The sequence below is a fragment of the Populus nigra genome, chromosome 16 (assembly GCF_951802175.1).
Source record: "Populus nigra chromosome 16, ddPopNigr1.1, whole genome shotgun sequence".
Taxonomy (NCBI): Eukaryota; Viridiplantae; Streptophyta; class Magnoliopsida; order Malpighiales; family Salicaceae; genus Populus; species Populus nigra.
Window position 1 is genome coordinate 1,774,434 of NC_084867.1, and position 143,067 is coordinate 1,917,500.

Genomic DNA, 143,067 nt, shown 5'->3' on the forward strand with positions numbered 1-143,067 from the left:
GTGTTGTCTGCATCATCTCCAGAAAATGTAGGTGTTGAGTCTGATAGTTTGGGGTGAAAATTAAATGATTATAAAGAAAGTAAATTAGTTAATAAAAAAATAACTAAACAGGCATGATTAATTCAAATAAATTAACAACAAAACCCTCTAAAGTGATCACACGCTCCGCTAAAAAAAGGAAATTTCATTGAAATTGTTAAAAATAGACTTAATCATATTTGATTTTTTAAAATCTGGATATCAGTCCCTTTTTAAAAAAGAAAATGTATAAAAAATGAGATTTTATCGAGGCTGTTAAAAGAATGGGCGTTGGATCATATGACTGATAAGAATTGGGTTTGGACTCAGGAGATTTCATTTCTTCTTGCTACAAACATGTAGTTGTGCATACTCTGTCTTGAAACTTGTAATGTTTTGAAAAGCTCCGGAAACATTTATACCCCTGAAAATAACAAGTGAGGTCTTCTTGACATAGATATGGCTATCACTTGTGCAGCCATTAACAATTATTTGGATCAATTTAAGATTGAAAATAACAATTATTTGGTAAAATCACTTGGAGTTTTTTATTTTTTTTATTTTTTGACTCGAAGAAAGCTCTAGTCCGAGACCGTTTGAGGCTGAGGGAAAGGTACGCGAAGATGCTTAGGATTGTATTGGGGTCCTTCACCTCATACAAATTTGCCAGCTTCTCCTTCAGCTCTGCCTTCATAACAGAACAAGTGCAAGGTAAACAACAAAACCAGGTGCATCAGTCACTCAAAAGTCAACTTTTATAATAAAAAATGGTCAATGCGAATAACCTTAAAAAACTCAAGGTGTAAGGTATGTCATTCCTAGATCAGAACCATATCACAGTTAATTGTCCAATACAGCCCCGTTATGAAAATAATGGCGAATCGTTCCAAATCCTCATATAATATGCAAATATTTTTTTCAAAAACCATGGATGAAACAGATAATGCTCAGAAAAATAAAGCACAAAAAATTTCGAGAAGTAACACAAGACTGAGGATATACCTTAGAAACCTTGGCTCAGCCAGGATGAAGAACATCAATGATCTGCGTTAATAAAAAAAAAAAGCAGAATTAAAACCAAAAACACTTGGAGACCTTACTTAAAAAAGACAACAAATACAATGGAATACACATTTTCACTGAACTATAACCTACTCCAAACACAGAAATTAGTAGGTAATGCTCTAGCAGGGTACATTTGACACCAAAGCATAATTGATAACCACTGATGCCAGGGTCAGCAAACACGTTACAACATCTCATTTTACCAGCCAATAAAAACTCCCAAGAAAATAATTTGAAACCAAAAGGATTCATGGGCTCAGAGATCTTGGTGGAAACTAACATCAAATGGATTCCTTGAAACCCATCAAGAGTAGCAAATATTTTGTCACATCACTGGCCCCTACTACTTGATAACCGAAAAAGTCTAACTCTGAATGCATACACAAACATTAATCACTAACGTAAAATAAACAGAACTGAACTTCCCTAATCTAAAACACGCTTTATTTCTATTGAAGAAAAACAAAACCAAGACTATTCACATTAACTAATAAAAACCCACAAACAATATTTTGTATGTCCTTCTAAGAGCCGCGATCCATTCAAGCACCAACAATTTATTCCAAAAACAACAAACAATAACACTAACACTTCCAGGAACAAACATTCATGAACAACCATCTCAAAAATTCTAAACTTTCTTCCTTGCAGTTCAAGATCTAAAGGACCCAGAAGAACAAAATCAAAAACAAAAAAAAAATTCTTTACTAAACCCTCGTTTGGGCACCTAGAAAATGAAGAAAAAAAGAGAGAATGCGAGGGTCAAAGCTTCCAAATTGAGTTTTCTGAGACTTGTGCATGATTAAGAACAATGATATTTGGCCTTGGCTAATATGGTTGTGGTTGAGCATTTGCATGAAAAGCCTGTTCATTGCATATCTGCTGTTGTGTTTGTCCTGATATACAAGATAATGAAAGCGATTACAGCTGGATTCTTTTTCCATGCAGCTAGAAAGGACCCACATGAGGGTTATCGGACTTTGGTTGAGAACCAGCCAGTTATATCCACCCCAGAAGTGCTCCTTTCCCGAGACAACCAGACTGGGTCATCTACCATGAGCTGGTAATGACTACAAAAGACCATAAGTTGACGCGGCAGAGAATGTCTATCAAATAAAGGAATGGGAAAACGTGTGGGCTATTGACATTGACGAAAATGTCGAAAGAAAGGGGCACTGATTCGGCTAGACCAAGACTTGAAGCTCTTAATAATTTCCATTCAGGAAGACTTTTTTATATCCATCCCAGCAGTGCTCCTTTCCAGAGAACCAGACTGGGTCATCTACCATGAGCTGTAATGACTACAAAAGAGTATATGCGCGAGGTCACGGTTATAGATCCCAAATGGCTTGCGGAACTAGCTCCCAGGTTCTTTAAAGTATCAGATCCTACAAAAATGAGCAAGCGAAAGCGTCACGAACGCATACCTCTCTACGATAGATACCACGAACCTAATTCATGGCGTTTGAGTAAAAGGCGAGCTTAATGTGTTTTGAGTTATTTATATCAACTGGTTCTCAATCTTAATTCATTTTTTCTTGCTACAAGCATGTAGTTGTACATACTCTGTGTCTTGAAACTTGATAGTGTTTTGAATAGATCCGGAAACATTTATATCACTGAAAATAACTAGTGAGGTCTTCTTGACATAGATATGGCTATCACTTGTGCAGCCATTAACAGTTATTTGGATTCTTTTTTTTAATTCCGTTTCGTCTCAAAGAAAGCTCCAGCCCGAGACCGTTTGAGGCTGAGGGTAAGGTACACATCCTATTGCTGAGTCAAGAATTTGGTGTCTGGTGAGCATTATACCAAAGGATAACCAATGAAAGATGTATCTGGCGAGTTGAAAACAGATTTAGATAAATGGATTCACTCTGCGCAGGTAGGAGAAGCCTGCCAAAAAAATCATGTTGGGAATAATTACAGTTTCCATCGATCTAAGGATTCTGCTATGTGTTCGAAACCTGATAACTAGTTTCTGTTAGAACCCCAACAATCCTGAGTCCGAACCCGTTCATATGAAGCAAAAAACTTGAACGTTCTCCTTGCTAGCTGTATATGTGCTGCTTAAACTATACGGCTAGACTAGCAATTGAAAGTGTTTCGCAGATGGAAACAATAAATGCAATTAAAAAGAAATTAACAAAGTGGGACAAGAAAAATCCAAGTAATAGATTCAGCTTCCATAGAAAATGAATTAAAAAAAGACAGAGATGGCTATAATGTCTCCATCAAGACCATAAGTTGACGCGGCAGAGAATGTCTATCAAATAAAGGAATGGGAAAACGTGTGGGCTATTGACGACATTGACCAAGACGACTTGAAGCTCTTAATAATTTCATTTCGGGAAGGCTTTTTTTTTAAACACACTGATGACTTGGAAGTAAATGTCGAAAGAAATAATTATACATGCAGTTTTTCAATGTATCTTTGCATAGAAAAAGTTTCTAAGTGTAAATTGAAAAGTTGATAAATACATGTAATTAAATAAATTAAAAATTATATATGTTAATAAATAATAATAAAATATTATTAATATTTAAAAATAAAATTAGAAAAATTAAGGGCTAGATACATATCAAAACATTTAATTTTGCAAGAGAATATATTTATGCAGTTATGTTTATTTAATTTATTTATTAAAAATATTTTTTTATTAAATCAAATGATATTCAAAACAAGCACATATATTAAATTGATTAAATAAAATAAAAATGAAAAATACTATGCAAGGCTACACGTTTTAAAACTATATATTAACTGAAAATAAAAATTTTTAACTTTGAAAAATAAAGTTCTTTAGTACAAAAAATGAAAAAAATTTATAGATTAATCAGAATAATCTTTTTAAAAATTAAATACGCACAACACCTTTAAAAAATAATCTTTTAAAAAAATTTAAATAAGAAAAAAATCACATGTGAGGGATATTAATTAAAAAAATATTAAAAATAAATATTAAAAATAAATATCAGTAAAAAAAAGCAATATTTAAAAAATAATAACCTCAATGTTGTTCTTAACTCGTCAAAACTATCAGTCGACCATAAGCTCAACCAAGTTTAATAAGTTTTTCCCTTTAAATTTATATCCAACTCTTTTAAAAAAAAAAAAAAACAAGGAGGGCCAAGAGCCCAGGCTTGTAATAAAGAGTTCAAAAGTGCTGACGAGCCTAGGCTTATTTTAATTTTTTAAAAGTCCTTCTCAATTTTTTGAAAAAAAACAACGAGCAACATGTCAAACAATGTGTCGTCTACAAACCTGGATTTCCATCACCATTACGGTAGTTGAAAAAATAGGGCAAAGATATTTTTTTTCCACAAAACCCATTTTTCAGCCATTTACACTAAAAAACACATAACCAACACCTTTATAACATCAAAAAACTATTCTATCAACTCTAAATATCCAAAAAATAGCCAAAAACCCGAAATCAAATTGGGTTAGCTATGGCTTTGCTGGCTTAGATTTGGTTTTTCATGCAACATTAAAACTCCAAACAACCACCATGAAGTCCCTCTTATCTTAAGAAACTCGTGTGTCGTGACGTGCACGATGTCAAATGATGAATCTACTACTTGAAATTGAAGAGGTATAGGATTTAATCATAAAGTTATTATTTGAAGGAGTCGTCACTTAGTATTATGGTCACTAGAAAATATATGGTATGTGAGAGCCTGATTAAGGGGACTAGTTGTGCAAAAAAAAGACATGTCACCCACAGTACATCATACCTAAGATAAGCTGTATTGTTTGTTTATTGTTTTTGTAGGTTATGTTTCTATCAGTTGGTCTCATGTAAGATTTAAAGCAATTCTCCTTTCGCGAGGAAGTCTCTACCTTATTGGTTAAATCCTAGTCATTCTAAAACTCAAATTTAACATTACATTTATTTTCTATTTTGTATCTTTAACACTTGAAGGTATACTTCAAAAATATAGTTTTATACCCTAAATATTAAAGTCTACAACTAAATCCTAACACTCTGGATACGAATTAAACAAATTAATTGTTGTGAGATTTTTGGTATTTTAGTCTAATCCTAATAGATAATCATAAACTAGTTACAATATACATTTTGTATTTTTAAAACATAATAAAATGTTATTTTATCTTTTAGAAAATATGCATAAAAAAAAAGCCTTTAGGATTTGGTCATTTGCTTGAAAACAAAATTTTTTTTTGTTTTTTTGGATTTTTTTTTATTTTTTTAAATTTTCAATAAAACTGAGTGTTTTTAATATGAAGTTTGTAATTGCTTAACGTTTTCCTCCTTACTATATGTGCTGAATTTATATTTATGCTTAAACAACATACATAACAAATACAATTAAAAAGAAATAAAGTAGTTCAACTAGTTAGACCTTAGGTTTGCTTTTTAGAGGTCATCGGTTCGAATCTCACAAACCTTAGAACCACTGGAGGCTTACATAGTCGTTAACTTCAAGATCCATGAGATTAGTCGAGATATGCACAACCTAACCTGAATACTCACGTTAATAAAAAAAATAGACAAGAAAAACCCGAGTAATAGATTTAGCTTCCAAATTATAAAAAAATCGAGATGACTATAATATCCCCCTCCATAATATAAGTTGATGGAGAATAGAATATCTATCATAAAAGTAACTAGGTAGTACTTTTTGTTTAAAAATTTATTAATTTTTTTTTAATATTAACATATCAAAATTATTTAAAAACATATAATTAATTTTAAAAAAATTATTTTTTTAAATATTTTTAAATCACAACGGTGCAAAGAAAGGAAAGACAGAACGTGTGGGCTATTGATGACCTTGACCAAGACTTGATGCTCTTAATAATTTCCATTGACCAAGACTTGCACTTCACGTGGAAGCTTAGGCATCTTTCTTTTTAAACACTCTATCAGTAAACGTCCAAAGAGATTTAATATTACATATAGAGCAGTTGTGAAGTGAATGGATATTCAAAGTTAAATTACCCGCCAAATTCTCATTGCTCTCAATTATTACTCCCATACCCACTTCGATATTATTATTATTACTTTTTTTTGTGATCATGCTGCTGATAAAGCACGACAAGTTGTTTCATCTTCTTTATGTGCTTATTGTGCTTCTGTTGCTCATGAAACTTGCACCTGGGTTCATTTCTGGAGTGAAAGGGGCAACTTTCGGGTGCATAGAGAGGGAGAGACAGGCCCTTCTCAAGTTTAAAGAAGACCTTATTGATGACTTTGGTCTTCTTTCAACCTGGGGAAGTGAAGAAGAGAAGAGGGATTGCTGCAAATGGAGAGGAGTTCGATGCAACAATCTAACTGGTCATGTTACTCATCTTGATCTGAGTGGCTTTAACCTTAGTCAGACGATTGACTGGCTGCAAGTGCCTAACAAGCTCCCTCGCTTACATGAATTGTTGTTAAGACATTGTAGCCTTTCAATTATCGGTTCTCCATCTCTTTCTCTTGCAAACCCCTCTGAATCTCTTGCTATCGTTGATTTCTCTGATAACCAGCTTACGTCTTCAATATTCTATTGGTTGGCCAACTTCGGTAACAGCCTTGTTGATCTTGACCTCTCACATAACCATTTACAAGGTTCAATTCCAGATGCTTTCAAGAACATGACTTCTCTTAGGACCCTTAATCTATCCTCTAACCAATTACAAGGCGATTTGAGTTCATTTGGGCAGATGTGCAGTTTAAATAAACTGTATATAAGCGAAAACAATCTCACTGGAAAGCTGTCTCAGTTGTTTGGATGCGTGGAGAACTCGCTAGAAATTCTACAACTAGACAGAAATCAGCTTCATGGTTCATTGCCTGACATCACAAGATTCACTTTCATGAGAGAGCTGAATCTCTCTTGGAATCAACTGAATGGATCTTTACCAGAACGATTTAGTCAACGTTCTGAACTTGTTTTGTTGTACTTGAATGACAACCAACTCATTGGATCACTTACGGATGTTGCGATGCTTTCATCATTGAGAGAGTTGGGGATCAGTAACAATCGATTAGATGGGAATGTTTCTGAAAGTATTGGAAGCCTATTTCAGCTCGAGAAATTGCATGTTGGAGGGAATTCCCTAAAAGGTGTGATGTCTGAAGCTCACTTTTCAAATCTCTCCAAATTAACGGTATTGGATTTATCTGATAACTCCCTAGCTTTGAAATTTGAGTCTAATTGGGCTCCCACTTTTCAATTAGATGACATATTTCTTTCGTCTTGTAATTTGGGTCCTCCTTTCCCTCAATGGCTTCGAAATCAAAATAATTTCGTGAATCTGGATATCTCGAACACTGGAATTTCAGATACAATCCCTGATTGGTTTTGGAACTTGTCCAATTCCAACTTGCAATTGTTAGACCTTTCTCACAACAAGATGAGTGGATTTTTGCCAGATTTCTCATCAAAATATTCCAATCTCCAACACATAGATTTGAGTTTCAATCAGTTTGAGGGCCCATTACCACTTTTTTCATCAGATACCACATCAGCCCTGTTTCTCTCTAACAATAAGTTTTCTGGTCCAGCTTCTTTTCCATGTAATACTGGAAGTGGTATCTTGGGTGGCCTTGACCTCTCAAATAACCTGTTGACGGGATGGATTCCTGATTGTTTAATGAATTTCACAAGTCTAGGTATTCTGAATTTGGCCAGCAACAACTTTTCAGGTAAAATTCCCAGCTCCATTGGATCAATGCTCAAACTTCAAACTTTGAGTTTGCATAATAATAGCTTTGTTGGAGAATTACCTTTGTCTTTGAGGAATTGTAGTTCTCTAGTATTTTTAGACCTGAGCTCAAATAAGTTGCGAGGAGAAATACCAGGTTGGATAGGAGAAAGCATGCCATCTCTGAAAATCCTTTCCCTACAATCTAATGGATTTAGTGGAAGCATACCGCCAAATCTTTGTCACCTATCAAATATTCTGATCTTGGACCTATCTCTAAACAATATCTCAGGAATCATTCCAAAGTGCCTTAATAACCTCACTTCCATGGTTCAAAAAAGAGAGCCAGAATATTCCCTTGCAAATAATGCTGTTCTTAGTAGGTCTTACGGGAGGCCCACTTACGGAAGCCCTTACATGTCTAAAATCTTCAGGAGCCCTTGCAGGTGTAACACTGACGGGAGCCGTTACATGTCTAACACTGACGGGAGCATGTCTAAAATCTTCAGGAGCCCTGACAGGTCTACCATCTTCGGGAGCCCTGACAGGTCTACCACTTACGGGAGCTCTTACATGTCTAACACTGACGGAAGCATGTCTCAAATCTTCGGGAGCCTTGACAGGTATACCACTTGCGGGAGCCTTGACAGGTCTAACACTTACGGGAGCCCTTCCAGATATGTTGAATATCAGAATGAGATCAGGGTTGGATGGAAAGGAAGAGCGGATGATTATCGAAGCACACTAGGACTTTTGAGGATCATTAATTTTGCAAGAAATAAATTAGTAGGTGAAATTCCAGAAGAAATAACAGGACTCTTAATGTTGCTTGCACTGAATTTATCCGGAAATAATTTGAGTGGAGAAATCCCTCAAAAGATTGGGCAGTTGAAACAGTTGGAATCACTTGATTTGTCAGGAAACCAATTATCAGGAGTGATTCCTATCACAATGGCTGATCTAAATTTTCTGGCTTTCTTGAACCTCTCCAACAATCACTTGTCGGGGAGGATTCCGTTAAGCACTCAGCTGCAAGGCTTTAATGCTTCACAATTTACAGGTAACCTTGCATTGTGCGGGCAGCCGCTCTTACGGAAATGCCCTGGAGATGAGACGAATCAAAGTCCACCTGCTAATGATGACAACCGAGGCAAAGAAGTCGTCGCTGATGAATTCATGAAATGGTTTTGTACTGCTATGGGAATTGGTTTTAGTGTATTGTTTTGGGGAGTTTCAGGTGCTTTACTGCTAAAACGTTCCTGGAGACATGCCTATTTCCTGTTCTTGGATGAATCATGGGACTGGCTCTGTGTGAAGGTAGCACTGCGCAAGGCACGAATTCAACGAGAATTTCAGAGGCTGCGAGAGCACGTTCTTGCTTAGAAGGATTGCAAGGTAATATGGTTATTCACATATCTTTTCCTTTCTTTTTATATTGAAGACTAATGGTTCATTTTATACCAGGAGCTGCAGCTGGGTGCATGACAGGTCCTCTTTGTCCAAGGAGTTCGTTTTGTTAGTGCACGTGTTTGCTGGAGCTACATCGTCCTTTACCTTGGCAACTTCATCGTCGTCTACTACTACAAGTTTGAAATAAGGTTCCATTGGAGAACTCTTTGTACAGCTGCTGGGGTTTATGGGAAACTATGAAAGTGATTATGGAATCTCAAAGTTGGTTTTTATGTGAATTTTTTTTTGGAATGTTTTTGCAAATATTTAGTTCTTACTTAACAGTGTGAAGCTGGAACATATCCATTCTCCAAATCAAAAAATTATGCCTGTGCTTGCTTATTTTGCTACAGAATTTAATTAAAAACACATGTAATTTACTTTTTTTATTTATCTGCTTTTGTTTAATTGTTGGCATTAAATCAAGCAAGCAGGTATTGAAATTGATGTTAACTCAAGCCTATACATATAATTACCGGAGGAAATAAAATTTCAGAGAAATTTCTTCTAAGATTAGTTCAAAGGGTATAATTATATGTGTCAATGGTGATTTTTGAAAAGTATGCCCAATCATACAAGAAAGGAAGGAGAAAAAATGGGGTTGCGATGCAGCCATTGACGAGTTCGATTGCAATCTTACTTAATGAGTCAACGCTACAAAGCTATTAAGAACAATGGTGCGTTCACATATTGCTTTCTTCTTTGTTTTAGTCATTTAAATATTTTTTCGGTCACTTAAATTGTTTTTCATTTTGATCTTTTCATATCGAGTTTTTTTGGGATTTGATTTAATAATTTATTTTGCTTAACTTAATTTGTATGAGTTTATGATAATGTCAAAAAAAAAATTCTAAAATTAAGTTGATGGATACCAAAATTGACTCTAAAACAAAAATCCAGTCTCTCTCTCTCTTTTTCATTGTAGGTAAGGTGTGTTTTGAAGTATTTTGGCCCTCAAGTTCTAATTTTTGCAACTTTTATCCATTTGACCCCAGGCTTTTACATTTTACTTCAAAAAATTATTTTTTATTCACATTTCAGTTTTCAGAGAAAGTTGTTGAAAACTAAAAAAAAAATTGTTAGTTGGCCACTTTGGATGATCAAAAACATTGTTTTTGGTGTGAAATTTTATGATTTTGTCTCATGAAAAAAGTTAAATTGAAATGTTTTTTACTCATCTTGCAGTAAAAAATAGATAGGGCCTAAGGATTTTTTTTTAACATTAAATTTTTTTTATTTGTTAACTTATTAAACATTTTAGAAATGATTTTATTGAGATTTATAAGGAGATTCATAAGTGCCCCCACTTATGCTGACCTTTGTTATCAAGTCCTTGTGCCTGGCTTGATTTTTAATGGGCCAGTTGGGCCAGCCCCCTATTTATTACAAATTCTAACACTGCTTATTAAACAATTGATATAGTTTAATGATTGTTATACTTTGTAAAAAACAAAATATGCAATATATATATATATATATATATATATTAATTTGATTTAAAGCTAATTTATATTAATAACAAATATATTGATACAATTCATATATTTATTTCTCCTAAGATATATGTGTGTGTGTGTGTGTGATTACACGTGTCTTTGCACACACTTATCCATGGTAACCATAAAAACTTCCCTCGTGACTTGGTCTTGTTTTCAATATAGATAATTATATCAATTTGATTATAAAACTTGATAGAATGATACATTGAACAATTGGATATTATGCAAGATATAATATACACAATTAGAAACGAAGAGGCACAGTGGAGACTCGACTAATTATTTAAGAATTGATTAAATTATTTATTTATTTTATTATTTTAAGAGTAACTACCAGTAATTATTGTTGCATCTCGGTGGATGTCAGCTGAGAAAAAAATATATTGTGAAAAATTAGAGTTGATATTTAATAATTAAAAGAAACTAAGAATACTAAAATATATGTTGATTTCAGAAATTCAAATTAGAGTACTTAGTTATTTAAGAATTGATTAAATTATTTATTTATTTTATTATTTTAAGAGTACTCAAATGCTGCAACGATTCATGTGGTAAGCCAGATTTAGTTAAATGGATTCTGCTATGTGTTCGAAACCTGATAACTAGTTTCTGTTAGAACCCCAACAATCCTGAGTCCGAAACCGTTCTCCTTACCGTATATGTGCTGCTTAAACTAGACGGCTTGACTAGCAATTTAAGCTATACAGCTAGACTAGCAATTTAGGGTTCTAGTTAATGTGTGAATGTTTCCTGGAGACATGCCCATTTCACTGCCTCTATGTGAAGGTAGCAGTGCGCGAGGCACGAATTCAACGAGAATTTCAGAGGCTGCAAGAGCACGTTCTTGCTTAGAAGGATTGCAAGGTAATATGGTTATTCACATATCTTTTCCTTTCTTTTTATATGGAAGACTATTGGCATTAAATCAAGCAAGCCGGTATTGAAATTGATGTTAATTCAAGCCTATACATATAATCACTAGAGGAAATAAAATTTCAGAGACTACTGTACGTGGAAAATCATGCCATTTGATACGGTATTGAAGGTAGCCTCCTTTTCTTTTTCTTTTTTTCATTGTAGCTTAGGCGTGTTTTGAAGAATTTTGGTCCCTCAAGTTTTATTTTTTGCAACTTTTATCCTTTTTTATGGTTTTTACATTTTAGTTTAAAAATTAATATTTTGTTCACATTTCAGTTTCTAAGTAATGGTTTATGTATAAGTTTTGGATTTTACTCTATTCTTTTCTTCTTTGTATCACCTTTGTACCCCTTCACTTTAGTTTTCAATAGCTAGTTTTCAATGGTAATCTAGCTATATCAATAAAATATTAAAATCTATCAATTATTATCAAAAAAGCTGTCAGGACTTGATGTAGGTGGAGGCTATTCACAATAAACACACATATAACATATAATTTAATGAGTAAAAGATGTTGTGAATATGAATTTTAAATTCATAATCTTATTCTCTCACTACAAGATTTCACAGTTTTACCGATGGACATATTTCGTCGGTGTGTGATTCATAGTTCATTGGTAATAAAATTACCGACGAAAACAGTCTGTCGGCTTTCCTTTCATCGGTAATACCTAATTCCGTCGCTAACACAGTCGGTAAAAAAAAATTGCCAATGGTTTTACAGACAGAAATTGCGCGCCAAAAAAAAGAAAGGTCTCGATATTATGTCTCTTTTATTGATGATCATACTCGTTATTGTTGGATTTATTTAATGAAACATCGTTTTGAATTCTTTGAGATATTTGCAGCTTTTCGAGCTCTTATCAAAACTCAACATTGTGTTGTGATCAAATGCTTTAGGTGTGATTTGGGTGAGGAATACACCTCTAATAAATTTTGCCGATTGCTTGCCTTAGATGGAACCATCCACCAAACTTCATGTATAGATACTCCTAAGCAAAATGGTGTTGTCAAAACTACTTGTTCTCTTTTGTTGTCTGCTTTTGTTCCTAATAAGTTTTGGGGAGAAGATGTTCTTACTACTGTAAGTTTGATTAATACAATTTCATCTTCTCATAGTTCGGGTTTATCTCCTTTTGAAAAGTTATATGGGTATGTCCTTGATTATTCCTCATTTAGAGTCTTTGGTTGTACTTGTTTCGTTCTTCATCCTCATGTAGAACGCAATAAGCTATCCTCTCAATCCACTATTTGTGTCTTTCTGGGTTATAGTGAAGGTAAAAGGGGGTATCGTTGTTTTGATCCAATAACTCAGAAAATATATGTGTCTTGTCATGTTGTCTTCCTTGAGCATATACCTTTCTTTTCTATTCCATCCACTACTTGTAGCCTGACTAAATCTGATCTTATTCGTATAGATCCCTTTTCTAAGGATTCTGATAATGATACCTTTCCACATGTTCCATCAATTTGTACTCATAACTCTGTATGCACTCGTACTTTACTCTCTGGCACACCTGAAGCTCCATTCTCATCTACTGCCCCTCAAGCTTCATCTGAGATTGTGGATCCACCTCCACTTTAGTCCATCCGTATTCATAAGTCCACAAAACTACCAAATTTTGCTTATTCTTGTTATTCTTCATCATTTACTTCTTTTTTAGCTTCTATTCATTGTCACTTTGGGCCCTCTTCCTATAAAGAGGCAATTCTTAATCCGTTTTGGCAGCAAGCTATGGATGAGGAACTTTCTGCTTTACATAAGACAAATACTTGGGATCTGGTTTCTCTACCTCTTGGTAAGAGTGTTGTTAGTTGTCATTATGTGTATAAGATCAAGACTAATTCTGATGGGTATATTGAGTGATACAAAGCTAGGTTAGTTGTAAAAAGATACTCTCAACTGTATGGTATGGACCATAAGGAGAAATTTGCCCCGGTTGCAAAAATGACCACTATTCGTACTCTTATTGTCATAGCTTTGATTAGTCAGTGGCATATTTCTTAGCTTCATGTTAAAAATGCCTTCTTGAATGGAGATCTTCAAGAAGAAGTTTATATGACACCTCTTCTTTGTATTTCACATGACTCTGGATATGTTTGTAAGCTTAAGAAAGCATTATATGGTCTCAAACAAGCACCCCATGCTTGGTTTGAGAAATTCCTTATTGTGATCTCGTCTCTTGGCTTTGTTTCTAGCAGTTATGATTCTGCTCTTTTTATTAAGTGCACGGATACAAGTCGTATCATTATGTCTTTATATGTTGATGACATGATTATTACTGGTGATGACATTGATGGTATTTCAGTTTTAAAGACAAAGTTGGCTAGACAATTTAAAATGAAGGATTTGGGTTATCTTTAATATTTCCTGGGTATTAAGGTAGCATACTCACCTAGATATCATATCATCCACCGAAGCAGAATATCGTGTCATGGCATCTACTACCAAAGAGATTGTTTGGTTACGTTGGTTATTTGCTGATATGGGAGTTTCCTTTTCTTATCCTACTCATATGTATTGTAACAACCATAATTCTATTCAGATTGCTTATAACTCAGTTTTTTATAAGTGAACTAAACACATTGAGATCGATTGTCATCTTACTTGTCATCATCTTAAGCATGGCACCATTTCTTTTCCTTTTGGTCCTTCTTCCTTGCAGATTACAGATTTCTTTACCAAGGCGCATTCCATCTCTCGTTTTCATTTTCTGGTTGGCAAACTCTCGATGCTTGTAGCTGCCACATCGTGAGTTTGAGGGGAGATGTTAAATAATATTTATGTAGTCTTAGTTATTAGGGTAGAATAGTACTTTCAGTTTAACCTATGTATACTTTATTTGCATTTAGGTTAAGACTAAGCACTTCTAATAAACAGATTATTGAGAATTCTAGCCTTCTTTTTGTGTTTTTTCTTAGTTATTTTAACAAAGTTTTTATTATTTATTTTTTTAGAAGAGAAGCTTATTTTATTTTCTTCTTAAAGAAACTCTAATGGAGAAAAATGACATGTGTCGCACCCGACATCACGACGGCCTTAAAAATAAAACTTGATTATGGAAAAAGAACAGATTTCTGGTATCGTGTTCTTTTAGGGGAAAATATCTTGTTTAAGGAGTCGTCACCTAGTATTATAGTCACTAGGAACTCTAACTGGTCAACAGAGATTCTGTGGTATGGGACTGGTTACGTAAAAGGAAAGATATTATCATCCCTTAAACGTTCTACCTGAGGCAGACTACATTGCTGGTTTTGTCTTCAATTGCTAAACATTTATTTGCTTATGCTATGATGATTTGTTTATAATATTCCTGACTCTGGCGCTAGTGAATATTCGAGCTCGAATAATTTCAACTCCAGTGTTGGTAAAAATTCGTAGCTACGAAAAAAATTAGTATATTTTCTTCTTCTTTTTTATTCCTGATCCTAATATCAGTGAATAAATTGACAAAAATACATTTTTCATAAGACATGCAAAATTTATTTCTACACTTTCTATTTTTTTTATTTTTTTTTTCTAGACCCAGTAAGTATGGCCCGGTCCCGGCTGGGCACTGAACATGCTCGCAACAGTAATAAGGTAAGTATACTACCTTTGCAAAGTAATAAGTGAAATGAATTTGAAAAGTGGGGAAGATGAAGAACTTACATGGTCTGCTGGAGGCGAAGGCGCGCGGGTGCTGATTGACCAGCCTATTTCTTGCTTTCCCTTCCTCTAGTCTTTTCATTCTTGTTCTCTTGCTCTTCTCCTTGTTTGTTCGCCTGGCTTGCTCTCTGATTTAGGAGACGAAGGCGTGATGGATGACCAGCCAAAGCTCTGCTTCGGTTCCTTTGTATGCTCCTGTGTTGTCCTCTTGTTCTTCCTCTATTTTGGGTTTTTTCTTGCTGGTTCTCGACTCCCCTGTACGTGTTTCCAGTGTCTTCGTTCTCCTGGTTCTTGGTTTCTCCCCTTTTGCTCCTCGGTGCTGCTCCTTTTTTTTCTCCTCTCCTGGTTTGTTCCCTTTTCTTGTTCTCTGTCCAGTCTTCTCCGTTCAAGACGAAGACAATGGTGGTAAAAGCACGAGGTGCTGCTGGTTGATGGACCAAAATTTTCCCCTTGTTCTGTTTGCGTTTTTCTTCTTTGATTTTTCATCCCCTTTTCAGTCCAATCCCCCCCTGATCTCTCTATTTTTCCTTTCGCCTTTTCCTCTCTCGGTCCCCCCTGTTCGTGGCTCTTTTTTGTCTCTTCCCCTCCCCCTCTGCGTTCTTTGTTTTCTCTGGCTTTATAGCCATATAATTCCACCGTTACCAGGTAATAAATTGATTGTTATTGCAGAAGTAATGGTGGTGGTGGGCAGTTGAGGCACTGAATAAGATGAACAGTGTTGAGAAACGGCACCGTTTTTTGTGTTTTGTGTTTTGATCCTTGACATTTTGAATTTTTACAGTCCAGTCCTTGGGTAAATTGTAATTGAACCCCTGCATCTCAGCGCCATTTACACATTGGTTCTTGGGTTTTAATTTCTTGCAAATGTGACCAGAATCAGCCCTATACTTTGATACTTTTTCAATTAAGTCCCTGAATAAATTAATTCCAAGCTCAATTAAGTCTAAAACTTATCAACTCTCCAATTAAACCCTTGATTTGATTAATTAAATTAATTCCAAGCTTAATTAAGTCTCAAAACTTATCAATTCTCCAATTAAACCCTTGATTGGATTAATTAAATTAATTTCAAGCTCAATTAAGTCTTAAAACTTATCAATTCTCCAATTAAACTCTTGATTTGATTAATTAAACTAGTCAAGAGTTTAATTAAATCTTTAAGCTTCCAATCATGTTTCTCTTAACCCAAATTTTAATTCATTCTTCATTTATTTTATTTTTACTTGTTTTTTATCATTTTTTCAGTAAATAAAAACTCCCTAGCTTTGAAATTTGAGTCTAATTGGGCTCCCACTTTTCAATTAGATGACATATTTCTTTCGTCTTGTAATTTGGGTCCGCCTTTCCCTGAGTGGCTTCGAAATCAAAATAATTTCGTGAATGTAGATATCTCGAACACTGGAATTTCAGATACAATCCCTAATTGGTTTTGGAACTTGTCCAATTCCAACCTGGAACTCTTAAACCTTTCTCACAACAAGATGAGTGGAATTTTGCCAGATTTCTCATTAAAATATCCCAATCTCCGAAACATAGATTTGAGTTTCAACCAGTTTGAGGGTCCATTACCACTTTTTTCATCAGATACCACATCAGCCTTGTTTCTCTCTAACAATAAGTTTTCAGGTCCAGCTTCTTTTCGATGTGATTATGGAATTGGTATCTTGAGGGTCCTTGACCTCTCAAATAACCTGTTGACTGGATGGATTCCTGATTGTGTAGGAGATCTAGGTGTTCTGAATTTGGCCAGCAACAACTTTTCAGGTAAAATTCCCAGCTCCATTGGATCAATGCTCAATCTTCAAACATTGAGTTTGCATAATAATAGCTTTGTTGGAGAATTACCTTTGTCTTTGAGGAATTGTAGTTCTCTAGTATTTTTAGACCTGAGCTCAAATAAGTTGCGAGGAGAAATACCAGGTTGGATAGGAGAAAGCATGCCATCTCTGAAAGTCCTTTCCCTACAATCTAATGGATTCAGTGGAATCATACCGCCAAATCTTTGTCACCTATCAAATATTCTGATCTTGGACCTATCTCTAAACAATATCTCAGGAATCATTCCAAAGTGCCTTAATAACCTCACTTCCATGGTTCAAAAAACAGAATCAGAATATTCCCTTGCGAATAATGCTGTTCTTAGTACTCCTGACCCTTACAAGAGGTATTCCAAGGCTAACACTTACGGGAGCCCTTGCAGGTCTGACACCAACAAGCGCCTTTACAGGCCTTACATTTACAAGACCCTTCGCAGGTCTGAAACTTACGAGAGCCTTTACGAACGAGTTTATTTTGAATTTCAGAATGAGATCAGGGTTGGATGGAAAGGAAGAGAGGATGAATATGGAAACACACTAGGACTTTTGAGGATCATTAATTTTGCAAGAAATGAATTAACAGGTGAAATTCCAGAAGAAATAACAGGACTCTTACAGTTGCTTGCACTGAATTTATCCGGAAATAATTTCACTGGAGAAATCCCTCAAAAGATTGGGCAGTTGAAACAGTTAGAATCACTTGATTTGTCAGGAAACCAATTATCAGGAGTAATTCCTATCACGATGGCTGATCTAAATTTTCTGGCTTTCTTGAACCTCTCCAACAATCACCTGTCGGGGAGGATTCCATTAAGCACTCAACTGCAAAGCTTTAATGCTTCAGCATTTACTGGTAACCTTGCATTGTGCGGGAAGCCACTCTTACAGAGATGCCCTGGAGATGAGACGAATCAAAGTCCACCTAATAATGATGACAACCGAGGCAAAGAAGTCGTTGCTGATGAATTCATGAAATGGTTTTGTATTTCTATGGGAATTGGTTTTAGTGTATTCTTTTGGGGAGTTTCAGGTGCTTTACTGCTAAAACGTTCCTGGAGACTTGCCTATTTCCGGTTCTTGGATGAATCATGGGACTGGCTCCATGTGAAGGTAGCAGTGCGCAAGGCACGACTTCAACGAGAATTTCAGAGGCTCCACGAGCACGTTCTTGCTTAGAAGGATTGCAAGGTAATATGGTTATTCACATATCTTTTCCTTTCTTTTTATATTGAAGACTAATGGTTCGTTTTCGCGCTTTCTGGTTTCCCCCCTCCATTTTATACCAGGAGCTGCAGCTGGGTGCATAACAGGTCCTCTTTGTCCACTGAGTTCGTATTGTTTGTGCACGTGTTTGCTGGAGCTACATCGTCCTTTACCTTGGCAACTTCATCATCGTCTACTACTACTAGTTTGAAATTGTTGAAGTTGTTGAAGTGGTGGCACCAAAGCTGGAGTTTATTCTGCAACGTTTCTTTTCAAATTATTTATCTTAATCTTGTTTGAATCTGTAGAATTTAATATTATCTTGGATAAGTCTAGTTAGTTATATATATCTCTTTAGATAAAGGAGATGATGGTTGTTATTTGATTCTTGTCTTCTGTAGTGTTTGATTTCTTCTATAAATAAAACTAGAGGGATGGCAGTAACCTCACCCCCGTGTGTTTCTGCTCCTTGTTCTTTATTTTTTTTCACCTCTGTTCTTTTGTTCCCTGTTCTCTATTCTTTGTTCTCTAATTAAAAGCTCTACATATACCATTAACTAACAGAAATAAGGTTCCATTGGAGAACTCTTTGTACAGCTGCTGGTTTTATGTTAAAGTATGAGAGTGATCATGTAATATATTATGGAATCTCAAAGTTGGTTTTCATGTGAATTTCATTTGGAATGTTTTTGCAAATATTTAGTTCTTGCTTAACAGTGTGAAGACGGAACATATCCGTTCTCCGAATCAAAAAATTATGCCAGTGCTTGCTTATTTTGCTACAGAATTTGATTAAAAACACATGTAATTTACATTTTCATTTATCTGCTTTTGTTGAATTATTGGCATTAAATTTACATATAATCACCGGAGGAAATAAAAATTCAGAGAAATTTCTTCGAAGATTAGTTCGAAAGGTATAAATGTGTCAGTGGTGAATATGTCAGTGGTGATTGTTGAAAATTTTGCCCAGTCATATAAGTAAGTGATAAAACAATGGAATAATAAAACAGTAGAGAAGGAATGTTGTAGCCAAAAACCCTCTAGGTCTGCGTGTATTGTATTAGGGTTTTATAATCCCTAAATGTCCACAATTAATGCCATAATAAATGCCTAAATACATGCCTAAGACTGTTCACATTCCATAATAGGATAATATTACAATCAGCTCATCCCATATTTAGATATTCCATAATACCCCCCCTCAAGTTGGAGTATGAAGGTCTCGGATGCCCAACTTGCGCAATAAAAATTCATATTGTTGCTTTCCCAAGGCTTTTGTGAATATATCGGCAAGTTGTAATGACGACGTAACGAATTTAGTCGTAATACTCCCAGCCACAATGGCATCACGTATAAAGTGACAGTCAACCTCAATATGCTTAGTGCGCTCGTGAAACACAGGATTCTGTGACATATGAAGGGCCGATTGACTATCATAATGAAGGGACATAGGAGTCGGATGAGACACGCCAAGACTTTCCAGTAAAGCTTTAAGCCAAGTCAACTCACACGTCGTCATGGCCATAGATCGGTATTCTGCTTCGGCAGAGGAGCGGGAGACAATGTGTTGTTTCTTGGTTTTCCAAGATACCGGTGAATTACCAAGAAAAACTATCCAGCCAGTAAGTGATCGTCGAGTAAGGAGGCAACCGGCCCAATCAGCATCACACCACCCGTGTAGCCGCAGATCACTTTCACTACTAAGAAATACACCTTGACCCGGATTACCCTTAAGATACCGGACCACCCGCAAAGCAGCTTCCCAGTGTTCCTCCCGTGGGCATTGCATGAATTGGGATAGAATATGCACACTATAAGATAGTTCGGGTCGAGTGAAGCAAAGATAAATCAATCGTCCTACCAAGCGACGATATTTTTCCGGATCGGCTAATGTTGTACTAGTGGACAAAGCAAGTCGATGATTTTGTTCTAAAGGAACAGCTGCTGGTCGAGCCCCTAGTAACCCGGCCTCCGAAATAATGTCAAGTGCATATTTGCGTTGACAAAGAACAAAACCAGCAGGATTGCGCGCCACTTCAATTCCCAAAAAATATTTTAGGCAGCCAAGATCTTTCATGTGAAAGCAAGCACTGAGATAATCTTTGAATGTCTGTATATCACCCGGACGATTGTCAGCGATGATAAGATCATCAACATACACAAGGACACTAAGTTGTACTTCCCCCTGCAGATATGTGAATAATGAGTAGTCGGAATAAGATTGCTGGAAACCATAGCTCGTCAAGGCGGTTGAGAGTTTAGCAAACCAGCACCGAGGAGCCTGTTTCAACCCATAAAGCGACTTTCGAAGTTTGCAAACGGCCCCAGTTGTCCCGACACGAAAACCAGGCGGAAATTTCATGTAAACTTCCTCCTGAAGATCACCATGCAAAAATGCATTATGAACATCCATCTGATGTACTGCCCAATTCTTCGCGGCGGCCACAACAAGAAATACCCGTACGGTAACCATTTTTGCGACAGGCGCAAAGGTTTCCGTGTAATCAAGGCCTTCAGTCTGATGATTGCCCAAAATGACTAGGCGAGCCTTCAATCGCTCAATAGTACCATCAGAATTATATTTGATCTTGTACACCCACTTGCATCCCAAAGCTTTCTTCCCAGCCGGTAGACTCTGAACAACCCAGGTCTCATTATTTTCGAGTGCGGAAATTTCACGCTGCATGGCATCTCTCCAACCTTTGTTTCTGACTGCCTCCGAATATGACACGGGTTCCCGCTCAACTGTGATGACTGCAAGAAAATGTCTATGTCGCATAGAAAATTTGTCACAATTCACATAATGTGCTAAAGGATAGGGTGTACCTGAAGGATGCAGTGGGTCGAGTGGTGAGCGAGATGGACTCAGTTGAATGGTGTTGGTGACATAATCATGGAGTCGGACGGAGGGATACCGCTAGCGATGTCCTCTCCCCAATAGATTAACCTCTTCTTCTTCTAGATGAGGAGAAGTCGATGGGGCAATATTTGGAAGTGGCTCAGAAGATGAATGATCTAACTCCAGCATATCCTTGGGTATAAGATCGTGGGCCTCGTCAGAAGTGGTGAGAGCCATATCGGTAGTGGAAGGCCCATCAGTAGTTTGAGCAAAAGGAAAAACATCTTCTGAGAACACAACATCCCGAGAGACAAAAAAATCTTGTCTTTCCAAATCATACAGGCGCCATCCCTTCTTCCCATAGGGATAACCAACAAAAATACACCGACGACTTCGACTTGCCATTTTATCCCCCGTCTTCTCATGTGCATAACACAAAGACCCCAAAACACGTAAGTGATTATAAGACGGTTCCACCCCATGTAAGACGCGATATGGTGTTTTTCCATCCAAGATCAAGGAAGGGGTCCTATTGATTAAGTACCCAGCAGTCAATACACACTCGCCCCAAAATTTAATTGGAAGAGAACCTTGAAATCGCAGAGCGCGAGCTACATTCAAAATATGTTGATGTATTCTCTCCACACGCCCATTTTGTTGTGGAGTGCCTGTACAAGAAGTCTGAAAAATAATTCCTTGATCAAAGAAATATGATTTCAGACATGTAAATTCTGTCCCGTTATCACTACCAGAAAATTGATAAATACAAACGGAAATACCGAGGGAATATTTCCATCGGTAAATTTCCGAGGGATTTTACCGACGGAAATATTCCCTCGGTATATATCGAGGGAATTACCGTGGAAAAAAAATTAAAACAAAGCAAAAAAAATGATGACGTGTCATTTTTACCAATGAAATTACCGACGGAATAAATTCCGCTGGTAATTCCGTCAGTAAATTTGTTGGTAAATTGTGAACATTGTTCATCATGTTAATTACAAAGGGAATCACCGACAGAAAATTCCGTCGGTATTTTCCAGAGAGTAAATCACCGACGGATTGAAAAGTTGTCGGTGTTATTTGGCAGTTTTCTGAAAAAATTCAATTAATTTAAAATTTTCATTTAAATATTACAGGCGGAATCACCGACGGATTGAAAAATCATCGGTAATTTTTTGGCGGTTTCTGAAAAAATTTTACGAAATTGAAAATTTAAATTAAATATTACCGATGGAATTACCGACGGAATAATTAAAAAATATTAATATTTAATTATCCGTCGGTAAATCCGTCGGTAAAGCGTCCCAATAAAAAGCCTGAATGCCCTTATTTCACAAGAGACAGACTCGTTTCTTATTATTATTATTCTTCTTCTTGTTCTTCTACTTCTTCTTATTCTTCTTCACTATATGTAAAAAACATCATTTCTTATCTATTTCTTTCTCTTCTTTTCTCTCCTCATCTCCTTCTCTTTTCCTCCATGCTTGGGTATGTCTTCTTCTTCTTTCTTCTTTTATCCTCTTAGTTTTTTTTTTAATTAATATGCTTAATGAAATTTTTTTCTCTCCTTAGCTTCACTTGCAACTACATTAAAGTAAGATATTTCTTTTTTCTTCTTTTTTCATGATTTTTTTCACTATATTTGTTTTTTATTTTATTTTTAATTGTTTTTGTTCTTAATAATTGTATAAATGTTGTTGTAAGATTTTTTTTTTTCATATGAGATCAATTTTTAGTAGATTTATTTATAGGATTTTTAAATTTTTAGCAATTGCAACTTCATTTTTTTCATATGAATTTTTGTATAATTTATTTTTTTATTTTATTTATTTGTTCCAAATTTGTTTGAATTGATTTTCTTATTCTTTTTTCCAAGCATTTTGAGTATATATTATACAGTGTTAATTTAATTATTTTATAATTTTATAAAATGAATTTTTTTAAAAATGTTTTTCAATAATTACCGAGGGAATTACCGACGGAAGTCCGTCGGTAAATCCCTCGGTAATTCCGTTGGTAATAAAAAAATTATTACCGACGCGTCTGTTCCGTCAGTAAATCCGTCGGTAATTCTATTACCAACGGATTTACCGACGGACAAAACATTACCGACTAACGATTCATCGGCGGATTATTTCCGTCTTTGATTCCGTCGGTAATATAATTACCGATGGAATATGTATCTTACATCGACGGAAAAATTCCGTCGGTAAAACTATTAAATCTTGTAGTGTATCGCTTCGGAAAATTTTGACTTTCCGAGCAAATTGTCTCTCAACCATGGCAAAAAATCGTTTAAGCATACTAGATACCTCTTTCTTGTCAACAAGCAAATAAATCCATACAGCACGAGAGAAATCATCAACAATAGTTAAAAAATACGAAGCACCACATGAAGAAACTGTTCTATATGGTCCCTATAAATCACAATGAATCAGTTCAAAAATACCCAAGGTCTTATTTTCGCTAACAAAAAATTTATCTCTCCGTTGTTTTGCTCTTTGACAAACATCACAATTTTTATTCAAACTGTTTTCCTGGTTTTTAGAATGAACTTCGGGAACTAACTTTGTTATTCGTAGAGAAGGATGCCCCAGTCGCTGATGCCAGAGATCAAGAGACGCTTTATTACTGATCTTTATTGTATTAATCCGCGGTATCCCTTTGAAATAATAGAGTCCATCTCGTCTCTCACCCGCACCAATCAGCATCCTCGAAGTGTGGCCCTGTATAACACATAATTTTTTAGTGAATAGTACAAAACAATCATACTGATCAATTAATTGTGACACAGAAATTAAATTGCAAGTAAGTCCTGGCACATAAAGGACATTTTCAAGACACAAATCTCCATCAAGAACGGTTGTTCCCTCTTTGACCGCCAAAGCACTACTTCCATCTAGTAATCCAACGGGACACTGATCGATTATTTTTAAATCATTAAGTTCCTCAATTGACCCAGTCATGTGGTTAGAAGCCCCGGTGTCCAATATCCACACCGAACCAGTCACTGTCCCATACAAGTTTTTAGGCTTACCGGTCATTTTATTAGTTATCTCCTTCGGCTCTCCCAAGATGGCCTTTAATTTTGCCCACTGCTCGTCGCTCAAACCTGGGAACGACGAGCCTCCTCCTGCGGCTGCAATAGTGGCAGAACTGGACCCGATGGTGGTGAGAGCAGCGTTAGCACGGTGGGTTCCTCTGTGACCCCAGCCTCCTCCTCTACCACCGGAGTACCCTCTTCCACGGCCAACCTCTCTTCTCTCGTCTCCCCTGGGTCTGTCACCCCACCATTCGGGGTATCCCGTTAGGGCAAAACAATTGTCTTCTTCATGCCCTGATTTATGGCAGTGCGAGCAAATCCCCTTCTCTTGCCCGTCGGTTCGAGTCATAGAACCCTGCTGTCGTCCGTCGGTTCTGGTGCGAGCAACAAAAGCCACAAATTCTCCTTGTTCTTCTCTGCCTCGAGTCATCCCCTTCACCTGTTCTTCTTGAGTAGGATAGAGTATACCTTGTGCAACCCCGGTAATGGGTCTTGTGCCAAGATGTTAGATCGGGTTGTCCCGAACCGCTGCTCATCGAGACCCATAAGAAACAGGTGCACCTTCTCTTCCTCTCTTCTCTTTTCCAATTCTGAACCCAGATTGCATGTGCACTTTCCACACTTGCACGCCGGCAATTGCTCAAAATTGCCTAGCTCATCCCATAATTTTTTCAATTTCCCATTGTAATCCATGATAGTCATTCCTTTCTGTTTGCAATCGGCCAATTGGGACCTTAATTGTTGAATCTGAGGTCCATTGGTGATGCTGAATCGATCTTTGATGTCCAACCACAAATCTCGTGCAATCTCTACATGAGATATGGTTGATCGGAGTGTGGATTCGATAGTGTTTCGAATCCAGGACACCAACAATGAGTTGATGGTCTACCAGTCTTCCCAATCCTCTGATTCTTCACTGGGTTGTTCAATAGACCCGTTGATGAACCCGAATTTCTTTCGGGCTCTCAAGGCCGTTCAGAACGAACGTGCCCACTCTTTATAGTTGTCCCCCTTCAATTGGACCTGAGTAATCGTAAACCCAGGATTATCAAGAGATGTAATATCGTATGGCGAAATTGTTTTTCGATTCTCACTAGATACACTCTTGCTCCCGGACATGGACTCTGTTTTGTCAACAGAGACACTCTTGTTCCCGGACATGGATTCTGCCATGTATTCTGCTTGATTGTGTGTCTTATTTCGATTGTTTTATAGCTCTGATACCATGATAAAACAATGGAATAATAAAACAGTAGAGAAGGAATGTTGCAGCCAAAAACCCTCTAGGTCTGCGTGTATTGTATTAGGGTTTTATAATCCCTAAATGTCCACAATTAATGCCATAATAAATGCCTAAATACATGCCTAAGACTATTCACATTCCATAATAGGATAATATTACAATGAGCTTATCCCATATTTATGATATTTCATAATAGTAAGGAAGGAGAAAAAATGGGGTTGCGATGCAGCCATTGACGAGTTCCATTGCAATCTTACTTAATGAGTCAACGCTACAAAGCTATTAAAAGAATTTTTAAAGGGATAAGTGAACTCCTGTACATTGTGAGAAGAACAATGGTGCATTCACATATTGCTGTCTTCTTTGTTTGTCATTTAATTTTGATCTTTCCATATCAAGTTTTTTTGGATTTGATTTAATAATTTATTATGGTTAACTTAATATGTATGAGTTTCCGATAATGTCAAAAATTTATTCTAGCATTAAGTTGATGCTTAATTTGATAAAATTTAATTTAATTTTATTGATTAAAAAAGATTAAAACTTTGGGTGCCAAAATTGACACTAAAAAAAAGTCATTCTCTTCTTTTTTTTTCTTTTCATTGTAGTTTAGGCGTGTTTTGAAATATTTTGGTCCCTCAAGTTTTAATTTTTGCAACTTTTATACCTTTTTTTTCAAGGTTTTTACATTTTAGCTTAAAAATTATTTTTTATTCACGTTTCAATTTCTGTACTATTATATGTATAAGATTAACTCTACTTTTCTTAATGATTAACAGTTCATTTTTCATCTCAACCTTTTTATTTGTAGATTAATAATTTTTTTGTTCTCCGTTTTTTGATGTCAGGAACCGTGGCTGTCTGAAAACATGGGTCCTCTAGAAAGTTTGTATCGTTAGTTTGTTCGCTGTTTTACACCAATATTGTCTCCAACCTCATATTTGACAAAGTCGATTGAAATAAGGTTTATGTAATATGGCAAAGGCAAGAACTATGTATTTTGTGCTATGCATGGTAATGTGAAATCGGCTCCTTTTGATTCCTTAAAACCTGAATTCCATCTCAATGTATTAGCTAGTCGCTAATGGAAAGGCCGTTAATATATATAAGAACAGTTTTACTTTGGCTAATTATTTGATCGATGGGAAGTTTTTATTATTTATTTTTTTAGATGAGAAGCTTTTTTGTTTTTTTCTTGAAGAAACTCTAATGGAGGAAAATGACATGCCCTGGGTTACCTGCTTTTATTCAATTTTTTCAATAAATGCATGACTACAAATAGTGGCACCGCATTTGTTGATGACTTTGACCAAGACTTGAAGCTCTTAATAATTTCCATGCAGGAAGATATGCGCTTCACTTGGCAGTGCTGATCTTCATAGAAATCAATGGAAATGACTAAGAAGCTGAGGCATTATACAAATTGAATTTGGCCAACAACAACAACCTTTGAGGTGAAATTCCCAGCTTCATTGATCATATGTCCCGGCTTGAAACATTGAGTTTGCACAATAATAGCTTTGTTGGAGAGTTACCTTTGTCTTTAAGCCATTGCATTTTTCTGGTCTTTTTAGACCAGAGTACAGATAAGTTTCAAGGAGAAATACCAGATTGGATAGGAGAAAGCATGCCATCTCTGAAATTCTTTTTCCCTGCAGTCTAATGGGTTCAATGGAAGCGTACAGCCACATATTTGTCACCTAGCAACTATTCTGATCTTGGACGACGTATCTCTAAACAATATCTCTGGAATCATTCCAAAATGCCTCAATAACCTTACTTCCCTTGTTTGTGTTAAATAATATTTATATAGTCTTATTTATTAAGGGTAGAATAGTACTTTCAGTTTGACCTATATATACTTTATTTGTATTTAGGTTAAGACTAAACATTCATAATATACAAATTATTCAGAATTCTAGCCTCCTTTCTCTATTTGATCTCAATTAATTTAACATGGTATCAGAACTGGTTTTATGAAACGAGGCTTAATCTCAATTATTCACATTTTTTAGAGTGAGATTTTGTCTTCCGCTTCTGCAAAATTTGGTATTTCGTCAGTTTCTGCAATTATTTTGGTATTTCGTCTACCCTTCAGCTTTTGCAATTTGGTATTTGCGTTCAGTTTCTGTAAATTGGTTTTGTGTTTTGGAGTAATCATATAATTTTGTGAAGATATTTGTTTAGTTTCTGCAATCTCTGTTCAGTTTCTGCAATTTGGTATTTTGTTTTTCGCTGCTTTTGCATTCTGGTTCTCTGTGATTGTTAATTATGGCTACTGAAAGAGATGATTCGCTTCAGTCTGTGAGTGTGAGGTTGGATGGGAAGAACTATTCGTATTAGAGCTATGTAATGCGAAATTTTCTTAAGGGTAAGAAGATGTGGAGGTATGTTAGTGGAACTTATATAATACCTAAGAATATTGAGGAGGGGGATGCTGTTTTGATAGATACATGGGAAGCAAATAATGCAAAGATCATTACTTGGATCAACAATTCTGTTGAGCATTCGATAGGTACGCAGTTGGCGAAGTATGAGACAGCAAAAGAGGTTTGGGATCATCTGCAAAGGTTATTCACGCAATCAAATTTTGCAAAACAGTATCAATTAGAGAATGACATAAGAGCTCTTCATCAGAAGAATATGAGTATTCAAGAGTTTTATTCTGCTATGACAGATCTTTGGGATCAATTAGCTCTTACAGAATCAGCAGAATTAAAGGCATGTGATGCCTATATTGAGCGTAGAGAGCAGCAACGATTGGTACAGTTTTTAACAGCGCTTCGCAGTGACTTCGAAGGACTTAGAGGTTCAATTCTGCATCGTACTCCACTGCCTTCTATTGACTCTGTTGTCAGTGAGTTATTGGCTGAAGAAATACGTCTTCAGTCTTATTCTGAAAAGGGAATTCTTTTTGTTTCAAATCCTTTTGTACTAGCAGTACCTTCTAAGACATTCTCTAATCATCAGAACAAGCCTTACACAAGAGTTGGCTTTGATGAGTGCAGTTTCTGTAAGCAGAAAGGTCATTGAAAGGCTCAGTGTCCTAAGTTGAGACAGAAAAATCAAGCTTGGAAGTCTAGCAGTCAGTCACAATCTAATGTTCATCGACCACCTCAGGGTTATAAACCACCACACCATAATACTGCAGCAGTAGCTTCCCCAGGCTCTATTACCGATCCTAATACTTTAGCTGAGCAATTTCAGAAGTTTATCTCCTTGCAGCCACAAGCAATGTCTGCTTCTTCCATAGGTCAGTTGCCTCATAATTCCTCATGTATGTCACACTCTGAATGGGTCTTGGATTCTGGTGCTTCCCATCATATGTCTCCAGATTCCTCATCTTTTACCTCAGTGTCCTCTTTGTCCTCCATTCCTGTTATGACTGCTGATGGCACTCCCATGCCCTTAGCAGGTGTTGGTTCTGTTGTCACACCTCACTTTTCTCTCCCTAATGTTTATCTTATTCCAAAACTCAAATTGAATCTTGCGTCTGTTGGTCAAATATATGATTCTGGTGATTATTTAGTCATGTTTTCTGGTTCTTTTTGTTGTGTACAAGATCTGCAGTCTCAGAAGCTGATTGGGACAGGCCGTAGGGAGAATGGACTATATATTTTGGATGAGTTAAAAGTGCCAGTTGCCGCCGCTGCCGCTGCCGCTACTACTGCTGATTTGTCTTCTTTTCGTTTGAGTCTTTCATCTTCTAGTTTTTATTTATGGCATTCACGTCTAGGTCATGTTTCATCTTCTTATTTGAGATTTTTGGCATCCACAGGAGCTTTAGGAAATTTGAAAACTTGTGATATTTCTTATTATAGTGGATGTAAACTGACAAAATTTTCTGCTTTACCTTTTAATCGAAGTATTTCTGTTTTATCTTCACCATTTGATTTGATTCATTCTGATGTATGGGGACCTTCTCTTGTTTCCACAAAAGAAGGGTTTCGATATTATGTCTCTTTTATTGATGATCATACTCGTTATTGTTGGGTTTATTTAATGAAACATCGTTCTGAATTCTTTGAGATATATGCAGCTTTTCGAGCTCTTATCAAAACTCAACATTCTGCTGTGATCAAATTCTTTAGATGTGATTTGGGTGGGGAATACACTTCTAATAAATTTTGTCAAATGCTTGCCTTAGATGGAACCATCCACCAAACTTCGTGTACAGATACTCCTGAACAAAATGATGTAGCTGAAAGAAAACATAGGCACATTGTTGAAACTGTTCGTTCTCTCTTATTGTCTGCTTTTGTTCCTAGTGAGTTTTGGGAAGAAGTTGTTCTTACTGCTGTAAGTTTGATTAATACAATTCCATCTTCTCATAGTTTGGGTCTATCTCCTTTTAAAAAGTTATATGGGTATGTCCCTGATTATTCCTCATTTAGAGTCTTTGGTTGTACTTGTTTCGTTCTTCGTCCTCATGTAGAACGCAGTAAGCTATCCTCTCGATCTGCTATTTGTGTCTTTCTGGGTTATGGTGAAGGTAAAAAGGGGTATCGTTGTTTTGATCCAATAACTCAGAAACTTTATGTGTCTCGTCATGTTGTCTTCCTTGAGCATATACCTTTCTTGTCTATTCCATCCACTACTCATAGCCTGACAAAATCTGATCTTATTCATATAGATCCTTTTTCTGAGGATTCTGGTAATGATACCTCTCCCTATGTTCGATCAATTTGTACTCATAACTCTGCAGGTACTGGTACTTTACTCTCTGGCACACCTGAAGCTCCATTCTCATCTACAGCCCCTCAAGCTTCATCTGAGGTTGTAGATCCACCTCCACGTCAGTCCATCCGCATTCGTAAGTCCACAAAACTACCAGATTTTGCTTATTCTTGTTATTCTTCATCATTTACTTCCTTTTTAGCTTCTATTCATTGTCTCTTTGAGCCCTCTTCCTATAAAGAGGCAATTCTTGATCCGCTTTGGCAGCAAGCTATGGATGAGGAACTTTCTGCTTTGCATAAGACAGGTACTTGGGATCTTGTTCCTCTACCTCCTGGTAAGAGTGTTGTTAGTTGTTGTTGGGTGTATAAGATTAAGACTAATTCTGATGGGTCTATTGAGCGATACAAAGCTAGGCTGGTTGCAAAATGATACTCTCAACAGTATGGTATGGACTATGAGGAGACATTTGCCCCGGTTGCAAAAAAGACTACTATTCGCACTCTTATTGTCGTAGCTTCGGTTCGTCAATGACATATTTCTCAGCTTGATGTTAAAAATGCATTCTTGAATGGAGATCTTCAAGAAGAAGTTCATATGGCACCCCCTCCTGGTATTTCACATGACTCTGGATATGTTTGTAAGCTTAAGAAAACATTATATGGTCTCAAACAAGCACCTCGTGCTTGGTTTGAGAAATTCTCTATTGTGATCTCGTCTCTTAGCTTTGTTTCTAGCAGTCATGATTCTGCTCTTTTTATTAAGTGCACTGATGTAGGTCGTATCATTCTGTCTTTATATGTTGATGACATGATTATTACTGGTGATGATATTGATGGTATTTCAATTTTGAAGACAGAGTTGGCTAGACGATTTGAAATGAAGGATTTGGGTTATCTTCGATATTTCCTGGGTATTGAGGTAGCATACTCACCTAGAGGTTACCTTCTTTCTCAGTCGAAATATGTTGCAGATATTCTTGAGCGGGTTAGACTTACTGATAACAAAACTGTAGATACTCCTATTGAGGTTAACGCAAGGTACTCTTCTTCTGATGGTTTACCTTTGACAGATCCTACTTTATACCGCACTATTGTTGGGAGTTTGGTATATCTCACCATTACTCGTCCAAATATTGCATATGCTATTCATGTTGTTAGTCAGTTTGTTGCTTCTCCTACTACTGTTCACTGGGCAGCTGTTCTTCGTATTTTGCAATATCTTTGGGGTACAGTTTTTCAAAGTCATTTACTTTCATCCACCTCTTCCTTGGAGTTGCGTGCATACTCTGATGCTGATCATGGTAGTGATCCCACAGATCGCAAGTCTGTTACCGGGTTCTGTATCTTTTTAGGTGATTCTCTTATTTCTTGGAAGAGCAAGAAACAATCTATTGTTTCTCAATCATCCACCGAAGCAGAATATCGTGCCATGACATCTACTACCAAAGAGATTGTTTGGTTACGTTGGTTACTTGCTGATATGGGAATTTTCTTTTCTCATCCTACTCCTGTGTATTGTGACAACCAGAGTTCTATTCAGATTGCTCATAACTCGGTTTTTTATGAGCGCACTAAGCACATTGAGATCGATTGTCATCTTACTCGTCATCATCTCAAACATGACACCATTGCTTTGCCTTTTGTTCCTTCTTCCTTGCAGATTGCAGATTTCTTTACTAAGGCGCATTCCATCTCTCGTTTTCGTTTTCTAGTTGGCAAACTCTCGATACTTGTAGCTGCCGCATCGTGAGTTTGAGGGGAGATGTTAAATAATATTTATATAGTCTTATTTATTAAGGGTAGAATAGTACTTTCAGTTTGACCTATATATACTTTATTTGTATTTAGATTAAGACTAAGCATTCATAATATACAGATTATTCAGAATTCTAGCCTCCTTTCTCTATTTAATCTCAATTAATTTAACAGTTTGGAAAATAGTTGCTGGGAATTCCATAACTAGCCATGGATTTAATTTTGGTAGCAACGTTGCGCTCCAATATCTTTATCGAAACAAGGTTAGGGTTGGATGGAAAGGATGAGATCATGAATATGAAAGTACTCTTGGACTTTTGAGGATCGTTAATTTTGCAGGAAACAAATTAACAGGGGAGATTCCAGATGAAATAATTAACAGGACTCTTACAGTTGACTGCACTGAACTTATCAGGAAATAATTTGACTGGAGCAATCCCTCAAAAGATTGGGCAGTTGAAATAGTTACAATCACTTGATTTATCTGGAAACCAATTATCAGGAGTAATTCCAATGAAAATGGCTGATCTGTATTTTCTGAATTACCTGAACCTCTCTAACAATCACTTGTTTGTGTGGGGGGCATTCCATCAAGCACTCACCTGCAGAGCTTTGACGCTTCAGCATTTTCTGGTAATATTGCATTGTGCGGCCTGCCACTCAAACAAAAATTTCTTTTGGGGATGAGACGTTCTTTTGATTGAAACTCACGCTTAAATTTTCAAAAATAAAATTATATAAAAAAAATCATGTTATTTAAAAAATGGAGTTCATAAAACTGGCCACAAAAAAACTAATCAAATACAAAATTGATGATTGTTTAGAAAATTATATAGGATTTTTATTGGGATATATTGAGCTTATTAAACTTTTCTACTTTTGAATTTAATAAAATAAAACGCGAAAACACAAAATATTTTATTATCTACTTTTAAATAAACACTCATTAAATAATAAAGTATTTCACATGTTTAAATCGATCAAATTTTACTCTAATTAATTTCAGACCAATTTAAATCGATCAAATTAAGGAATTTAAAACTAAAATTCTTGATGTCCAGATGTACTCAACATGGATGTAGAACTACATTAGAGTAAAATGCTCTAAGGCAATAAACAACAGCACTCATCATTACACTGTAATCAACAACAGCACTCATCATTACACTGTAATCAACATTTATCACATAGCTATAACTACTCTTAGAAGAAGCATGGCAGCTGGCTCTGTCAGAAAAAGAAGAAGGAGGGGTCGCAGCAACACTCGTCAATAAGGCAGCAACAGCACAAAGCTGCAAGGCTGTGACAATAAATGTAAACGCTTCAAAAATCCAAGAAAATATAGACAATGCAAGAACCAAGAGCAAGACAAATAAAACGAAGATAATTTTTTTTTTTTTGTAATTCATATAAACCAGGCAGTATATTAAGATTTTCAAAGAAATTACCATCCCTCGAGGAAACCAGGCTCTCTCCGGGGCGGTGGAGCAGCGTAATATTGTGGAGGTGCCATCACCGGAGGTCCTTGATAATAACCTGCCAAAGGGGCAAAAAAAAGTAAGAAATTAAATTAAACCATAAAATGATTTCAAGATAATCTTCAAAATCAAAGAAGCCAAAATAGCATAAAGATAAGAAATAGAATTATATAACTCAAGGTACTTGTGACAAACGATAATCAGAAAAGAATAATAATAAAAAACTCTAAAGAGAATCACTTGTGCATAGACTGAAAACTAACAGTTCACACAAAAAGCAAAAAAATATCATAATTAATAAGAAAACTGAAGCAAAACCTATATATATGCTTCTCAAACTTGCATCTTTGAAAGGAAAATGAAAGGAAGGGGAAGAGAAAAAGAAAAAAAGAACAGGGTTTTGAAGATTTTTGAAGATGATTAGAATAAATAAATACCTTGGGCAGGGTAAGGATAACCATACTTGGGGTCACTCATCTCTCTACCAAAGATTCTTCAGAATTTTAGAGGTTAAGATTGAAGAAAACCAGTACTGTATTTTAGGGAGCGGAGCTAAGCTAGAAGAAGATGTTGTGTGTGAACTTGTGATAAGCTCAGAGTGATGACTATGTCACTCTCTATCATGTAAACCTTTCCCCCCTTTTTCTTTTTTCATCTTTTTCTCGTTTTCTAAAGCTATTAAGGTAGCTTTTTGGTTATTTTACTGAAATAAAAGATACGTAGACAGTAAAAATAAAGAAAATAGGATAGAAAATAACATTATTTAAATAAAATTATATTTGACAATGATGTATAAAATAAAATAATTATTTTATATTCTATTCAGTTATAGTAAATAAAATATAATAAAATATAATTTTTTTAAAATATATATTATCATCAATCTTATATATTTTAAAAAAATTAATATATATTGAGTATTAAAATTTATAATATTGTAATAATTCTAGTTGTAAAATTAATATTAATTTGATGGGTTGATAAAGGGTTTAGAAACCGTTTGGGAACGCGGTGTAAATCATGTTTCAAAAAAATTCAATTTTTTGCTAAAATTTAATATGGTTTGTATATTTTGGATCGTTTTGATGTGTTGATATTAAAAATAATTTTTAAAAATTATAAAAAAATTATTGGCATGCATTTCGACATGAAAAGTTATTTGAAAAGCAACCGTTACCACACTACCTAACATACTCAGAATATAATAAAAATTGACTCGATTTAGCCAAGTTATAAAACTCAGGTCAACTCAGAATAAAATATAAATAAAAATATTGTTGATTTAAAAAAAAAATTAAAAATTTTAGACAATTAAGTTCACTCTTTTAACTCATAAATTAAAATATAAAAATTTATTTCAAAATTATCTCAAATAGATTTGTTTTTATATTTTTTTTAATTTAAACACATTTTGTGTTTACTCTCACCTTTATATAACTAAATACTGTTATTTTAGATTTTATTTGAAATTATGATAGAGTTATTTTTTATAATATTTTTTAATAAAAGATTTATCAAAATAATATTTTTATTATTTATTTAAAAAAATATTTTTAATATCTACCTATTAAATAATAAAAAAATATTTTTTTAAAAAAAAAATCAAATTTTACCTAACCCATGCCAAACGCGTTCTAACTCGTCATTCTCTCAGAGTGGGCGGTTGTTCATTGGAATGACGTGTGTTAGAACGTGTGGATAACGTTGGCAATTGTTTGCAGACGTGACCGAAAGTTTCGCTGCCCAAAAAAGTCAAGAAAGGTACTTCAATTCTTTGATTGATGGGCCATAGGACAGCCTGGAAAGTCACATCGAGGTGGGGATATTATTAATTAATAAAGAAAAACAAATTCAGGGAAATTAATTTTTTTAATTTCTTATTATTCATCATTTCACAATTCATTTTAATTAATTTTTTAAAATAAATATGTCAGTTAACCAGGGCATAAATGAGAACTGAACATTGTAATGTCGTGTGCACTGCCACTCAAAGAAAGATCAGAAGGAGATCCATGCTGAACATTGTAGTAATGTTGCAGGGTAATAAAAACACAGCAAACTAGCACATGCCGGAGGGGTCGCAGCAACACTCTTGCACGAGGCAGCAAAAACACAAAATTGTAAGGCTGTGTCAATAAATATAACCAAACAAACACATTAAAATTCCAGAATTATATATGTTGCTGTAGCTTGTGGCTTATGGGAATATGCTGGGATAGGGCAACATGTGTCTCTTTGAGTTTTATTTTTTGTTTTGTTGCCGGAAATTATTAATAAGGGAATGTTCGGGAGCGGCTGTGTTCTTAAAAAAATTAATTTTTTATTTTACTAAAATTTAATATGATTTGTATGTTTTGAATCGTTTTGATGTGCTGATGTTAAAAATGATTTTTGAAAAATGAAAAAACATCATTAGCATGTATTTTGACACGAAAAATTATTTGAAAAGCACTCGTAACCACATTGTCAAACACGCTCTAAGTTGGATATAGGGGTGTTGCTTCTTACTGCGGTAAAAGGATATTAAAAAAATTATTAATATTTTTTTGAATGGTTAGAATTTTTTAAATTTCTAGAATTTATTGAGTAGTTTATGATTTACTATAAATATATATTATATAATTCTATTTTGATATCATAAAAATAAAACATTTCTCATTTTTATATAGATGTAAATATATTATTGAACCACGCTAAATTTTGACAAACACATGTATAATAATAAAAAAAATAGAGTATAATTTAATTGATCAGGTCCTGAATTTGTTCTCTAGAAATTATCGGTTCGAGTTCCACAAACCTAGATTCACTAAGGCTTACATGATTGCTAATTTTAGAACTCATGAGATTAGTTGAGCTACAGATAAATTAGCTCGAATACCCACATTAATAATAATAATAATAATAATAATAAAGCAGAGCAGAACAAATAAAAAAGGGTAATATTTTATTATTGTTCGGGATATTATAATCCATGCAATTCAGTTAGAATTTTAACAAGTTTAAAGAAATTACCATTCCTCAAGGAAACCACGCTCTTTCCGCCGTGGTGGAGCAGCATTATGTTGCAGAGGTGCTGTCGTGATAATGGAATAAGTTATGGAAAGACGAAAATTCAAAAGGAAAGAAAAAGAATTCTTCATGACACATATCAATTGTCGAGTGATCCTCTAAAGAAAATCCCACTGAAAATTAACAGTTAAAACAAAAGGAGATGAAAAAAGAGAGATTAATATCATAATTAAGTAGAAAAACGAAGCAAAACCCTTTCCTGTACAGCTCAAACTCATTTATTTGAAAGGGAAAAGGAAAGAGAAGGAAGAAGAAGATGCGTATGAGATTGTAAAGATGACAAAGATAAATGATTACCTTGAGCAGGGTAAGGAGAAGCATGCTTGGGGTCACTCATCTCTACCGAGACTCTCCAGAATTGTAGATGTTGAGATTGAAGGAAATACTGTATTTTAGGAGTGAAATAAGCTAGAAGTAGGCACATTTGGGTGCTCAAGCACAAATAAAACAAAGAAGAAGAAGAAGAAAACGAAAAGAAGTTACTTTCAATTCCTTAATTGATGGGCCGTGAGGCTGCATGGAGTTGGTGCTATAATACAAATCAAGATAACAAAAAAATCTATAAAAAAAAAATTAAAATCAATTAATTCTATAAAAAAAATATTATAAAAACTAATTTAAAATAAACTGGATGGTAAAAATTTCCAGTATCACATATTTTTTTAAAAAATAAAATAATAATATATTTAATCGACTTGAGCTCGACAGTAGCTTCACATCCTAACTTGCTAAGTCCATGATTTGAATTAAGAAATTGAATGAGTTTAATTATTATTTTTTATTATTTTACCTATTATAGAATAAAAAATAGGAAAACTTTTAAAAAACTAAAAACTGAAACTGACAAATTAAAGAAATAAAAAAAATCTACGAATGACTTTTTGAAAAAACAAATGTTAACACATTGACATACTAAAATGACATAGGTTAACCTGTTACACTCACATATCAAATTATAAAATCACGATAATCATGTAATGATTAAATTTAAATAAATTAGTCCAAAAAAAAAGGAAATACATCACGAAGATAAATTTAAAAGAAACCAAATGTTTTTAAAAAATCTCAATTTGCCTTTTTTTTCCTTAAAAAAATATTCAAATGATAAAATATTAGATCAACATGGATTTTGAGTTAAACTCATCAAACTTGCAACCTGAGTCATGAAATCAACTGAATTTAATAATTTTTTTATTACATTTATTTTTTACCTAAATATAAAATAACAAAATAAAAAAAAAGCTAAAAAAGAAATTAGGCATGTGGACCTTCTAAAAAGAAGAGCTTGCATGATTGGGCCTAATTTTATATTTTTTTTTATTTCTTGAAGGGATGAATGATATTTTTTATTTGTATTCTATTTTTTTTTTTCACTTTGATCATTTATCTTTCAATTCCATTATTTTTCAAGAAAAAAAAAAGAAGCAATTTGCTATTAATTTGGGCTTAAAATAGTGCAATTGAGGGAATATTCAACATAAACTGACTTCGAACAAATTAGTCTCACAAAAAAAATACATCACAAAGACAAATATAAAATAAACCAAGTGTTTTTTTTTAAAGAATCTCAAGCTAGCATTTTTTTCTTAGAAAAAAATTTAAATGATAAAATATTGGATCAACTTAAATTTTACTGATTAACTCGTCAAACTTACAAACCGAGTTATGGATTCAATTGAGTTCAATAATTCTTTTATTACATTTATTTTTTACCTAATTATAAAATAGCAAAAAAAGCAAAAACAAGAAGAAGATCAAGCACGTGAGCCTTTTAAAAAGAAGAGTTTGCATGCCCAAACTTGATTTTATATATTTTTTTATTTCTTAAAGGGACAAATGATATTTTTTATTCGTTTAAAATTCAAAATCACCATCTATTTTTTCTTCTTTTTTTTTTTGTTTTCACTTTGGCTCTCTATCTTTTAATTCCATCATTTCTTAAGAAAAAAAGAAGCAATTTGATATTAATTTGGGCTTAAAATAGTGCAATCTAGAAAAAATTCAAAATAAACCGATTTTGAACAAATTAGTCCCATGAAAAAAAAAACATCACAAAGATAAATTTAAAATAAACCAAATATTTTAAAAGAATCTCCATTTGGCATATTTCTTTTATAAAGAATATTCAAATGATAAAATATTAGATCGACTCGGATTTTGCGAATTAATTCATCAAACTTTTGACCCTAGTTATGAACTCAACTGAGTTTAACAATTCTTTTATTATATTTATTTTTTACCTAAATATAAAATAACAAAATAACAAAATAAAAAAGAAACCAATCACGTGGACCTTCTAAAAAGAAGAAGCCGCATGCCCGGACCTGATTTTATATTTTTTTTATTTTTAAATGGATAAATAATATTTTTTATTAATATAAAATTCAAAGTTGCTATCATCTTTTTCTCTCACTCTATTCCTCTATCTTTTAATTTCATCATTTCTTAAGGAAAAAAAAAGCAATTTAATATTAATTTAGGCTTAAAATAGTGCAATGAAGGAAAAAAAAATTGAGAACTAAAAACAAATGCTCTTTTACACTCCACAGTGATTTGTTAAAAAATACACAATGAAATTTCCTCACTACTTGGTTTTCTTGATAATAATTTTATATATAAAAAAAAGAGAGTAAAAAACAAAAACAATTCGTATATACCATGGTAAAAGCTTAAAAACAAACAGGGATGATATTAGACATATGTACATCTCAACATTTTTAATTAAACCTAGATCTAAAAGAAAATTTAAAGAAAGAATGAAAAAAAAAAGAGTAAAATTATAAAATTCTCTCTCCGATGGCCTAGAAATATAAAATGAAAAGATAAACCAAACTAGCGGCAAACATTTAACAGCAGAGCAGTGTCACCTGCACTGGCGGTCGAACAAGCAGATATCCGGCGACAAGTGGATCCGTAAGTAGATCTCTGATGACAGAGAAACCCGTCTACACTGCTCTTTCGTTGATTCCTCCCGTTAACGTTTTTCAGGTGATCATTGCTGGATGTGGATTGCTTGTTTTTATGCTGAACTGACTTGGGTTTTGAGGATTGCATCTTGGTTTCTTCATACTTGGCTGATTACTCTGTTTGGTTCTTAATGTTGCGACTTGTTTGTCAGGATGAGTCGCGCGTATCATACGCGCAATTTTGATGATGGCTTATTTCTTGCAATTGCACGAAAGCTGTTTGTTGTTTTGCCACACCCACCATTTCTCTGTAAGTTCACATGAACTCTCCCTCCATGTGTAGCTTTTCGAACAAAATTATACCTTAATTTCCCCAAAAAAACCATATTGATAGCCACGAGAGAAGTGGTGGGTTGCTGTTGAGATGGTGACATTCATGGGAGACTTGATTGTCTTTTAATTTTTAGCTTTGTTAATAAGAATTCAAGTTTGGTTTTTTTACAACAAGTCAACAATATCTGTACAATTTTGTTGGTAGTTTTTATGGTGGGATGTGACATAGACAACTTCTATATCACTAGACTTGTCGAGCCAACCATTATTATTATCTTGAAGAAAAAGAAAAAAGAGAAGACAAGTCAACTTGAAATTTATTTGAAAAGGTAATGATTTCTCAGAAATCAGAATTACAAGAACCCAACAAAAATGCTTTTTTTGCTTCATTTTCATAGCGATAATAATGCCCAAAAACTATGTTTTAATTATTGTGCTTGTATTGTTGCACATCCCTTTTCCTGGATTCATTACAGGGGCAACAGGGGAAAAAATTGGGTGCATAGAACGAGAGAGACAAGCACTTCTTAAGTTTAAAGAAGATATTACTGATGAATATGGTGTTCTTTCTTCTTGGGGGGGTGAAGAAGAGAAAAGAGATTGCTGCAAGTGGAGAGGAGTTGGCTGTGACAACATAACTGGTCATGTTACTTCACTTAATCTTCATTCCTCACCTTTGTATGAGCATCATTTTACCCCTCTAATAGGCAAGGTTAGTAATTCATTACTTGAGTTGCAGCATTTGAATTACTTGGACCTGAGTTTGAATAATCTTGATGAGAGTATCATGGATTTCATTGGCTCCCTAAGCAGCCTAAGATACCTGAACCTCTCCTACAACCTTTTCACTGTAACTATCCCATATCACCTCAAGAACCTCTCAAGATTGCAGTCTCTTGATCTCAGCTATAGTTTTGATGCCAGTGTTGAAAATCTTGGCTGGCTTTCTCATCTTTCTTCTTTGGAGCATCTTGATTTGAGTGGTTCCGACCTCAGCAAGGTAAATGACTGGCTGCAAGTGGTTACCAACCTCCCTCGCCTAAAAGACCTGCGATTAAATCAGTGTAGTCTTACGGATATAATTCCTTCACCTCTTTCTTTCATGAACTCTTCTAAATTTCTTGCTGGACTCCATCTCTCTAATAACAATCTTTCTTCTGCAATATACCCCTGGCTGTATAACTTTAGTAACAGCCTTGCTGACCTTGACCTTTCTGGTAACCAGTTACAAGGTTTGGTTCCAGATGGCTTCAGAAAGATGAGTGCTCTTACAAATCTTGTTCTATCCCGTAATCAGCTTGAAGGTGGCATTCCAAGATCTCTTGGGGAGATGTGCAGCTTGCATACGCTAGATTTGTGCCACAACAATCTCACCGGGGAGCTTTCTGATCTCACTCGGAACTTATATGGACGCACAGAGAGCTCGCTGGAGATTTTAAGATTATGCCAGAATCAACTCCGTGGTTCATTGACCGATATTGCTAGATTTTCTTCCTTGAGAGAATTAGATATCTCGAATAATCAACTGAATGGGTCTCTACCAGAAAGTATTGGATTCCTTTCCAAGCTTGACTATTTCGATGTTTCTTTTAATTCTTTGCAAGGTTTGGTGTCTGGCGGACATTTTTCTAATCTCTCCAAATTAAAGCACTTGGATTTGTCTTATAATTCCTTAGTTTTGAGATTCAAATCCGATTGGGACCCTGCTTTTCAATTGAACAACATTCATCTTAGTTCATGCCACTTGGGGCCTTGTTTCCCAAAATGGCTGCGAACTCAGATAAAAGTCCGTTTGCTAGATATCTCCAGTGCTAGTATTTCAGATACCGTCCCTAATTGGTTTTGCAACCTACTGCCTAAGTTGGCTTTCTTAAACATATCTCACAACTTGATGAGGGGAACACTGCCAGATTTTTCATCAGTAGATGCAGTTGATACATTCCCTGGGTTTGATTTGAGTTTTAATCGGTTTGAGGGTCTACTGCCAGCTTTTCCTTTTAACACAGCCTCATTGATTCTTTCTAACAATTTGTTTTCAGGGCCTCTTATATGCAATATTGTAGGCAAGGCTTTGAGCTTCCTTGATCTGTCAAACAATCTGTTAACCGGACAACTTCCAAATTGTTTCATGAATTGGAGCACACTCGTTGTTCTGAATTTGGCTAACAACAATTTGTCAGGTGAAATTCCAAGCTCTGTTGGATCATTGTTTTCCCTTCAAACATTGAGTTTAAACAAAAATAGCCTCTATGGAGAATTGCCTATGTCTTTAAAAAACTGTAGCATGTTGCAATTCTTGGACCTTAGTAGAAACCAATTATCCGGAGAAATACCAGCTTGGATAGGAGAAAGCCTCTCATCTTTGATGTTCCTTTCCCTTAAATCTAATGAATTCATTGGAAGCATCCCACTACATCTTTGTCAGCTAACAAATCTTAGGATCTTGGACCTCTCCCAAAACACCATCTCTGGAGCCATACCAAAGTGTCTCAACAATCTAACTACTATGGTTCGGAAAGGAGAAGCAGAGACTATCATTGACAATCTTTACTTGACTTCTATGAGATGTGGAGCAATTTTTTCTGGACGCTACTATATCAATAAGGCATGGGTTGGATGGAAAGGAAGAGATTATGAGTATGAGAGATACCTTGGACTGCTGCGTGTCATTGATTTTGCAGGCAACAATTTATCTGGAGAAATTCCAGAGGAAATAACTGGCCTGCTTGGGTTGGTTGCACTGAATTTGTCAAGAAATAATTTGACCGGAGTAATCCCCCAAACAATTGGGCTGTTGAAATCGTTAGAATCTCTTGATTTGTCAGGAAATCAGTTCTATGGTGCAATTCCAGTCACAATGGGTGATCTGAATTTTCTGAGTTACTTGAATGTCGCCTACAACAACTTGTCTGGGCAAATCCCATCAAGCACTCAGCTTCAGAGCTTTGATGCTTCAGCTTTTATTGGCAATCCTGCTTTGTGTGGTCTACCAGTCACCAATAAATGCCTTGGAGGTGATTTGCCTCAAAATCCAGTGATGAATGATGTGATCCAAGACAATCAAGAAACTGTTCATGAGTTCAGTGATTGGTTTTATACTGGCATGGGAAACGGATTTTGTGTATTCTTTTGTGGACTTTCAGGTGCTTTACTGCTCATACGTTCTTGGAGACATGCCTATTTCCAGTTTTTGGATGGATCATGGGGATTGCTCTCTCGATACTGGCAGCTCATAAGGCTAGATAAAAACCACTGCCAAACTCTTGCAGTTAGGTTTTGACAGTCTTTCAGATTAGGCTTACAAGGTAACATGGTTATTCCTTTTCTTTTTGGTTCTCCAGAATCTGCTTTGGCTCAAAATGCTTATAATTAAGTGAAAACAAATATTACAGACTTGTAATTTGTTTCTTACTACTGTTTCTGGTATCAGGATTCTTTGCCGCCCAAAAATCATGGCTCTTTTACCTGTGGAGAAGTTCTGTGTCATTGGTGTTTGTTGCTGTAATGGCACATCACCTTCTCCCTTTGAATCATCTAGTTCTACCCGAAGCATCCAAGATTTTCTTTCTGCTTCAATTCTGAAAATACTTTGATGTATTACGTACAGTTATGCCTGTATTTGGTGGACAATTCAATGCTATTGCTGGTTTTCGAATAAAAGTGGAAGAAAGAATGCACAAGTGATATGCTGGATGATCTTGAACATTTGGAGATGATTTTCGGTCATTTTAATTTCTTTTCTAAACATTGCTGCAGTGCATAATTTTTTCTGGTTTCCGGCTATATTCATTACCGTGTTAGTCTTTTATTGGGATGGACACTCTGAACTAGCACAGTCGGGGGGGGAAAAAGAACTGGAAAGTTCTATGTTGCTTGTATGAATAATTTCTTGAAGCTATATATTTATATTATGACCCTATTTAACTCTCTTTTTTATTTTATTTTTTGAATTTAAGAATCTCTCATAACAAATTTAGACAAATATATTAGCTAAAATATTTGTATTATATTATGGTATTTATTGGTCAAAGCACTACAATGGAATTTGATTTGATCAAATGTTATTTAAATATTTATAATTATAACACAATAACCAGATATGTTATTTAAATATTTATAATTATAACATAATAACTAGATATCAAAAACTGTTTGGATAGATTAATTGGATATGTTTTGGGTTTGCTTTTCAATGATTATTAACTTAAGTTTTATAATCCTTGGAGTTATTAAAAGTTTATATGGTTGTTAACTTTAAAGGCCGTGGAATTAATCGAGATGCAGATAAGTTAATCTGAATATCCATATTAATCTTTAAAAAAAAAAAATTGCTTTGGCATAATATAATATGGAATGACAATATTAAACATGCCTCAAATTTGATCTAACCTTGAGGGTTACTTGGACCACTCTTGCAATCACCTGACTGGGAAGTTTCACAGCTTTAATTCATCGGTTTTTGCTGGTAATCTTGCACTTTGTGAGCCTCCGTCACACAGAAATGTGCTGGAGATCATACAACTCTAATGCCCTATCTGTTTTGCATAAAAATTGAAATTTTTTTATTATTTTATTTTTAATTTTTTTTTTGTAATTTTAGATTGTTTCCATGTAAAAAATAAATTTAAATATAATTAAAAAAATTATTTTAATATATTTCTAAAAAAATATTTAAAAAAACAACCGCTATTACAATGTCAAATAAAATATAAAGTTATCTTTGTTTTTGCACTGGAAAAATGTTTTTGTAAGAACTTGAATTTTTTTTATATTTTAGATTATTTTAATGTGTTAATATTAAAAATATATTTTAAAAAATAAAAATATTATTTTAAATTATTTTATAATAAAAAATTATTTTATCGACCAGTGCATGCCCACACGGAGAGTGCAGAGAATCATTTTTTTTTTTGTTGGCTAACATGGCGTTATTCGAATAAAAATATTCTTAAAATAAAGATGCATGTGACTCTCAAAATATTTTATGCAATGCTCATGAAGACATCGTAAGAGGGCATGGGAAATTTATCAGTGATAAACTAGATATCTTATTCATGTTAATTTAGGACACAGGACTAATGAAAACACCTAGGAGAGATCTGAACAATCTTTCTCAAGCCAAGAATTCCTCTATAGTCTCATTTTCTCTGAGAACGAGGACGAGGTGGGATACTCTGTTCATTCCTGAAGAAGTTGTCAGGATCAACTCTGGTCTTCACCTTCACCAATCTGTTGAAGTTACCCTTGAAGTACTTAGCACCCCAAACCCTTGCTTCTTCAACACTTGTGTTGACCTTCTCGTTCATGCCCAAATCTAGGTCCCTGTGATTGAGGTATGCTTCCCTTGGATTCTTGGAAACATAAGGTGTCATGTACTCATAAACCTTCCTAGCCCAATCAATGTGCGTTGCACTCTCCGAAGGATCATTCCAGCTGGTCGCGTACTCAAGCATGAACAAGACACCCTTTCTATGAGGAAATGGAGTCTCAGAATTTGAAATTCTATCCATCACTCCTCCATAAGGAACTAATAAGGTAGCAAGCTTATCTTCTTGAATGAAAAAATCCCATAACCCTTCAAGTGCGGTTTCATTTATGAGTTTTCTGGCGAAGTCTGGCTTGCTTTTTGTGTAAACTGGGAACAAATTCTTCCGTTGAAGTAAAACTTCAGGAGTTGAATTTGCAGGGAAGAAAGCTTCATAGAGAACTGAACTGATCCAGTCCATTTCAATACAATCCTTCCTTGTTACATTCAACTCAGGGAAACTTTTTGCCATCACTTTGAGGAGTCTGTTGGTATCACCAAGAAATAAACCACTATAGACGGTTCTTACAGTTTTTTTACCTGTGGCACTAGCAATACCCGGTCGTATGCCGACGATTAAGTAAAGATCCTCATCAAATTTATGAGCAACTTGTTGCCATCTATAGAGGAGCTTAGTAAGACCTTGATCCAAGAACTTGAGAACCCTAAAAACTGTCACAGTTGATGGTACTGGAACCAGTTTTACTTTCCAGGCAGTAATTATTCCAAAGCTGGCTCCTCCACCTCCTCTGATTGCCCAAAAAAGATCTTCTCCCATGGATTTCCGGTCAAGGAGTCTTCCATGAATGTCAACTATATGAGCATCGATGACATTGTCCGCAGAAAGGCCATATTTTCGAAACAATGGGCCATATCCACCTCCTGAAAGGTGCCCACCAAGACCTACACTGGGACAAGCACCAGCTGGGAAGGCAAGATTTTTACTTTTCTCTGAAATTCTGAAGTGAAGCTCACCAACTGTAGCACCTGCTTGAGCCCACGCACTCTTATGCTTGATGTCAACGCTAATGGAACGAAGGTTGGCCAGGTCCACCACAATGAAAGGTGTGTCAATTACAGAGGTGTAAGAGATTCCTTCAAAGTCATGGCCTCCACTGCGGATCCTAATTTGAATTCCAAGCTGTTTTGAGCAAATAACGGCAGCTTGGACATGGGATTCTTGCAATGGTGTGAAAATAAACTTAGGTTTTGGTACTGAAGGCAATGCGAACCTGAGATTTTGAGCAGTAGACAGTAAGACATCAGTGAATGAAGAGTTTTTTGGAGTGTACAGGATACTGGAGAAAGGAAAGGAAGATTCAGAATTTATCGAGAGGCATCTTAGAAATCTACCCTGAATCGGAAGGGAAACTATAGACGAAGGAAATAAAAGGACGATTAGAAACACTGGAATAATGGATGTATACGGAACCATTTTCCTCTGTTTTCTTCTTTTGTTTGTCTTTCAGGAAATGATTTGTCCTGATCTTATAGAGAGAGAGCTACTATCCGTCGATGATCCTGTAATTGATCTCATCCTAAAGTCAACTTCGCGCAGATAAAAGCATCGGAGACTTTTGACGCAGCGTATGGTGAAAAATATTTAATCAGGTTCTTAAACATTCCAAAATTATAGAAAAAATTCTAAATTTAAATTCTGAAGAAATTCCTCAAGTCAAATAATAATATTAATCCTGATTTCTGCTCCCAAACAATGCAGAAAGTTGCTTGTATAAAACTTTAAACCTATCTATATAAAAAAACTTAGATCAGATAAGACTCTTACTTCTAACTAGAAAAATCAAATTAAAACTTGATTATAATTGATGGTCAATCATGATCGATTAATCAAGAAAAAAACTTTGAAACAACCATGCTTAATTTCTCTTGGATTTTGTCTTGTTAATGATCTATTCCATAACTGAATCCATAAGACATTTCACGTCAGCTTTTTAGTTCTTGTTCCATGAACAAGTGATATCTTGGAATAATTTGCATGTCAAACTGAGATCAAGTTTTGGGTTGGTATATTCAGTAAAATAAATTTATCTTCTTCAATCAAAAGAGGAAGTATACCTTCTTTACCATCAAATCAACCTTTTAGGATTGAAGTAGATGAAACTATATGCTTAATAAATAAAAGTTTCATGTTAATCCCTGTTCCTTATTGATGGATTGGCATTTTTTAGCTCTCTCTTGTGAACAAAAAAATAAAGTTTAGAGTGATAACCCATAGTTTTTCAGATTAGTCACGTAATGAGCCTAGATATATTCATTTTCAGACTCAACCAAGTACTAAACCTAGATTTATGTGGGTTTGGCGAGCCATTAGACCCACTATCCTTGAGCTCAACAAGCACTAAGTCCAAACATATGTAGGTCTGGCGTACCGCCATATTCACAGTCAGAGATATTTTACTCTAATAAATCAAATATATTTTATCCTAACAAAACATAGATATTTAGGTAATAAATGAACCTTTTACCCTTCCATGAGAGAAGGGACATCAGGAGCTATAAAAAGAACCGATGTATGCCTTCACAGGTCAGGTTTAATTTTTCTCTACTAGAAATGACATATTTCTATTTCTAGGGTTTTCTTTTAAAAAAAAACTGTATTTTCTCTCGTATAATATTGACTTAATTATTGGAGAGTCCTCAAACTTTAAAAATGGAATCTTTTATAGGTATTGAGAATAATCAGTCATTTTATTAATAAAAATTGAACTATATTACTAGAATTAGGAGATTACTAATTTTATCTCAGGCCTAACCTTTATTTTCAAGCTGATGAGATAAAATCAGACCTTATCAGTATAATTTAATTAGCAAATACTAAGAAAAAAATAAACCCTTTTGAATTCAATAACCGCAATTATATTTAAGATTCGCTAGAGCTTTTAATTTTATCCACAGGCCAGAAATCTTAAAAACTTAATTGAAGAATGAGCTGTTCTAGATTTATGCTGGCAAATTGTTTTTTGTGCTTCTCTTGTAGTGATATCTTTTGGATGCTTGCAGTGCTTTTGCCATGTTCTCCATGGTCTGTGAGCAAAGTCTTTTTCTTTTTCTTTTTTTTTGGAAAAAAAGGAGCATCTAGTCTTCATTATTAGGAAAAAAAGATTTTTTTTTATTGGGTGCTTATATATAGAGTATAAAAAGTTTTATCTTTTTGAAACCTATTTTTGATTCAATTTAAAATTAAGATAAAAATGGAACCCAACATAATAAAAATATTATTTCAAAATTATCTAATAATTCCTCCCAGATAAAGCCCACCTGAGTTAGCATCATCACATGATTGATGATGATCCCCTCAAGTTATCTGTCTCTCTCATGTTCCCTCCAGTTGAATTTCTCTCAAAACGCATTTCTTTTTTGCAATAGGCATTTCTTTTTATGAGAAAACACAATACTATATTCATCATAGATCAATGGATGATTAAATTATATATATATATATATATATATATATATATATATATATATATATATATATATATAGTTTGACGAACGTTAAGGTGGTCAAAAGTTGTGACAAGTTGTGGCTAATTTTAATTCTTTTATACTCAACTATGCCTGTCAAGTGTTAATAATAATAATTCTACAGAAGTGCAAGTGAAGCAACTAGTTGGCCACGGAGACTAATTTTTTCGAGGTGCGGGGTGTTTTGAATTGCGGTGGTAGATGTTTTTTAAAATAATTTTTTATTATAAAATATATTAAAATAATTTTTTTTTAACTTTTAATATTAGTAGACCAAAATAATATCAAAATAGTAAATTAGTTCGTATCACAACTAAATTTTTTTCTGAATGTTTGTATTATGGTGTAAAATACTTTTAAAAATAATTTTTTATTATAAAACATATGAAAATATATATTTTTTCAGATTATTTTGACATTATCACATCAAAATAATAAAAATAATAAAAATATCATTAATTTAATATTTTTTAAATAAAAAAAACTCTTAAAAAACAAAAAAATAATAATCCAACGCCCCTTGTCTATTGGCAATCAATGGATGGATGAGATCGGGAAAAAAAATAAAAATTCTCAGCAAACAGTGATAGCAGCTGCGTTACATGGCTGCACGATTAGAAAAAGCGATGTTTAGATTAATTAAGTTTATATTGCACATGGACAGCATGTGCTCCTTAATTGTTGAGATACTTTCTTCGTTTTCTTATGATTTTGTATTGAGTAATTAATAACTTAGTTTTTTTATAAAAAAAAAAACAATTAAATTGGCCACCGGCCAACTCTTTATTATTGAACACTTAATTAATATATTAATTAAGTTATAAATAAATATAAAAATGTCATTTTGCTAAAACACGAGATTTAAATAATAATTTACTCTCTTGCGTTTTGTCCTTAAAAAAATATAAAAAATATTTAGTTGAAAAAACAAAGATAAATATATATATATATATATAATATTTTTTTCTTAAAATGAATAATAATAAAACCAAAGATGCACTACGATTCCATGTTTGTGTTTATTAAAATTTTCATTAATCCAAATCAGAAAATTAAATTAAGTAATTTTGATTCATTAAATGCATTATCACTTATAATAAAATATATTAATAATAATGTCGTCGCCAATTATCACAGATTTAGCGACGGAAAGTCTCAACAGTCAAAGCTCATGGCGACTATAAATATATTCTTTGGCGACCCTCTTCGTGGCAGAAAAAATAGAGCCAACACCAAGCCTTTCAGCCAAGGTTGTCAATTCCGTTTCGATAGGTGTTTCGTTTTTTCAATTGGAACGGAATGTTTCAGTTTCGGAGTGTTTCGGCGTGCCGTTTCGGGGTTGTACTGTTCATATATATATATATATATATATATTCAACAAACATAATTCAAATTCAAAATAAATTAATTATAAATTATGCAATACAAACACAATGCCAAACAAATATAATTTCAAAATTTAAAATATTTCTAAATAGTCAAGATTAAATAGATCTTTAACTTAAAGTAATTCAACTTAAACAAAATATCAAAATATTATGAAAGTAAAATGTTTTAACACAAATATTTTAAATATAAAGTTAGGTCAATGTTATTAAGGCTAATGAAATCTAAAGCATCCCTTGTTTTGCTCAAATTCCTACAAAGTATAAACATGAATATAAACCATATATATTTGTGATAAATCTAATTTTAAAAAATTAATATCATTGTTAATGAAAATAGTAATAATAATTTTCAATGTTATTATTAATATCATTGTTATAGAAAATAGTAATAAAAAAGAGCTTTTTATAATTGGGTGGTTTAATTAATTAAATTGAATAAGGTTCAATTTGATTCAATGGCTTTTCAAGAGCGGAACGGAACATGTGGAATGGAACCGGAACGTTTCGGACGGAATTTAGCCGAAAAATCCGGAACGGACCGAGATTTAAAATGAGATGAAATTTGTTCCGTTTTGTTCCGTTTTTTGAATTGGTATGGAATGTTTCGGCCATTCCGGACGGAACGGAACGAAATTGACAACCTTGCTTTCAGCGTTCAGTTATGACGATTTTACAATCAGTAAGTTAATCATGTTTAGAGATGAAAAATTCTGTCGTTGAAAGAATTTATTTTAGTGACGAATTTTGGTAAGTCAATAAAACATATAATCGGCTGTTACACAAATTAAAAGTAGGGTGCATTAATCTTTTGAATTAAAACTTTGTTAAAATTTAATTTCAATATAAACTATTTAACATGAAATACTTATTTGATTTAAATAAGTTATGGGTAAATAAAAAATTAATTTTAGACAATTTTTAATTGAAATGTTTTAAAAAAACCCAAAACCTTATAAAAAACTTCTATCATATACAGCAAGGAAACAAGCTTTACTTGTTTTTTTTATTATTATTTAATAAGAATATAAAAAGTTAAAATTAAAGACACAAATATTTAAAGGAGATATGTCCTAAATAAAATAAGTTTTAGGTTTAAACCTATACATACAAGACATGATATAGCTTAGGCCTCGAGTTAGACTTGGATCTAAGTTTAAGTTTACTATAAAATAATTTTTTGGGTTATAAAATTAGATTATTTTTTCTTAACTTAAATTTTAGCTTAGGTTTGGTACATGAAGAATGATTTCTTCTTACTTATCTATTTGTCCATCCCATAAATATAAGAATTTGATAAGTTTTTTTCTAGAATAATTTCTTTAAAACCTTGATAGTTTTTCTAGCTCAAAAACATTTTATTAAAAAAAATCTAGGTTTAATTATATTTTTATAGAGGGTAATCAAAGCTATAAGTTTTGGTTCCTAAAACTCTATATATAAAAAAAAAACTGAAGAAAAGTGTTTTTGATTTTTTAATTTATTTTTCCACTGTTTTGGATAGAATTTCTGCATGATTTTTGGCACTTGTTCTACCCAATTTTCCAGCGTACTCCTTTCTATTTTAAGCTTTGTTTATGTTTTTTGTTTTCTTTCTAATTTAGAGTTTAGGTTCAATTCTTGTAAAGAAGTTATGAGTTATAATTCGTTTGAGTTTATTATATCTTGTTTAAAAATACAAATAAATAAGATAATATTATTGAAATCCTAAATCTTATTGATATTAGTTGTTTTGCACCAAATAAGGAGTAACAAGAACAAAGAAATCATCTTTAATAACAACAAAATTTTAGTTTCATTAAATTCTAAAAACTTCAACAAATAAGTTTTTTACATGCTTTTTACTTTAGATATAATTTCAGTATGTATTTTAGTATGCATAAATTAGACTCAATCTCTTAACCAGTTGCAAGGCATTCCAAGATCCTTTGCAGAGCTGTGCAACTTAAGTACACTAGATTTGTGTTACAACAATCTCACCGGCGATCTTTCTCAGTTCATCGAAACTTAAAAGGATGTGCAGAGTAATCATTGAAGATCTTGAAAGTATGTGGTAATGAACTTCATGGTTCATTATCCGATATTACAAGATTCTCTTCCATGAGAGTCTTGGACCTCTCTGACAACCAATTGAATGGCTCTTTAACAAGGTTTCAACAATATTGTAAAATTATTGTCCTAAGTTTGGGGGGGAACCAATTGATAGGATCTTTACCTGATTTTATAATGCACCCATCTCTGAGTGTGCTGTCGATTTATGAAAATCGATTGAATGGGACTATTCCTGAAACTATTGGAAACCCATCAGAGCTTAAGCATCTAGATGTTGGTTTCAATTCCTTGGAAGGAGTTGTGTCTGAAGCTCATTTCTTGAATCTCTCAAAATCACAGCATTTGGATTTATCTTATAACTCTTTGACTTCGCAATTCCCATCCTATTGGATGCCCCCATTTAACTTGGATAGCTTACATCTGGGTTTCTGTGATATGGGGCCTCGTTTCCCTAAATGGCTTGTCGGCCAAACTTTTCTGAACTTTATATCTCAGGTACCAGAATTTCAGAAACTATCCTGGTTGGTTTTGGAATCTATCCCCTAATTTGTCTTTCTTAAACCTTTCCAACAACCAGATGAGTGGAATGTTGCCAAATATATCATCCGAATATCCTCTATACATTGGTACTGATTTTAGTTCAAACCAATTTGAAAGTCCGTTGCCAGTACTTCCTTCGAACAACAACATCCTTAAATCTTTCGAACAATAAGCTTTTAGGGTCAATTTCTGTTATATGTAAGATCATGGGTGGGGCTTTGAGCTTTTTTGATCTCTCGATAACCTATTATCCGGGAGGCTTCCTGAATGTTTTATGGAGTGGCCGCAGCTAAATATTCTGAATTTAGATAATAACAACTTCTCAGGTGAAATTCCTAGCTCAATAGGATCACTGTCTTGGCTTGAAGCTTTGGCTTTACACAGCAATAGCCTCTATGGAAAATTGCCTCCATCTTGAAATAATTGCAGCATGCTGATATTTTTGGACCTAAGCACAAATGGATTGTGAAGAGAAATACCAGCTTGGACAGGAGAGAGCCTATCTTCTTTGATATTCCTTTCCTTGCATTCTAATGAGTTCTCTGGAAGCATCCCGCTGAACCTATGTCAACTTGCAAAAATTCAAATCTTTGACCTCTCTGTAGATAACATCTCTGGAACCGTACCAAGTGCCTAAACAATTTACTTCCATGGTTAAGGTGAATCGGAAAATATGATTGAGAATTCTTATGCAGTGTCAATGACATCTGGTACAGTTGGTTTCGGAGAATACTACATGAACAAGGCCCTGATTGAATGGAAAGGAAGTGAGTACGAGTATGGAAGGAATCTTGGGTTCTTGAGGATTATTAATTTTGCAAGCAACAAATTAACAGGAGAAATTCCTGAAGAAATAACACCATCGTTAGAGGTGATTGTGCTGAATTGGTCAGGAAACAATTTGGCTGGAGTAATGCCAGAAAAGACTGGTCAGTTGAAATAGTTGCCATCGCTTGATTTTTCAGAAAATCGTTTCAGGCAGAATTCCGACCTCCTTGGGTTATCTAAATTTTTTGAGCCATTTGAACATGTTCTATAATAACTTGTCCGGGAGAATTCCGTCAAGCACCCAACTTCAGAGCTTTGATGCTTCGGCTTTTAATGGTAACCCTGCACTTTGTGGGGGGCCCAATCACTCAAAAATGTCCTGGGGATGATACACCTCGAAGTCTACCAGCTAATGATGGCAGCGAAGAAAATGTTGATGAATTCCAGAAATGGTTTTAGGATTTGCTGTATGCTTTTGGGGGGTCTCCGGTTCTTTACTGCTAAAGCGTTCTTGGAGACATGCCTATTTCCAATTCCTGGACAAATCATGGAACTGGCTCAGCGTGTATAAAACCAGACTACAGTGAAAATTTCTTATATGCCATGTATACTTTTTCTCTCTCACAAAGCTGGCAAGGTAACAGTGTCTTTCTTCCCTTTACGAAGTTCCCCGGAAATTTGTTTCGACAAGCTTGCTTCTTTAGATAAAATAATTAAACTTACGCTGATGCTTCGATTTTGAAATCAGCAATAGTTGTTGCTGCAGAAAATACAGGTTTTCTTCTGTCTAGGAGGAAGCTTGCATCGTCCATTTGTTCAAAGTTAGTTGTTGCATTACCTCTGCTTCTACTTCTACAGCAGCTTGGGCAGTCAAAATCCTTCGTTTTGCCTCAAATTTGTCCAAATTAGTTTTCTGTATAAATGATAGTGTGCAGTAGGGATATTATCTGAAGCCTGGTGTCTATATAATAAGCCTTCAAGATTTGCATGAAAGGGAAAGAGCATGACAGTAATCTACTATGATGTTTCAATTTGCAAACTATCACAGAGAGAACAACTCTGCTTCTTGTTTGCCCCAGTTTCAACATTAGTGATCAAGCAGATTAAGTTTCAAAGATCCATATAAAGAAGAGAAATGAACGCAGGGCAAAGCACACGGTCTTGTTTTGAGTTCGGCAATTGATAGGCACTGCTGGTGCTTCCAAGAACTTATGACTCGTGACAGTTTGACACAATCCCATGTGTGCTGATCACAGATTTTAATTTATAGTTGGAAATCTAGGGGATTCTTATCAAAACAGAAGAGATATAGAAAGCACCTGCAACTCAGGAGATCAAGTAATGTATTGAATCTGGAGAGAAATAGGAGTTACATTATGATACAAATAATTCAAAACATCACAAGGAGAAAAAATGGAGTTGACATTATGATACAGAGAATTCAACACCAAACAACATAATCACTTTCCTTCATCATAACCTCCGCAATCATGAATCAAACCCATGACAAAACATTTGTCATGCCATAACCAGGAGTGAAATTCATGTTTCATCCAACCAACCAGACAAAACACATCAAAACAGAAATAAAGATGTTAGGTATTTACAATATAGATGTCACTCGAACAGAGTTGTCAGCAGACCCAGTCAAGAAGATGGGTAAAGTCGGGTGCCAATCCACTGTTGTTATAGCTGCACTGTGTGGAAGAGTTTTAAGACCATTCGTATATCCTCGAACCTGAGCCAAGTAAATAAAATGGAAAAATGATTATTATAAATCAAGTGATGCAAGGGCGTCAAACTCAAATGGTCAGATTGGTAACAAGTTAAAAAAAATTTGATTGTTGTAGGTTTGTTGAAGGTCAGCCTTGGGGTATTGAGTGAGCAAGCAAACTAAAATTGACATCACAAAGTGAAACAATTCTTTGAGTGCAAATAGTGCATGTTGGGAGTGCGGGCGGGGGTGGGGTAGAGAGCTTCACCTGATATATGGGTGCTCTTACTGAACCAGATGTTACCAATAGTTTCCTTCCATTTGCATCCAAAGCCATTTCATGTCTACAATGTTTTGAGGTCCCTGGGTCACAGAACCTACAAAATGAAATAAAATTGAAGCACTTTCTATCAAATCATAAAACCAATAAAAATATGTGGTTACAACCCCTACAGGTCTGGTAAAAAAAAAAGGAAAATAAAATGCAATAGCACGTGAAAAATCCTGTCAGGGAGGCACCAATATTGGATCATTTGGCTAAAAACACAGAATAATAAAGGGGAAGATCCAGGAATTAAATCTTTGAAAACAGGTACACACACTCACAGACACAGAATATTAGTTGGGGATTGTTTATCTAAATTATTAAACAGCAGGTAGAAAATAGATTTTACAACATCATGTGGATATCATATTATTTTTTTCATTACTTGCATTTAATTCCAAACTTACATAACTCATTTTTGTCCTAACGCTATGGTTAGAAAACAATGGCAAGGAAACTAAGCAGTAATCAGTCAAGTGATACAACAAAAACATCCCATGACTCCTCATATTTATGGAAAATACATATGCACTAGCTATCAAATAGTGGCATAAAAGGCACGAGGAAAGATACTTCAAGACAAATTTCAGTTTCAAACATTGATGAAACCAATTGTTCGAAACACAACCAGCATAGTTTATCTCAATGAAGAAGTACCTGGCATCATTCCTCGACCAAAGGATATGACCTTGGTTTTGCAAACTCCATTCAAATATCTGACACCACCAAAAGAATTCTGTCAGGTTCTCTCGTATTTTGTTGTTTATTTTATTATAATTTGAACAAACCTATAAGGTTATCACATTGGGCAATGGCCATGAGGCCAATAACATAGTCAAAACATGCAATTAACCATATCAACAAACACCTATAAGTAACATCTAGTACAAATAACAACCCAGATGGCATGTAATCAACAACCAAAGTTGATATATAGGATAAATAATGATTACCTTCCCATCTGAACCCAAGCTGAAAATACTTGTCTCATCAGGTCCAAAAAGAATTGAGCTTATAGCAGTATCATGTGCAGGCCACCCAGTAATTTGTAGACCAGCAGCCATGTCTTCGGGTAGTTAAGGTGAGTGCAAACATATCCACGTGCATGTGACAGCACATGCAACCTCAACTGCACATAAATTGGTCACCATTTCTTTTCAAGATATGACTGGGGTACCCCCAGAGTTATCAAGGCAAAGGAACAATATTGTTTTCCGGGGGAATATCACAGGGCATGTGAAAAGCTTCTCTTTTCTATAGGTTTGAACGTGCAACCTTAAAACCAGGGTTCTTTCATGCATATGTAAAGCAATAACCACTAAATTATAACCACTAAATTGAAATAAGGAAAATCAGAAAACTAGGACCTAATATTACAAAAGGATACCAAAAATGTGGATCATTCCATCAGTTGCAGCAGCTGCTAAAATCTTTCCGTTGTGATTGAAGCTTAAGGAAGTAATTGCCGGAGGATCTTCACCAAGAGGTAGAGCTGACTTCATTAAATTTAAATTCAGTAAGAAATAAATAAATAATGTTAAACTGCACTCAAGTACAAAGGTCTAGGACAAACAAGGACATACCATTGCTCTCCATGTCTTCATGTTCCATACAGTTAATGAAGCAAATCCCAAACTTTCAATATAGTTTGAGCCATGCCTGCAAAGACAATGAGGCCCTGGTAATCCCTAGCTTAAATATGATACAGAAAGTATGTAGAAGAAATTTATATAAACATGGCCTTCTAAACGAAATTATAATCATAAACTTCTCAAATACAACTCCATCGGGTAAAAATAGTTTTAGCTGATTGCACGAACTCAATTAAACATAACACTGGTAATTAGTCACGGGTACCAAACATGATAAAGAGACAATTTTAGGAGTCAAGTTGCAATTTTCACATCGCATCTGAGTTATATAAATATGGCTCTAGATAGAAGAGGAAAATGATTCACTCAACCAATCCAAATTTTGGAATAAGGCTCCCTTAACTGGAGTTGAGCACGTCTTATTTTCTGTTTTGCCTTTTTTTTCTCTCTTTCATCAGCAGGGATTGCTAGGTTTCTGTTTCTTTTGATATGACCCCCAAAAAAAAAGACATGGCGCCAAAATGTGAAATAAAAAATTAAATTGCTCATAAGTAAGCATGTATGCTTGCTCAAAAAGTGAAATAAAAAGGATGTGTAGCATTTCCAACAAACAGTTCTGCTTAAATTGGTTAAACTAATCAGCTAGCAAGTAAATTACAGGAGAATTTCCACTCAAGCACATGATTCAGTATTCAGCAACTTTTCATTCGACCAAAAATAAAAGCAAATACCTTCTAGAAGCTGCTGCAGAAACAAAAATTGGTTCTACAGGGCTGCACTTTAGATCCAGGACACTGCAGGATAACAAAAGATGTTAAGAGAAAGTTTGAAGGCAAAACATAAATGCAGATGTAGTTTTTCATGTAAGTGCCTGGGAAATGCTTCACTTGTGTTCAGATCACAGACAACTCTCTTTGCATCAACATTCCATGCTTTGATTCCTCCATCAGCAGTGCCTATGAGAAGCTTTTGTCAAAATGAACAATAGTGCTTAACAACGGAAATTTCTAAACTTCAATAATTAAACTATCATGTCTCTAATAAACCATATGTTTACTAGAAAATGGCGCTATACATACCAAGCGGTCAGATTTGCATTCCCAGTCAAGAGACATAATCTCTGCCCCGCAATAAATGGTTGCATTTCTTGATGCTGAAGTTGATGAGTCATATGTCCATATCCTTCATCAAAAAATGCATGGCAAGAGAAGGAAATTTCAATTGGAAGTCAACAAACAATCAAGATGTTAAACAACAAATGCAATTAATCAGGTTATGCCTGGGTCTTCCTGTCACCACTCCATTAGTAAGTACCTGACTGTGCCATCAACAGAAGCACTAGCTATATTGTTGCCAGAGGCAGAAAAGCGGCAACGACTGATTGCACTTGTGTGGCCTAAAAATGTCTCCTAAAACACGTCTAAAAGTCAGAAAACTATAATAAAAGGAATTAAAAAAAAAAAGTGGCAAACAACAAGGCATGAAAGGAATTATATAATAAAAAGCACAAAATTATCCATGAGCAATAAAGCCTTCATATGCATTTTCACCTGGAAGTCCACTTTCACTTCTGGGAATTCTTCTTCACCCTGCATCTGGCAACCATCATCTGTAATATCACAACCAATAATTACTCAACCAGAGAGAAGCTCAAAACAGCATCATTGGCCAATAAATTCCGGTAACAAACAAGCAATTTAAATCAGGGGAACAGAACATCTTAGCAGCCAGAAATATACAGCCCTCCGATCTAATTTTTTCAAGTATTAAAAGCATCTAATTTTTTCAAGTATTAAAAGCTAAGACATAGTGTGATACATATTTCTAGCACAAACATGGGGAAATATGTATACCCCACTCAGCGCCAAGCTTTTAATAACATCAACATGCAAGTAAAAAATATAACTAGTAGCATTAGTTCACTCAGTACATGACTACAATATCAGGTTGATAACATTGCATTCCATCATTTTTCCAGTAATACAGCTCAAAGTCCTCGCTCTCACTAGGCTTCATATTTAATCAAAACAAACAATGAATCGTATATATTCGTCTACCAGTCTGATCATTTTTGAAGAACATACTCTCCAGCATGTTTGGATATGATTGTAAGAGAGAATCTAAGCAATCATAATTCAAGAAAGAAAATTAATACAGAATTATTACCCACCTTTATAAGAGTTATCACAGTTCATATGACTGACATCACTTTTACCACTTTCATTGTCAATATCAGAAATAGAGCTTGATTCATTCCGGGGCCTGGACACATTTTTGGCAGGTTCCCCAACAGCCCGTTCCGGATTGAGCTCTCTTTCTCCTAGACCCGGGGTTGCAGGAACATCAATTTCCTTGTCACTTACAGATAAAATAAAATTTTCTTCATCCATGCCACTAGATGAAGTAATACTGATAGCTTGTCCCACACTTGTTCCCAATGTTGATGGAGCATTACCAGCACTACTGAGTCCAAAAATAGTATCAACTGTCACAACAAATCAAAACTAAACCATTGAAGGGGAGCAAACCATCCCTACCTCCTTAACCGGCATATCAAAGCCTCTTTCTCCTCCAATAAAGCCTGAAGTTGAGATAGTTTAAGATTAAGCTGCTTGATATCTTTTTTTAGATGGTTGACAGTGTTTTTATCTGAACTTATCTTCAACAGCGCAGGGATGCGTGGCTTAGTTAAGAAAAATTCTTCACAGTTCAAACAGTAACAACACTTTATTATGAACCAAAAACCAATGCAACATTTGATCATGTAATATTTCACACCAAAAAGGTCACGTAGCTTTCTTGTAGGCTTGCAGGAAGAGGGGATAGTTCTACATAAAAGAAGGTGTTGGTAATTTGAGGGAACTCATAACACCCCCCCTCCCCCGGCGGCAAGATGACACAGGCTTTGCAATTGAAACTTTAAATTCACAAATCAAATGCATTATGATCCAAAAATAATTCACATATAATGGCAACCGGCTGATGGAGAAACATTTTAGGCTGTGAAGCATGGACCAGCTAAATAACACCATATTTCAAAATGCATCATCTTAATATGAAATGCACGGTAAATTGGTAACAATAACAAGGAAAAAGAATATTTCAGAAAGCATATCATCATAGTAATTCTACTCAAAAGGATATGAGTACCATTGAAGATCTCATTGAAAAAATTCCTTACAGACAACCGCAACCCTTCATACCATTCCTTTGAGAAATAAATCCGAAACTGAGGATCCAAGCTAGGATTCTTCAAATAAGGAATAGCTACAATACATAACCCAAATAAAAAAAATAAACCAAACCCAAAATCCAAAACAGCAAAAGGACAAAAGGAACCAACAAACCTACCGAACCATGGAGTCCAGTCATGCCCTTTTTGCACCAGCTCATTCCCATAGATCCCAAAAAACTCCAGAACCATATCTTTCCTCCCCGATTGAATTGCGTAAACAATATAATACCGCAAAATATAACCCTCCAATTTTAACAAAGTATCAACAAGCACATTCTCCGATAAGTTGGAAAAGCAATGCTTAAAAAAATTAAGCAAACCCACTAATTTATCAACTTGAAATCTAGGAATGTAAATAGCAAATATCAAGTCTAACAACTTATCAACATGAAACCCTTTACCGATATCAGTGGATAATTCATTATCAAGAGCTTGTAGGGTATTAGTAAACCCTCTAAATACAAGAAATTCTCTTACTAGCTCCTCTGCATATTGCATGTTCTCCATGTTTCTGTTCAAACCCTACACAGAAAGAAAACCTAAGACAGTTAAGATTGTATTAAAAAGAAGATTTTAAGCGATTTTAATTCAAGAAGAAGAGAGATTAGTAAGAGATAAGTGGTGAATTTGTACCTTGGAGAACTCGCAGAGGAGATCCAAAGAGAGATTTGTTTGGTAAAATGGAGCTTCGGCGCTATTATTATTATTATTATTATTATTATCCTTTCTTTCTTGTAATAGTCTGTTGCTAAAGTTTCAGTGCTAATGTACACTGAACTGTAGTGGACTTGTAAGAAAACAAAAACAAGGTCATGGGCCTGATTTTCATACTCGACAGCTAGCATGTTGTCACCCAAGATGCCCCTGTTTCTTCTTCTTTTTTTTTTTAAAAGAAAATTAAAATAAATTTGTAGATTAGTTTATGTTATAAATTTTTAATAGTCGTAAAATTTATAAAACTCAAATTAATAATTTTTAAAGAATAAATTCGAAACTAATTAGTCAAACTATAACATTTAAAGTTAGCAAACTTAAATTCTCATTTTAAAAAAACACATCATGGTAAGAATAAGGTATGAGGTAAACAAACTTGTATCTGGGTTAATCTAAAACTATTAATATCATTTTAAAAATTAATAAATAACCTACAAATTTTAACTAAAATTTAATTGGATTTCTGGGTTTTTATATAGATAATACCAAGTTAATTTTTTAATTTTTGTTAAAATTCAACTTATCATAAGGTTTCTGGATCAAAATGTGAGGTCAAGTTTTAAAAAATAGTTTTAGTAATTATTAATTATTAATTCTTGATTAATATTAATAATTAACGATTAAAAAATTAAAATAAAATGGTATTTTAAAAGAGGGGGAAATGCTCAAATTAGAAGGAAAAATATAATGTGTTATTGTACTATTGGTTCATAAAATATTTATTGGTTTTCAACTTTTCATGCACACAAATGAAGCTGTATTGATCATAGTATGTACAACGGCTAGTTGAAAAAGGAGTTAAGCACTATTAGTTAATTGAGGAAAGTATTATCATAAAACCTGGACACAAATTCACTCGGGTTCCAGTCAATGCAGAATCTAGATTTGTCCAGGTATTTTTTTTTAATTTTTTTTTAAATTAGATAATTGACTTGACATGATCCATTAAAACCAGAATTGACTTTCAATACTAAATAAAATCTAACTAAAAACTTAATTTTTATTAAAATAATATTTTTTAAAATAAATATCTTTTTAATTAACCGTTGACCTTCATAACCAGGTTTTATAACTTCAGAAAAAAACCATGATGCAACTAGGAATAAAAGATTCATTCACATTACTATTTCTTTTTACATTGGTAAAATGCTTTTTATATGTTATATATAGAAGTTTACTAAGCTTTTTAACCATGCAGTAAAAGTTTATTAGTAGTTAAATTTATGTACACAGAATCTTTCTAATCAAAGTGGAAGAGGACCTGGGGAGAATCCCCCCCCCCCCCCCATCCTTTTAGATACTGCCATCCTATCTTTACAAAGTAAAAGTACAGGGGCTGACTTGGCCAATTTCCTAAACTTGAGGAACCATGTCGCCGCTCATGAAAAAACTAGAAAGGATACCTCTCTTGAAGACGACCTGCACTTTTATGTTCAATGATTCGATCAATTTTTCCTCAAATATCTTTGTCATCCACTGGTTTCAATTGCATAGGAGAAAACCAACAACAGTCGATTCCTAATGGCTTATATATATTCTGCAAAAATTGACAGCAAGCTTCGGCTCCTCAAGAGGGAAATGGTTAATGACACAAAAAATGGCAGCATGAACTTATTCAAAAAGATACAAGAAGAAGAAGAAGAAGAAGAAGAAGCATATGGAGCTCACATTTCAAAATTTAGAGCTATAGGCTGGAGGATCTTCCAAGTTTGAAATACAAAATTGCACAATTCATTTCGAAACAGCTGCGTTTCCTCGCCAAGAAACACTCATTTTGGTTAGATTAAAATGTTTTTGACTGTTCAAGGAGCTACATGTGTGATAACCTGAAACACTGCCTCTATCAGATTTGTCTGCCTGACTGAGGGATGAATTGCCATCTCAAACCACCACCGTTTATTTACTTCACAAACTTCGAGCAACCTTCTCATACAAATCACGAGGCCAATTCCGATTCATATTATTTGCAAGGAACTGTGTAATCTGCAAAAGGTACCAGAAAAATAATAATAACAATCACTAGGCAGCGACATTCTGTGCCTATTCTCAAAAGAACCACCACATTTTCAACGACAGTTACACTCTAAATTGACAAGATTAAAATCCAGCAATTCATTTGCACTACCAAATCATTATGCGCCTGATGGCTACTATATGGTTTGCAAATCAAAATGATTTATAACTAGAAAAGCCCAAAGAAAACAACGAAACACATATCAAATCATAGAAATGAAAATTGGGTGCATTGGTACGCATTTGGCAGCATATATGAGTTCATATTACATCGGTGTCATTTCATCATTATTTCTGGCCCTCCATATAATCTGTAGGAAAACTATCAAAACCCATTCAAGCATTTTTCTAGCTCATCATCATAATTTTTAAGGAATGGGCCTTTCTCAGTTTTCGAGTATAAAACATTTGAGGATCTGAACTTTTTCTCACAATAGGGTGTCTCAACTATAATTTTTATCTATCGAGATTTTCATCTGTTTATAATGACATAACCGATAAAGGCATGCTAGGAATTTGAGGATGTATCTATTAAATGATGTCATGGTCACCAAAACCTTACAAGAAAATGAGGACTTATGCCACCACTTAAGCCAAGAAATACTTTGGCAATCCAGATATCAAGTTTACATGTCTTTTAAACTGGGTAAAACAAAACCCATATTTCATGTTCAGACTGATTAGTAAGCAAAAAAGACTTAAATTGCTTAAAAAATTAAGATTATGTGATACTATGACCCTACAAATTCTACTGCAATCCCACCAAGACTGTACCCACTCACACTCTTCTTAGCAATTCAAAAGATTTTATATGTCTAGATTTTAGGATCATATGACTATGATCCAGGTTGCAGTTTCTGACAACCTTTACTCACTATCCTTCAAACTACAAATTTTTAGTAAGCAATTTCAAAGAGATCACAAGCAAAATAGCATTTTCAAAGGAGCACCAATATCTATCAAAGAAAAAATAACGAGATCAGAGCATAAATTTTCCAAAATACCTTTGCTCTCATGGCACGAAGTGACCCATCAGAATCTGTCACATTATCCAAACATGTTAAAGCAACCTTCAAAAGGTATGGCACACAAGCCTGAACATGAAGGGATAAATTCTGAAGTGCATCAACAGTGACATCTGACACTCGTGGATCAAATGGAAGAAAAGGAAGTTTGGCAAGCTCCCTTAAAGCATCAAGATAGTGACCCATTCTCACCAACTTGTGAACAGATAATGTTGCCTCAAGCTGTCTCAATACTGTTTCTTGCTCTATGACATGACCTCTTTCTTGAAAACTGGGTACCATAACCGAATGATTGAGTTCAGGAAAACTATAGAGAAGATATAAAAAGAATAAATAACACTGATATTGAAAACTATAAAGGCCCTAGAGAAGGGATGTTAAAAACTCAGAGGAACTTGTTTTGCAAACTTCAATAACCTTGTCAATATGTTAGAATCCCAACAGTTCAGGAATTCATTGATTTCAGAAAAAGTTCCAAACTTGAGTTGATGGCAATCTGCCATCAACTCAACAAATGAGAAGCCAGCACCATCAACAAAGTTCCACAATATGAAAACATCATGCAAGTAAATAATCTTCATGATGACGTGAAATGAGTGCAAAAATATGGGTGAAAGACTTGTTAGCACTTTGAAGAATTCAGAAAATTGATACACATTTCAATACTAACTTAGCGCATGAAATGTTAACAAATGAAGTACTCAACATAGATTAGGTTATTTCATGTGTCATCACCAACAACTTGAATTTCATGAACAGCAAATAGAGATTTCTCTTTTCAATTACAATTTAATCTCAAATTTAAAAATTTGACAGTGTAGGTTGTAGACAACATTCACAATATAAACTATGAAATTGAAGCTTCTGGTGCTTCCAAAAGTTGCTTTCAGTTCAACTATATAAATGTTAGAGAATAATATAAATTATATCTTGAAACCTCACCTAACAGCTTAAGCTATTGGGTTAAGATGACTCTTTAACATGATATCAGAGCCTTGATAGCCAAGTGGTCACGGGTTCGAATCTCATCACCCCCATTTATTTGATAAAAATCAAGCACAAGGTAATGTGGGTCTATGCAAGTTTCAGGCCCGAAGGGCTTTCACTTGAGGGGATGTGTTAGAGAAAATATAAATCATATCTTGGGACCTCACCTAACAATTTAAGCTATTGGGTTGAGATGGTTCTTTGACAATAAATGCTTCAAGCACTTGTAATCTAGTAAAAAATATCAAAAGCAAACTACCATCCCAAACTTAACAATGCAAAAAAAGAAGCCAATGCAAACACAGGATCATAATTACCTTTCATTAGGATAATACTTAAATGTCTCCAGAATCTCGTTGCCAGAATTAATGAGACCAGCAGTCCAGCTCTCACCATCCAATTTACCACGTGATAGTGCACAAATTGCTTCAGACAGGCACTTATTGATTGTATCTAAAGCCATAGAGAATGCCCCAACTCTCTTCTGAATTTCTATGGACTGGATTTTGGCAATCAGATCAGGGCAAATCAACAATGAGAAAATGTGAGGCGAAAGAGCAATATGGAGGTAAAAAAACCAGCTAGTCACTATATTGCTTTACCAAGAGGTAGATAAACATTTCTAGAGAAATAGAGATATGCATAACTAGAGAAAAAATGTGAAGACTCCCTGAAGAACTCCAAAAAGGAATGATTTCCAAACCAAGAGAGTCAAAAGGCAAGGAGAGGAAAATTAACCTTTTCATCTAGTCCAGCTTCTTGACACTTGCGAGCAGCTTCAAGTAGAAATTGCTGTCTTTCTTTAGAATCAGTCAAAAATCGTGCCAATTCACCTTCTTCTCCGGCACCTCTTGGACCCAGTAAAAGATGAATACCACCATCCCTTAGCAATAGCTCAGTGAGGAGTTGCTTCAACATCATGCTTCTCTGCCTCTGCTGATCAATATTACCTCTCCCAGTCCATGATGCTTCTCCACCACCTACTGTAGCTGCAGCTTGGGCATAATATTCTAGTGCCATTGAGAGATTTCCATGACGTAAATATGCAGATCCATACTGCCTAATTATGCTAGCGACCTCTGCATAAGCATCCATTACCCCAAGTTTTTGCCCAGCTCCAGCACCTTCAGTAAGAACCCCATGGTCTGCTAGTGCGATTGATACATGGACTGCGTTGATATTGTATCCATCATCTGCAGCTTCCTTAGACAAATACAAGATAGCTGGTAGCATCTGGACGCTTAATAGTAACACATAAGGGTATACGAGAGGGTCTTTCCCATTTTTAGTATAATATGATGGCTCAAATTTATTCAAGTATGCCTGCAAATCCTCCAAACTGTATGGTACCAAGCTTTCATTCAGGACCTGAGATGAGGTCCCACCATGGTACTCTTGTACAGCTGATAATTTGAACCACAGGAAATCCTCTATAGTATTGAAAAGGGTTGGCAGATCTCTCAGCAGGTGGTCAATTTGCCTGCGAGAACCAGATACTATAGCATAGAGCAACAACTTTTTCTTGTCATATGCAGCTCGACCCACCCGATCACCCATTCTTAACATTTTTTCACATTCTTCTGAAGCAGCAGCTGCAATATCCGCAGGCACCATACCTCCAGAGTTAATCCACTCCATGAGCTGTGAAAGGGAAAGCTAATGATGGAGGCTGCTTATAAAGTATATAATTTTTTATCTTAAGCAGAGAAAAATCAGTACCATAGGAGCAAATTGGTGTGAAGCACGGGAAGACAGGGCAACAGTTCTTGCTTCCTCATAATACCCAGTTCTCAAGCAAATATAGATCTGTTGAAAACAGAAAAATATGATTTAGTATAGAAACACAGATTTTTTAGATAAAAGATTATGAAAAACAATTGTTCGGTACTCTGCTAGAAACACAACTGGTTTGTCGTTACAGCAGAAAATAAATTTAGTATCCTGCTATTTTGGTTTGTCAAAATAGCTTCAAAAGGAATTTAACATTCTGCTGAATGACTTGACCCAAATTAATGAATATAACTAAATGATACAGACGCATGCATGCACTCTATATTAATTATTTTTCTTGTTTCTGAAATTATCCTAACTACCACTGTTTTCAGTTAGATAAATTATAGCAACAACCCCCATAAATTTTAGCCACGGGAGGTCTCTCTAAAACAAGATAGTATAGATATTAGTGGTGTGCAATTTCAAATAAAATGGGCGTGGTCACGTAATTAAGAGAGCAAAACACAAAGGTTACTATCTTACAGATGAATCGTGGTTCCTACTTTATTGACCCTTTAAACAATGCCCTCTGGCTTTCACGTAATAAGCATTTAGGAGACCAAAAACTATTAAAAGCATTCCCAAGCAAAATTCACGTGAAACAAGGCCCTAAAATAAGAATTTATCAATGACCTGCTGCCAAGTGGTATCAACTGGAGGCTGCCTATGAGTATCACCTGCATCAAAATCCAGAACTCCATAATCCCTTAACCGAATCTGCACGGAAAGATAAGAAGAACAAGAAAAATATGATTTCACATAAAAGAAAAATGTCAATGAACAAGTCTAGGCAAGCAAGAAGTTGAATAGCAATATTAACAAACCCGAAGAAATGCACGAACTCTTTGTAGATTCCCAACAGCTCCACCAAGAGCAGCCTGACATGAGAACAGAAAAATGATGAATAGTAATCAACACTACCAAGCAACAATTTGTTAGAAGCAAAGAACAAAGGTAGTAGCAGTGAACAAAAAGACTATTAGTACACATATATTAGCATTTGTCATTCTGAAAAATAATAGGTTATCCACAAAATAAGAAGATACTGAAAGAATTACTACCTGTGCTGGATGATTTTGTATTGTATCCATGATGTATTTTTCATGGCCCCATTCAAGATGGCGCCTTGCACCAATAACTAATGACATTTTTCTTGAAACAATCGGTTGCATGGTTGTATTTTCACCCACCAATGTCTGTCAAAGTATACATAAATGTATTTAGATGGAAAATAATACTTTTAAATGCTTACTGTATTTATCAATATAAAAAATTGTTCGTTAGACTGAACTTAAAAAACTCTATAATGGTCCCTCTAGAATCTATCAGGAAAATAAGGAAATAAATAAAAAGTATACCTGAACAAGGTGCCATATCTTTTGCATGTTAACAGATTTTCCACCAGATACTTCAACACCTAAGCTTTCATAAGCACCTTTGAAAGCTGTTGCAGGCTACAGGAATAGCAAACAGGAAATAAAATATACATATATCAATAGTATCAAGTTAAGAGAACCTAAACACAAGAGAAGATGACACAAAAGTATAATGTCCTTTGAAGATCTTACTTCCTAGCAATGTAGGTTACATATGACAGCTTGAAGAAACATATTATCAGGGCATATGGGCATGGCTAACATGCCATTAGATTTGGGGGTCATCCTACAATTTTCAAATTCTTCAGGAAATTAAGCGGCTCAATAAGCAATCATTCCAAGTCCTGATGAAAATTTCACCCTTGAAGAACTTGGAAGCCAGAAAGGTGGGTGCTTGTGCGCTTTGTTTAAACTAGGTATTTGTAAGCGACTACCTGTCCTTGGCTACCTGGCTATGAAATGCCTCATAACGATGTATACTAAAAGAAGCTAGTACATGGCTGTAACTCTTACTTAAAGAGAACTGAGGAGAAATGTCTAATCTTTTGTGATCTATGCATGTTGCAAAATGCCATACCCCTCGGATGTGAGACGCATCCCCTCTCAGGCATAATGCCTCAGAATCTTAGTGATTGAATCTCAAGTCTCAATCACTTCCTTGGAAAAATAGCCCTTACCCCTATCCTTTCAGATTATGTGATGCTTCCTAGCATGATTCTAGTATATTGTTATTTAGAACAAAAGCAAACTTAACAATTGTGTATTTGAGGTAATACCTGCCCAATCATACATCAAAAGTGTGCATTGCACAAACATAATTCAACAAAAAATGCATCTCTAGTTCTCGATGCTAGTCTATCTATTTATGGTATTTAAAAAAACAATTCTATAATATAGTTGTTCAATAAGCTCCCAATAAGCATCAAGGCAAGGCAATCTACCCCATTGAATCCCTAGATTTGGACTACCAAATATAATATATAATGATTGTCATCCATGGTTCAAGGATATAGTTTAGAGATTTTTGAAGAATATTTTGATGTGATGATTAAAAAAAGAGAGAAAACAAAAAGGACAGTTCTAGCTCAATATGTTGCACCTTGACTCTTAAATGCACAATGATGTTGTCGATGCCTTTTAACCAGTGATTATCAAAACACTGTTTATAAACCTTGATTATTTGCTGTTAGTCTCAGGTCTTCCTTTTGCCAAATCCATGAGATGCGAGCAGTGACTATTATTGAAAAGGAATACTCTATCTATTCTCTAATAGATATATTCTCCACTCTGATACTTGTGGTACATTTCAAAGATAAAGTTGCTATCAAATCTTTTGATTTTCTAGTTTTCCCTAGTCTGTAGCTACTCAAGAAATAGATTTCTTTCAACAAGATGTGGAAACAAGTTTTAATAGAGAAAATGTGTAACCAAAACCAGCCTTACCTTGAATTGTGAGCCATGCTCTCGCGCATGGTTCAAATTCTTCACAACCTCAGCACAGGCCGAAGCTTTTTTCTCCACAATGGGTTTGTTAGCTAAAGGTACAATTTCCATGCCAGATGGACCAGAAGAAGCATGAGGGCTGGAAGCCAGAGAAGCTGGTTGACCAGAACGAGTACCTTCAGTACTTGAATCAACTATGTTAGTCCTGGGCAATGATGAAATTCGGCTCAAGCTCTGAAGAAAGTCACGTCTTTCCTTTTGCCAATCCTCCTGCAATATATCAACTTTGACTCATCAACCAAAGTAAAAACACAGTGAGCATAGAAACCTCTAAGAAAACTTTAATGCCTCTTTTGGTTCTTAAATCAAAACTGCATGCCTTTAAATGACCAAACTAGCTCTGAAAATTCATTTATATACTAATTTCCCACCCTCCACCATCTGACCGTGCCAAGCCTTAGCCACAAGGCAGGCATAATAATCAGAACAAATTTCACAGAGAGACAAAATCAAGGGAACTGAATATCATTAAACGGCATAAATTTAGACGAAACATCTTCTTAATCAGTTGCAGATGTGTGAGTTTTTGAATAACATCATTTTCACAGAAGTCTAACTCAGAAGCACTCAAATAGGACATCACAACCACTAAAATTCCTGCCTTTGTCCTATATCAAAGGTAGATCATCATACCACAATTTACCCCTTCATGTTTTATATTACAGCGGCAGTTATTTTTAAGTTTTTATAATTCTAGAAGCAACCAAGTTAGTTATGACATTTTTTAACTACTTAAAACGTAATTGCTTGAAAGTGACATGCTAATTTTTATTTTTTTTTGCAACTGACAAGGTTTAGAGCAAAGTATATATTACTAAGTTTAATTTCCATAATGGTCCATGTCACTCCTTAAAGTTCAAAAAGTTGCACAGTTACCGCTTAAGTTGTCACTTTGCTTTACTGTGGTCCTATTCATTCAAACAGACAGTAAAAAGGATGGAAATTTAGAGGGTAATTATGCCAAGCAAGCATTAAATTTATTTTACGTTGAATTCCATATTCATTCTGGGTGGATTAGTCTACATTGCAGCAAGGCTATTGTATGTGTGTAATATTGCAGCTTTAAAAAACTTTATAAGTAAACCATTACGAAAAGAATAGGGACTAAAAGTCACTTAACATATAAAAATGGTTAGTAAGAAGCCATAAGCTGTGATTGATTTAGCAGCATATATACGCTGGCAATAAATAAATTATACCAACAGTTCAAATACATGTTGTATGGCACTAACCTCCAAAACTCTCATCATGTAATCATTAAAACTTCTTACGTTATCCTTCTGAGCTTCCTGGATTGCTGATACCATTGCCATTTCATGAAACTATGGACAAAACTTGCATGGTGTAACCATAAACCAGTAACAGCCACTTTTTAGGAAGCAAAAGCATCAATCTAAATAGCAGGAGGTAACTACTTGAGACAAAGCAGAGTTGCACAACCAAATGAGGATATATTGTGTAAGATATCAAAGCATTTATCAGCCAATTGCATGTACCACGATCATCCATATATGTAATTGAAAACGACAAAACTCATAAAACAAGAGAGAATTACCACCATTATTGAAAGTTCCAGTTCAGTAGTTCCAAACAAATAGATGGTAATAACAAAACTATGCTATTTTATATAGACACATTAGCACCAGCTTAAAGATTAGAACAGCTTCCTGGGATACTATTTTGCTTTTCCCTAACTTGAACATAAAAGGAAGAATGTTTTTAGGACAATTCATGAAGCTTTAAGAAAAATATTTTAGGACAATTGATGAAGTTTTTCTTCCTAAATCTTTTCCCTTCCTAACAGACATGAAGCTTAAACAACATGTTGTTTGTTCCATTAGATTGGTTTGAGATTTGCAAGAAATTTTGGCCATATCTGTTAGGCATTTAAAGAGCATGTTCCAAATGTAACTTTCTATTGACCTTCAGCCACTTCTACATAAGAATTTTGGGAAGTTTTCTTGCATGAAAAACCATAGTGAAAGAAAATGATATCATCATGCTTTGATGAAACAAAAAGGAAGATTGTCAATTTGATGGCTATTTTCGAAAGTCATCTTTTGAAGCAGTCTCAGAATGTAATCATTTCTGGGGAAAGAAAAACCATTCTTCTTTTCAGAAAAATGAACACAGTTAGAAAAACATTGTTTATAACAAAAACTAAAATTCAATTTCAAGGTCTTTGTAACTTCAATACTAGTACATGAGCACTTCCATCAACCAGCAAACAGTATGATTATGTGTTTATGTTTCAAGGTCTTTGTAATTTCAATACTAGTACATGAGCACTTCCATCAACCAGCAAACAGTATGATTTTGTGTTTATGTTTTAGTTATTTGGTACAACTAATAGCTAAATTTAACAGAGCATGTCAACTACACATTTGAGCAGTCAACAGAATAGCAGCGTGAAATATTCTCAAGCCAACAAAAACCTATCATAGAGTTAAGGAACTAAAGAAACAAGAAAATAATCACAGCTATTATCATAGATCTGTTGCTCAGATCATAAAAAAGCAGCAAAAATTACCTGTTGAAGATACTCTTCAACACTTGTAGCCTCGGCAGGAAACACATCCTCAAATGTTGTCTAGGAATAGAAAAGGCAGGTGTAACAAATAATGAAATTCCAATTGTGAACCATGAATATTACATTGAAGCAAAAGAAACAGGAACTTCAAAAGAACAAAACACGTCACTAATCAAAATGGTAGCCTAAAGCAAGTTCAGCATGGTCACAAAAACAAGGCAGTATTAACAAACTAATAATCAAATTTTAATTTCATTCAACACATCATAAAAATTGTTTTTCAACAAACCTTTGGAGTCTATAGTCATTCATCAACTGTTTGATAAAGTAAATTTGCACGACTGTGTCCACCAAGGCAAGCTTATACTCATTAATTAAAACATAAGGTAATTTCACCTTCAATTCAAAAGACTTTAGATCTCGTGCAAGATGCTCGGCATTTATTCCTTCACGTGCAAGAAGCCTGTGAATGCATAAAACAACACAAATAAACCCCGCCCATTCAAGATTCTTCGTACTCCCAAGATTCCAATCAATGCTACCCTTAATAGACATGACATCATAGAAAACAGTATTTAAACAGTAATAGAGAGAAATTCAGAAAGTGATTGAAAAAACCAACCTTGTAGCGGCAATAGATTGCGAAGGAGCCTCGGGTCTTATGGCTTTAGCCTTGAGTTTCTTCGATAATGCTTCTAATTGATCTAAGTTCCTCTAAAACATACAGAAAAACATTATAAACTCACTAAATTAGTACAAAACAACAAAATGCACTCATTCTAATGGTCAAAAAATTAATTGAGTAATAATAACAATAATAATAGATAAAAAAAAAAACAGTACGTAAATGAAATTGAAAGCAAAAGCAAGCAATTTCTTTTAACAATAAAGTATAATTTCTATAAAATCGGATACTAAAAAGAAAGAAAAAAAGTTCACAATGTTAAATAAATCAAGCTTTCAATTAATTTATTTTTGTTAACAAAGAGAAAAGAACCGATGGATTAACAACAAAATGCACTCATTCTAATGGTCAAAAAATTAATTGAGTAATAATAACAATAATAATAGATATAAAAAAAACAGTACGTAAATGAAATTGAAAGCAAAAGCAAGCAATTTCTTTTAACAATAAAGTATAATTTCTATAAAATCGGATACTAAAAAGAAAGAAAAAAAGTTCACAATGTTAAATAAATCAAGCTTTCAATTAATTTATTTTTGTTAACAAAGAGAAAAGAACCGATGGATTAACAATGACTAAAAGTATATATCCTCGGCTTTTGAAAATTGCCATCGCGTTTTCTCGAGAAACAAACAGAAAAGAAAAAAGGAGAGTGCGAGAGAGAAAAAAAAAAACAAAAAAAACCTGAAGAGGAGGGAATTGAGGGGAAGGAGCAGCTTGTTCGAGAAGTTTGGTGGAAGAGTGGAGTAGATCGGTCCAGTTACTCATGTCCTGTTCGCTTGCCATTTCTACTCGTTCTCTCTCCAATGGCGTTTCTCTTCTTCTTAGTTTTTCTTTTTTCCAGAGATATGAGAGGGAAAAGGGTTTTAGCTTAGCTTGTTTTAAATTTAAATAATTAAATTAAAAGCACTAATTTTTCAAAAACTACGGCTTTTCTCTCAAGCTAAAAAGCCTACAATAGTATCGAGTTAATCAAGAAGACTCGAGAGCGTAAAAAAGAAGGGAGTTGAATTCGGTTCGGGTAAGTGGTCTGGGCTAGGTATAACGTGAGCACGGCCCACTAACAAGATGAGGCCCAGTTAGGAGTGTAGGATCCCAAAATTTATGATTTTGTTTTTATCGCTACGTCTTGTAAAATTCTACGCCTGCATAGTACATACTCCGTAGAGATTGTTAGACATTGTGGTTGTGGGTGTTTTTTAAATAATTTTTTATATTAAAATATATGTTAATTATTTTTTTTATTTTTTAAAAATTATTTTTAACATCAGCATATTAAAACGATCCAAAACATATAAACCATATTAAATTTTAACCAAAAATAAATTTAAAATTTTTTGGGAACGCGGGTTGAACCGCGTTCTCAAACACTACCATAGAGTTAAGAATATGTTTTCTGCGGAATTAAGATACTTTCTTATGGAGTTTTTAAAAGTATTTTTTATTTAAAATAAAAAAAAACAAAAAATAATAATTTTAAAAAAAATTCTAGTTAAAAAACGTAGTCAAAGACCCTTTTTAAACACTAACTTAATTGCCCAAGGATAAAAAGTTTTAAGCATGATACTATTAAAATGACCGGAGCCATGTTATAGTAGAATACTTTTAAAAGATTTCATTTAATTTAATTATATTAAAATTAAAGTAGATATTTATAATAAAATAAATCACTTAAATTTTAAGGAAAAATACATTTTATTAGTCAAAATTATCTTCTCTCATTCATGTATTTTGTTTTTTACAATAACATATCCTTTTTATTTTTATTAATAGCACGATTTATTCAATAAATATTAATGATAATAAAAAAATGATAAAAACTCTAATAAAAATTTTAGGATTTTAATGGACAATTGGATAAAAAGTGTAGATATAACTAGTTACATGTCTCGCGCGATGCCGCGGGTCAATTATTTTTTGCATTTTAAAAATAGTTAAGATCTAAAAATGTTAGGTTTTTTTGCAAAGTTATACCAAAGAGTCTCAGGTTTGGTTGTAACGTCTGACCCAAGAGTAATATTTATAATATTAATAATAACATTAAACTTGGGTTAACCCTTAGCATAAAAGTGTCTGGACTGCAATACCAGACCCAATAGCATTGGATGTGGGTCTGGCTGCAAGGTTGTGTCATAAAAGTGTGATAATTTAATAGATTAGTTAAAAAAAAACCAACAGGAAGAAAAAAACTAATGAAAAAAAAATATGAATTAATTGGATCAACCCTTCAAACCAGGTTAACCCATCATACCTTAAATTTGCATCGTGAAAGTTTGATAATTAAAAAGAAAAAAATAAATTAATGGGTTAACCCATAATTAACTGGGCTAACTCATCAACCCAGGTAAACATGTCAAACCCGGAATCCATGTAATGAAAGTTTGATAACTAAATAGAAAAAAATTTAACATTAACAATTTAAATTAAACAAAAAAAATTAATTAAAAAGAAAAAAAAGACATCAGCCTTTTTACTGTGAACTGCACTATGCAGTTCACAGTCAAAGGCATAAAAAAAAAACTAAAGGCATCAGCCGAGAATTACTTAGAAAAAAATTTAATATTAATAAACTAAATTAATTAAATAAAATTAATTAAAAAGAAAAAATAAAAGAAAAAAAACCTCTAAGAAGAAAAAAAACTAAATAGAAAGAAATTTAACATTAACAAACTAAACTAAATGAAAAAAATAATTAAAAAGAAAAAAAAAGCAAAAAATAAAATAAATTTCAGGTTAACTCGTCAAACCAAGTTAACCCGTTAAACCCGGGATCCGTGTCATGAATGTTTGGTAACTAAATAAAAAAAAAGTGAATATTAACAAACTAAACTAAACAAAAAAAATTAATTAAAAAAAAAATTCAGGTTAACTCGTTAAATCATGTTAACCTGTTAAACCCAATATTTGTGTCATGAAAGTCTGATAACTAAATAAAAAAAATTTAACATTAACAAACTAAATTAAACAAAAATATTTATGAAAATAATAATAATAAAAATTGACGAGTCAACCTGGAATTAACTGGGTTCACCCGTGAAACCAGGTTAACCTGTGAAACTCGAAATATGTGTTATGAAAGTCTAATAACTAAATAGAAAGAAATTTAACATTAACAAACTAAACTAAATGAAAAAAAATTAATTAAAAAAAAGAAGAAAAAAGCAAAAAAAATCCCAAAAAGCATAAAAAAACAGCTAAAAAAACTTAAATAACTTGAAAAAAACAACTGTCTAAAAAAGGAATCAATGTTTTACTGTGAAGTGTTCCTTTTAGCTATATATAATATGCTAGTGAGAGATTGTAGGAGAGACTTTCTAGTTAATTAATTTTATTAAAAACTATTATTTATCATACTTGTTTTTAGTTTAATTTTATTCTGACTACTAGATAATGTTAATGAGAAAAAACTTTTTTTTATTATATTTCTTTATTAAAAAAAAACACCTTACATCACTGATTTTTTTCAATTGCAATTTTTTCATTCTTATCTTTTGGATTATATTGAGATATTCTATCAACTTTGAGGATAAAATTAAAATTTTCACAAGAGAGAATTAAAATAAAAGATACGAGATCTAATTGAAACAAATAAAAGATTTTAGATGAAACTAAAAAATAACATAAATATATTTGAGGGTAAATTAAAATTTAATTTAACATTAAAATTGAATATTTAAATCAATAAAAAAAATTGATCAAAAATCTTAGGCACCCAGTTGCCACATCAAAAAATTAAAGCTTAAATTTGAAAGGTATAATTTAACTTATTAGATTACAGATTTGTTTTCTAGATATTAATTATTGAATCAAGTTTTATAAATTTCGATTATTAAAAATTTACTTTATTATTAACTTAAAGACTTGTAGATTAGTTCAGGTGTATTTAAACGGGATCCGGTGTTAAGAAAAAATAAAAAAAATTAAAACTTAAATTAACGCAGTGACATTATCAAGTCAAACAAAATATTGTCCTTTGTCCTATCTGGGTGACATTGTTGAATAACTGCACGTAGCATGAGATGACGGGTGACCAGTAGCAGTGGTGAAGGAGCTATATTGATTGAATTCTCTCTTCATGGCCTTGTAAACTTGATCTAAGCCTTCTTCTATCAATTCCAAGACAGTTTGTGGCATTGGTGGTGTGTTTATCTCCATTGATCCTTCTAGCATTTTCACCACTTCTCCCATTGAAGGTCTCGAGTAGACCTCATCTTGAATGCACCAAAAAGCAACTTTCACTGCTCTCATTAGCTCTTCTTCTTTTACTGATCCTTCTAGTCTGCGATCTGCTGCTTTCAGTGGTGTATCATTCATCATCGCCTGCGAAAAAGCATCGATATCATGATCAGACTAAATGAGAATTATTGCCATGAAAACACCCTTTGTAGCTGATAAGGTTGAGCAAGAAAACTTCTGATACCTTGAAAGCCCACCCAGGGTAAAAGAAGTCCTCTGCATCAAAAGACATGTCAAGGTTTCTTCTGCCACCAACAATCTCCAAAAGAAGCATTCCATAACTATAAACATCAGCCTTCACAGTAATAGGCCTGTTGCTAACCCATTCTGGAGCCAAATAGCCTCTAGTTCCTCGAACCATGGTCACAACATGCGAATGCTCCCTTCCCATTAACTTAGCTAGTCCAAAATCTGATACTTTAGGACAGAAATTCTCATCTAACAAAATATTCTCCGGCTTGATATCGCAGTGAATTATCCGGTCTCTGCATTGCTCGTGAAAGTACGCAATCCCTTTTGCGGTAGCAATGGCTATATCGAAGCGAGTTGACCAATCCAGTAGTCTATCTCGGCAACTATATGAAGGAAAGATCCATTTGTCCAATGATCCATTTTTCAGGAACTCATAAACTAGTAGACTGCCAAAGGAAATGACAAATTTTCAAGGAAAAAAAAAACTATTTGTTAGAGTCGTAGTCTTTTGTATCTGAAAATGTAGGATGAATCAACGACTTTTGAGGTTTTCAACACTTTTAAGTTCTTTCTGGGAAGCATTTCTTACCGTTGCAATCCCTCCGAGCAGTACCCGCATAGACGAACCAGGTTCATGTGATGCATAGAGCCTATGGTATTTACTTCAGTTATAAATTCTTTCTCCCCATGAGGTAAAACCTTGTCTAGCTTCTTTACAGCAACCAAAGTTCCATCTCCAAGGCTTCCCTTGTATACACTTCCAAATCCTCCTGCAATACGACAATAGCATGCATAAATCATAACTAAAAATCGATAGACTCAAATTTTCCCTGTTTCAGTTCCTCTGTTTCTGTATTTATGTGATAATTATTTACCTGTTCCAAGTAGCTGTGAAAAATTGCAGGTACGAATCTGCAAGTCGCGGAAAGTAAAATGTGTAGGAGCACCAGGAAGAATAGGAGAGCTCTCCATAGCTCTTTCCAAGTATCTCTTTTTATGGACATTGAAATATAGTAATAAGCATAGTAGGCCAACAAGAATTGCCATACTGAGAACTATAGGTATAACCACAACCTTCTTTCTTGTATTATCATCATCTGTCCCCCTTTTATTGCCTCCTGGAGACATCGATTCGTTGCCTCTAACCTTCACAAACAAGGTGGATCCAGTGTCCTCATATCCACCAAAGTCTAAGCTCCTCAGTATCCAACAATAAGGCTTCTCATCATCAAGTCCATAAACAGAAGCTACACACTCACAATCCGATAGACAAGCGTCACCACACTTTGACACTGTAGGAATATCACTGTAATTTGCTACCACCGAAAAATCGGAGAAAAAATAACTTGTTTGCTGCACAGCTGCAATCCTGAACTCAGATGTTTGATTTGTATTTCGGGAATCACAACTTCCAATCGATGATGAGTTCTCCACGCAGAAGTTATCACCCCCTGCTTTGGAAGTACCAGGCAAGCATGTACAAGAAGCATTAGTCTTGCTTCTATCCAAATTACATACTCCATTACCACAAATTCCAGCAATGTCACAAGGATTTGACACTGCAGCCCACTCTGGAACCCACTCCCGTGAACCATTAACATTGTTATCCCATCGATACAGTCTCAAATTCCCATTAGTCTCAAGTATCAGTCTTCGAAGAACTGCTGACCGAGTACTTGATTGATTTGTAGCTGAACCTAATCCATTATAGTCACCATCATTCTTATAAACATAAACTGCCCCGTTTGATGATTCACCATACACAATTCCAAAGCTTCCTGCATCATCCAAAACCGCGACAACATCCCCAGTAACATTTGAAATATCCGGTCCAGGCCAGTAGGAAAAGTTGGCATAAGCTTCAGGTGAAGCATCATAGGTTTCAGGCAAGTTGTATGTTAAAGCAAGGCTTAATGAAGTAGGCTGTTGTAACATTTTGAGTGAGTAATAGCCACCCTGTGAAGGTGATTTTGGTGATGTTAGTTCAAGGGATACTGTTAAAGGCTGGTTCGGAAGTAAAGTATCGGAAGGATGTTCAAAACTTTGCCATGCTGAGTGGTTAGTGTCAGTGTGGAGGATAAAGTTGCCAGTTTCTTCCATGCTTGCTGATGTAATGCCTGCGCCGGAGGTGTTTGACATCCAGACTGTTCTTTCGCCGTCGATTAGAACTAGGTTGCCGGTGGTGTCCAGCTCCAGGAATGCGTTTTTGTTGACCAGGGAGTTTCTATATATCAGATCATCACTGAGAAAATTAAGAAAGTGTCACCTGCGAAAGCTTCTGTAAAGACTACAGAAGGATAAATGGCTTTGATTTTTTCTTTCTTTCCTTTTTCTTAAATGACATCATTTCATAAAATAAAATAAAAATGAAAAATATAATGATATGGACAGAACCCATTTGAGAATTTCTGATAAATGGAGGATCCAATTGAAGATAAACTAGTTTAGGGACTAAATTAAAAATGATATATAGATCAGGGACTCATAAGCAAGCGTACCTATTAGCTGACCAAACTATGGTTCGATCACCAGGAAGATCTGCGAACCAAATGGCCACTTGAAATTGGTCACGAGCATTAGCCGCTGGAGTTAAACCAAAAGCAAACGTACCATTATCTGAAACCCATGCTTCATTTTGATCACGAGCCATCAATCTTGAACCCAAACCAATGTGGCTAGCCCTAGCCCTAGCCCAAAGCCAAACTAAAACCAAGAGAAGAAAGACCAAACAATTAGCCATGATCACAAACTCAGCACCATGCAGGCTGCCAGTGGACTAGGAGTGTTAATGTCAAGAACTTGAAAGAACTAAAACTACAAAATAGAGCAACGGCCATGCATTATTTATGAGAGGGAAAGAACAGATTGAAAGATGCGTGTAAGAGTTTTGTGAAGAGAAGAAAAATAGGAAGATCATAACACGTATACAGTGGTTGGTGAACTACACTTTGAAATTTTATGTTTTTTTTGGATCAGATGGTCGGCTAGAGCTACAAGCCATGGGTTTTGTGGCACGTGTTGTGTATGTGTGGTTTCAAATGGGCAATGATCAGCCGAAAGGGCTATGCACATGTAACCCCGCATTTGATACGGAATTTCGGAAGTCAAGCCCGTAATAAATTTTTAAATTATTTTTTTATTTAAAATATATTAAAATAATATTTTTTATTTTATAAATAATATTTTTTACAAGGGTATAAAACTACATGAAAATATAAAAAAATAATTTAAATTTTAATAAAAAAAAACAAGCTAAATGGCGTAACCAAACATACAATTCAGCCATTTGCATGAGAATATTGAAATTATTCAGATTTTTCACATTACCATGGATGTGGAGATAGAGGCTTGCACATCCCTGGTGGAAGAGTGGGTGATCTAAGCTAAAAGGAAGAAACATTTGGCCGTCCAAATGTGAAAAGAAAATGTCTAGGAAAAAAGGACGGAGAAAAAAAAACAAGTTATTATGCAGATCATGACTTGGCTTGAAGTGTTAAAATTTCCAAGCTTGTTAATTTATCCAGAAAAAGGCTCCATATTTCTTCATATTTTAAGGATTATATATATACCATCTATTCTTATATGTTTAATTGTATTTAATTTACTATTATAAAGTTATTATGTTTCTTATATTTTTTTTGTCAATTGTTTCTGTTAAAACTAATAAAAATACGTCTCGTACTTTGTACATGACTAAGTTCATGTTTTATTATAATTGGCTTGTGATATGCCAAATTTTTTTCTAACATAAATTTTTTTATAGAATGTTTAGGTATTTTTAATGTGTTTTTTAGTAATAAAAAAAATCATAATCATTAATTTAAAATTTGATTAATAAAATAGATAAAGAAAAATACAAAAACAAAATCTTAATGCTAACCAAATACTAATCCATGAAGTTAAGAAATATACACAATTAAAGATATCTAATTATGTGTTTAATGAAGATCTTGAATTTCATTTTATTTTTTTAACTTAATTACATGGCATTACCATTTTTTATAAGAAAAGTAATAATTTAAATTCTATTGGAAAAATAATTTGCTAGTAAAAGCTTATTTTTATTATTAATATCTTTGATTCTTAAAAAATCCAACAGTTTTTTCTATGTTATTTATTTAATAAAAGCTGAAAGCATTCGGAAGAACCTAAAAAATAAAGACATTCAAAATAAATATAAAAAAAATAACTTCTTAACTAAAACCCCTTTTCTCATTAATGTACTCATATTTTGTTTTTCAAAATTTTCCACTATAATACTTATTTTTTAGACACCATTTTATTTTCATTTCAAAAGCAATTTCAAATAATCTTCTTTTTTGTTCTCTATCTTTTAATGAGGGTTTTAATGAGGGGTATTTTGAATATATAAAATGTAAATTTGATCTTGGGCAAATTACGTGATATATTTTTGTTAATTTAAATGAAAAAATTGACAAAATAATATATAGATTAGAGACAACACAACTTTTTAAAATTATATTAGATGTAATTAAATATATAAAGATAGACCGGATACAACTCTTAAAATATATATAAAGACACGTGGAGTTATTAATTTCTCCCATACTTATGAACATGGAACATAAAAATACAGATTGGTTTGCTATAACCTGGCCTAATTCAGGCTCCCTTGCACTTGTAATATTGTACTATCATATATTATTTGTCTTAATATATATATATATATATATATATATATATATATATATATATATATATATATATATATATATATATATATATATATATATATATATATATATATATATATATATATATATCAGAACAAATATTATGCTTCGTTCGGATAACATCGTAACAATGTTGAAATTATTATAATTTGAGGACGAGAAAGTGAAAGAGTGCTAATTAATTAAATTTAATTATTCTTTACCTAGCATTACATCGTTCAAAAGGTTTTTAAACTTACAATGTTGTTCGGTTACTGTTGGATTATTCAAGTATACAAGCTTTGGGGGATAATCTCTATACAATAAAAATAATACGAAACCAAGCAATATGATAGCACCACACACTTGCCTTGCCAGAGGAGTTATCAAACATACTATAAGACTGATATGGCCGGCATAGCAGATCATTGGAAGGCTTTTAGTGGATTCAACAACTGGGATGGTCTTTTGATCCATCCCATCAACACCGATTTCCGCCGCTATCTGATTCACTACGGTGAAAGGGTTGGGGCTATTGGTGATGGCTTCAACAATGTCAAGGCATCAAATTCATTTGCACTTTCTCGTTATCCACCAGAAGAACTCTTCTCCCATGTGGGTCTGCAAAATGGTAATCCATTCAAATATCAAGTGACGAAGTACTTTTACTTGAAACTGGATGATTTTGCTGATTATATAGAGTTTGATATCAAGGAGTCTGCTTGGATTGGATATGTGGCTGTGACTACAGATGAAGGGAATACGGTCTTAGGGAGAAGGGATATTTTGGTTTGCTGGAGAGGAACAATCTTGGGGTCCGAATGGGCGAAAAATCTTCAATTTGATCTGGTATCAGCTGCTGAAATTCTTGGAGGTGCCCACAATCCCAAGATGCACCATGGTTTTCACAACGTATACTTGGCCAAAAGCTCAAGCTCCAAGTACAATAAGACCAGTGCTAGAGAACAGGTAAATATTGATATACCTTGTCATTGCTTAACTGTAGAAGAAAAGTATTTATATCCCATAATGAACTATCTGATCTTGATTTTGCTGTCCAGGTTCTTGCCGAGGTCAGGAGACTTGTGGACAAGTATGCTCACAACGGTGAGGATGTGAGCATAACTGTGGCAGGCCATAGCTTAGGTGCAGCACTTGCAACATTGAATGCCATGGATATAGTTTCCAATGGTTACAACAAGCCTGCTGGATCATATACAGGATTTCGTGTCACAGTCTTCGCTTATGCGAGCCCCCGCCTTGGAGACAAAGGCTTCCAAGATGTATTCAATGGCCTTGCTAATCTTCATGTCCTGCGCATAAAAAACAAAAATGATATTATCCCTAGTCTTCCACCGGCTTTCTACAATACATACAAAGATATAGGTGAAGAGTTGGAAATTGACAGCAGCAAGTCGCCATTCTTGAAGGATCCAAATGCTGAACCGCATAATTTGGACATTTATCTACATACAATAGCAGGTTACCAAGGGAAACTTGGAGAATTCAGGTTGGTTATCGATCGCGACATTGCACTGGTAAACAAATCTGCAGATGTATTGCCGGAAAAGTATAAAGTCCCGCCTAATTGGCGTACGGTGATGAACAAGGGTATGATCCAAATGGACAACGGATTCTGGAAGTTGAATGACTATGTGCCGGATCCTCCAAGTGAAGATGATATTGAAGGGAATATTATTACTGCAATATTCCTGAAAGACAATATGCCACCAGCATTATAATAATGATATTAATAAAGATTCAATTTGCAACCAATAGGATCAGAATGGCAACCTCGACTCTGCCGTCTACGCTATGCGTGGAATGTGGTCAGCTCAATTAATTTGGATTTCCTTGTAGAATTCAATTTGGTTGTGTTTATGCTCTAACACACGATCTTATTAGTTATTAGACTTATTAGTTAAAAAAAAATTGGTAATTATCACAAGTAATTAACTTTTAATACAAACATCAACTTTCAACCAAAGATTGTTTTTTTTAATTAGTGTAGATGTTTGAGTCAGTTGATATATATTTTAATTAATTTTATAAATTTTAAAATTAATAATTATATAAAATTTATAAAATTTAAACGTTAATTTTTATCCAAAAACATTGTAGATTGGCAAGGACATGTCATATTGCACTTGTAACACCTGTTGCATTGCTCATAAACCATGCGGCCTTTTTTTATATAAATTCTGTACAAAAAATCACATGGTTATGGTATTAAATTTTTTTTAGTTGAATTGTTATTTCATTTTATCTTATTTGTGTTATTTTCAACTCAATTATATATATATATATATGTGTGTGTGTGTGTTTTACAGAAATAACTATATCAGCAAAAAACCACACAGGTGTAATAGGGTTGAATGACTATGTGGATCCTTCAAGGAAAACGATATTGAAGGGATTGGTGAGGTGCCTTATTCACTACCTATATTAAAACACAAAGTTTTGGACCGGATAATTAAACACCCGGTCACTTTAAACCGGCTAAAATCAATTAGAGTGACTACGTGCAAACCAGAATGGGCGAGTTTCCTTTACCACTTTCGGCCAAAACAAGTCTGCAGTCAGCTGCAAGATTCAAACCAAATTTTATAAAGGATGTAAGAGTGAGAAGTATCGGAGCCCAGTTACGTGAACACAGAATAATTAAAGAGGGATTTAAGGATTTGTCTTTGATGGTCGTATGGATGCAAATTTAAGAGGAAAAGGAACCCAAGAAAACTGAATATGACTTGCAGCAATGGGAATAAGACCCGTTCTTTCTTGGACCACACACGGGAACCATAAGGCCAAGTGGTTTTACCAACGCGAGAGTCGAAGAGGGCACGCCAGTAGGTGCGCGCAGTAGATGATCTCGTCGAGGGAGTAGGATTCTGTGTTGGTGACAGGGTCGGTGTTGAAAAGGACGTATTCGGCGGAGAAATTCTGGTTTTATGGTGGGAGTAGGTTTGTGTTGAAAGGCACTGACGGAGAGGAAACAAGGGGCCGGTTGTTTTGAGAGTGTTGGGTTTTGTAAAGGGTTTCAAGGAACCCTTTTTCTAGAATACTCCACTGCAGCGAACAAAAGCTCTCTCCATTTTTTTTTTGTTTGCTCGTTTATTCAGAAAAAAATATATCAACGGTCAATGGTGCAATACCAAGTGCATCCTTGACTTGAATTTAGGATCATATGTAGTTTAGTGCTTTAATTTTTTACATGCTTCCCAATGTCATTATTATAGTTGACTAATTCCCTTTAAATTTGGCAAACATTTAAATATGGAAATGATGCTAAACATTGTTTAATTTGATCAAGAGAAATAGAGTTAAATGAGTTTAGATAATTTAAAAATAATTTGAATAATGAAATATATATAATAATAAAATATTGATGGCTTTTTATTTCAGAGAGCTAGTTAAAATGAATTTCTAGCTATTTTAATTAAAATATAGTTAAAAAATAGCTAAATTGAGCAACCACTAAATTCAATAATAACTAGACTTGCAACAAGAATTACGAAATTTCGATGCTTTTATTGTTTATGTTTTTCCTGCTACTTATCTGCAGCTATACTTTTTTTTCTCTCCCTTTTTGCCTCTCGGTGTTTTTTAATGAATCCATGCTTATCAAAAATAAAAGGAAAAAACAATAATAACTTTTAAAGGAAATATATATATATATAGGTGCATAATTAGTTGATCTAATTAGTCTTCCGTAAATTTAACTGAATTTACTTTTGTGAAGTGTTTATGAGTGAGTTTTAACCTATTTTTTGTTAAAATTTAAAAAATATTTTGCTTCAAATTAATTTTTTTTAGTATTTTTGATTAATTTGATATGCTGATATTAAAAATAAATTTAAAAAATAAAAAAAAATTATTTTGATATTTTTCTAAACAAAAAATATTTTGAAAAACAATTGTTACTATATTCTTAAATATTTTTTTAATTAAATTAACATGATAAGTTATATATATCTGGATGTGAACGTTTGGAATTCATATTATTAAAGGAGAGATTACTTTTGTTAATTTGAATTGAAAAATAATAAAAAACCAATCTATTTCTGGTATCATATCTATAGTTACTACATTTATAATATTCATCCTATTTAGTATATCAAAGGCAACGCTCATTTTTTTCTTCTTCCATGATTTGGTTTGATTTTTGTTTACAGAGAGATTTATAAATCACATCGTTAATGACGGAGCACGCAGAAGAAGATTTTCGTCTCGAATCTCAACAAAGCCACAAGCTTACAATCCGCATTAAGATTTGTTGCATAGCGTGCACAAATCCGAGTAGCGCAGCTTTGTTTGGGAAATTTATAAGAATAATACCTTATGTTTATTTAAAAAAAAAACGTAAATCTAGCTTTTTTGTTTTTCCTTATTAACAAGAATATATGATTATTCGGCAGCGAAAAAAAAAAGGTTCGAGACTTTACTCTCTCTCTTTTTTTTAGCGCTTTACTAGGCTCAGTTAGATCCAATTTGTCTGGCCAGGTTTGGTTCGAGAAAAATAAACCGGCCTAAACCTAGCCCAACTCGGCCCCTAAACACCTCCAGTCGTAAGTGGGAGTATGTGGGCTGCAATCTTATACATGTCTCGAGTTGATTTTCACGTGAAAAAAATAGAGCATCGATATTGCCTTTCCGAGAGTTAAATAGTGGCTGCGCTTGTGTCGCATACTTTTTACGTGGGTTTGGTTGCCTGTTTGGTTTGAAAACGTTGTAAATTTAGATTATTTTTTTTTGGGATGGTGGTAAATTTTTTTAAAGTATTTTTTACTTTAAAATATATTAAAATAATATTTTTTTATTTTTAAAATTTATTTTTAATATCAGTATTTCAAAAAAAATTAAAAATTTAAAAAAAATTTAAAAAATTCAAAATTTGATAAAATAATGGTCCCAAACACATGTTTAGCATTTACGAGTGCCATTGTCCTTCACTGCGGGCATGTGACCACTTGCATGTGACCCCTTGCATGTGACCACTTGCATGTGATTCCACGATTCTTCGTACCTGGACATTTCAATTTCCATATGCATAGTTTTATTTATTTATTTATTTTATGAAATTGAGGTTTTAAGGTCTAACATGGCTGGTTGCAATCTCAGGATTGTTCTGCCTTGTTTTCAAACGATGAAATGCATTGTTTTCAAAGAAAACGTGAGATCATTAGGTTCTTATTGGACGGTGTGGTCTAAATTTGTTTTCATGCTGAGCATTTTCTTTTACTGAGTGTTAAGTTTTATTATCTTTTATTTTAAGGTACATAAATTAATCTTTATGATTTATTACGATCAATATAAAGTAAATGATTCTGATTAAAACTTAATAACCTTTTGATTATTATAAATTAATAGTTTAGGACTTTAATTTATTGATTTCATGATTTATACGATCAATATAATGTAAATGTCCAATTGATCATAAACTCAAGACCACAAGTCTTCCAACTTTTGGAAGGAAGGGAGATATTTATACCGATAACAATAATTTTATCAAATTATAACTGAATGAGTCCACCAAAAGTTTTAAATCACGTACAATAATATCAAAGGCATTTCCTATATAAAAAAAATACAGGTTTTGCATGCTATCACTTCAAAACGGCTTTTCGAACACCACTAGATGTAGGTGGCCCGCGTTTCGCCACATTCTGAGCTGAGCTAATTTTTATGCAGTGTTAAAAAGCAATGTTTAACGCTTTCAGCATATTTTTTTAAAAAAAATTCACAACTTGAAATAATAAAAACAAATTGGAAAAATTAAAGATAGTTAATTTCTAAATATATGAATATAGAAGGATAAAACCAAGAAAAAAATATAATAAAAAAACAATGCATCAGCAAACTTGGGAATTACCCATCAAAAATCACAGGCAGATCATATAAACAAGATAATATAATAAAAAGTAAAATAAAAAAATAAAAAGCTTAATTTTAAAGGGAATCGAATCTTAAAAGACAAGAAAAAAAAACAACAAAAAACTTAGATCACCCAGTTAAACCTCGTGCCTAGATTATAAGATGAGGATAATCTAATTGAAAAGAAACCAGAGAAAATAAAAGCATTCATTTTTCAAAACAAATAACTTTGAAGGATGTAATTGGGGGGAGGGGGTTGTCAACTCGTGTTAACTTTTCAAACCCATGACCTTAGTTAGTGACTAAACTAGAAGCACTCCATCTAAAAAACCACTATTTTAAAACTCGGCTCAACTTGACAGGTTGACTCGTGACCTGAGACTTAGACCGATATAGGTTTCAAAAGAAATTAGAAGAGAATTGATCCAATATCAAAAACTCGGGTTAACCCATGTCTTGATGAATCGAAGGAAAATCTAGTCAAAACTCGTTGACTATTTTTCTTTATTTTTTTTAAATGATGTTATTTTACTTTTCATATAAAATAAAAAGATTTGGTTATGGTTTATCGGTATCAATTTTTTTATTAAACAATTTTTTCAACAATTGACAAAGATATAAAAAAGATATTAATGTGACATTAAAAAATATTATTCCAGTAATTAAAAGAGATCGCTTGTGATGTCAAAATGGCAACCTGAAAAGCAAAAAGCAAAAACACCAAGCAATTCATGCTTATATTCAATCCATTGATTTAATCTAATTCAAAACTTTAAGGGTAGAAAAATAACAATAAAAAATTAAGGATAAAATTCAATAGAAAAAAAACTCAAAAGGATGAAATTTGAAAAAAATAATCTATAAACCATTTTAAATAAAATAAATAGTAAATAAAAGAACGAGGACCAAAATTATAGAAAAAAACTCATAGGAATAAAATTGAAAACAAATTCAAATTTTATATATTATTTTAAATAAAATAAATATTAATCAAAATATCAGGAACCAAATCTAGAGAAAAGATTAAATGAAGGGATGCATTGAATTTTTTAAAGAACCTAATTTAAAAGATAAAAAAAATTCATTGGGGATGAAATAGAAAATATATTCTAATTTTATAAATTATTTCAAATAAAAAATATTAATCAAAAGACCAGAGACCAAAACTTAAAAAAAAATTTAATGGAAGGGATATATTGAGTTTTTATAAGGTCAGTGTGCTTTTCGAGAATGAGAGAGAAGAAAAAAATAGTCATTAACGAAAAATCAAGTAAAAAAATACAAACTCGCTATCTGGTTCGAGAGGGACTATTGAGAGGATTTCATTGTCGATTTAGAAGCCATCATTTGACCATGTAAATTAGCCGCACACGCCGCCATAAATTTACGGGAGTCCTCACACAGAACCCTATTAATTATTTAAATAAAATTATGTATATGGTAAAAGAGGCATTATCTCCTCTCTTCATTCTTATTATCTAAAAAACAAAAAGAAAATACACAAATACACTTATACACCTAGTTTTTTTTGTCTTCCAAGAGTAAGTTCAATAATTCAATGTGCAATTATTATCCAAGTAATATGCGTGTGTCATTTTACTTTTTAAAATAAAAAAATTATTATATTATGCAAAAATAAATGTGGGTAAACCATTCTGACCCCAGTTAATTTAGCAATGCCTAATGAACTCCTGAAAAAAATAAAAATACCTATGAAAGCAACTATTATTAATTTTGTCAAGAAGAACAACATGTCAAAACATTGTTTCAAATTTCAATTGACATTATTTTGACAATGAAGGCATAATGGCTTTTTTGTTTTTTTGTTTTTAACCGGGGGACCAATCCATATGTTTTTTTGTGCCAAATTCGGTCGGAAGACGATGACCTCTTATTCCTCTTGTGATTAGGACATGCAAAAGGATCTTCCCAATATCCACGTCCCCAATCAAATCTAGATTCTAGACCACCATTACCATTTGATTTTCCACGTGTTTTCTAAATTTTCAGTGCTAACGCAAGGCAGCCAGTGAAATTTATTTTAGGTTGTTAAATATAATTTCGATATATTGTCAAGTAAATATAAATGTATAAAAATTTAATTTTATTAAAAGATATAATTAAGTACAATATCTATTTAAAATTCTCTTACGAATAAAATATCATCTTAATTTTTTTTTACACGTGTTTTAACTTTTTCCATGTGTTTCCATTTGAGCTTCAAATAATGGAGCAGACAGTAGTGATACTCTATATAAAGCATGCAAAACCATGAAATATATGCACATCTCATAATTAACTTGCAAAAAAGAGAAGGCATTCAAGTTTTAACATAGTGAGATTCATTGATATGGCAAGCATAGCAGATAACTGGAAGGATTTCAGTGGTGCAAAGAACTGGGAGGGTCTTTTGGACCACCCTATCAACACTGATTTCCGCCGTTATCTTATTCACTATGGTGAAAGGGTTGGAGCTATCGGCGATGCCTTCAATTACGTGAAGGCATCGGATTCATATGCGCTTTCCCGTCATCCACCAGAAGAATTATTCATGAATGTGAATCTACAGAATGGAAATCCATTCAAATACCAAGTAACTAAGTACTTCTATTTGAAATCAGAAGACATTGCAGAGGTGCTCGAATTGGATCTCGAAGGGTCTGCTTGGATCGGTTACGTGGCTGTAACAACCGATGAAGGCCAGAGAGTATTAGGGAGAAGGGATATTTTGGTTTGCTGGAGAGGAACAATCTTGCCCGCGGAATGGTTAAAGGATTTTCTATTCGTTTTAATACCAGCTTCTGATATTTTTGGAGCAACCAACAATCCCAAGGTGCACAGTGGTTTTCACAATGTGTACGTGGCCAAAAGTTCGAAGTCCAAATACAATAAGACCAGTGCTAGGGAGCAGGTAAAAATAAATAAATAAAATCAATTCTTAAATCCATGTTTTGTCATTGCCTCAAAATATATAATCATGTAATATTCTTATTTATTTTACTACGTTCGTACTGGCCAGGTTCTTGCTGAGGTCAGGAGACTTGTGGACATGTATGCTCTCAATGGAGAGGAAGTGAGCATAACCGTGGCAGGCCATAGCTTAGGTGCAGCACTTGCAACATTGAATGCCATGGACATAGTTGCCAACGGTTACAACAAGCCATCTGGGTCGGACATAGGATTTCCTGTCACAGTCTTTGCATATGCATGTCCCCGTGTAGGAGATCAAGGCTTCCAAGATGTATTCAATGGTCTTACCAACGATCTTCATGTGTTACGTATAAAAAACTCGAAAGATCCTGTTCCTCGTCATCCAGTACTTTTGTACCAAGATGTAGGTAAAGAACTGGAAATTGACAGTATCAAGTCCCCGTACCCCAAGGATCCCACCAAACCCCATGATTTAGAGCTTTATCTACATACAATAGCAGGTTACCAAGGGAAAGAAGAAGAATTCAAGTTAGTGGTCGATCGTGATATAGCACTGCTAAACAAAGGTCTCGACTTATTGCCGGACAAGTATAAAATACCACCTAATTGGTGGAATGTGAAGAACAATGGTATGATCCAAACAGACAACGGATTCTGGAAGTTGAATGATTATGTGCCGGATCCTCCTAGTGAAGATGATGTTGAGGGGATCATCCTCTAACTGGAAAACAGTATTCTGTCGCCAGCATGATACTGATCTTATTCAAAATTCTGGCAATTTCCCAATAGCAGTAAGTTGGCAATAAGCCAAGCATCAAATAATAAAACTTAATAAGGGTTCTGTGCCTCTCTAAGATAATAATAAATGAACAACTCCTTGTAGAAGTGGAGTAGTTCAGAAATTTGTATTTCGTATGTTGCTTTCTGGCAATTGTTGGCCTGCTTTGACCGTCTTAGATTATTGGCTTGCTATATCCCTTTTATGCTAGTTAAGTCCAGCAAACTGGAATCATCTCGTATTGTAATCTGATATTCAATAAAGATGTTGTTGCTTCAGCTAAATGATCAAAATTTCAAAGTTCTCTTTAAAGTTCTTATTTGCAGCTTTTCTTACTGGGAATGAAAAAATTTGGCAAAGATCTATCTTGGTGGGATTTGATCTAAATTTCTCTCTACTCTCTAACCATGAACTAAAATATAAAAAACATAAAGTTTTTAACTAAAATTAAATATTAAACATTCAAAAATATGTAAATTATATTATTTGTAAAGCTTAAGGAATATTAAAGTTTATTTTCTTAAAAAAATTTGGACACATCACCCATTTGACCACCTTTTTATTTAGAGCCACCTTCTTTTTATGTTTACTTTGCTTAAGAAATCAAAAGGAATTGACATGCAATTTAGGATTAAATTGTCAAAAATAAAAGTTTAAGGAATCAAGTAAGAAAATAAAAATATGTAGTAAGTTAATGAATATGTGAACAGTACAATATAATTTTCTTACTTATTTTAAAATGCTAGTATCGTATAAATATTTTATTTCACCAATACTAATTTCAGATTCTTGAAATCTAGAACCTTCTGTTTCTTGACTTGTGTAAACGAAGAAGTGAAGAGAGCAATATCTAGAAGAAGAAGAAGCAAGAAACAAAGAGAGTGTTTAAAGAGGCAACTTTTTGAGATTGAGATTGCTTTTTTTCTTTTACTTTTTGTTTATGCTGTTTTGAGGCAAAACTCCTCAAAACTTGAATGACCCATTTTCTAGTTTGAGTTCTTTTCTTGTAATTTGACTCCCAAAGCAGAGCTTGGCCTTTGGAAATCTCACTTCAGGCTTAAAGATAATAGGTGGGCTTTGCAAATTTTTCTTTCTTCGGACTATTTTGTTACTCGGTAGCTGGAGCCCGGCTTTGGTTTCTTCCATGCCGGTGATGTCGTCTTTATTCAAATTGACTTCTTGTGTTCAAGAAATAAAATCTTCATTTTGTATGAATCATGAAACTACACTTCGATTTGGGACTGCTTCATCGAGTTTGTAGTCCCATCCAATCTCAGTTTTAAAATTACTACTGTTACAAATCGTCTTTCTTTCTTATAAATCCTTTTAAAATTACCGCTCATACTTCTCCCTCACCTTTTCCTCTCCATCCAATTCTCGAGTTATTCATACTAAGTTTGTCAATTCTATTCCATTATGTCTGAAATAACCGGTATATCTCATGCCATGTAAAAAACAAAACAAACTAAAACAAGTTTTATCTCCTCGGTTGATTCTAAATTTCTCAGTTAAATTGTGTAAAAATATTCCAGTTTCATTTCATCTATTTTGTTCCTATCTATAATGTTTTTTTCCCATTTATTTTCTTTTTTTATATCTATATATATTTTTTAATTCCATTCTTCAACACTTGGTTTATTAGATATTAGATTTCATAATTTATTATGGTTTGTATTCTTTATGATTATCTTAATTTTATTACCTATGCATGAGTTTGACGGGTTAACCCGGTTGCCTTAGGTTTTTTTTGTTTATTTTTTAATTGATATTTGTTTTTTTAATTTCATAATTCAATATCTTAAATATTTGGTTGATTATGAATTATGCTAAACAAACATATTTGTTTTAGTTTGTTGAAAAATGGTTTGTTGAAAACTAATGAAATATCCAATTATTATGGTCCCATTACTTAGGTTATGAGTTTTGTGAGTTAACCCATGTAGACTTAAATTGTTTTATTGTGTTTATTTTTTAGATTGATTTTTTTTTCAATTTCATCATTTAATAATAAGTTTATTAGAAATCGAGTTTCATAATTTGTTTAATTTACTTTCTATGGGGTTACCATAGTCTCATAACCTGAGTCATAGGCTTGGCAGGTTAACCTGAGTTGATTGAGATCTTTTTTTGGTTTACTTTTTATGAGGTTATCTAAGTCTCATAAACTAGGTTATGGATTTGGTGGGTTAAAATAGACTTAATCTGGTCTTTTTTGTATCTTTTTTTTTTAATTAATTTTTTTTTCAATTTCATCTTTCAACATTGAGTTGATTGGAAATTAAGATTCATAATTTCTTTCGATATGCTTTATATAGGGTTATCATCATCTCATTACTTGCGTCGTGGATTTCGAAGGTTAACCCGTGTCGATCCAATATATTATCGTCTCAATATTTTTTTTTTTTAAAAAAAAGATGTGTCTTGAATTCCTTTTAGTTAAATTATGTTTTTACCAGTTTTCTAAATTGCATTTAAACTAATCAAGATTATCGGGTTATATCAAGTCAACTCCTACACGGTTTAAATTTTTTCTACTAGAAAAACATTAGCTATGCTTATATATTTCTTTTTACATTAAAAAAACTGATTTAACCTGCGACATATTACATACTAACAACCCAATAGTTATAAAATTGAAATATTTAAATTTTAAAATTATATTTATATACTTGAAATTATATTTGAATTGTATAATATATATGTGTGTACCCGAGAGAGAGAGAAATACAAACAATAACCATCACAATGGAGAGAATCAAATGAAAAAAATTTGGTCTCTCTCTATCCAACTCAAGTTTTCAACATAAAAAAAACACATTTAAGTATCAATGAATATTCTTAAATGTAACAAATCCTATAACTCTAATTAACAAATCCCAAAAACAAATCTCTAAAAATAAAAATAAAACGTGGGCTCGCTGTATTCTGCTTGGTAGAATCTTGAGTATTTCTATTATTAGCTCACATAGCACGGCACAGGAATAAAGGTATAGCTAATCAAAGTGTCCTTATGAAGTGGGGTTGTTGACAAAATGTCATTTAGATTTAACTAGAATGGAACCGTGCATGCCGATTCAATTTTTTTAATATAAAAAAATAGTTAGGTAACAATAGTGTTTTTAAAACAGTAAAAAAAATTTGTTACTCCAATCATTAACTTGATTATATCTAATAAAATTAGTTAATTTAATAATTTAATTTAAATTATAGATAATAATAACAAATGAAATGTAAAAAAAAAAAACTCGACAATAACTAACTAAAAAAATTAAGTTATTTATATCATAAATTGAAGGAGAAAAAAGAAAAAAAATATTGAAGATGCGCCCCACTCCACCATGGATATTATCCACAACCCAAAAAGTTTGCTGAAATGGTTTAAGCTTCACTGCAAAAGAATGCAAAATAACATTGAAATAAGTTGCATGGTTTGCTACAGCAATGTCTCGGAAAAGCTATTTGAACAAAACACGATGAAGTATGTCATACTTAAACATTGCGGCAACTTTAAAAAAAATTTTAATTATGAAAAAAGAACATATATTAGGGATTTTGTTTTTTTAGGGAAAAAGATGTTGTTCAAGGAGTCGTCATCTAGTATTATAGTCACTAGGAACCCTAACTAGTCAACAAAGATTCTATGGTTCGAGACTAGTTATGTAAAAGGGAAGATATTATCACTCCTTAAACGTCCTACCCGAGATAGACTGCATTGCTTGTTTTGTCTTAAATTGCTAAACGTTTATTAGTTTATGTTATGATAATTTGCTTATAATATTCCTGACTCTGGCGCCACTAAATATTCAACTACTTTCAACTCTAGTGTTAGTAAATATTACGTAGTTATAAAATAAATCTAAATTAATATTTTTATTCCTGACTCTAGTTTCAGTGAATAAATAAATAAAATAAATTTATTTTTCGCATGCATATATATATTATTTTATTATTATTTGAATTGGATCCAGCTCAGCTCATGTAGCTGGGTTAGACCGAGTCCGCCCGGTCGATCACTAGCCCAAGCCCGTGACCATGCTGCGCCAAGGACGCACACTCAGTCTCTTCTGCGTGTGCACAGTGCACAGTGTCTGTGTACTTAAAATTGCATGTGCACAGTGCCTGTGTAATTAAAGATGGAAAGAGAAGGAAAGATGCAAACTTACCTGGTGCAGCTGCGGGGTGAAGACGAAGACGATGGTGACGACCGGTTAGCTCTGGCCGGCAGACACTACTTCCTCTCCTCTGTTCCTTCTTCTACGTTCTTTTTTTTGCTTTCTTTCTGTGTTGGATCCCTCTGCTCTGTCTCTTCTACGCGTCTTCTCCCTGCTCGTTCGTGCTCTCTGTTTTTCTTTGTATTCGTCTGTTCGGAGGGGGAGAGGGGTGGCGCAACCGGAGACGAGGTTGGCGCTCCTGTGTTGGCTGGCCAATGCCCCTCACTGTTTTTGTCTCTCCATTCTTCTCTCTCTCGTCTCTCCTGGTTTGTTTTTTTCGTCTTCCCCCCCCCCTATTTTCTTCTTCCTGCAGTGTTTGTTCTTCTCGTCCCCCTCCAGTTCTCCTCTCCCTTTTTATGTGGCCTTCTCTGGCTTCTATAAAGCCAGAGAATGGCCTTTCTTCGTGCCTCACGATCGTGAGGCACGAACGCCCCTGTTTCTTTGAGAAGAAACAGGGGAAGAAAATTTGCTCTCCTCTGTCTTGTTCGTTTCCCTGTCCTTTTCCTGTTCTCCTCCCCGTTTTTTTTCTTTTTTCTCTCGTTTTCTTGTTCTATTTTTTCATCTGTGTGTCTCCTCGGTTTCTTTTGTTCACCTGTTCTGTTCGATATTTATAGGCAAGAGAACGCCCTTGCACCTCTCAGAGTGATCGCGCAGCCGCTGGGATAACATCCATTATTGGACTATTAATGGCACATCGTGAGCGAAAGACGTTACACGTTCTCTGCCGTTTCTACTGAATTGGGATGGAGGAGATGAACAACAAAATGTTAATGGTCATTTGCATTTTGGTCCTTGAAGTTTTTGAAAGTTTTGTAATCAAGCCCCTTGGTAAATTGTAATTGAAACCCTGTATTTTAGTGCCATTTACAAAATGATCCTTGAATTTTAATTTTTTGTAATTTTAACCTCATTCAGCCCCCAAACCTTGATATTTTTTCAATTAAACTCCTGATTTGATTTCAAATTCAAATAAATCCTTAAACTTCTAATTTATGTTGTCTTGGCTTAAATTTCAATTTATTCCTTATTTTTTTATTTTTTTAATAAAATAGGAGTAAAAGATTGGGTTATGACAAAGTGAGTATCCATATATATATATATATATTTAATTAATCAATTCTATTTAATTCAAGAAAAAATTTTATTTTGATAAAATATATTTAACAAAGAACAAAAAATAAAAGACCCTAAATAACCCAACTAAAAAAAAAACAAAGGAAGTAGAAAGCATATAAAAAAAAACAAGCTTAATCTCCAATAAAATAAATATCTAAGGATGAGATTGAAAAAATATTAACTTAAAAGAATGATTAAAAAAATACCCAAAGTAACCACTAGCGAACATCTTTAAGTTGGATTAATTTTTCAAATTGCAACCTGTGAGATTTCAAAATGAGCTTAACCAAGAAGCTTAAATATGAATCAATTTAATGTTGAATGATGAGATTGAGTATAAGAAAATATCAAACTAAAATTTTTGGCAAAGTAAAAAAAAACATAAATAAAAAGAATGAGGATAAATTCTAAATGAAAAAAAAATGTTCGAGGGTGAAATCACAAAAAATATTACATTATAAAAATTATCTCATATGACATAAATAGAAATTAAAAGAATGAGGATAAAATAAAATAAATTTTAAAAATCAAATAAGGATGAAATTGAAATAAATTTTGATTTTCATAATTTATTTCAAATAAAACAAACATCAACCAAAAGATCAAGGACTGAATTGAAAATAAAAGGACGTAAAAAATCAAATAAAGATGAAATTAAATAAATTTTGATTTTCATAAGTTACTTGAAATAAAACAAATATCATCTAAAAGATTAGGGACAAAATCAAAAACAAAGAGCAGTTAAGTAGTTGATTTGAAAAATAGCAAGGTAGGGTGCAAAAATCAGGGGGGAGAAAGAATAAAAAAAACAATATGGTTGCCAGAGTTATATAAGAGTTCTGTGTTCTACACGCGCCATTATTACATGGAAAAGATATCATGACAAATCTAAAAACTCATCGTAATAGCATTTTAGTTTGCCAGAATCAATTGCATGCATTATCCAAAGAAATCAATAATAGAGTAACAAAATCATCTAGGTGGTGCCCCAGTGGTAAGAGCTTGAGATCAAGAGTTTTGCTCCCTCTGTGGTCTCAGGTTCGAGCCCTGAGGTTACTCATATGATGGCCACTAGAGGCTTACATGGTCGTTAACTTCAGGGCTCGTGGGATTAATTGAGGTGCGCGCAAGCTGGCCCGGACACCTACGTTAAACTAAAAAGAAAATAATAGAGTAACAAAAATACCCTTAAATTCAACGCATAAAAAATTAAACTCCAAAAGCGATGAAATATTTTAATTGTGTAAATAAAAAGGATAAATTAGTTATTTTACCACGCACAAATCTATCCTTGAATGACACCCAACAGCATATTAATTTAAGGATGTTTATGATATTTTATTATGCAATTTAGAAGACAAAAGCTTCTATTACCCTTGAAGAATATAAAAATATTAAAATACCCTCATTTTAAGGCAACCATATCCTAAAGTTTTTTTTTTTTTTTATGGCAAGAAGATAAATTCATTGCTATCGTCCTGTTGATAGTAGCGTGTCAACATCACCCTTTTAGCTTTTGTTTTTTAATGAAATGACATCTCACTTGTATAGAATTATTTTAATTAGCTTCTGGAACCATTGCCTCACCCAAAGTACAATGATTGTGCTGTTTATAGGTTCCCATGTGCTTTGGACCGCTTAGAATTGGCTTCCCCATGAAATATTAAAAAAAAAAGAGAAAAAAAGTGAAGCTATTTGTGATGTGAACATTTGTTGATAGCAGTGTGACATATCTGCACATAGAGGAAACCAGAAACAATTTCCATCGTAGTGTTTGGTAATATTTCTATCAGCATCGTTTATTGAAATAATATAAGTATATTTTTAAAATTTCATACTGAATTTTAAGAGTATTGAAGCCCTTTAACATTGTTTATTTGTTATTTTTAAATTGATTGAGATAAATAAGTATTTTTTTTCATTTTAATTGCATATTAAAATGATCAAAATACCATTGGAAGCAAATAAAAACTTGACATCAAGGGATATTTTTGTATTTTTACAATGATTTTTTCATTATTAAGATGGGAGGAAGTTTGATATTTTACTAAATATAAAAAATAATAAACAATTAAAATGTACAGTAAAATAATAAAAATATTCTTAAAAAAACAAAAAAGAATGTGCACGTGTGGTACACCCGAGAATAAGTGGGATGTTCCTATGCGGTATCCAAAAGAGCCCTTCCACCAAGTTGTTAGAAGCGCCACCGTGTTCTTTTTCTATTGGTATAACATATGTCGTCAATGAATCTTTTTTTTTTTCTTCTTCTCTCTCTCCATCCCTGAAAATTACAGCTTCATCTTCTTAGTTGTTGGTATTTCAACTTCAATCTCTATTTTTTTAATTTTTGATTTTTGGTCTTCGTCATTTTGTAAAAGTTTTATTTATTTTTAATTTCATATTTGAATTTCAATTTACCAAATATTATATTTTTCAATTTAGCCCTCATTTTTTATATTTCTAGTTTTTTTCTTTGACCTTTTTGTAAAAGTTTTAATGATTTTCAATTTTATCTTTTAATCCAAATTGATGGTGCTATGTTTTCTAATTTAGTCATTATTGTTTTGATTTCTAATTTTTTTCTTTTTTTTTGTAAAAGTTATTATTTTTTACAATTTCACATTTTAATTACAACATATTTTTTTATTTTTATGTCAATTTCGAGCCTCATTTTTAAAATTTATTTTTATCCTTTTACTAAATTGATTTTTTTTCAATTTCACTCTTCAATTAAATATAACTTTTATTTTGTATTTTAATTTTGGTTCTCATTCTTTTAATTGCTAGTTTTTAAGTTCTTTTGAATAATTGAATTTTTTTTTAATTTTATCATTCAATATATATATGATTTGTTAGGAGTTGTACTTCATGTTTTTTTTGTTGCAAATTAGGTGTTTTAGATCTAATGACTCGGGTTACATGTTTGAAAAGTTAATATTAATTTTTTATAGAAAAAAACTTTATAATTCTTTTTATTTTTATTGTGTTATTCCAATCATATGATCTAAGTTGCAGGGTTGACATAATATTCTAAATTGACTTAACTTTAATTAATGTGGATATAAATTTGTTATGACTGATTTTTTATTTATTTTTATCCCATTTTATAATCTAAACATCTTTTTTACATAAAAAAAAAATAGTTGAGCTCTATAGTAAAGTGCGGGCACAATAGTGTGTTACTAAATTTCAACTAGTTGCTTTCACTTTCATGTTTTCCTGCTGCCTATTACAAAATCCCATTTGTGGATGTTTGGAGACAACATTTTCTGCCTAACAGTGGCCTCCAAAAAAAATTAGGCTGCTAAGCAATGTGGTATGGTAAATAATTTTTTGTAAATGCATCTTTACTTTTTTTGTAATATTTATTTTTTAAATAACTATTTAAACTTAAATATTTTAAAGTTTTATTTATCAAGTTAGTTGAATCATATTATTTTTATTCTATCTAATTAAATTAATTAAATTAAGCAAAACTAATGATAAATCTATGTAAATTTTAAGCTGTGGTTATTTGAGAGAATTTCCATAGAGAGTAGAGACCAGGACAATAACCTCGAACATAAAGTATTCTGTTTGAAATTTAACCGCTCGATCCTTTCCAAATGTTTGAATGCTTTATCTAGTAATTGTTTGCGCAATGCCTCGGAGAGGATGTCATAGGGGGGACCAATTGGTTTCAAGTCACTTTCTATTTTTGGCTTTTGTCCCACAGACCTTGGTCATTGTCCATTTCATTCTCCGACAGCCAAAGGGGACCCTTGTCTGTTATTCTTGTTTTTATAACGTTGTCTGTAAATAACAAGTAGTTACGGTTCTGAGTGAAAATGACACTACTTTCTTAAGCATTCATTTATTTTTTTTGAGAAAGATTCGAAGTCACCACCACTCGGACTTCTAGTGGATGAAAAGGCCTGAAGTCTCTACTCCCGAGAGAAACCTAGTGATAGTTTCTCTTCTCTAACCAATTCTCTCCTGTTTGATGTCTCAATTGCATCTTGTTTAACTGATCAAGGACAGAAATATTGTGAACCGAAGTTCTTGGTTCATAATGTCGTTTGACGTTAATCTCGCTCGAGTCGATAAGGTTAGAGACACTTGTCAATTTGGAGCCTAGTAGCATTGATTCTCGAGGGCCTACTCGCTTTGGCGATGCAGTTTGGAGCACAGAGCAGAGCTTGCACATCGTAATAGATTCTTTTAGTGACGTACTTTATTATTGTGAGCCTTGTGAGCATCAGAATTGTGAATCAGTTAAAGGAGATGACAACACTAAAGCAGGCCAAGCAATGTTGACTTTCTTTGCAAACAGTATAGAATATATGTTTGTGAGAAACATTCAAAGCATAGTAATGATTGTAGAGCCTTTATGCTGTAGCTCTAGCAGCAGCTTGGATAAACAATAGAGAGGGTGGCTTTACCCGTTTCTCAAAAAAGACTAATTGCCTACCACTTAATTGCCCCCTTTAGAGTATGGGCTAGCTAGAAACATGGTGTCAAGCAAAACATTCTCTTTTTCTGCATGCCTTTTTCGTTAGCTAGGGTTCTAGATGACTCTTCTCAGTTGGCTATAGGATGTGCATGAACCAGCTGACTCATCCGTGTAAATTATATTTTTGATATTTTATAGTAATTTTTTAATATAATATTAAAATCTTGATGATTAAGTAATTATAAATTTAAATTATATTTTTTTTATTTATTTAATAAAAATCAAGGTTAAAATAGTGTAGATCTATACAAGTTGACTTAAACTATTAGATTGAAATAATTATTTGATAAATTTATCAACAAAGGTTCAATTTGTTAGAAATAAAATATAAATCATTCCAAAGTTCTAGTTTAATAATAATTATATATGTTTAATATCGTAGGAATAAGTATTTTTCAGTTAAAAATACTCTTATTTTTTTTATTTTTTAATGTTAATATGTAAAATCATCCAAATAAGCATAAATTAACATTAATCTAATATATTTTTTTAAATGACAAGTAATTTAAAAACAAGTTGTGATGTACAAACAAAAACTCAATTTGTTGCCTCGTCTCTTGGATTTAATTTGAAGTGCATAATAAGGGGATTAATTTGTTAGAAAATATCGTATAAATCATTCTCGAATTGAATGAGTTCGACTTTTGAATTGAATGGCGTAATTGATGTCGATGTTACAACAGACCTTAACAGCTTTTAACTAGTCCTTTTAGGATCAAGTTTCGATATGACTAGCTCACCCCAATGGTCCACACCTGCATCATTGGCTTGTGACAACTTCTAACCAAATAATGAACTTGGGAACTTTGTAAAGAGAAAATATGAATAGAGAGGGTGTGTAAGAGATAGATGCAAACAGTACATGATGGGTGCCTGAGGGGGCACACGTTTCTCTTTTTCTTTCCCTTTTCCCAATTTCGAAAGAATATTTTTAGGAAAAATATATATTTTCTTTACTTAGTTTATTTTTTTTCTATTTTCTACTTTTTATTACCATATTTTTCTAGCTATTTATTTATTTGAAGGGAATAATTTTTCTAGTGTGCTAGTTTTCTATATATATATATATATAAAGAATTGTCATATTAAATATTTTGAGAGTCTATATTGATGTTTTTTAAGAGTTTTAACATGTAACAAATTATGATATCAAAACTTAACAATTCTTGATAGTTAATTATCATGTGTTATTATTGAAAATCATGGTCGTAAGACTCATAATAGGTGACAAGTACAAAGGTATTAGAGATATATAATAGGACAACCTGCATAAAAATATTAGAGATTCATGATAAAGTGACTATACCCGAAGATAATTGATTTTTATTTTTGGTTCAATAGGTTTTGCTTGAAGAATATTATATTAGATGTTTTCATGGTGGATGGTTTTTAATTGAAAAGGTCCTGTAAAATGAACAATTTAAACTTGAGGATGAATTTTTTTCGACCTAAGAAAACTAATGCAATATCCTTTTGAAAACATAAATTTTTATATTTTCTTTTTATTTTTTTTCAGTTTATAATTTTTTTTTACTTTTAGTATTATTTGCTTTTCTAGTTTTTCTATTTGAAAAAAACACTTATTTTTATTTTTCTATTAAGTACTAATACGATTTTGTAGTTATTTTATAATAGGTTTTGATAAATAAGACATATAATAAAATTAAACGAGATGACATGCCCGCGGGCTTATAAAACAAATGCACTTGATAGTGTTATAATTGTGAACCAGCACTAAATAAGTAATAGAAATTAAATGTATGATGAAGCAAATATTTCATAACGGAAAAAAAAGTTGTGTTGGTGATAAAAAACTTAGAGATTGAACAAAATGATTTGTAGCAATCTACAGTGTTTTGTGAGGAAAGATACAGTGTTTTCGCCATATGATTTAGCTTTTCAGTTAATAAAAAGCAAAAAAAAAAATTACAAAGCTAAATTCTCTACCAACTTAATATTAAAAAAAAACCAACAAAGATAACTTTGGAAGGAAAAAAAACCATGAGAAAAAACGTTGCAGCAATTGACAATGTTTTGTCAGGAAAACTATAGCGCTTTTCCCAATAAAATAAAATAAAAAATCATTTAGAGAAATATTATAGCAATCCACAATGTTTTGTGGGAAAAACTACAATGCTTTCCTCATATGATTTAGTTTAATGTAATTATAATTCTTAACCAACTCAATATTAAAAAAAAATCGACAAAGATAATTTTGAAAAAAATCATAAAAAAATCACATGGAAAAACACTGCAACAATTCACATTGTTTTAAAGAAAAAAAAGTTACAAAGCTAAATTCATAATCAGCTCAATAAAAAAAATCGACAGAGATAATTTTAGAAAAAAAAAATAACAAAACAAACATCAAAAAAAGGAAAAAAGTCATGTTGGAAACACTGTAGCAATTCATAGTGTTTTGTGATGAAAGCTATAGTGCTTCCCCACATGATTTAGCTTTATTTGTAATGACTTATAATTGTAATTCACAAACAACTCAATATTAAAAAAAATAAAATTGAAAAAGATAATTTGAAAAAAAATTATAACAAAAAAAATCATGCGGAGAGACACTGTAGCAATCCACAATGTTTTATGAGAGGAGCTACAACGCTTTCCTCACATGATTAAGCTTTATTACAAAGTTAAATTTTAACCAATTCAATATTAAAAAAAATAAAATCGACGAAAATAATTTTGAAAAAAAATATTACAAAAAAAGAAAACACAAAAGAAACTGGAAAAAAACCATGTGAGGAAAAACTGTATCAATCCATAGTGTTTTGTGAGGAAAAACTTGTATTTACTTGTAATTGTAATTTTTAACCAGTTTAATATTTAAAAAATAAAATTGACAAAGATAATTTTAGGGAAAAACATAACAAAAACATAAAAAAACTATGTGGGAAAAAACATTGTAGCAATCAACAGTAATTTTTAAGAAAAGTTATAGTGCTTTCCTCACATATTGTAACTGTAATTTTTAACCAGCTCAATATTAAAAAATCAAAGAACAAAAGATAATTTCGGAAAAAACCATAAAAAAAACCATGCGAAGAAATATTGTAGCAATCAACAATGTTTTAAAGAAAAAAATAACAAAACTAAATTCTGAATCAACTCCATATTAAAAAAATCAAAAAATATAATTTTGAAAAATAAAAAAATAAAATTGAAAAACTATATAGAAAAACATCACAGCAATCTACAGTATTTTAAAGAAAAAAATTACAAAGAAAAAATTTTAACCAGGTCAATATTTAAAAAGTAAAATCAATAAAAATAATTTTGAAAAAAATAAAAGAAAAAATAAATAAATAATAGGAAAAATAGGAAAGTTGAATTTTTTTTTTGAAAAAATAGGGGGAAAAGTTAGAAAAAAAGAGAGGAAAGCACTGTGAATTACTGTTGTAATCGATAGTGATTTAGGTGTGGGAAAACAGTGATTCTCTCGCACCATTTAGATATTGTTAATATCTTGAAAGTTTTTCTATAATTTTTATAATTATAATATTTTTTATTTTAAATATTTTAACTTATAATAAACTTCGTTCGTCACTGTGTGATTGGCAAGAGCCACATACCCAATATTTGTAGAGAGGATATATATATATATATATATATATATATATATATATATATGCCTTGATATATTCTATAGGTAGAGGACCTTTGCTAATATACCTACTGTACCTCTCTTCCCCTTAATATTTCTAGCAACCTTGTCTGCTCTCTTTTCCTAAATATCTTGTCAAGAGTGATCCCAATGGAAACTTCACAGCCTCTCTCTATTGAAAGCTTTTCATATAGTTGGTTAGTTAACCTGCAACCATCTCTGGAAAGCCTAGACAGTTCTTTCAGGGCCTCACTTGATGCATCAGATGAAGCTTCCTTCATTGAGATGGACCCAAGAATGCCACCATCTAAGAGATTCTTCAGAAATTCTCAGGAGTTCAAATTTGACTTCCCCGTTTCACAATCTCCTCATACTCTTGTTCATGCTGATGAGCTCTTCTCCAATGGCTATGTCATGCCTCTCTTTGTCGATCCGTTAACGATAGAGCCTTATGAAGTCTCAGATTCAACCGCAGCCCTTCCGACCTCTTCACATCCCCCAAAAACTGTGGTTTCAGCTTGTAAACCTCGTCGCTGCTCTTCACTGAGAAGGTGCAGGAGAGCGTCAAAGCAAATAATTCAGAAGTACTTGGATTTTCTTAGGCCATTTTATCGAAGATTTCGAGGCCACAGGTCAAGTTCTAGAGCTGAAAATGTTGATTCAAAAGTTCAGGTAATGAAGAGCTGGGAATATTCAGCAGAAACATCTCCAAGAATCAGTGTAGCTAATTCTGTCGACGATTGTTGGCGAAGATCTTGTGATTCTGAGAGCTCTATTTATGAGGCAGTTCTCCATTGCAAAAGATCAAATGGTAAGTCAATCTTCACCTAGTTATGATTATCTCCTTTTTCTAATCTCAATCCTGCCATGATTGTCACTTCATAATTATCAGGGTTTTTGAACATTCTTTGGTATTTGTTTTTTTCAGGGAAATAAATCGAGGTTGCTGTACAAAGGAGTCGAAAAGAAGAAAAGAAAGCAGCAATGTTGATATTCACATGGGAAAGAAAATGAGAGAGGAATAAAGAAAGATCAGCAACCACTTGTTTCTTGTTCTTTTCTTCTACTCTTCTGTGAGGATAATGTAAATTTGTTTTCTCATTAAGAAATATTTAGAAGTTGCGTGGATGGTCGGGCCATGAGGGAGAGAAAAGAAGAAGAAGAAGAAGAATTTAAGGATAAATTTTAAATTTTGTTTTTTTTTTGTCTTCTCCTTCATGGGAGAAAAGCTACCAGCGACAAAGACTCTCTCCCTTATTTCTGTATAGTTTTCTTTTAATGGAAACAGGATTATTCTATTCATTAAATATCTCCATTATTTTTCAATTCTATTATTGTTTCAAATTTCAAATTCCACAAGTTGTCTTCAGGGCACCCTTTTCTTTTAGATTTGTACCATACTATCATTGCCTTTAAGAATTATCGATAAACATTTTCAGATGTCTAAATGCCTGCACTGCACCATGTTGTTGAGCCTTCCAGGACAACGACGGTCGAGAAAGCCCTACTAGGATTAGCCTGATGGAAAGGGATGAATTAACCTTAGGGATATAAAGTTGAGGTGCCCTTCCTAGGTTCAATCTTTTTACCAGGTATAGCTTGGATTTATGGGTGTTTTACTCGGTGAATTTACTTACTGTTGTTGCTTAATTGTTTAGGCAAAAAGAAAATGGGAAAAAAGAAAGAAAGAAGAACTGCTGGTGTTGCTCGACCGTTGCGGTACTTAGATTACATAATCAAATAAATTTGATTTTTTTTCTTCAACACGCTTGCTTGTAGATAGTATCTTCTCAACGACTTTAACTTGTGCAATTAAATGTTGAAGAATTCAACGTTAGTTTAATATGAAGGATTTTCAATTGGCGTGGAATGCAACCACTGGAGAAGTTAATCTATAACAATTTGACCATATTTAACTCTCATTCTGTAAGGAAGTTCTTCCAAGATTTCTTGAAATTAGATATCTGGTAGGAAAATTGAATTTGCAGTTACAGGCGGATTCTAGTTCGGCTTTGTGTCTCTGTCAGAACTGGTATCAGACTATTTTTCTTTCTCTGTTTCTCACAAGCTAGATTTTCTTTCTTTCTTTATTTTTTTTGTCCTGTCCCAGCTGCCATTCTTTTCTTACACCTGCAAAATGCCTAATTTTAACTTTTAAATCTACGAGCTGAAGATTATCTGACATGACCTGGGACACAAATCAAAGAACATAAGTTAGGCATGCCAAATTTTTACTGATTGATTAAGCTTTGACTGCTGATTATTCGAATATCATCAGGCAAGTTCTTGATTCCCACTAAAAAAAAGACAAAGTTTGATCGATTTTTTGACAGTCGACAGGTTTTGGATCAGAAATTCTTCAACATTATTGATAGATATTTCTCCGGCAAGCAGGTCTCCTGATGGTGAAATAGAACGGAATATATGCTGCAGGAGACCAACGTTTACTTATTCTATGAGGAAAACTTCCATTCTTTTCTTGTGTGTAGCATGGTGCCAACAGATCAAGTAAAGACTAAAGCAAGGTGTAATGAAGGTGAAAATTCCAAGGAAAGTAAACACTTGCTTCATTCTTGAGCAAACTCCATTCCTTGGCAAACTCCATTCCTTGAGGCTGATTTTTCTAGCACAATCATTGGAATGGGCTCTTGTCGTGCCCATATCTTTGCAGCAGTTTTGTAGCATGCATTTCTCTGTTCTCTATAATTGTGCAGTGACAGCCTCTTTCTTGACCAAATTGAAAAAAGTTGATCCATAATGACCAAAGTTGGGAATTATCATAGATGGTGCTAACTCATTACTAAAAGAAAGCTAGAGTTGCAGCTACATCATTTGATAATGTTTAGCTCTCACAAGTTTTGTCTTGGATCCAAGCAACCACTATTCTTTTGTGCAGATCTATGGGATTCTGCACTTGATAAGTTTTGTGCAGAAACATTGTTACCAAGTCCACTCCTAGCCAGTAGAATATAACAAACAAGGAAAAACTAGGCTAAATCATGATCTTAAACCATGTCTAATTATATCTGAAATCCTAACCAAGCAGAGTTTTAAATAATGGCTGTTACATATAGCGCAGCGACCATTATTTGCTAAAATCGGGGCATCTCTTCACAAGACCAGTGGCTATAACGCTTTTTTTAAAGTATGCAAACACTAACAAGTGATTTGATGAGTGCATTTTTTATTTATTAGACCAATCTTCAGGGATCATTCTATCTGGTATAACGCTGAGAAATGAGAGTTCCTGGTCCCCTCAGAAATGGCTTCCAATCTGCTTTTCAAGGGTAATATTATATTTTTTATGGGACACATTTTTAATGAGGGTAAAAACAACTTTTAATCTTTGACTTGTGCTGTGAAATGTCTAAGATACTTTAAAAAATTGAATTTTCTTGGCCTTTTCTGCTTCTTGACACAATGTAGTTACTAAAATGTTGAAATTGATTGCACACGCCATTGTTTAGGATGCACTCAAACCCGTTGAGAGGTGTAAGTGGCGCCTCCAAGTGGTTGAAAACCACATTTCGAGGCGGTGTTCCACGCGTTTTGTCGCTCCCTTAACAATGGTGAATCGCGTGAAGCTTCAATGATGTATTAACCTTAAAAAAACATCAAAATAGTATGTTATTTGTTAATTTTATTATATTTGATTTTTTTTCTTTTAATTATATCAAATTTAATATTTTTTTTTTAATTTCATCCTTTAACATTTGATTTTTATATCAAATTTATCTTTTTATTTATGATATTTCAAGTTTGACCCTCAATATTTTTATTTTTAATTTTTATTCTTGGCTCTAGTATCCTATGTAATTTCTTTTCAAATTTATCCTTGGATCCATGATCTTATTTTTAATTTTTTTCATATTTGATCCTCATTCTTTTGATTTTTTTTTTGTTTTGGATTCTTTTGTGAATTTGATTTTTTTTTTCAATTTTTTTTTCAATTCAAAATCTGATGATATTTAAGGTTTGTCCCTTAATGTTTTGATTTCTAATTTTGATTTTTAGCCCTATTATCAATTTTTAATTTGTTTTCAATTTCATCCTTAGATCCATAATTTTGATTTTTTTAATTTGATTCATATTGTCTTGATTTTTATTTTTTTTTTATTATGGATTCATTTGTTAATTTGATCCCTTTTTTTTTTCAATTTTGCCCTTCAATTCAAAATTTCAAGTTGTCCTCTCATTTTTTTCTTCCAAATGAGGTTCTTTTTCTCTTAATTGCTATTTTTTTATTTTTTATTTTTTTTATTTCATTAGTCGACATTTGATTTATTGGGATTTGGTCTTCTTAGTTTTTCCTATTTTTTCCAGGCCTTACCTAAGAGTTAATCTAGGACAGATATCGGGTCACAGGTTGAGTTGGGTTGACTCGAGTGAACCCAAGTCAATCAATTTTTTTTTATATAAAAAAGTAAAGATGATACCATTTTGAAAAAAAAAAGAAGGAAAATGGTCAATGGGTTTTGACCCTATTTTAATTGAATTTGCCCCAGGTTAATAAGGACATGGGCAACCTGGGTTTTTGATTGTTTTAGACCGGATTAATTCTCCCTCAATTTCCTTTGAAACTCGGCCAAGTCTAAGCCCTATGTCACTTAGTTCACGGGTCAACCCATAAAATCAAGCTAAGTTTTATAATAGTGGCTTTCCAGATGTAGTACATCCAGTTTAGTCACTAGCTAAGGTCATGAGTTTGAAAAGTTAACATGGATTGCTATTATTTTCTTTTCCAATTATATTCTTTAAAGTTGTTCGTTTTGAAAAATAAACTTCTTTAGATGGCCAAGCGAAGACCAACTATCTAGTTAGATGTAAAATTCAATCCATTATAGAGTATCCTAACCGAGCATAGCTGGCCAAATATAGGCCATCAGGGTTGAAGCAGAATTTGGCTACGATTGAAGGGTTTATCACATGTCAGAAGGTAGGATAGGGAGACAATGGCAAAATGTGCTAGGAGAAGTTCAAAGCTTGATTACACTGATTTTTCTGTTCCTATCTACTTCCTTTTGTTTTTCTAGTTGGATTTTCTGCTTCTTCACAAAAGCAAGGGTAACTTCATAACTTTTGTTTCTCGTATAGCTGTGGGGACCGAGACATCATGCATGCTACTTGTCGCTGCTATCAATTCTTTGGTAATTGTATCTACCAGCAAGACACTCCATGTCATAATAACAGTACTGGTTTTCATCTAGACATTGCATATAGATTCAAAGATGAGGACATGTGGCTTCTTCAATTATGTCCTCGGATGTTTAGGACGCTGGATTCAATGTGAAAACTGAACCTTGTTATAGAAGGACAAATGACCAACAAACAAATTACACGGCTGGTTGCGTGGTCGATTTAGGACTGCGCAGATCAGCGGACAGAATTCACACTCAACAGCATTGCAGACCAGCAATCATGGAGATATTAAACATTGATTCTTAGCTAATACTGACCAAAATTTTCATGGCAAACATGTTTCCTTTCTAGCCTCGTAGAGGTATAGCCTTGTGGGCACTGGCTGCAACTAAAGTAACAGTACAATGATGAACATGGTATAAATGTTTGAACATGATAGAGAATTAAGATGTGTTAACAGTCATAATGATATCTGATTATGGTGGTCAAAATTCGCTACATGGTTATTCCTTTAAGAAGTATTATTCCACGTTCGAGCTCATAGCCCTGCGATAGGTTTTGTCTAGAAAACGTGCCTCTTGAAGAGAAAGAGGTGGTATGGGAAACAAAAAAGTTGTCTAAGCCCTGGACTCCTAGCCACCGTGGATGTTAGTATCATCATAGCCCTTCTAGTCGAGGGGCTTAAGGATCCAAGAACATGTAGTAGCCCATGTTCCCTAGATAGGATGATGTTGACCAAAATCCACTAGACCCCTCAAGAAGTATTGTTCCCATTAGAGCTCATAACCTTGCAGTGGGTTTTACTTTGAAAAGGCATATTGCCTACAGCTCCTTGCTGACGTGGGATATTGTATCATCAATACCCATTCCGGTTTCATGCAAATATAGAGAAATGAAGCATGTAATGACAAGAAACCAACAAAAATGAACTTAATTTTTTTTATTAACATTGATGTCTGGATCAGTTTGCACGTATCTTGACAAATATCATAAATCTTCAAATTAACGATCATGTAAACCTCCAGTGGCTCTAATGAGACTCGAACTCGTGACCGTTGAGGAGCAAACCCAAAACCTGAGTAATTGAGCTAACCTTCAGGGTTAAATGATAAATGACCAACTTAATTGATCATACCTAATTACAACTAAGTATTTTCGGTTCGATCCAGTTTTTTTATCAAAATAAACAACCAAACCAAAAAAAAAATTTAGTTTTTGAACCGAACTGAAAACCGAGTAATTTCAGTTCGGTTTATTTTTCCCCTTCCAAACCGGTTCGAACCAAAATTATTTTGGTTGGGTTTTTTCTGGGCTTTTTATTAACCATATTTTTCAGCACTTTTATTTTTGTATTTGCTTCCATTTTCCAGAAAATCAACTTCAATTTTTGTTTTGATAGATCCTTGCCTAGAAGTTAAACCCAATAAAAAAATACACAAAACAAAAGGAAAGAAGTATTTTGACTGCAAAAAAAACAAAGAGAAAATCAAAAGTTATTGAAATGTAAAATCATTATTATTTGAATCAAAGAAAACCAACCATCCATCTTTATCTTCTTTACATGGGAGAAGTCACTTCTCTTCTTGTTTTAACTAATTAAATTCCCTCTCAACATTTCTCTTTTTAAAAACTCTTATGCTAGCCTTCTAATCGGCTTAGATACCTTTTTTTTATTCAATTTCTTGCCTGGGTTTAGAGCATGGAGAAAAAAAAGACAGATTTGAGAGATGAAAAATAGAGAGCAAGGAGAGGGGGCGGCTGAGAATGTTGATTTAAGTTTAGGGTTAGAAGAAAATATGTTATTTATACATGTTATATCCACATAACTCTTTAACATATCTACCATTGTGACAGCAGTAAACTTATAATTAAAAGGATTAACATAGTTTAAATCAATTTATTTTTTAGCACTCTTCATATTTACTTTGCACTCATCATCTAATTATCAATAAGAATAATATTGATAATACAATCACTACCATTATTGTCATTGTCTAATGTAACATAATCATCATTAAAATAAATATAATAAATTAGTGATTTGGGACATGGCTATGATGGCAAGACCTTATCCTTAATTTTAAAACACGAGGCATTGGACCAAAAAAATTGGTGATCAATTATAAGTATAAGCATGTTCAAAAACAAATTGACTGAAATGGGCCCAAAAAATCATCTCGTACACTTGATGAGTCTATGTAAGATCATATTGATCCATCCTATATTTGCTCATATCATGAAAAAAATGGTATCCTAAAAAAAATAAAAGAATAAATCCACACATACATCAACTCAAACATAGAAATTAAAATTTAAATAACAAATGAATATTTAGAATTAATATTTATAATTCAAGATTAATTTTATGTTTTTCACAAATATTTACATTTATAAATAAAAAAAATATTGTCATTACAAATGACTTCACTTCTTAAAGGCGGTTAACTAGATAGTCAGATAAGTAGATTATAAGAGTATTGTTGGGGGCACTCGAATCCACGGGTCAAAATTCTTATACACAACAAAAAAAAACAATATATTTTAAGAATATTATCATATATCAACCATTCCCGTATTTCTTTTAATTTCTCAGGACAAGACCCATTTAAAGATAGTGTCAATCTTGAGTTGATTTTTAGATAAACAAGAATAATCAATACATGATATTAAAGAAATAAATCACATCCTAGGAATATAATAACCTTGTGATGAAAACTTTAGTCATATATGCTAATCGATTCCATTTCCCACTAAGAAAATACAAAGAACATATCTCGAGATTGAACCTTACCACCCTGAGTTCATTTGCAAATAATAGAAATAATTAAAATACAAAAACAAATTTAAAATCACACATAAAAAAATAGGCCATATATTAATCAGTTTTATTATCTATGAAATAACATTCAAAGGACAAGGCTCGATATCAAACCATATCTTCTTGGATTGATTGGTGAATAATAGAAACAATGAACACATAATTTTTTTTTAAAAAATCACATGTTATAAAGGGTCATGTATTAATTGGCCATATTACATTATAATGATAGAGCCTAATATTAGACCATACCATACTCAGTTACTCCACGAGTGATAGAAAAGACTTGCCAGTTGGCCCGTGCTTTGACATAGATTGATAAAAAAGAAAACTTAACAAAAAAAATGAATTTTCAATCATTCCCAATGTATTTTTTAGATATTAAAAAAATAATTGTAAATCAAAAGGTTGATGAATATATTTAATTCATTTAGGTAATTAATCTCAAATAAAATTAAATACCCTAGGCACCCCCCCACATGCACAGATATATATATATATATATATATTTCATTAATCTAAAATAATATTTAAATTTTTAATTCATCAGTATTTAAAATTTAGACGATATTTTATTTAAAAAATTATAATTATTATAATTCATACATTTTAATTAATCTCAAATAATTAATCACAACATAGTTTTCAAGTGTGGCAAGAACTTCTTTAATGTCTCAAAATTATTTTCTTACAAAAATTCCTTATTTATCGTAGTTATACAAGAAAATGAGGGCTTATGGTATTTAATGGTAGATTGTTTTGGGAGTTTCCATACTCCTTAAGAAAACTAAAGGGCAACAACTATTACAAAGATTCTCATGTTTATTTAGGAGAGTTAACGTCGGTTTTATGCTAATTTTTTCTAATGCATAATTTTACATTAATAAACATAGTTTTTGATCCGACTGTTGGATCGAGCTGAAATTTTACCATAAATTGCTAAAGATCTTGTTTTATATTGGTTTAAAGTTTCAAATCAATCAGACATAAAAAAGACCTCACAATAAGGTCCAAGAGCTATTATGTAGGAATTTTTATTATTTTCCTAGTTGATTTGAGATTATTTTTTTATTTTATATAGAACTCTTTTTTTTTTCCCATAATTTTTTAGGATGCCTTTTTTTTACCTAGTATAATAGTGATATTTAGCTTATACTTAAGGTTTTGCATTTGAGCCTTGGATTATTGAATAATCCAGGAAAACATTGAACAAGGAAATTTGGATTCTAGAGTAATTATGTCTACCGTCTAGGTTTATCCTATCGAGCATAACTCTCAATCCGACTGTTGGATCAGACTGAAATTTTACCAGAAGTCTCTAGACATATTGTCATACTTTGAGTTAAAACTCTAAGTCAATTAGAGTTTGGTAAGGTGTTGCGTTACATGTCAGTAGATGTAATATGTTTTTTGTTATTTGTTGCCTTTTGACTTGTGGATTTTATATTTAGGGAGGATTCTCTTTATAATAATGCAAGGATATCCAAAAAATAATTTTAGAAGTTTTACTAGTTTTACAAGAATCTTTAGTGGACAACAACATAGTTTTCAAGTGTAGCAAGAATTCTTACATTATTAGAAAAAAAATTTGAAAAAAAAGAAGCTAATAACCCTATGGTTGTAAAGCAAACCCAAGTACAAGTTAAATAACCCAATTTATACTAAATAAAAAAATATCTTAAAAAATTATGAAAATAATAATAAAAGAGTTCTAAATAAAATAAAAAAAGAATCATAAATCAACTACAAAATCAATACAAATTCTCATGTAGTAGCTTCTAAACCTTATCACAAGGTTTTTTCTATGTTCGATTGATCTAAACTTTTAACTTAGTATAAAACCATACCCTCAAAAACTTTTAATAAAATTACAACTTGATCCAATAGTTGAATAAAAAATTATACTTGTTGGTTTAAAACAATATAATAAAAAAAATCAATCCAAAATCAATTTTAACTCTCCTAAATAAATATAAAAATATTTGTAATAGTTGTTACCCCTTAATGTTTTATAGAAGATGGAAACTCCTAAAACATTCTACTATTAAATATCATAAACCCTTATTTTCTTGTGTATATAGAAGAAATAAGAAATCCTTGTAAGAAAATGATTTTGAAACATTGAAGCAATCATTGCCACAATTAAAAATTATATTGTTGTTCATTAAAGATCATTGTAAAATTATATAATGATGCTTTTTAAAACTTTAATTAATCTAAAATTTTAATTTAATTTTAAAAAATATATTTAAAAATTCTTCTATAAATCTCAGCGTAATCTAACCATCATTATACTTCCTAGTATAAAATTAACAATAAACACAATTATATTAAAATTTAAATTTCCTTATTCACCCTTTTATTTACCGTATCAACTTTAAAAATTATCCAGGGTTAATTTTTGAGGTTTAAAATCGACTTCTAGAGTGGCTGGGGGTGGGGCGTGACTATGCGATGGTGGGTTAGGGAAGCTGCTGGTGCTTGAACCTTTGCTCCGATGAGACTCGGGGCACTTGAGGGGTAGGAACAATTGCATCTTCTTCTTCTCTTTCTTCATATATCGGCAATGCAACTCATTGTTGCTCATGGTAAGAGATTGGATCACCTGAAGTTTCAATTTCCTTCCCTCCTATCGATCTTCTCTCTCTTCTTAGTATTGCTATTATTACTACTGTTATGTGGGGCTGTGAGATGATTTCTATGGTGGCTGGTAGTGGCGTGGAGGCTAGGTTTTGGGTTTGGTGATCGATCAAGTAGAGAGTGGCAAGGGGTTGTGTGGGTCAATTTCTGTGGTTAGAAAAATGGCAGAGATGGTGGTTGACAAAACTATGTCGGAGGAAAAGAGGATGACGAATGGAGATCAATCACTGCTAATGGTGGCCATGGTGGTCGACAAAACTATGTCGGAGATCAAATCACTGCTAATGGTGCCCATGATGGTCGACAAAACTATGTCTATCATTAGTCGCTGGGAATAGAGACGAGGAAGTTGTTGTGGCTCCAACTTCACCTAGTCTTATCAATTATGTTGTGGCACAACTAGAAATGGTAGTGCTTGTCTAAGACTCTACGTTTAGTCACATTTTCTGTACTGTATAGCACTTTAATTCTTAAAAGATGAAATCCAATGAATTAGTGTCCTCTCTACTGCAGATCAATTTATTATTTCTTAGTCCTCTACAATTGGGGTCTATGCAAGTGGTTGGAGCTTAAACCTGAACATTCAAAATCATTGAAGATCCAACCATGCTGTTCAACCTGCTATCTGCACAACCCAGATTGCTGCATTGATGAGGCACTTGGTCACCTCATCCAGCTGAAAAGGCAGGGGTTATTCTTTTCACAATTTTCTGTAAAAGTTAGGTTCTTTGATTTAGCTGGTTTTTGTTTTTTAATAAAAGCAGAAAAGTCTGTTTGCAAAAGCATAGGTATTACTGATACTCATCCTTTACAAGCATACATGTTATTATTTCTTCGGACAGCACTCTACTCTTACTGCATAAATCTTCATTTCCTCTCTGATTCATCATGCTCATTGAAACTGACATAACTGCTAGATTATGAGTTCCTTACATGACTAGGCTGAAGATTCAGAAAATGGCAAAGGACCTGCTAAGGAAGCGAAACATAAGCCTCACTGTGATGGGCATTACATAAACTTACCTAAACTCAGTGACTACTATCTGAGCTAGAAGTGGTGGGGTCTAGAGAAGATTCTATATCCTTACCATCTGAGTTTGTGAACTTAAAGTAACGTTCAATCTCTTTTTCAACCGAGCTTCGACGTCTTAGATGGAACCACTTCCTCTGGTGATGCTGTCTTGGTTTCTTGTTGCTGATAGCAATGGCAATGTCATTAGGGAAGAGGTCCTGGAGTACGAATGCGTGCACTATTGTCGATATAAGGAGAGCCGATACAGTGAGTGTGGAAACAGCAGAGAATATGACCGCAAGAACTTGGGTGACTACATTCGTGACTTCATTCGAGTACCTGATGGTCGCAATGGCAGCGCTGGTCATCGGGAAAGTGTATGCCCACCATGACAATGAAAACCTGTAGATTCAAGAGATTGTTAAATTTAGGAAAAAACCTCAGAAGCGAAATGGTAAGAGAGAGAAAAAATAACTTAAAGTGGCATTGACTTACTTGAATCCTCGGAAAAAATTAACACGGACTGCCTGCAAAATTGCCAAAAAAAGAGAGGATAGTATTGTTAAGGGATAAATCTTAAATAGCCAAATAAAGCAATATAGTCTGATCCTCTTCACACAGTCGATAGCTTATGAGAATGTACATGACAGAAATATAACGTATGATAGAAATAAGGGCATGCCCAGGGTAACTTAAGTGGCAGAGACTTGCCAGTGAGAAATAAAGGAATAGGGCAATGAAGTAAGGAATCCGTGATCCATGATCAAATGAACCTTGAATTTTTGCCCATGCCATAGAAGCCACACTTGGAGCTGCAACAAACAGAAAGAAAACTGGATGGAGCTCCTTGGGGAGTGTCTCATTTGTCGGAAGTCTCTGGTACAGAGTTACAAATAGGACTGTATAGTGAACCAACCCGACTGCAAAGAAGAATAAAGGCCCTTCTTTTAATCCCATTGATGCACCCAACAGTGCCCCCACAAAGTTCCCAACAATCGACAGATGGTTCGTAGGATTTGCCACCTTCGAAAGCCTTCTCTGTCCTCCTGACATCCACTGTCCATATATTTTAAGCTCCAAAATGAGGAATGGAGTCATGAGAACATACCAAAGCGCTGCATGCAAGTCTTTGGCAAGGGAAGGAGGCATTCCAATAGCTAAGAATAGTAGAGCTATCCATGGTGCAAAAAAGAAGTTCACTCGGATTGGGTGGTAGTACTCACAACGAACTGCTTCAAAGTAGAGAATCATTTTCAGAAGGTATATGGAACCAATAATGACTACAAGAGCAACAGCGATGCACCACAGGACAAGATTTACGTCGATGCTTATGTGGAGAAATTTTGTGGAGGCAGAGGTGGCCAGGGTTTTCCACATTATTGCTTGGCTGCCAACCCCAAGACAGATACCGTATGAAGAGATGGGAAAACGGAGAAGAAATGGCCATTTATTATCATCTGGTAGCACTATTTGTTCCAAAGGCTGTAAAGTAGCAGCATGCATGGTGTTGATCAGAAACGTTCAGCTTAACCAGCAGTAACATATGATATTTGGCAATACAAAATGCATCAATAACTACATGTGAGAAAAGAAGTTATGGAAGGAAAAGGGAAGGCTGTTATTCATCCGGATGTCTTCAATTTACAAGGACAATTCATTAAAAACCAAGGCAAAAGATAATGCGCGGAGATCATCCTAAATTGAATGAAAGATCTGACCAAACCAGATCTTTCCTATAATTAGATGATCATATCTAGATTCAAAATTCATCAGTATTTGGTGACTTCAGTGAACCTGGAAATCTAACGAGATAGAATCAGTTTATAATGCAGGCTAGGAGTGCAGCAACAGACAGATGTGCATCATAATATCATACCACAAAAAAAAGGCACAAAGTGGACATCTAGTTTCCTTTTACTGGATGATCTCAGATTACGAAGAAATTATTTTAAATGATTGGGGGAGGTAAACACTAAGAACATACCCTAAGAGTTTCCAACTCAGGCCCTTCCAACGCGTCAAAGTATCGGTCTACAGGTAAAGCATCTTTCTCTGCTTTTGGGCCAGCAGTCTTCTCTGTTGAATCATCTCGCGGCCTCACACGTACGTTTGTTATCTGCCTCTCAAGTTTCCCAGACCATGTTTTGAAAGAATCATATCTTTTATCCTTTAACTTTTTCAAGCTGGGATGGTTATTAGGATGGTTTGGAACGTCAAGTGCAACCTCAAATGCAGCAGTTCCCTTAGCCATTGGTTGAGAGTGGAATTTAACTTGCTTAGGCGGTGTATCGACAATTTTAGGTGCAGCAGAAGAATCTGGATTTCCATAAACAAAGGTTTTTTCACCGTCTTCTTTGAAAAGGACCATTTTTGCCTTCTTTGAGCTTTCTGCTGCGGGAGAAGTTGGCAAGCTGATGGAAACAGAATGCTTCCTTTGAAGGTGGATGGACTGAGATTCATCAGTTTGGTTCTCAAAGGCAGCAGTATCACTTCCCTGCTACAACCAACATAAGAAATATGTTATGCCTTTACCATCAAATCCCTGCAGAAGGAAATTAACACAAAACCACCCAAGAATTTCTGCAGAATCAGGCTAAAATGGTTCAGTAACATGTCATAATATGTGTATCATACCATAGCTGATGAACTAAAAGGTTGAGAATCACTTGGTTGAAGCTGATTGTTCAAGATTTTATTTAGTTGAATGCCATCAAAGCCATCCACTTCCTTTGATGGGATGTATTGGATGAGCGCAGGAAGTGCTTCTGGCAAAATCTGCTTCTCTAAATCTAGATTTCTGCTGTTTTCCATCATAAAAAGTTACCCTGATAGGATAGTAGAATTCAACAAAGATCAATTATTTAACAAACATATTTCATCTTTCAATCAAATTAAAAAATACCAAAACTTGTTTAAATATAAATCAGAATTAAAAAAAAAACTACAGTCAATCGATTAACCCTAAGCCAATCTTTGTATTGTAGACTCTTCAAGAACATAAATGGTTAGATGACACTGTAACTGGAACCAGCACCTAAAACACATAAATCATACCTTGCTAACTATATATTTATCCATGTTAGTCATCATTCCCATATTTGTTTATCAGGTTCATTGTCTTGAAATACTGGTGAAAAGGTCCAGGACAGTCCCATGTTTTTGGAGAATATCTCCAGACAAGCAATCCAATAGTCTTGACCAGTATGGAAAATTAAAAAAGGAAAAACTGCAGACTCTCAAAAAATAAGTAAGTTTTCCAGTTCCAACAAAAGAAGAAAAATGATCATCTTGTAAAATGTATCCCAAATACCAAGCAATTATTCTTTGATTTCACATTGAAAAGTAGAAAGGACAGGAGGAAAGCATATTGGATTTTCTTATATGGAGAAATTGATGACAAGGAAATAAAGCATCTTCATCTAGGCTAGTTCAAGATGATTTGTACATATCAGATCAAAACTGTCCATGTCAAACTCCTTACTAAAGTACATGAATCATTTCATCAAAGACCGCATATATATCACAGTATGACACCAGAAGATGACAGAGATGGAACAGTACGGTATTTTTTTTTACTAATTAGCACCACAAATCTTATCTTATCCCTGTTGAGTCGATTGCTCAGTTCAACAAATCAAAGTACAACAACCACAACTGATTTCCATTTTCAACCATAAGATGTTTCACATGCTAGAACCGAAAAAAGTACACTGACATGCTATACACACACACACACGCACACACACACGCGCACACACACGCACACACACCCCATGCACACAGATCCCAGAAATCGGTGACCACTTTAAAAAAAACATGACACGATACTTACCTCCTCAAGCAGCCACACTTGAGAAAATCGTAGTTAATCAGAAACACAGGCAGAGCTCAGATCTAAGCTAATAGAAAATCAGCAGCAAAAATCTGTGTTCTTTTTCTCCTTAAAGCAGATGGCTCCCCGAAAAAAAGCACAGGAAAACCAGACCTATGTGGATACGAGAAGGAAGAAATGAGAAAAGCTAACTCGTGTTTTTCAACAATACAGCAGTGTATATAGAGAGTCTTCAAGGCAAGCCATCCGCTAGAAAAAACAAAATGACATCAAAGCACTCTTGTTTTGATAACGAGTAGTGCTGCTTATTTGAGAATGACATGTTCATGCACATAGACAAAGCAGCTAAGTTATCAAATTCAAGCTAGCTAATTACTCCTAATCACCATATGTTAGGTAAGAACACGCTGGCCACCAACATTATTCTAGTAACAATATATATGGGAAAGAAGAGGGGGGGAAGAAAACACGGTTGAACATATTTCATTTTTATATTTATATTTATATTTATGTAACTCTAGATTTGGACTTAAATTACAAGCCTATTAGACCACTAGAATTGTAGAATTCAAGAAGCTATTCATATCGTTAATTAATCTATTGCACATTTAAGCTTAGAATAACTAAAAAGACTATTCGAAAAACTCACTTTTAAGTTCTCTAAACTTCAAGTTTAATTCCAATTAATAATAATGGTTTCAATGATTTATCGTCATTATCAACCATCCTAAAGAAAATTAATAGTATAATTTAATCACAAGGTAAGTTCGACATAGATTATAAAACATAAACAAAAATTGCTAGATTTTAAATCACATCTCTCTAGTTTACTATTATTATTTTTATAGTTGGAAAGTGATTTTAAAAAATTTTGAATTTTTTTTTTATTTTTTTACTTTAAATTAATATATTTTTAGATGGTTTTGATGTGCTGATCATATAAAAAAAATAAAAAATAAAAAATATATTATTTTAATATGTTTTAGAATGAAAAACATTTTGAAAAATAACTACTGTCACATTCTTAAATATCTTATAAAAATTCTCATTTAATTTTAATAGAAGTAATGTTATAAACAAAAATTAAAGTATCATTGATTTGATATAAAACACTGAAAAAAAATAAGATATAACATTTCGTCCTACTTCCTGATATTAAAGGGATAGTCTTATCTCGTCGTCCAGATCCATTTAGTTCAATTTCATTAGGGTATATAGCATTTATAATTAAAGATTTATTTAAAATTATGGTAAAAATTATATTTTAAAATATATTTTATTTAAAAATATATTAAAATTTATTTTTAATATCAATACATTAAAATAATTTCAAATAAAATATTTTTTGAACAACCACCGCTAAACTACCCGCACACTTATTACAACAGCCATGAGTATGTCAAAGCTTGAAAGCAGGACATCAAAGCATACCCTTCACGAAGTAGTTGCATGAGAAAGAAAAAATCCATTGAATGCTATAAATAAAGGAGTAAACACAAAAAATGGCTGCCCACAAGAAACAACAGGAAAACCTAAATAAAAATTAGCCGAGATTAACCTGGGAGATTAATTTAATAATCATTAAGTCAAATTTGGTTCCTAATCCTAGCATAGTCTTTCTAGTTAGTACAATCTTGATCTTGACATATATATATATCTTCCATATTAAGCACAAAGAGCAGGAGTGTTCTTGGATAAAATAAGCAATAAAAATAAGATAAAAATAATGTATTTAGTTAAAAATAGAGGTTAAAAATATAAAATAAATCTAATAAAATTTTAAAGTGAATTTTTATATTTTTAAAATACAAAAAGACATGTCCCTGTCGTTTTCATCTCTTTTGTATCTAAAGAACGAACCGAGAGAGAGCTCCTTTTGGAATTGGAAGGTTATGGAAAACAAGTACTCAAAACAACTAAGAAAGTGTAGCTTTGATTTTAAGTTTGTGATAAGAATTCAACAAATAATTAATGGTAAGACAGTTGATATATATTCAAATGGACCGCAAAAACAACGACATTGATAGAAGTCAAAACCAAACCGAAAACTACTTGAATGGGACGACAGATACATTCCTGTTCTAATGCGAAGCTGTTTGCAAAATTAATAATCAGAAAATTAAATCTAAGAATTTCAGTGTAAACTATATTTCTTCTATCCAATATTTAATTGTACTGAAGAAATATGAAAATATATGCAGCAATTCCATACAGGATTCAAGTGCAGAAATCCTGCATAGATCTTCTGTACACATTACTCTACTGAGAGATCCCCTGCTATAATTCTTCATTTCATTTATATCATGATCTCCATAATTTCTGCATCAAATCATGTATATCTAGGCTTTGGCTTTTGCTACACATGGAGCATCTTGCACCGTCAATCTTCGACAGTCTGGAAATTATAAAACAAGAAACCATCTTGAGTGATATAATATCTAGGCTTTGGCTTTTGCGTGTGTGTGTGTCTCTCTCTCTATATATATATATATATATATGTCAAGAACATTGATGTTTTTGGTCCCCACACACAGCCATAGATTGGATGTTGTCATTACTGACGACCAGCATGTGCAGAAGAGGGCTGTTATTATCAAGAAGACTATAATGGTGGGTTGTTTGTGTTACTGTTAATGTCAAAATAAACTGTATCAATTATTGACAAACGTGGCCACCATTTTTGATAAAGAAGCAAGAGAAGCTGTCGTTGAAACCTAGCCATCACTTGAAGAACAAAAATGAGAAAGAGTTAGTGCAGAGTCAAAAATATATAAAATATAAAAGAGAGTGAGGTATAAAAACAGCAAACAATGGCTGCTGTTACAACACTAAAAGAAAAAATGATGTTGAAAATTGCAAAAAATAAATGATTTTTTTATTATTATTATAATTTTTTTTCTATATAATTAAATGGCTTCTCCCTGAATATATATGATTTATAGAATCATATTAAATATTATATTAGTATGTTGAGTTTCTAATGGATAAGTATCAAAACATCACCCAAATTCCAAACATAGATGTCATAATTTGTTTGTTTCCAAAACCCACTATTTCGGGGAAGAAATGGGAAGTCCACAGAAGCTACATTTTCGTGACCTATAAATTGATATCTATTAGGATCATATTAAATTGCCGTTTTTATTTTAAATTATTTCTCTAATAAAAAAATCTAATAACTAGAGTTCATTATTAAGATTTTGAAAATAAAAATCTAATAAATAAAGTAACTAGTTCATTATTAAGAACATTGGTCACCAAAACTAGAAAACTAGGTGTGTAAGATTTTGGAATAGAAACCCTTTTCATCAACTCGAATAATTGATGTCTCAGGTTGCTGGTCCTCTACCTTAAAAGCTTGGTGTTTGAATTCCCCTTTCAAAGATACAAGAGTATAATTCATGCCATCCTTCTTAATCTTATATAAATTCTCTCTATCCATCCAAGTATGTTGTATCTATATCATACTACCAAAGCCTACCGAATATCAAACATTTACCTATTTATATTTACCGCATCACAATAAGTTTCATTTCTATATTTTCCAATGAAAAAATATATTTTACAGCACTGGGTTACCCTTATTTCTTTTATAACTTTAATCCATTTAAATTTATAATTAAAGTATATATTAGCAGTATATTTTCCAATGAAAAAATATATTTTACAGCACTGGGTTACCCTTATTTCTTTTATAACTTTAATCCATTTAAATTTATAATTAAAGTATATATTAGCAGTATATTTTCCAATAATATTTTTACAATTATCATTATCAATACTCAAATTAAAAATATTATTATTTATAGTGCATCAAGTATGAAATAACTTGTTTCGTTACGAAATTTCAACAACTTTTGGTGTTAACAACATGTTAATATTAGCTAGAACTTTTTGATTATGAGAGTACTGATCTATGTGAATATAATGGAAATGATAAAAAAAAAATATTTATATGACAACGACAACGATGTAACTATGAGAGTGTGATTCAACTAGTCAGGTTCTAACTTTGCTTACTAGAGGTCACTAATTCGAACCCCATAAACCTCAAAGTTACTAGATAATTATATGATTATTAACTTCAAGATCTGTGGAATTAGTCAAAATATACGTAAACTGGTTCAAACACTCATATTAATAAAAAAAATACATTGTATAATAATAATAAAAAAAAACTTATCCCTCGTCATTATCAACATCATTATCATTATAAATATTTTTTGTCATCTTCATTAGATTTGCGTATATCACCCTCGTCATCAAAAAGTTCTAGCTAAGATTAACGTCCTTCAATCATGTCGATTTATTAATTTCTAGCTCATCTTACTGAGGTGATATTATAAACGAGGGTAGTCTGTTCACCCATCATAATATTAAAAATTGAGTTGACTTGGGATATAAATTATAAATTTTAGAAGAATGGAAACAAATCTAAAGAACATCAAAACTAAGAAGAATCAAAGTAACTTTCCCTTAAAAGTTACCATGCAAGTAAGCTAAAACCTGAGAATTACATGACCATAAAATTCGACAACGAGCGATTATGGTGTGGTGTCTGGTATCAGCACATCCGTACATGGCATAGTGAATGGTTCGAGTTTTTTCTCTTCTTTTATTTTTAAGGGATCGTGCATGGTGTTCGTGAATGGCCTAACTTTCTTGGGATAACTACAAATCAGTACACAATCTTTGTATTCATTAACAAACCTCTCCTTGACAGCTCAAACCTTGCTAGTGAAGTTTTTCCTCTCTTCTACAAAGCTCGTTGATTGATTCAAGTGTATGCTCTCCTCCGGCACACAATCTTCTGGCTGATCCAGACATGTTGAATAGACATTATCATATTCATCATCAAAACTATATATACTCTCATTCTAGAAGAAAAAAAAATCAAATCTAAAATGTTTAGTTGATTGAAAATATCAAAAGAAAACACGGATAATATTCCATTAGGAGTCTTACTTGAAATAGTGGTTCATGAAACGGAGTAGTTTAGGTATTGTTTATTTTTACGTTTAAGATTGTATTTGGGTGCGTTTTAATCATTGATATTTTCTAACGTGGTGAAGTTAAAATAAAAAAAATTATTATAATGTATTATCAAACGAAAAAACTTTTCGCTATGTGCACAAACAGAATCTAGACACAGCAATTAGTGGTTTGTCGAGGAATTCAAAGTTGATGGAAATTTGACATGAGACCTAATAAGAGACACGAAACAAAAGGGAAGAATTTGGAACTAGTGGGCTGGAAGAGTGGATGTGCAGTAATTGGAAGGAGTCTCCTCGCTCCTTTTCCAACATGAACACTTGGTGATTGGGCGCTAGGGAAAAAAGGAGAGCCGAACCTAAAACATAAGAAGAACCCAGCTTTAGCAGCTTTAGTAGGCTTTTGACATGGAGGCATCATGGTGGCGTCTGCGATTTAACGAATGGCTGTTGAAGCTGATAGTGCCATGCCATCAAAGCACCGCTGTTGAAGCTGATAGTCTCCTCGCTCCTTTTCCAACATGCACAATTTGGATTTGTTTCGTTAAGAAGATAACCCCTTTCCTATCAAAAAAACAAAAAGTAAAGTTATAGTAATGTATTATCTGTTGTCTGTGAGGAATTTTTATCTGTTTTTTTTATTTGAAATTATTTTTGTTTAAATTAATTTTTTTAATGTTTTTAAATCGTTTTGATATATTGATATTAAAGATAATTTTTAAAAATAAAAAATATTATTTAAAAAAAATTACTTTTAAAAATAATTATTACCACTTTCTTAAACATTTTAAAAAAAAACCAAAACCAAGAAAAAAATCAAATTAACTCCTTTGGAAATCCGTAACCATTATCCAATTACTGAACTTCCTAAAACGCCTAGGTATTATACTGAAGCTTCATGACCAGTTTTCCTTTTTTTGTCCTCAATTTGTTTTGTTTTTTTTATTCTCAATTTTTTTTCTAATCGCAGACCAAACTATCTATCTATTTGTCAAAATATTTAAAGGATAGAAAATTTAAAAGATAAGGAGCCAAAATATAAAATAGAAGAAATAATATGGCCAATCTAAAAGTCTTGAAAAAAGTTCTTTTTAATCTTCATAATTTTAATTTAATTTTAAAATTTATTTTTGTTACATTTTGGTCTATAATTTGGAGAAATAAAAAAAAAAAGTTGCTTGAAAATGATAAAAATAGATAAATTTATCAGTTTAACCACTTTAAGTGAAGAAAATCGATGTTATTGATATCAACGGGTTCCATTCAACTAAAAGAGTTTAATGTGGTGATTCTTATCTCTAAACTTGCATGAGATTATATATCTGAATTTGGAAAGCTTTTTTCAATTCAGGTTGGACTTCAGTTTTTCAACTTATTTTTTAAGGTTATTAATTAGATGATTTATAAATGATTTAATAGTTTTTTAGTTGTTTTTAAGTACAAAATGATTGAAAATGGTTTTTCAGATTTAAAAAATATCTTTTCTAATTTTTCAACCAATATAGTAGTAGGATTCTGAGTAGATAAATAATTATATTATGTTGTTTCAGGTCGATTTAATATATCAATAATTTAATATTTTTTATAAAACAATATCATCTTTAAATGTTACATAATAAACCCATGCTAGTTGAATTTTATATTTCTTGAGTTTTTTATTATCTAATTTTTTTTATTTTAACCGCCGTGCAGATAATTATAGTAACATACTCCTTTGCTAAATAAATAAAAAAAAACTGTCATGTACTTGATTATCTTATATACAGACTATATTCATGAAATCTAGAATGTGTTCTATGCCGAAATTATCGAATCAAAACACGGGCATTCTTTTTTTTCTTCTTCTTTTTTTTTTGGAATACATATATCACTTCCAAATTTTATACTCTTTTGATCTTTTTTTTTTTTAGTTTAATGTGGATATTCGGGCTAGCTTACGCGTACCTCGACTAATCTCACAGGTCCTGAAGTTAACGATCATGTAAGTCTCCAGTGGCCATCATATGAGCAACCACAGGACTCGAACCTGAGACTACAGAGGGAGCAAATCTTTTGGTCCCAAGTTCTTATCACTGAGTCACTATCTAGATGGTTACTCTTTTCATCTTGAATTTACTACTTTTAAATGAAAATTTTATACGTGAGATTAGTCGAAGTGCGCGTACACTGATCCGGATACCATGTTAAACTAAAAAAAATAACAAAAAAAATCTTTTATTAAGATTTTCCGCCATGATTCAGAGCTCCCATTCTTCTTGATTTTTTTTTTCACGCTCTATATCATTTCTCGTTTTTTAAACAAAGATTTGGGTGTCGCTCTGTTCTTATGGGCTAAGGTTTTAGCTAGCCCAAAAATTTATTTATCCTGACTATATTAATGAATTTACCGGCAAAGATCTTAGGCACTTATTAAATATTAATTAAAATTCCTAATTAATCTCATTTTCTCATATGATAGAATTTATTGCAAACAATTATAAAAGTTTGCATATGAAATAAATATCATTTAAGACTATTATAAGAATAGTTAAAATAACTCTCACATTCAATTATAGCTCCATGTTTAACGCTGCATAAGTTTACGAACGGCTTGTTTTGAAGTGTGATAAAAATTATATTTTAAAATTTATTTTTGATATTAATATATTAAAATGATAAAAAAATATTTAAAAAATTAATTTTAAATAAAATAAATAAATTTTAAACGAAAAAAACAAATTTTAAACAAATTGCATTTTGCCTACACTATCAAACGATATATTGTGAGGGCCTTCTAGCATTGTTTATCCCCATCCATTACTTTGTTGAAATTTGGGTTAGTATGGTGGGTAAAGAGGTTTATTCTTTTTCTTGATTTTTTTAGTTTTAATCATGAAGCCATCATCTAGAAAAATTATTAAATTTTTTTTAATATACTTAAACTGATATAAAGATATTTCTATAAAATTGCTTAAAGAGAGACTTAATTTTGATTGGCCTATGAATTAATTTAAAAATACTTTTATCATTGAAAAAATAATTTTATTGAAAAATCTTTTCTTCAAATTAAATTATACATAATCCCATAATCTAAAGGATAATTGTTATGGTGGATTCTGATTTTATGACTTTATACTCCAAAACCACTCTAAGACCTCGAATTTAGGTTGTTTAAGGGTGTGTTTATGATTGTGGTAGTGGTGATGATTTAAAATATTTTTCGTTTAAAAATACATTAAAAAAAAGTTTTTTTATTTTTAAAAAATTATTTTTAATATCAGCATATTAAAACGATCTGAAAACATAAAAAACTCAATTTAAATAAATAAAAAATATAAAAAAAAATCAAAATTTGACAACACACCCTCAGATTGGATTATATCAACTCAATAAAAAGGGTCAAGAGTTCAGTCGGACTATATACAGTTCAGCCCATCTCCATGACAAAGTCCAAGCTCCTCCTCTAGTGGGCTGAATTTGGTTTCACTTCAGATTGGAAATAAAACTATAACATATCTAATAATTTCTCTTCTATTACTACAATTATAAGAGCAGCCCAGCCCAAGACCTCGGGTCACAGTTCAAGTTCGTGTGTTAACCTAAATTGATCTAAACTATAACTTTTAAAAAAATAACCTGGAACATCCTTTTTTTTATTAAAAAAACCCGGTTTTTTCATTAACGGTCAAATCCAGATTAGTAAGCTATCTGAATACCTTAACGGGCCAGTTCTCATAAGACCGGTATTGGGCTCCATAACTAAGAAACTTACAAACTAGGCCATAGTCCAGTTCAGATCGACTAATCCAGTAAAAGCCCGATGTCCCCTTAGAGCCCAAATTTGGAATTCATAGTAGCTCGATGGGCTAGACGTTGGTTCATACTCTTTAACACAGAATTCGGCCCAACCTAACATTTGGTTGGAACCGTAGACATGGGATTAGCTGGCCTCTTCTTCCGTTGTTTTCCACTTTACAATAATCCAGCTCATTAACTTAATTACAGTGATTTGGTAGCGTTTATTTTTTTCTTTTTAAAAAAATATATAAAAGAAAAATATGAATAGAGTCAACAATTTGACCAAATTCATTAAGTCTAGAATAATTCGTGTTTTTTTTATTAATTAGAACATTGATATTTAATGCCCATTTTAACCTTGATGAATTTTGTATGTTGGATTAAAGTTTCTTATTTGTCGTGAAACATTATTAATTTTTTTGACTTTTTTTATAACAATAATTTACTTAGATTAATAGATTTAAGAGCTAGTCAATATATATATTTCTATATAAGAAGAATTATCACTATTACTACAATGCATCAAGTTTAAGGCTCTGCCGTCTAAAAACAATGATTTTTCTTTTAAAAAAATAAGATAAGATAAGAAATGAGTAATGTCAGATGTATTATTATAGATATCCAATAATTTAACGAAGGTCTTACTTAGTCTAATTTAACTAGAGAATGATATTGAATTCTTTGAGGCAGCTACGTAAACAATTACACCATCGCGATTTTATTGACATCCCTAATTACCTTTTGTTTTTGTTTTTCATTTACAAAAACATATAAAAAGTCAAAAACCAATTAACTATTGAAAAACACAACGAAAAAGCTTACAAATTTTTATTTTTATTTTTGCATAATACTATCGTGAATGCAATTATTGCAAAATCATATAATTGTGAAAAGGTTTCAAAATATAAGTTTTAGAATCATACTAGTTAGATGTTTATTTTCATAAAAATTTGGGTCCCGACGATGGCAAGACTCAAGGCTATTTAAGTTAAGTTTATTTTGGACTCTGTACAGTCAATGACTTAAAACTATTTTGAATTCTGTAAAATATGAGGCCCAAGGATAGTTGGGTTTTGACGTGCCCAAGCAACGCGTGGACGTTGGGATGTACCTAGCACTGAGGCATAGCACAAGCACCATGTATGCGCAGGAGGTGTGCCCAGCCCCCAAGTAGGAGCTCAAGCGCCACGCGTCCTTACATGGTTTTTCTTTGATAGTAATAACAATTTTTTGAAATTTATTAATGATGATAATAATAATAGTAATAGTAATTTTTAATTGTATCTTTCAAATCAAATCTTTGGTTGTTTTCAATATTAAGAATAATTTTTTTTCTAATTTAGTAATTATTTTATTAATAATATTGATTATTATAAAAATAATAATATTTATAACACAAATAATACTATTTTTAATTCCAAAAATATTTAGAACATAAATAATAATATTTTTTATATTAAAACTTTGGATTATTGTAAAAATAATAATATTATAACAAAAATAATAATATCTTTGAGATGAATACTTTGCACTATAAGAAAAATAATGATATTGATAATGCAAATTATAATATTTTTTATATTAATACTTAGAATTGTTGAATATTTTTAATAATACTATGCTACGGGCTAACTTTTTATTTTTATAAAAATTACCATAAAAATTTAGAAGATAAATAATAAAATTGTATTTCAATTTTATCAATTATTTTATTAATAATATTAATTATAATAAAAATAAAAATATTTAAAATCCTAAAACCAATGAACATTAATTTTTAAAATATTTTGAATATTTTTAATAATACAATACCACATGTGCACAAGGATATGCTTAACGTCCCTTCAGCCTGACGCTTGGGTCCTGTAGGCTGCAGTCTCCCCACATGTTTCATCACTAATATAATTTATAATGAATTTATTTATAATAAATAGTATTTCACGTTAAAGTAAAATACTGATTAGTTTTAGTTATACATAATTAATGGTTTAAGATGACAATTATGTCTGTTTTTTTTTTCATGAAGATCTGCCTTCAATTATCCAAGTAGAGGTGAATATAAAGAGACTTTGACTTTCACGAAGGTAGAGACGGAGATAAGTAAAAAAATATCCAGATTATTCAGGTTTGAAAGAATGTAAAATCTTTTCTTATTAATGAAAGTCTATGCTCAAATTTATATATAAAATAGTGTTATAATTATAATTTTTATTATATATTTAAAATAATTCATGCATTTTTTTCTAAGATTACTTTGATTAAATTTGTTCGATAAATGCAAGTTATTTTATTCTTTCATCCTATATACTTTACTTAAAGGAAAGAACCATGGAGAACGGATTAAAATTATAGAGGTTACTCGTCTCCAAGGAGGCGGCGGCAGCAGCGGCGGCGGCGAAGGGTTTGCTACATGAACATCCATTTCCACCTCCACAATTCAATAAAACAAAAACGAAAAGTGGTCATTCGAACTTTACCTTTCATAATTGCATCATATCAAAATGCTTTTGAGTGGATTAATTATAACTTGTATAATAATATTCATTTTTAATCAACAATCGGCCAATTGAGAGTAGATTCAGCTGACATTTTGCTCGACAATAATTACAGGCCAATGATACATTGAATAATCTCAGATAAGCACAAATAAACAAAGACACTTGAACATATCTCGTGTATCATTAATGGATTCAATCAAACTCAAACCCTATTTAAGTCAAGAATCAATGTCATCATCGAAGCAAAACATTATTGAATGATTGCAGCCGAATTTATACACGTAAAAAATTAAATCAGAGAATAATATAAATTATATTTTAAAATTTTATCTAATAAGATATCAAAACCTTAACTAAAAGGTTACGAGTTTAAATATCATTATTTCATTTTAATTAGTAAAATATAACATAAAATAATATAAGTATTTAAAAGTTTCAAGTCTAAAGAGATATATTAAAGAATAACTTATATTATATTTTAAAATTTTATCGTTTTTTATTTCATTATGTTTTTTTAACATACCGAACTAACGACAAATACGTTGCTGATATGATTACAGTGACAAGGACTTCAACTTTGGAATTGAATGGATTAAGGCTGGCTTCGTGGTGGTTTGATGTTTATCCACAATTTACTCCTACTTTTTCAGTTTTGTTTTAAAGCATTAGCATGCCTTGCCGTCCTCCTCTAGAGTTCAAGAAAAAGGAGAGGCATTTCAAAATCTCGGAGCATAGAAAATCAAATTCAATGGAGTGATGAGGCCATTGTTTTCACAACTGTGTGCTTTACTTCTTCGAGCACAATACCAAGAAAAGGAACACTTGGGGTGATCGAGAAGGCTTCGACTCTCTTGTGGCTTTAGAGCCCTTCTTTTACAGGCCACTGTTTCTGTAAAAGTAAGGTGGTATTGTCACATTGCTGTCTCTTGTCTCCACTTTGACCTCCTCGTGCGGTGGTGCTGCCATTTTGTGTTGGATTTGCGAAACCTGGCACACTAGCAACAAAAACAGCCAGTCGGCAATCCCTTGATGGGCCAACCTGGCTAAGCTGGTTTGGCTTCTAGTGGAGTCAGGGGATTTTGATTTTACAGCTTGTGGGTCGGCCCAAATCTCATTGGTTGGCTCTAATTTGTCATTTCTTTAGTCTCAGGAAACATCCTAGCCTTGTTTGAATGAGAAATCTTGGACATGAGCGTGGCATTTGGCTCTTTAATTTAAACCAAAACTTTGAGAAAAAAAAAAATTTGAAGGAAAATTTTTTACTCTTATTGTCTTTTAAGGTAGCAGTTGTTTTTCATTATTAAACATATTAAAACAATATTTTTTAAAAAAAATTTTAAAATTATTTTTAATATCAACACATCAAAATAATCTAAAATTATAAAAAACATATTAATTTAAAGTTAAAAAAAAAAATTCTTTTAAAAATGCTTTCTTAACGCAATGGTAAACACTGCTTTTAATCTCATATCTATCAAAGTTGTGGGTGGTTTTTGACGACGTGTCATTTGTAAAGTTGTGGACACAGACATGGGCTTTCCACCAAAAGCGCCACAGCAAGTTGATTTGATTTGTCATCCATTTTGTCCCATCTCTCAACAAAATGGCACAATATAAAGTTTACCTAAGCCATAGTTACATCAAAAAGAGCAACTTCAACCCTCACAAAAAGAAAAAAAAAAAAAGAAAAAAAAAAGAGGGAAGACGTGAGGGTGTGGAGTATCCAATTTAATTTAAATACGGAAGTTATATACATGAATGAATATCATCTTTAATCCAAATTATTAGGTCATGAATGATAAGGATTGAAAACAATATTCTATTATAATGAGATAACTCTTGTAAAGTTGAGATGGATAATGTAGAGCCGGGTTCCTTAGAATGCCTGCAAAACAAGCTTTTCTAGTGGGATTAAAGATTTTTAATGGATAATAGCTTATTCGGAAACATGATTGAAATCGTATTGCTTTTAAATTTAAATTGTTTTTGTTTAAAATTAATTTTTTATATATTTTTTCATATCGTTTTGATATATTAATATAAAAAATAATTGTTTTTTTTTAATATTATTTTAATGTATTTCTAAACTAAAAACACTATAAACAATAACCACTAATATATTTCAAAACACAAAGTAAATCAATAATACGAGCTTGAAAAGATAGTGGTTGTAGGCCTACGAAGATCGTCGTCGGGAGAAAAATGATGAACAGAGAGTTTAGATTGTGAAACCCTAACCCTAAAACTCATGGCTATTTTTGTAGCCATGAGATCCGTCAGATTGTATAATTTGTTGATGGGTCGCTGTTAGATAGAGAAGATGATGTTATGGTCGTTGCCAATTAGAAAAAAGTGTGCATGTAATGAATGTATTATCTGCCATTATAGCAAGTGAGAGGCTGATCAAGCTCCACATACCTGTACAAATGGACATTTTCCTTTTGATAACGTGATTATCCATTCATCTGGATTTTACATGTATGAGGCTTGTTCGCTCAGATTTTACTTGTGTATCCAATCTTATTACAGTAAAACCTCATCTTCCATGTATTGACGAAAGGTATAGTGCTTTTACTATAGCACCACGCACTGTAACACCACATGCTAAGTATTGTGGATTGTGATGGGTGCTTTGTCTTTTTTTTCCGGTCCCAAACTTTTATTTTTATTTTGCTTTTCTAGGACCAAATTGATGACCAATTTAATTGAATTTTGTTGAAAAGTAGAAAGATTCAAAGAAAGAGGGCCAAAATGACAAAGAAAAGAAAAATGAATGGTTATTTTAAAAGTAGAGTGAAATATTCATTTTATTTCTCATACTTTTCAAATGAAAATTTTTTGATCCCTTTGTATTTAAAATATTTTATTTTAACTCAAAACTTTATTTTTCAGTCTTTAATTCGATAGAAAAGAAATGATCACCATATTTAATGATAAAAAAAGAAAGTCTAGAGAGAGAAAGATTCAAAGAAAGGGGGCCAAAGTGATAAAGAAAAGAAAATGAATGGTTATTTCAAAAGTAGCGTGGAATATTCATTTTGGTCCTCATACTTTCCAAATGATAAGTTTTTGATCTTTTTATTTTTAGAATATTCTATTTTAGCTCAAAACTTTATTTTTTAATTTCTAATTTGAGATAAGAAAGATCATCGCAATATTTTAGTGATAGAAAGAGAAAGTTTTGATTAATATTGATTTTAACCATAAAATTGGTTGGACTTGATATTAACAAATATCAGCTTTTATTCCATAAGAAAAATTCCACTGAAATGTTTGTTAAAAATCAAAGTTTTAGGTATAAAATAATCATGCCTTAATTTTTTTGCAACCCTCCATAACATCTTTTTTTTATATTTTTTTAACATCAAACCCTTTAATATAAAAAAATAAAAAATATAAAGCCCCATGACGACCATACCATGCCTCGTTTTAATGAGCCTGGCATAAAGTCCCATGAGAGCACCTAACTTTTTTTGTTTTGTATTTTTTATATATAATTTACTTTTTTGTTAGTTTCAAATAGATTAATTACAAAATAATTAAGAAAAGGAATTATATATTGAATACCTTTGAAATTCCAATTTTTTTTATGAAATCATAGCATTTTTTATATTAGTGAGCGTTTTTCTTTTTTACAACTCTTTACGGTTATTTGTGTGTTTTTTCTTTTTGTTATTTTACTAAATATTGTTCTATCTTTTGTTTTTTTATGAAGTTTTATAGCATTATTTTTTGAAATATTAGTGGGCAGCTTTTTTTACAGGCCTCTAAAATGGATTTTACTCATGAAAAAAAAAAAACTCACAATAATAATAATAATAAATTATTGTTACAAGAAATACATTGTTAACTACTACACTTTACTTTTTTCCTTACTAGAAAAAATTATTCAACCGGCGAAGAAACACGATTACTATTGACTAATGAGTCTTTAAAGTGCCCTGCGGGGCACTGTAAAATAAACATGTTCCCCAGAAACATGAATGAATCCATCTTTTTTATATATAAAAATTCTATTTTATTTTTTAAGATTACCAATGTGTTATAAATTTTAGAATTATTAAAGATATATATATTGTTATTAATTTTAAAATTTTAAAAAATTAATTGAGAAACATATAAATCAAGCTTGGTTATATATATACATAACTCAACCTTTTGCATTTCTAATCGATCAAACGTGTGATATCTCAAATGGTAAAGTGTTCATAGGCCTGCTGGCTACACCAACGTAGCTCCACGGTATCGATCTATCATAAAAAAATTTTATCTTTTAACTTTCCATCTGGGTCTGCGTCAATTATCATGCTTAACCCCCAGCAGCAAATTTGTGCTTTAAAGCTGTTCCCGTCATCTATGATACTTTAGAAAAGTTAAATCTTGCTAGACCTACCATAATCAACGGCTATAGTTTGATTCATTCACTATGGGCACACATTACTAATATCTCCGAAACCTTATTGGATGTTAGTGGAGAATCTTGGGTTATGTCCATATCTTGAAGATTCAAAACTTTCTGCAAATGGAAAAACTTAGAATATATTAATTAGTCAAAACTCTCGTAGGGAGCATGCCTGCTTTCAACAAAGTCGAAACCTTTTGCTTTCTTCTTTTCTTTTAGGTAGCGATGCTTACTTAGCTAATCAGCAAAGGTTGTCGTATCAAGACACTGTATCTACAACGCTAGCTTTTGCTAAGTGTATGACAGGAAAATTAATGTCCAGGATTTTGAGGTCAATGCTTGTGAGAGATTTATACAAGGACTAGGAAGCCAATAGTTTAAGAGAGGTAAGATATTCCATTATGAATAAGCAAAAGGGATTAATGTAAGATTACAAAAGCTAAGAGAAATAGAAAAGCTAAAGACTATAAAGCTGGCTTTATTGACGAGATGATCTAAAAGAAGCATCTCTTGATGCACATTTTAGCTTGCATCCCACTTGAAGGCTAGCAACTTACCGAAGAGGTCACATGATTTTTTTTTTTTTTCGTATTAGTTTTTAATAAGTTTGAATTAAAAAGTGATAACACTTATATATTACAAGTAGAAGGTTCCATTGAATTAGGTCTAAAAATGGTTTTCTTCCTCTCATGGTTGTCGAGATTGTGTATGGAATTTTTGTCTCATCAATCATGGTAGGGGATAAGCTCTCTATTGTTCTTCTTTCTTCCTAACAAAGAAGTGATTTCTATTCACATCAAACTACCTTTTGAAAAGCAAAACTGGAAAGATGAAAGGTCGAGTTGATTCAAGATTAGGCATGAACTACAAGAAAAGGGTTTTGTGGACAAAGTGAACGAGCAAGCACAGGATAATAAAGAAGTCTTCATTTGGTATAGTGTCAAGAAAGAAGAACACATCCTTTCATTGGATTCTTCCTCGCTATCTCCATTTCTTACTCTCCATTCTCTTCAAATAGATGGGTGAGTGGGGGTCTAAGCAATTCCTGCTTGTTGAAACTGGAGATTGCATGTGTTGGGTCCATTACGAAAGCTGTAGCTTTGAGGCTTTTTTGGCTTTCATTTGCAGTTTGCCAAAAGGAAATAAAGTTGAAAATGTGAGTAGTAAGTGCTCTTATCAACCGATCATCGAAGGGGCATAATAAGAGAGTCTTAAGTTTTTGAGAAAAATCATGGAGAAACTATGCAAGAAAAACAACTAGAATAATGAGATTCCTTTGCGCATTTCCACCTAAGCCTCGCCTGCTTTGGTTTTTGAAAATCTTTTTGCTGCATTTTGATTGTGGGATACACGCAATGCCACCCCATACTTTTGCTCAACTTCCATACAACTCCCCTTTTAACTCATCACCACATCAAAAGGTTCTCTTTCGAGAGAGAGAACACAAAATCACCTCCTTAAAGTGATCTTATTCAAGGAAGATGGATCTTTCATTAATCCATATTGCAACTTCTATATTCACATCAATGCTTGTTTTATTAAAGATTTTGAGGTATACTCTTGTATCATATATTCCTCCTCAATCACATTTTTTTTTGTTGCCCCCATCCTCTCAATTATGCAAGGACATTCTTGTAAAAAACAAATGCGTAAGGACATTTCATTCATTATTGTTTAAGCTACCAATCGCATAAAGACCCTATCATGAGTCCATTCACTACATTATTCATAGAAAAATAACTAGACACAACATAAGAGAGACAATATTAATTAATAATCACTTAATTTAGATGAAAATAAAAATAAATTTATATTTTTAGTGTTTAAGAATCATCTAAATCCAAAAGAATAAATTCTTAAGTGAGATGAACAATAATTTATTTCTAGCAAATCTTTCGAGTGAAAGTTTTTTTAACTTAAAATTTACTTAATTTTTACAACTAACTTGTATTGAAAGTACCTTTAATTTTAACCTTTAATTTACTTAGTTAATTAAAGATTAAACTTGATGGTTTGTTTTGGTTGCCTAGATATGGAGATCTTACAATGTCAAGAAAAAATTCTAGCACTCGGTTTGACAAGATAAATTAAATTATGTTAATATTAAGGTTTCAAGGACTAAATTTGAAACCAAAACAAATATCCAACTATATTTTTGCAGGATTAGGGACAAAATTGAACAAGCAGGGGGACATTGATTGACACTTGCGACACATGTGCCATTGTGTAAGGAGAAATGCCACACATTGAAGGCGGGTGCAACTTGCTCAGACCATTGTAGACAGTAATTCTTGATGGCATTGGAATAAGGCGGTGTGTGGTAGAGGAATGCCAGAGTGTGACTCCAATGACTTATTCATCTTTTCTTTTTTCTCATCTTTCTCCTCTCCTTGAATTTCACTCTTTCTCTATCAAAAATTGCATAGTGGATTTGATTGAAAAAAACTTGATATTAAAAAAAAAGTTGAAAAAAAAAATTTAATTAAAAAAAATGATAAAAAAAAACCCGAGTAAACTTGGCTAACCCGCAAAACTCGCGATCTAAGTCATGAAATTGTAATAACCCCATAGAAAGTTAAGATCAATCTCAATGTCTTTCGTGCGCGCATCCTGGATAGGATTAGAAGCCATATAGGTAGTACTGAGATTGTCGAAAAAAACTTGAATCGGACGTAGAATAGGAATACAAAGTTCACGAAGAAGGAAGAAACAAATAAAAAATAATTATGAATCTCAATTCTCGATCAACTTGATGTTGAAGGATAAAGTTGAGAAAAAAACAATTAAAGAAAGAATAAAAAAAATGACTTGAGTCAACAAGACTAACCTGCAGAGCTTGCAATCCGGGTTATGAGACTGAGATAACTTCATAAAAATCAAATCAAAACAAATAATGAAGTCCAATACCTAGTAAATCCAATGTTGAAGTATGAAATTGAGAAAAAAATAATAATTAAAAATAACAAAAAAATAACCTGAATCAACACGGTTAACCCATAAAACTCGTGACTTGAGTAATGAGATCTGAATAACTTCATATAAAGAAAATCAAAATAAATTATGATGTCCAATACCTAGTAAATTCAATGTTGAATGATGAAATTAAAAAAAAAACTTCAAAACTTTTAAAGATCAAAATATAAAAGGCATTGGCATTTCATTGTTCATTTCTACCTTGAAATGTAAAGGATTTTAATATAGATTAATAACTTATTTTATATTAAAAATGAAATGGATGAAAAAGACTGATTAATTAAACCTATGGTACTTTCATAATACCTATGGTACGTACTTCTTTCCATTGAAAGAAAAGGTTAACGAAAGATCATTAAATGTTTTAATTTAACAATATTAAAAAAAAAAACCTAAGAATAATGTTGGGGTAAAATAGAGTACTTCTCATGAATAATGAATAACATGTCTTTATGTTATGTGCATAACTATATATATGTAAAAATACATACTCTTTTGAAATTTCTTATTAATTATTACAATCTTAATATAATACTAAGACTATAGAATATTATCAACACTAATAAGTAAATTCAATCTCATTTCTAATCAAGAAAAAAATCAATAATGGAAAATTTTTTTAAAATAAAATTAGCAATTCCTAAGAAGATACCCAATTTCTTATAATACATCCTAAAATATAGATTAATCCCATTTTTATTATTTTTTATTTACACATCATATAAAACTATAAATAAAATAAAACAAGCTACTTAAATCACTCTTAAACTATATAATATGGTATTTTATCTAGATTGCTAAAACTCTAGAACTACTTAAAACCAAACCAATAAGAACATAAAATTAATTATCAACATCTGAAAATAAATAAATTGCATAAAAAATTATCAGGTTATTAAATTGAATCACTGGTTGATTTTTTAAAAGTTATTTTTTGTTGTTGTCCTATGTTATTTTTTTACTCGTTTGAACGATATTGATAATAATAATAAAAAATGTTATTTTTTTACTCGTTTGAACGATATTGATAATAATAATAAAAAATGCAACATTTATTATAAAATTTATCTTGAAGATTATTATTTGTCTTTATATTATTAATTTATATTTGGTTGCTTTCTTGTAGAGATTATCGTATAATTAAATAAAAAATATATTAAAGAAATTATGTTATTAAGCTTAATCGGGTCATGACTTGAGTCATGGGTTAGCCCGGGTCGATCAAAGAATTTTTTATCTTGATATTTGAAAAACTAATTTACTCTATATACACTAAATTTTGATTTCATAATCAAAATTTTACTTGCAAATAGAAAATACATTAGAAATATTTATGTATTTTTTTACATTTAAATTCTCTTTATCCGACTCATAGTGAAATGCAAACCAATTACCTAATAACCCTACTATACTAAAACAATTGAAAAACTTCATGTGCTTCACTATTCATATGAATTATGAAACTCTTTTTTTTATTATTTTTAAACTATTTTTTCTTTTTAATTACATCCTTGCTTCTTCTTTTTCTTCTTTTTTCTAATTTTCTAACTTTATTTTTATTTTAATTACATCCTTCCATAGATTAATTACATGAAATTAAGTTTGGGATTATAATAAAAGTACCAATTTAATCATTAGAGTACTCAAAAGTAAAATGCGGAGAAGATGTATTGCTAAACCAAAATTCACAATGATTTTTATTTTGGTACAAAAATTTATTTTGTTTATTAATAAATTTTTATTTTATTTAACTTGCATCTTAGCGCGGATAGCAACCAAGTTATACAGCTAAACAATGAAAAGGCAAGTGGCTTCTCATGGTGGATGGTGGAGAGCATGAAGCCACGGTGGATTTGTCTTTCGAGTGCCTAAGATTATATAAGAAAACCTCAGGCTTTTGGAGGAGCCGCCTCAGTTTAGTCTTGTAGTCCCTTTCAAGTGGGGGCGGCGCGTTCATGTATTGGCCTAGAAAGCAGTTTTTCAATATAGAAGGTAAAAACGTGCAAATGCTTACCATTTTCTTTTGAAACTGAGCATGTGCTGCTCTGTAAAGCAGAGGGACCATGGAGAAAAACACTACTCTATTTAGACCATGCCATGTACTTTAACAAAAGTGCCTTCAAACTTTCTTACAAGACTTGTCTTGAATGATCTCTCCTTTACCTCATTACTAAATCATTTGTTCTCGAAATTAAAGCCTGTTTCCGAATTCTCAATAATAATAATAATAATAATAAGTGTTTAATTTCGAGGAATAAGATGGACGGATCCTCCGAAATTTTGATTCCTTAACCCCACCATAAAAATTTTAACCGTAAAATCTAAAATTTCATTTTATTGGAAATTAAAAAAAAGAGAAATTTTATAATTTTTTATATCAAGTTAAATTATTTTTAATATAATTTTACATTGATGTCTTTAATTGTTACTGGCTGATAAATTTGCATCTTATATTATGATTTTTAATTCTAACCTCCTTGCACCCAACGAGAGAACTTTTTTCGAGGTGTAGGCGGAATACTTTACACTTGAGGGCCATTGTCTTCGAAATTGCTTGTGGTGTGGAGTGTGGACCATTAATGTTATTCCAAAACCAAAGACCACGCATACGCCAAAAAGGGTCACATAATTACTTGTGTGAAGTCGGTCATTCCCATCGGATAATTTTGACCACTAAAATTGATATCTTGTCGAATAATAATTTTGAGAAATCTTGTTCGTTCTTGGAGCATAAATATTGTTTTAAAAAATTAAAAAATTTTGTTTAAAATTAGTATTTTTAAATTATTTTGAAATGCTGATATTAAAAATAAATTTTATAAAATAAAAAATATATTATTTTAATACATTTTAAAAAACAACCGCTATCATAATACTATTAATTAATAAACGTATGTTTTTGAAAAATACTTGTAATGTTTTATTGAAACAACTAACTAGCTAAATCATTAAGGGTCTTTTTATTTTTATATTTTAAAAATATTTTTAAAAATAATATTTTTTTTTTTGCTTCAAAATAATTTTTTATGTATTTTCAAATCATTTTAATGTGTTATTGTTAAAAATAATTTTAAAAATAAAAAATATTATTTTAATATAATTCTAAAAAAAATACTATAAAAAATAATCATTACTCTATTTTTAAAAACCCTAAACCATCTGACACGTTGAATAAAAATCATACAATTAAGATTTGTACATAAGATATTATTTCTTTTTAGGGTTTTTTTTTAAAAAAATTTAGATTTGATTAGACATGTATATACACTATTCTCTAAAATAGGACACCGTGAGTCGGATTTAAAATTGATATCAAGAATACACGTGTAATTAAGTGTTCTTACTTATTATGAAAAATAATAAGCTAAGGTATACTGATGACTGATCACTCAAATAATGTGATCCAACCAGTGCACTTACTTATTATGAAAAATAATAAGCTAAGAAGTTGCTGATTGATCATTTAAATAATATGACCCATCCGGCAAAGAAAATATTTCAAGATTTTGTCCTGTTTATTTTTATGTTTTAAAAATATTTTTAAAAAATTTTAATTTTTTTAATTTTTTTATTTTAAATTAATAATTTTTTAATGTTTTCGTATTATTTTGATGCGATGGTATTAAAAATAATTTTTAAAAGATAAAAAAACATCATCAGAGTGAAAAACACTATGAAAAGCAACCACAATTACACATAAAAAAATATAAATGTATTTTTCTCTAGTATTAAAAACAAAAATAAAATTAAAAATTAAGTTGCTTTTTAATAATCCAGGTATTCTGAAGACAATTTTGCACGTCAAGATTTAATGCCTTCCATGGCTAACTTAGCCATGGAAAACTTCTTTGTAAAAAATAAATAGTCTTCAAAATAAAGCAATTATTTACAAGAGCATCCACCATTATATATATATATATATATATATATATAAAAGGCATGGAAAGTAGGTATTTTTACTTTACCTACTATTTATTATATAGAAGACACAGAAGCAAATAAAATATACGGGAAAAGAAAAAGGCAAAGAACCACCTCACAGAAAAGTTAAAAAGAGAAAACCTCCCAACCAAATATATATATATATATATATATATATATATATATATATATAAAGTAAAATTTCCCGGTAATTTAACGTTCATTAGGAGGAGAGCATGCTATAAATAGTTGAAGAGTGCCAGACCACATAGCACCAGAGTCATACCTGTCAAGAAAGACTGTAGAC

At 32.7% G+C, this 143,067-nt stretch overlaps 12 protein-coding genes, 5 long non-coding RNA genes and 1 other non-coding gene across 28 annotated transcripts in view; 8 read left to right on the forward strand and 10 right to left on the reverse strand.

Moving 5' to 3' along the window:
- Window positions 1-393: 393 nt before the first annotated feature.
- On the reverse strand, window positions 394-2,178 carry LOC133675695 (uncharacterized). Its single transcript, XR_009835456.1, has 2 exons — window positions 1,021-2,178; window positions 394-706 (listed from the first exon to the last, which is right to left on the reverse strand). It is a non-coding gene; the product is annotated as an uncharacterized LOC133675695 (long non-coding RNA).
- Window positions 1,336-1,422, reverse strand: LOC133676372 (small nucleolar RNA SNORD24). The gene has a single exon (XR_009835585.1). It is a non-coding gene; the product is annotated as a small nucleolar RNA SNORD24 (small nucleolar RNA).
- A 3,841-nt stretch (window positions 2,179-6,019) lies between the features above and the next one.
- LOC133675687 (receptor-like protein EIX2) lies at window positions 6,020-9,598 on the forward strand. 4 transcript variants are annotated; one of them, XM_062097140.1, is made up of 4 exons: window positions 6,026-7,742; window positions 8,176-8,364; window positions 8,802-9,136; window positions 9,206-9,598. In XM_062097140.1, exons 1-3 carry the CDS (start codon window positions 6,128-6,130, stop codon window positions 9,122-9,124), a joined length of 2,127 nt encoding a protein of 708 aa, XP_061953124.1. In that variant the 5' UTR covers window positions 6,026-6,127; the 3' UTR covers window positions 9,125-9,136; window positions 9,206-9,598. The 4 variants fall into 4 exon arrangements, with proteins under 4 accessions (XP_061953126.1, XP_061953123.1, XP_061953124.1 ...); XM_062097141.1 differs by having other exon boundaries at window positions 8,188-8,364; XM_062097142.1 differs by lacking the exon at window positions 9,206-9,598 and having other exon boundaries at window positions 6,020-7,160; window positions 7,602-8,364; window positions 8,802-8,937.
- A 4,528-nt stretch (window positions 9,599-14,126) lies between these two features.
- On the reverse strand, window positions 14,127-15,853 carry LOC133675696 (uncharacterized). Its single transcript, XR_009835457.1, has 2 exons — window positions 15,260-15,853; window positions 14,127-14,349 (listed from the first exon to the last, which is right to left on the reverse strand). It is a non-coding gene; the product is annotated as an uncharacterized LOC133675696 (long non-coding RNA).
- Window positions 15,854-16,507: 654 nt separating this feature from the next.
- On the forward strand, window positions 16,508-18,747 carry LOC133675999 (receptor-like protein EIX2). Its single transcript, XM_062097574.1, has 2 exons — window positions 16,508-18,261; window positions 18,360-18,747. Exon 1 carries the CDS (start codon window positions 16,738-16,740, stop codon window positions 18,247-18,249), a length of 1,512 nt encoding a protein of 503 aa, XP_061953558.1. The 5' UTR covers window positions 16,508-16,737; the 3' UTR covers window positions 18,250-18,261; window positions 18,360-18,747.
- Window positions 18,748-32,867: 14,120 nt separating this feature from the next.
- Window positions 32,868-33,970, reverse strand: LOC133675665 (uncharacterized). Its single transcript, XR_009835450.1, has 3 exons — window positions 33,757-33,970; window positions 33,290-33,377; window positions 32,868-33,141 (listed from the first exon to the last, which is right to left on the reverse strand). It is a non-coding gene; the product is annotated as an uncharacterized LOC133675665 (long non-coding RNA).
- A 2,279-nt stretch (window positions 33,971-36,249) lies between these two features.
- LOC133675666 (uncharacterized) lies at window positions 36,250-37,194 on the reverse strand. Its single transcript, XR_009835451.1, has 2 exons — window positions 36,689-37,194; window positions 36,250-36,504 (listed from the first exon to the last, which is right to left on the reverse strand). It is a non-coding gene; the product is annotated as an uncharacterized LOC133675666 (long non-coding RNA).
- A 1,943-nt stretch (window positions 37,195-39,137) lies between these two features.
- LOC133675885 (receptor-like protein EIX2) lies at window positions 39,138-43,335 on the forward strand. Of its 4 annotated transcripts, XM_062097422.1 has the most exons (5): window positions 39,139-39,379; window positions 39,510-39,607; window positions 40,107-40,342; window positions 40,856-42,935; window positions 43,061-43,335. In XM_062097422.1, the coding sequence occupies exons 2-4, from the start codon at window positions 39,511-39,513 to the stop codon at window positions 42,908-42,910; spliced, it is 2,388 nt and encodes a 795-aa protein (XP_061953406.1). In that variant the 5' UTR covers window positions 39,139-39,379; window position 39,510; the 3' UTR covers window positions 42,911-42,935; window positions 43,061-43,335. The 4 variants fall into 4 exon arrangements, with proteins under 4 accessions (XP_061953403.1, XP_061953405.1, XP_061953404.1 ...); XM_062097419.1 differs by having other exon boundaries at window positions 39,138-39,379; window positions 40,107-42,935; XM_062097421.1 differs by having other exon boundaries at window positions 39,138-39,304; window positions 39,380-39,607; window positions 40,107-42,935.
- Window positions 43,336-44,654: 1,319 nt separating this feature from the next.
- LOC133675498 (monolignol oxidoreductase AtBBE-like 15) lies at window positions 44,655-46,471 on the reverse strand. The gene has a single exon (XM_062096901.1). The coding sequence runs from the start codon at window positions 46,368-46,370 to the stop codon at window positions 44,769-44,771; it is 1,602 nt and encodes a 533-aa protein (XP_061952885.1). The 5' UTR covers window positions 46,371-46,471; the 3' UTR covers window positions 44,655-44,768.
- An 8,002-nt stretch (window positions 46,472-54,473) lies between these two features.
- Window positions 54,474-60,824, reverse strand: LOC133676102 (uncharacterized). Of its 3 annotated transcripts, none has more exons than XM_062097678.1 (15): window positions 60,666-60,824; window positions 60,149-60,554; window positions 59,335-60,064; window positions 58,968-59,257; window positions 58,348-58,406; window positions 58,112-58,206; window positions 57,877-57,979; window positions 57,669-57,763; window positions 57,529-57,591; window positions 56,789-56,864; window positions 56,593-56,701; window positions 56,159-56,271; window positions 55,863-55,921; window positions 55,149-55,257; window positions 54,474-54,904 (listed from the first exon to the last, which is right to left on the reverse strand). In XM_062097678.1, exons 3-15 carry the CDS (start codon window positions 59,559-59,561, stop codon window positions 54,770-54,772), a joined length of 1,533 nt encoding a protein of 510 aa, XP_061953662.1. In that variant the 5' UTR covers window positions 59,562-60,064; window positions 60,149-60,554; window positions 60,666-60,824; the 3' UTR covers window positions 54,474-54,769. The 3 variants fall into 3 exon arrangements, with proteins under 3 accessions (XP_061953662.1, XP_061953660.1, XP_061953661.1); XM_062097676.1 differs by having other exon boundaries at window positions 58,968-59,260; XM_062097677.1 differs by having other exon boundaries at window positions 58,968-59,260; window positions 60,149-60,571; window positions 60,666-60,798.
- A 1,564-nt stretch (window positions 60,825-62,388) lies between these two features.
- On the reverse strand, window positions 62,389-73,586 carry LOC133675262 (nuclear pore complex protein NUP93A-like). 2 transcript variants are annotated; one of them, XM_062096586.1, is made up of 15 exons: window positions 73,323-73,586; window positions 72,576-72,667; window positions 72,350-72,416; window positions 71,954-72,013; window positions 70,656-70,745; window positions 69,364-69,633; window positions 67,903-67,998; window positions 67,606-67,740; window positions 67,369-67,422; window positions 67,178-67,261; window positions 66,491-66,577; window positions 65,510-66,412; window positions 65,089-65,270; window positions 63,764-64,091; window positions 62,389-62,729 (listed from the first exon to the last, which is right to left on the reverse strand). In XM_062096586.1, the coding sequence occupies exons 1-15, from the start codon at window positions 73,422-73,424 to the stop codon at window positions 62,652-62,654; spliced, it is 2,628 nt and encodes an 875-aa protein (XP_061952570.1). In that variant the 5' UTR covers window positions 73,425-73,586; the 3' UTR covers window positions 62,389-62,651. The 2 variants fall into 2 exon arrangements, with proteins under 2 accessions (XP_061952570.1, XP_061952571.1); XM_062096587.1 differs by having other exon boundaries at window positions 63,764-64,055; window positions 73,323-73,584.
- A 2,972-nt stretch (window positions 73,587-76,558) lies between these two features.
- LOC133676321 (G-type lectin S-receptor-like serine/threonine-protein kinase At5g24080) lies at window positions 76,559-79,906 on the reverse strand. 2 transcript variants are annotated; one of them, XM_062097983.1, is made up of 5 exons: window positions 79,565-79,906; window positions 77,942-79,290; window positions 77,656-77,836; window positions 77,059-77,512; window positions 76,559-76,958 (listed from the first exon to the last, which is right to left on the reverse strand). In XM_062097983.1, exons 1-5 carry the CDS (start codon window positions 79,804-79,806, stop codon window positions 76,617-76,619), a joined length of 2,568 nt encoding a protein of 855 aa, XP_061953967.1. In that variant the 5' UTR covers window positions 79,807-79,906; the 3' UTR covers window positions 76,559-76,616. The 2 variants fall into 2 exon arrangements, with proteins under 2 accessions (XP_061953967.1, XP_061953966.1); XM_062097982.1 differs by having other exon boundaries at window positions 77,942-79,308.
- Window positions 79,907-82,147: 2,241 nt separating this feature from the next.
- On the forward strand, window positions 82,148-83,481 carry LOC133676002 (phospholipase A1-II 4-like). The gene is made up of 2 exons (XM_062097578.1): window positions 82,148-82,708; window positions 82,801-83,481. Exons 1-2 carry the CDS (start codon window positions 82,148-82,150, stop codon window positions 83,479-83,481), a joined length of 1,242 nt encoding a protein of 413 aa, XP_061953562.1.
- A 6,406-nt stretch (window positions 83,482-89,887) lies between these two features.
- Window positions 89,888-91,612, forward strand: LOC133675074 (phospholipase A1-IIgamma-like). The gene is made up of 2 exons (XM_062096354.1): window positions 89,888-90,521; window positions 90,630-91,612. Exons 1-2 carry the CDS (start codon window positions 89,961-89,963, stop codon window positions 91,260-91,262), a joined length of 1,194 nt encoding a protein of 397 aa, XP_061952338.1. The 5' UTR covers window positions 89,888-89,960; the 3' UTR covers window positions 91,263-91,612.
- A 13,168-nt stretch (window positions 91,613-104,780) lies between these two features.
- LOC133675638 (probable membrane-associated kinase regulator 6) lies at window positions 104,781-106,064 on the forward strand. The gene is made up of 2 exons (XM_062097068.1): window positions 104,781-105,568; window positions 105,686-106,064. Exons 1-2 carry the CDS (start codon window positions 104,908-104,910, stop codon window positions 105,691-105,693), a joined length of 669 nt encoding a protein of 222 aa, XP_061953052.1. The 5' UTR covers window positions 104,781-104,907; the 3' UTR covers window positions 105,694-106,064.
- Window positions 106,065-115,040: 8,976 nt separating this feature from the next.
- LOC133675707 (uncharacterized) lies at window positions 115,041-116,195 on the forward strand. The gene is made up of 2 exons (XR_009835458.1): window positions 115,041-115,762; window positions 115,868-116,195. It is a non-coding gene; the product is annotated as an uncharacterized LOC133675707 (long non-coding RNA).
- Window positions 116,196-116,206: 11 nt separating this feature from the next.
- On the reverse strand, window positions 116,207-120,506 carry LOC133675706 (S-type anion channel SLAH2-like). Its single transcript, XM_062097166.1, has 6 exons — window positions 120,199-120,506; window positions 119,001-119,191; window positions 118,351-118,860; window positions 117,074-117,848; window positions 116,862-116,889; window positions 116,207-116,768 (listed from the first exon to the last, which is right to left on the reverse strand). Exons 2-6 carry the CDS (start codon window positions 119,178-119,180, stop codon window positions 116,384-116,386), a joined length of 1,878 nt encoding a protein of 625 aa, XP_061953150.1. The 5' UTR covers window positions 119,181-119,191; window positions 120,199-120,506; the 3' UTR covers window positions 116,207-116,383.
- A 22,513-nt stretch (window positions 120,507-143,019) lies between these two features.
- Window positions 143,020-143,067, forward strand: part of LOC133675165 (peroxisomal ATPase PEX1-like) — a 7,083-nt gene continuing 7,035 nt past the window's right edge. Inside the window, exon 1 of the mRNA XM_062096453.1 lies at window positions 143,020-143,067. This exon is cut by the window's right edge and continues 530 nt beyond it. The gene's annotated coding sequence lies outside the window, so the exon portion shown is untranslated.

Bases quoted from the DNA above. Each gene is read 5' to 3' on its own strand.
- LOC133675687 (XM_062097139.1), top strand. From the start codon at position 6,128: ATGCTGCTGATAAAGCACGACAAGTTGTTTCATCTTCTTTATGTGCTT.
- LOC133675999 (XM_062097574.1), top strand. From the start codon at position 16,738: ATGAGTGGAATTTTGCCAGATTTCTCATTAAAATATCCCAATCTCCGA.
- LOC133675885 (XM_062097420.1), top strand. From the start codon at position 39,511: ATGAGTCGCGCGTATCATACGCGCAATTTTGATGATGGCTTATTTCTT. The intron at 39,608-40,106 runs GTAAGTTCACAT...GATTCATTACAG, and splicing joins GCCACACCCACCATTTCTCT to GGGCAACAGGGGAAAAAATT.
- LOC133675498 (XM_062096901.1), bottom strand. From the start codon at position 46,370: ATGGTTCCGTATACATCCATTATTCCAGTGTTTCTAATCGTCCTTTTA.
- LOC133676102 (XM_062097676.1), bottom strand. From the start codon at position 59,561: ATGATCAAATGTTGCATTGGTTTTTGGTTCATAATAAAGTGTTGTTAC. The intron at 57,980-58,111 runs GTACTTACTAAT...TTTTTGATGAAG, and splicing joins TCTGTTGATGGCACAGTCAG to GATATGGACATATGACTCAT. The intron at 57,764-57,876 runs GTATGTATAGCG...TTTTGACAAAAG, and splicing joins AATGCAAATCTGACCGCTTG to CTTCTCATAGGCACTGCTGA.
- LOC133675262 (XM_062096586.1), bottom strand. From the start codon at position 73,424: ATGGCAAGCGAACAGGACATGAGTAACTGGACCGATCTACTCCACTCT. The intron at 70,746-71,953 runs GTAATTTTTGCT...TTTTGTCCATAG, and splicing joins TTGAAGAGTATCTTCAACAG to TTTCATGAAATGGCAATGGT. The intron at 62,730-63,763 runs GTATTTTGGAAA...TACCTTTTGCAG, and splicing joins TTCGTGCCATGAGAGCAAAG to ATTACACAGTTCCTTGCAAA.
- LOC133676321 (XM_062097982.1), bottom strand. From the start codon at position 79,806: ATGGCTAATTGTTTGGTCTTTCTTCTCTTGGTTTTAGTTTGGCTTTGG. The intron at 79,309-79,564 runs GTACGCTTGCTT...TAATTTTCTCAG, and splicing joins ATAGTTTGGTCAGCTAATAG to TGATGATCTGATATATAGAA. The intron at 77,513-77,655 runs GTAAGAAATGCT...TTCCTTTGGCAG, and splicing joins TGCTCGGAGGGATTGCAACG to TCTACTAGTTTATGAGTTCC.
- LOC133676002 (XM_062097578.1), top strand. From the start codon at position 82,148: ATGGCCGGCATAGCAGATCATTGGAAGGCTTTTAGTGGATTCAACAAC. The intron at 82,709-82,800 runs GTAAATATTGAT...TTTGCTGTCCAG, and splicing joins AGACCAGTGCTAGAGAACAG to GTTCTTGCCGAGGTCAGGAG.
- LOC133675074 (XM_062096354.1), top strand. From the start codon at position 89,961: ATGGCAAGCATAGCAGATAACTGGAAGGATTTCAGTGGTGCAAAGAAC. The intron at 90,522-90,629 runs GTAAAAATAAAT...CGTACTGGCCAG, and splicing joins AGACCAGTGCTAGGGAGCAG to GTTCTTGCTGAGGTCAGGAG.
- LOC133675638 (XM_062097068.1), top strand. From the start codon at position 104,908: ATGGAAACTTCACAGCCTCTCTCTATTGAAAGCTTTTCATATAGTTGG.
- LOC133675706 (XM_062097166.1), bottom strand. From the start codon at position 119,180: ATGATGGAAAACAGCAGAAATCTAGATTTAGAGAAGCAGATTTTGCCA. The intron at 118,861-119,000 runs GTATGATACACA...TGGTTGTAGCAG, and splicing joins CTTTTAGTTCATCAGCTATG to GGAAGTGATACTGCTGCCTT. The intron at 116,769-116,861 runs GTAAGTCAATGC...TTGAATCTACAG, and splicing joins AATTTTTTCCGAGGATTCAA to GTTTTCATTGTCATGGTGGG.